At 40.9% G+C, this 143,568-nt stretch overlaps 10 protein-coding genes across 10 annotated transcripts; 7 read left to right on the top strand and 3 right to left on the bottom strand.

Annotated features, from left to right (window-relative positions):
- Positions 1-8,231: 8,231 nt before the first annotated feature.
- Positions 8,232-16,251, top strand: LOC124880347 (coiled-coil domain-containing protein 112-like). Its single transcript, XM_047385390.1, has 14 exons — positions 8,232-8,581; positions 8,810-9,025; positions 9,868-9,989; positions 10,948-11,037; positions 11,283-11,358; positions 11,684-11,810; positions 11,918-12,034; positions 12,154-12,291; positions 14,815-14,924; positions 15,056-15,182; positions 15,315-15,482; positions 15,667-15,765; positions 15,831-15,949; positions 16,027-16,251. Exons 1-14 carry the CDS (start codon positions 8,232-8,234, stop codon positions 16,055-16,057), a joined length of 1,890 nt encoding a protein of 629 aa, XP_047241346.1. The 3' UTR covers positions 16,058-16,251.
- A 14,464-nt stretch (positions 16,252-30,715) lies between these two features.
- Positions 30,716-35,400, top strand: LOC124880346 (coiled-coil domain-containing protein 112-like). Its single transcript, XM_047385389.1, has 8 exons — positions 30,716-30,859; positions 31,698-31,819; positions 32,778-32,867; positions 33,113-33,188; positions 33,515-33,641; positions 33,749-33,865; positions 33,985-34,122; positions 35,341-35,400. Exons 3-8 carry the CDS (start codon positions 32,780-32,782, stop codon positions 35,398-35,400), a joined length of 606 nt encoding a protein of 201 aa, XP_047241345.1. The 5' UTR covers positions 30,716-30,859; positions 31,698-31,819; positions 32,778-32,779.
- Positions 35,401-35,980: 580 nt separating this feature from the next.
- On the top strand, positions 35,981-37,257 carry LOC124880778 (histone H1-like). The gene has a single exon (XM_047386130.1). It carries the CDS (start codon positions 36,070-36,072, stop codon positions 36,667-36,669), a length of 600 nt encoding a protein of 199 aa, XP_047242086.1. The 5' UTR covers positions 35,981-36,069; the 3' UTR covers positions 36,670-37,257.
- A 297-nt stretch (positions 37,258-37,554) lies between these two features.
- On the top strand, positions 37,555-46,192 carry LOC124880795 (histone H3-like). Its single transcript, XM_047386148.1, has 3 exons — positions 37,555-37,906; positions 41,872-41,898; positions 45,552-46,192. The coding sequence occupies exons 1-3, from the start codon at positions 37,614-37,616 to the stop codon at positions 45,967-45,969; spliced, it is 738 nt and encodes a 245-aa protein (XP_047242104.1). The 5' UTR covers positions 37,555-37,613; the 3' UTR covers positions 45,970-46,192.
- LOC124880784 (histone H2A-like) lies at positions 44,643-45,283 on the bottom strand. The gene has a single exon (XM_047386137.1). It carries the CDS (start codon positions 45,186-45,188, stop codon positions 44,802-44,804), a length of 387 nt encoding a protein of 128 aa, XP_047242093.1. The 5' UTR covers positions 45,189-45,283; the 3' UTR covers positions 44,643-44,801.
- Positions 46,193-52,466: 6,274 nt separating the features above from the next.
- LOC124880788 (histone H2B-like) lies at positions 52,467-53,251 on the bottom strand. Its single transcript, XM_047386140.1, has one exon. The coding sequence runs from the start codon at positions 52,891-52,893 to the stop codon at positions 52,516-52,518; it is 378 nt and encodes a 125-aa protein (XP_047242096.1). The 5' UTR covers positions 52,894-53,251; the 3' UTR covers positions 52,467-52,515.
- A 1,358-nt stretch (positions 53,252-54,609) lies between these two features.
- On the bottom strand, positions 54,610-55,441 carry LOC124880792 (histone H4). Its single transcript, XM_047386145.1, has one exon. The coding sequence runs from the start codon at positions 55,114-55,116 to the stop codon at positions 54,805-54,807; it is 312 nt and encodes a 103-aa protein (XP_047242101.1). The 5' UTR covers positions 55,117-55,441; the 3' UTR covers positions 54,610-54,804.
- Positions 55,442-61,861: 6,420 nt separating this feature from the next.
- On the top strand, positions 61,862-74,508 carry zgc:92594 (uncharacterized protein LOC436996 homolog). Its single transcript, XM_047384924.1, has 8 exons — positions 61,862-62,220; positions 63,592-64,242; positions 64,828-64,936; positions 68,961-69,056; positions 70,733-70,966; positions 71,273-71,295; positions 73,610-73,755; positions 73,888-74,508. Exons 2-8 carry the CDS (start codon positions 63,626-63,628, stop codon positions 74,181-74,183), a joined length of 1,521 nt encoding a protein of 506 aa, XP_047240880.1. The 5' UTR covers positions 61,862-62,220; positions 63,592-63,625; the 3' UTR covers positions 74,184-74,508.
- Positions 74,509-75,854: 1,346 nt separating this feature from the next.
- Positions 75,855-86,630, top strand: mrpl48 (mitochondrial ribosomal protein L48). Its single transcript, XM_047386349.1, has 8 exons — positions 75,855-76,019; positions 76,492-76,544; positions 78,445-78,476; positions 78,569-78,654; positions 81,016-81,185; positions 81,590-81,692; positions 81,778-81,867; positions 86,182-86,630. Exons 1-8 carry the CDS (start codon positions 75,903-75,905, stop codon positions 86,257-86,259), a joined length of 729 nt encoding a protein of 242 aa, XP_047242305.1. The 5' UTR covers positions 75,855-75,902; the 3' UTR covers positions 86,260-86,630.
- A 30,393-nt stretch (positions 86,631-117,023) lies between these two features.
- LOC124881045 (scavenger receptor cysteine-rich type 1 protein M130-like) lies at positions 117,024-133,775 on the top strand. The gene is made up of 11 exons (XM_047386530.1): positions 117,024-117,121; positions 117,572-117,796; positions 119,531-119,827; positions 119,977-120,261; positions 122,329-122,637; positions 122,712-123,005; positions 126,682-126,984; positions 127,061-127,354; positions 131,839-132,168; positions 132,823-132,899; positions 132,984-133,775. Exons 1-11 carry the CDS (start codon positions 117,076-117,078, stop codon positions 133,086-133,088), a joined length of 2,565 nt encoding a protein of 854 aa, XP_047242486.1. The 5' UTR covers positions 117,024-117,075; the 3' UTR covers positions 133,089-133,775.
- Positions 133,776-143,568: the final 9,793 nt, after the last annotated feature.

The raw sequence follows: 143,568 nt of genomic DNA, 5'->3' as shown, positions 1-143,568 counted from the left end.
ACTTATCTTCTTTCAGCGTAGGCATACTTGAGCTTGGAGTACAAAATCATAGCAAGAAAGAAATATGACTGATACGCCATAAATGATCAGCCTGAAGCCCATGGCCGTATTTAGCTGTTCCTCAGTAAATACTGTGACCTAACAGTTGAAAAAACAAAACAAGATAGAGAAAACTGAACGGACCGAAAAATATGACCCAAACAGAATATAAAGTTCTATTTCTTATAGGCTTCGCCCTTTAAGGCTATCGCTAGTGGGTTTATCCCTCCACGCCCACCTGCTGTGTGGGCTCCACCCCGGTCCGTATAAATTACGGTGAGACCGGACAAACGGCTCCCATTTTTGCTTCAGCGACAGCTTAAGAGCACTGATTCAAGAAGAACCATGGCTAGCGTCGGCACTATCCTGCACTTTGCATGGGCATGACTGGCGGCATGGTCTCCTGGACAGACTATCAGCATTGGTGTGCTTTCGACCTGCACGGTGGACAATCTGAAAGTCATATTCTGCAAGCTTCTCGAGCCATCAAGCTAATTGTCCTTCCGGCTCCTTCATCTTTGTAAGCCATCGCAGACTGCTGTGGTCGGTGCGCACTTTGAAAGGCCGTCCAAGGAGGTACTGGCGAAAACGAGACGTGAAATCCACAATAGCAAGGAGTTCACGTCTCGTTGTGCAGTAGTTTTGTTCGGCCTTTGCCAGCTTGCGACTGCGATAAGCCAACACACGTTCCACGCCCTCCTGCATTTGCGACAGCACAGCGCCGATGCCTGTGTCACAAGCATCAGTGTCCAGTATCATCTCACCATCGTCCAATGGATAACCAAGGATGGGGGCTGATGTGAGGAGACTCTTTAGTTCATCAAAAGCAGCCTGGTGCTCGGCCTGCCATCGGAAACGAGCATTTTTCCTAGTGAGGTTGTGGAGGGGGTCAGCCACAGAAGCGAAGTCTTTCACAAACCGGCGATAGTATGAGGCCAGGCCAATGAACTGTCTGACTTCCTGAATAGACCTGGGTGTGGGCCACAGTTGAACCTTCTGAACCTTACTGGGGTCAGTGGCCACACCATGTTCAGACACTATGTGGCCAAGATAGGCAACCTGGCGGTGGAAAAGACAGCATTTGGCAGGTTTCAATTTCAGGTTAGCCTGTTGGAGTCTATAAAACACCTGGCCAAGCCGCTGGAGCATCTCTGGCACGTCCTTAGCCAGCACAATAATATCGTCCAAATAGACCAAGCAGGTCTCCCACTGCATGCCAGCCAGAACGCGGTCCATCAGCCGCTGGAACGTCGCTGGGGCGTTGCATAGTCCAAACGGCATAACATTCCACTCAAAGAGGCCTGTCCTGGCACAAAATGCAGCTGCTTTGCGCGCTCTTGGCGTTAATTCCACCTGCCAGTAACCCGAAGCAAGGTCTAATGTGCTGAACCATCTTGCAGTGGAAAGGGTGTCCAGCGTGTCTTGGATACGGGGCAGGGGGTATGCATCCGGTATGGTGCGGTCATTGAGAGCCCTATAGTCAATGCAGAGACGGTATGTTCCATCCTTCTTGCGCACCATAACGATAGGTGAGGCCCAGCTGCTATGGCTACGCTTGGCAAGACCGCTCTGCAGACTCTCTGAGATCTGCTGGTCCGCGTGTTGCTGCTTTTCCCCTGCCATTCTCCGCGGAGATTGTTTTACTGGGACACCCGGTAGGGTTATAATATCGTGCTGGACAAGGCTGGTTCGGCCTAGGTCAGCCGGCCCTGCGGAAAACACATGTCCATAAGTACAAAGCAGTCGTTTGAGAGGGAGCTTTTCACAATCATTGAGTTCTCTGGAGCTCTGAACATAAAGATCCTCCAGGTGCAGGGGGACCACAAGAGGGCTGGCCAGTGAGTCCGTAGCCAGAGAGACATGGGAGGGCTGTACGGCTTCAGCGGGCTGCAGTAGCCCCACCATGGATCCTTCCTTAATAGTTACAGCTTCATTTCCGGGATTAAAGAGGCGAAGAGGGACAGCTTTAGAAGGCTGGGCACCAACCAGGACTCTGGCAATGAGTACTTTGTGCTTCTCCACAAACCCTTTGGTGGGACTAAGCATCATGTCCCCATGAGCTACAGCCCCTAAAAGCACATGGCCTTTCACAAGATACTCCTGCCCCGGATCCACCACCACAGTCCTGGCCATTCTCACAGCATGGGACTTTGGGCTAGTTTCAGTCTGGTAGTAAGGCACTTCTTCACCAAAAAGGATAATGCGGTGGTTGCCAAAATCAAGGCGGGCTCCAGCCTGTGTGAGAAAAGGATGCCCAAGCAGCGCCTCAGTTCCTGCTATGTCCGCTACAAGGAAATCAACATCCACTTGTCGGTTGTTTATGCTGACTGCTAACTGAGCCTCACCCAGCACAGGAACATCCCCGGGCCCCACGCCAAGTAAAGTTTCAACTATTGATGGCTGTAGTTGAGGTCTCATGTCAGGGTGAATGGCATTATAGTAATGTAATGGCAACACGCTTCTCCGTGCTCCACTGTCCAACACAGCACACACCTCCAGCTCGAAGAGCCGCATGTGGATACTCATTTCTCGGTTCTGGCCTTTAAGGTGGAGTACGGTGGGCTCCTGGTTGTCACAAGAGGTCCTAGCAAATGGCAATGTTTTAGTGATTTTATGGGGAGAAGGACACTGCTTCTGTATATGACCCCAACCCTGACAGTTATGGCAGCGGACTCCCCCTTTTGTAAAATTTCTGCGGCTGTTGGATGCTGAGGGTGTGCGTGGAACATACCAGTCAGATGAAGGGCTGGCTACAGATGCAGCATTGGTAATAGCTTCAGTCTTATCTTTTGCCCTAACCATCGCAGCTCTGGGGTGACGTTCAGCTAAATTACAGGCTCCTGGCTGCATAGCACTGGTAACGTATGATGCTGCCCTTCTGGTAGTTTCATAAGTGTGAGCTATTTCATATGCTCGGGCAAGTGTAGCTGGTCGCTGTTCCAAGAGCTTCTGAACTACTTCTGCATCACCCAGACCATTTGTGAAAACTTCAACAGCTATTAAGTCTTGTTCAATTTCTGCTCTGTCACCATAAGCCACAGTCACTTTCCCATAATTGTCATCTCTGAAAGTATGCAGGGCTTCACCTGCTTTACGTACCCGCTGCCTTAGTTCAACAGCAACTGCAGCTGCGTAATCAGAAGAAGGGCCATATGCAATTTCCAGCTCATCCACCAGGCGGCGGTAGTCCCATTTGGATGAACGAGGGTTCCTGTGAACAATGGCACCTGCCGCCCCAACAAGGCAGAATTTTAGCTGAACTGTCATTGTCTTTTCGGACCAGTAGTTGGCTTCAGCACAGCTCTCACACCTGTGCAGAAATTCCTTCCATGGTGTGGTGCCATCGTATTGGCCCGGACTTAAGGTGGGGACCCTCTCCCTGGGATCACTCTCCTCTTCACTGTCAGATAGGGGCTGATGAGACAGAAAACGGGTTTTGCTCAATTTTGATCGGGGCTGGCGGCGTAAAGAGGTTTGCCCGTAGCTTATGGCTCCGTTTAGACCGTGGGAGGGTGTATGCTGTGCAGGTGTACATGCTGTGGAGCTAAAAGGTGCTGGTGTACTATGTACAAAGCTTCTCACATGAGCAGAAGAAAAGGGGTTTGAATCTGGACACCGAGCAGTTGTCTGTAGAGCAGGAGCTGAATAATTCTGACTCCAGCTGTGCCCAGTCCCCAACTACTTACTGTCAGATCTGTGAGTGCTAAAATTATACTGTAACCAGAATCATCCAGTCGTTCTCTAAAAGTGAACATTAACGCTCTTAAAAGTCCACAAACATCTGACCGGCATCGCACAAAGGATTCTAATTGCATTGTTGTATGCAACATGCAGCTTCTTCATGCTACATTGCTTGTAAGATGCCCACAAGGGAGCAGTATTTAGCGGTGTGGAATAAGCTTGAAGGTGTCTGTGACATCAAATTTTCATGATAAATCCAATAACATTTGTGCAAAGGAAACATTGATAAAATATTTTTAAAAGTAAATTCATGCCACTGAAATGAACAGTTGTTGAGACATATGGTCATAAATTTCACTAAAAAAGTGCTTAAAGACTCCTTTGCGATTTTGTTACACACTTTTATGACATCACAGAGGAACCCTGCACGTAAACTGACTGCTGCTACAATGGCAGCAACACAGACAGCAAAAGAAATCTGATGCAAAGAATCTGATGTTTCTGTAGATATATTTCAGTCAATATCAGAGAGTATATAATAGCGGTTGTTTAAATTAGATCAATTATTTCAGTTACTGGGCCAACTTGGGTATTATAAACCAAGCAATTAAACATTAAATGCATCAAACAAAGCAACAAATATAGCTTTGCTGCACTCAGTGAACTCACCCATTGTAGAACAAAACACATGAAAATATCTGGATGCATAAAATGAAAAATGAAGCAGTTTAACTGGTTTACCTTCGACAGAATGAGTTGTTTTGGACTTGCTACCGCATTTATCACTGGTTTTAATTGCACGATCTGCGTATGGGTCTGAGCTTCGCAGCGGACCGGACCGAACCGGAGCAGATACAGTTTAAATCCAGAGTTACAGTAAATACTGCATTAAGTGAAACAACTGGAGGCGAAGCTGAGCAGCAGCAGCAGAAACACTGCCTGATGTCATTTTTTTAAACTTTAAAGAAGTTTAGAATCTTTACAGAAACCTTTATTTAAATACATCGTGCTCATGTGTAATTTATCTCATTTTAATAATAATAATAATTTCGGATTCTTATTATTAATAAATAATAAAATAACTATTTTTTTTAAATTTTATTATTATTAACAATAACTGCCGATATCTAAATGCAGTTTTGTGACAAGGAAGTTTTCTTACCTACTGAGCGTTGATCCGTTTAGCAACAACCTTTTCTCTGGAGATCTTTCCCCATCAGATGGTCTGAACAACGTGGCTATAGACTCTGCTCCAACATTCTCCTTCATCTGGTAGAAATCCCGACCTATGACATTATCGTTCTTGTGAATTCAGAGGTTTCCCAGATAGCAAAAGGTCATTGAAACAATATTGGTATTGCGTCAGGCATTTTGGTTGAATCAACATTGATGTACAGGCATTGAAACGGCATCAGTTTTGCTCGTTATGTTCAATGTTGAAAAACCTGTTAATCTTTCATCGATCTGCACATTGAAACAACAGATTGACAAGAATTGTCAACATTGAAACAATGTTGAATTTTCAACTCCTTATCAACATTGAATCAACATGCATACAACATAATTTCACACTGAAATTTGATTGATTTTACATTGAAATAATGTTATGTCTTTAAAGCCTATTCTATAGTAGTTAGTATGCCTTATAAACACTGAAAATCACTGGTTGAAATGCAGGTTCACACAGATTACCGAAGAGTATACTAAAACATTACTGGCATATCTTCAGTGGAACCCTGTTAGAACATTGACAATGAAAAAGGTTGAAATAAGCAACAGGTATAATGTTGAAAGTGTGTAAACAACCCTGTTACTAGACTTTAAAGAATACTCTCAAAACAGTCATTCCTTATTTAGGCTTTTATTTCAAAGTTTAATTTAACAACAGTACTTAAAAGGTACAAACACTGTAATCTCAAAACTGCCATTTGTTTTTTTAAACTTTGATTTAAAAATAACTAGTACATAAATGTACAAAACAATGACATAAGAACAAATAAGTAAGACATACAAGCAGCCTTAACAGTTTATAGAGAGAAAAATATTTACAGAGGTTAAGTAATATAAAAAATGCATGCAAATCAGAACATGTTTTTGAATCTAAATGTAATGAAAAAATTTCACACTGAGTTTATGATGCAAATGGATGCAAAGATTCAAGTACGATGCTGTCAGTCATTAATTTTCATTTCTCACTTTCCTTTTTATGCCATCTTTTCATTCTGTTGCATATCGGATCCATCTCTTCACAACATCCCCAAAGGTGAAGTCTGACAATCTCCGGTCAAACTGACGGGCAGCCGCTGAAGAATGAGAAAATAAAGACTTTTTAAAGTTAAATTTAATTTCAAATAATTTGAAATGAATCATTCATATTTTAAGTAAAAATGTAGGGCCACATTTGAAAATAATATATTATCTAAAGATTGTATGGGCCACAGGTGTACATTATATTGGACCATCTGTCATCACTCAAAAAAAAAACCCAGCTAATTCATCTTGTAGTGAAACAAAACCAAAAAAATGAATGTCTCAAGACTAAAGATGACTCAAATAAGCCTGTAATTAGAAAATCACCTTACTGTTCAATTAAACTGTGATAATTCTGACTCCAGCTGTGCCCAGTCCCCAACTACTTACTGTCAGATCTGTGAGTGCTAAAATTATACTGTAACCAGAATCATCCAGTCGTTCTCTAAAAGTGAACATTAACGTTCTTAAAAGTCCACAAACATCTGACCGGCATCCCACAAAGGATTCTAATTGCATTGTTGTATGCAACATGCAGCTTCTTCATGCTACATTGCTTGTAAGATGCCCACAAGGGAGCAGTATTTAGCGGTGTGGAATAAGCTTGAAGGTGTCTGTGACATCAAATTTTCATGATAAATCCAATTACATTTGTGCAAAGGAAACATTGATAAAATATTTTTAAAAGTAAATTCATGCCACTGAAATGAACAGTTGTTGAGACATATGGTCATAAATTTCACTAAAAAAGTGCTTAAAAACTCCTTTGCGATTTTGTTACACACTTTTATGACATCACAGAGGAACCCTGCACGTAAACTGACTGCTGCTACAATGGCAGCAACACAGACAGCAAAAGAAATCTGATGCAAAGAATCTGATGTTTCTGTAGATATATTTCAGTCAATATCAGAGAGTATATAATAGCGGTTGTTTAAATTAGATCAATTATTTCAGTTACTGGGCCAACTTGGGTATTATAAACCAAGCAATTAAACATTAAATGCATCAAACAAAGCAACAAATATAGCTTTGCTGCACTCAGTGAACTCACCCATTGTAGAACAAAACACATAAAAATATCTGCTGCATCTGTGTGATGCTATCATGTCAATATGGACCACACTCTGAATCTATGCCATGAAGGATTAAGGCAGTTCTGAAGGCAAAAGGGGCTCCAACCCGGTACTAGCAAGGTGTACCTAATAAAGTGGCCAGTGAGTGCATATCACTGGCCACTGTGGGTGCAGATGGTATGACAGCAGGGCAGTATGTCTCCACAGAGAGCGAGGGGAAAGCAGGACAATGCTATGCCTTTTCTAGGGTGCCACTGTACAACTGGCCTACAGGACTACAGCAAATTCTGGCATGTTATAGGTGTACTTTAAGTATGTCGTTTTGGATGTCATTAACAAGTCTAGTGACCTGGCGTCTCTTTGACCAATAAGAAGACATAGTGAGATGAGAAAACTGAGGTGGTGTCAACTAGTGCAGTCTTACTTTTTCTTTTTTGTGATAAAGGCCTTCTACTTCTCCTGCAGAACCTAAAACAAAAATGAAAAAAGAAAGATAATATAGAAAATGTTGCCATCCATGAGCAAGATTGAGTACAGTGTTGTATGAATGGTAGCGTGTGATAGTAAAAAAGCAAAGTTATATAAAAAAAAAAAAACCGAGAGCAAAGTGTACCGGAGTCAAATTCCTTGTTTGTGGAGGTTGCTGAAGAGCTCGTCCTTGAAGTGGAGAAAATCTTATTCCCTACTGATTTGTGTAGATTTCAATGAAAAATAAAATTTAACCAGGCACTTTGAAGAGGTTCTGATGATGGGGGACGTGCAATGAATTTTGTGGATTAATACACCCAACAACCGTACCAAACTTATCTTCTTTCAGCGTAGGCATACTTGAGCTTGGAGTACAAAATCATAGCAAGAAAGAAATATGACTGATACGCCATAAATGATCAGCCTGAAGCCCATGGCCGTATTTAGCTGTTCCTCAGTAAATACTGTGACCTAACAGTTGAAAAAACAAAACAAGATAGAGAAAACTGAACGGACCGAAAAATATGACCCAAACAGAATATAAAGTTCTATTTCTTATAGGCTTCGCCCTTTAAGGCTATCGCTAGTGGGTTTATCCCTCCACGCCCACCTGCTGTGTGGGCTCCACCCCGGTCCGTATAAATTACGGTGAGACCGGACAAACGGCTCCCATTTTTTCTTCAGCGACAGCTTAAGAGCACTGATTCAAGAAGAACCATGGCTAACGTCGGCACTATCCGCCTCTGCCCGGCTTGTAACACCATCTACATCATGAGTTATGACCTGCATGTCATCTGCATGCTAGCCATTTTCTCCCCGCTAGAAGGGGAATTCCCCGTAGCGAACCAATGCTGCCTCAATGAGGCATTGGACATCTTTGGTGTTGGGCGGGAATCGGACAATTCCGCCCCAGAGACGGCGACTGATATCTCCACTCCCTTCCTCCGGAGGAGGCCGCGGAGGCAGATGCAAAATCGGTCCAGGCTCAGGGCCTCCCGATGTCGGCGACCACCCCCTTTCCGCCGATGGGCGCACTTGTTTTCGCGCTGCCGGACATCATCGCGAAAGTAGCCGAGGCTAAAGGTGTCCCTGTTCCCGCGCTTTTAGCCCAGCTCCCGACTGATGACCTGGCGGGAAAATTCGCCCCAGCTCATCTAACTCGCCGAGATCCAGTTTGGCCCCGTTTTCCGGCGGTAACTGCTTACCTGTCGGGAGCGGCGGCAGAGCCGCTTCAGCTAAAGGCACCGGTCTCCACCTTCACACCCATCACGAGGGTGGAGTCCCTGACGGATCAGGCGTTTCTCCCAGTTCCTGCTCTGGAGACTGACTGATCGCTCCCACCAATGCGGCGACCAACAACACCGCCTTCCTGGCCTACGCCATCTCCAAGAAGGCTCGGGAGATGGAGCTGCCTCCGGAAGATGTGGAAGAATTCTGCAATCTCGCAGACACCATCCTGAACCTCTGTGCGGCGTCGGCTGTGTGCTCCTCCCGCATCGCACATGGGGGGTGTATGTAAAACTGATTGTTTTGAAATAAAACTCATAAATTTCTCTAAGAGCAAGTTTCCGTTTTATTCCGGTTCATTGATTCGTTTCTACCTGCGAGATGTGTCAGATTTCTCCATGACTCATTAAATGATTATTATTTTGTTGCATTTTATTATTGAGTCAACCTTCAATGTATTGAAACTATCAACTTGCTTTAATTTTGGTAATACAATGGAGGGCAAAACAAATACAGTAACCTACAAACAGATCTATGAAAGAACCACTCATAAACATCTATCTATCTAAACATTACATTTTACCTACACCTCAATGTTGGATGGATGGATGGATAAGACTTAATTTATGTCCATAATCTAACTGCCCTTCTGCCAGGGAACCTGTTTTCCAAAAGGAATGCAATTGTAAAAAACTAAACTCATATTTCATTAAAAAAAGACTCAAACCCTGCGATGAGAAACAACGTTCCCTGGAAAATATTCAGAAATGTTGTCTTGTTTTGTTTAGGCTTACATATGGGTTTTTGTATGTGTCACTAAATAAATATTCTTAATTTGAAGGATAGATATAATGAAAAGCCTGACCTTATAGTAAACATAAGTGCTTGTAACCAGAACCATCTATGCTAAAAAGGCTACAGATTTATGCTAACATTTAGAAGAATAAGTAAATAAAATGTTTGAAATAAAAATACTTCTAATGTTTTAAAGCAGGGCCCTGGTGGATCCCTAAGGGCTGTACCATCATTTTCCTCTTACATAAAATGAGTTTAAACAAGAAAACCTGTTATTTTTGCCCTATTGGTGTAATATGACTTAATTATGAATTCTTTTTGCTTGACATAGGATTGGAAAACTGGAGAATAAGAGGCCCCTGACCACTCTGTGCAGAAAGACCATCGGGGCAGATGTGACCAATGAACTCGAGGAATATGACAAAACACTAGAGAAGGAACGAACTGCTCAAAGTAAGCCATTTCTAGCTGCTGTTTTACATTAATAGCAGGCCTCTGATTTACAGTAGAATGTGCAGTCCAGGTGAAAAAGAAAGGACTGCTCTAGTTGATGGTTTTTAGGTTCAACATTTCAGGAAATATGAATTGTCATCTTATCAAAACGCTCATGTCTCGTTGATATCTGCAGTTCAATCTCGGATGAATAAAACATGATCTATTACACATTGCATCTATGAATGAAAACAAAGTAAACAACCATGTTTGTAAAATTACAGTTCATGATTCCAAATTCAAGCGGCACTAAAATAAAATTACTTTATTCTGTCATCAGTTTGATATCTGACCTTTAACTTTTCAATACTATGTTTTAGTCAAGCAAATGGCCTCACATCTGCTGACGTTGTTCTTCCTCTACCTCTTCAGTGCTATGCTAATACACACACCCTTTTTTGAATCATAAATTCCATCGACTATTTTTGTTAGTTTTTATTTTTCTGAGAAACTCCCTGCCTTCTGCTCCAAAAACTCATCTTATTTTGAAGGTATTAAAATCAAAGCTTCTTAGATAGTTGATCCCCCATCAGCTCCTTCATCATGGTGAAGTGTAGATGTAGAAGGTTCTGGGAGGAGGTGGGTAAAACCAGTCGTCAGTAACAGTTATGAAGCTTACAGGATGTTGTATTTGAAGGGCGTCACGTATAAAAGCAATAAACTCACGTGCTACAGTCAAACAACAACAACTTAAAATAACAAAGTTCTTTTTAACTTGCTCAATTTGTTAGGTCATTTCAAAAAAGGTATTAATGAAATTATTAATGGAAGTTATAATTTTCTGTACCTTTGAAATTCTGATGTGTTTAAGTGTCTTTAATTTGCCTGAAACTCGCAGAAACCCGATAAAGAAACCGGACTGTTGCAACATGTTATCGTACGCGGCCCAATCAAATATAATGTTCTGCCTTTTCTTCAGAGATGAACCTTCAGAAGCAGCTAGTGAAGATCCATAATGATGTACAGACATTTCAGAGACATCTAAATGATGTTACTGCGACTCCTGAATGTGAGATTTTTCTTTTTCTTTATGTAAAAAACCTCCAACTATTGATGTTTTCATTGAGTAGAAAATGTGCTTTTTTTGTCATTATTAGATCCAATATTTGAGCTACTTTCTGACTCGATATGTGAAATAATATAAATAAAATAAGTGAACCTCCGAATGAAACAGGCAGTATCTGTAAGGTGGAAATTTGAGTGTTTTGGGACAGTTTGTTGATAAAGTTTGTGCAATTCTGCTTTCACTTCTAGCGATTGAAAGACTTAAAGAAAAGGCGTCAGAGGTGGAAGGGTCAATAAACGCTCTAAAGGAGGAGCGCCGTTTATGGTAAAAAGGATTGGCAAAGCATTCATCTTTAGAGCACTTTAGCCTGGAAAATGGGAGAGAAACGACACTAGCTTTTATCTCTAATGTCATGTCACTGCATACTTCACAATCTGTAGGAAAGTGGATAAAAGTCACTGCATTCATTTTGGGTACACATTAGTAGGGAGACCAGCCTCTGAGAAACGAGTTCAGGTACTTGAAAGAATGTTGGGAATTAGAGGAAATGAAAACTTGGAAGCACTGAGTAATATGCAGGGTTTAAAGATTGGGGGGGAAATAACAATAATATAAAGAATGAAACTTTGTGTTTCTTTGTTCCTTCCAGCTTTAAGGAATATTTAAAGGAGGAGCGGACGTGCAGCCAGGAGGTTACTGCTTATGAGAAGAAGACTGAAAACTGGAGTCTTCCATTTAACTCAAACCACAAGTTACCTGCGACTTCTGCTCTTAAGGTTAGGTTATGAGGACATTTACACCATTCTGTCTTTTCTTTGTTGTCTGTCACTCAATTAAATAAGGGAAAAGGATGGAGGGCAAAATTCTTTGTGTGTTCTTTAAGACCAAACCCGCCAACAGAGACCTACCGGCAGAGGTCAAAGCTTTGGAGGATTTCCTGCAGAAGACAGAAGGTCCTCATGGAGGCTGGGACCAATTGGATCACCAAACGTTCTTAAGAGTAAGGAATACAAAGTTGATATTGTGTTATTTACGGCTTTATTCTACCAATGTGTATTTGTACGTTATGCACTTTTCTTGACCATTTTCGTTCAACAGCTTTTTTTTCTGAAATAACAGGTCTGGATGAAGCACAGTGGGCGGCCATCGTACAGGAAGGAGGCGAAACTGTACCTGCCAGGTAAAACACAGGAGCAGATGCAGCAACACGAGAGCTGGCTTCAGGAGCTGCTGCACCTGCAACACAACAAGAGAGAGGTAGGGAACTGTGGCAAAGCATTATGAGTTTAGAGAAGTAGAAGTGGACAAAAAGCTGTTCATACTTCAGGTTTATTCTCAAAATATTCAGCGCCTTGCAGAAAAATTCATCTCCCTGGAACTCTTTCATAATTTGTCAATTATAAATTTCAATGATTTTATGTGTTTGACCAACACCAAGTAGGACAGAATTGTAGCATGGAACGAAAATGATCCATGATTTTCCTTTCCTTTCCGAATGAAAACTTGAAAGGTGTGGAATTCATTTCTGTTCTGCCCCCCCTGAGTCAACACTCTCTGGAACCACCTTTGCTGCAGTTACAGCTGCAAGTCCTTTGGGTTGTCTCTACCAGCTTTACACATCTACAGACTGAAGTGTTTGTCCATTCTTCTTTGCAAAAAAGCTCAGGCTTAGATGGAGAGTATCCATTCTAACACATGATTAAGCTTTCATTCGGAAACCATTCCACCGTAGCTGTGACTGTAGGTTCAGGTTTTTGTCCTGGGGGAAGGTGCCAGGAACCTCTGACCCAATCTCAAGCATTCCCACAGCATTAAGCTGCCTCCACCATGTTTCACTGTGAATATGGCGGTAAGTGTGATGTGCAGTTTTAGCTTTCAACCACACATTCAATTTTCAGCACTATATATATATATATATATATATATATATATATATATACAGCACAGACTGAAAGTTTGGACACACCTTCTCATTCAAAGAGTTTTCTTTATTTTCATGACTATGAATATTGTAGCTTCACACTGAAGGCATCAAAACTATGAATTAACACATGTGGAATTATATACTGAACAACAAAGTGTGAAACAACTGAAAATATGTCTTATATTCTAGGTTCTTCAAAGAAGCCACCTTTTGCTTTGATTACTGCTCCACACACTCTTGGCATTCTGTTGATGAGGTTCAAGAGGTAGTCACCTGAAATGGTTTTCCAACAGTCTTGAAGGAGTTCCCAGAGATGCTTAGCACTTGTTGGCCCTTTTGCCTTCACTCTGTGGTCCAGCTCACCCCAAACCATCTCGATTGGGTTCAGGTCCGGTGACTGTTGAGGCCAGGTCATCAGGCGCAGCACCCCATCAGTCTCCTTCTTGGTCAAATAGCCCTTACACAGCCTGGAGGTGTGTTTGGGGTCATTGTCCTGTTGAAAAATAAATGATGGTCCAACTAAACGCAAACCGGATGGAATAGCATGCTGCTGCAAGATGCTGTGGTAGCCATGCTGGTTCAGTATGCCTTCAATTTTGAATAAATCCTCAACAGTGTCACCAGCAAAGCACCCCCACACCATCACACCTCCTCCTCCATGCTTCATGGTGGGAACCAGGCATGTAGAGTCCATCTGTTCACCTCTTCTGCGCTGCACAAAGACACAGTGGTTGGAACCAAAGATCTCAATCTTGGACTCATCAGACCAAAGCACAGATTTCCATTGGTCTAATGTCCATTCCTTGTGTTCTTTAGCCCAAACAAGTCTCTTCTGCTTGTTGCCTGTCCCCAGCAGTGGTTTCCTAGCAGCTATTTTACCATGAAGGCCTGATTCACAGTCTCCTCTTAACAGTTGTTCTAGAGATGTGTCTGCTGCTAGAACTCTGTGTGGCATCGACCTGTTCTCTAATATGAGCTGCTGTTAACCTGCGATTTCTGAGGCTGGTGACTCGGATGAACTTATCGTCCGCAGCAGAGGTGACTCTTGGTCTTCCTTTCCTGGGGCGGTCCTCATGTGAGCCGGTTTCTTTGTATCACTTGATGGTTTTTGCGACTGCACTTGGGGACGGACTGACCTTCATTTCTTAAAGTAATGATGGCCACTCGTTTTTCTTTACTTAGAATTTGTATTATGGCAAGAAAAAAGCAGCTAACAGTCTATTGAGTAGGACTATCAGCTGTGTACTGTATCCACCTCCTGCACAACACAACTGATGGTCCCAACCCCATTTATAAGGCTTGAAATCCCACTTATTAAACCTGACAGGGCACACCTGTGAAGTGAAAACCATTTCAGGTGACTACCTCTTGAAGCTCATCAACAGAATGCCAAGAGTGTGCGGAGCAGTAATCAAAGCCAAAAGGTGGCTACTTTGAAGAACCTACAATATAAGACATATTTTCAGTTGTTTCACATTTTTTTGTTCAGTATATAATTCCACATGTGTTAATTCATAGTTTTGATGCCTTCAGTGTGAAGCTACAATATTCATAGTCATGAAAATAAAGAAAACTCTTTGAATGAGAAGGTGTGTCCAAACCTTTGGTCTGTACTGTATATATATATACAGTGTAATTGGATATGGAGATTTAAAGTTATCTTGACTTAACTCATCTTAACTCTAGACTGTTGTAGCTTTTTTGCAGTTTTAATAGATGTGTGTGAAGTGTTGGATTTGATTTCAACAGTGCTCTTTTGTGTCTGGGTTGGATATATCATACATGAAACTTCGACGGACAGTAATTAGGTTTATCTGTGGTTTCCAGTTGAACTGGTTTTCCTCCATCCAATGCAGGCTATTCGACGTTGGAAAACCAGTAAAGATCAAGAACGTCAGACAAAGATCCAAACTCAGGAGGCACAAAACAGAGAGAGGAAGGTCAAGAGCCTGTCTGAGCAGCAGCAGTGAGTTTAAAGAACCAAAGAAATGAAGATCTGAAACCTTTGAACTCGACTTGTGCCAAGTGTTTGAATGATGATGTTCGTTTTAAGGCCTTCATTATTTCCCTTTACACACCGTCCTGTTTATGTTATAGGACTGAGGAGGAGAGAATGGAGGTGGCACGGCGCCTGGAGGTATGGAAGAAAGAGAAGGAAAGAAAAGAGGAAGAAGAAGCAGAGCAGGAACTGGCTAAGGAGATTCAGAGGAGGAGATGGGAAACGGTGCTTTGGAATATTTTTCCTAACTACTGCACAGCTGTTCAGAATCCAAACCACACAATGTGAAGCTAACAGATGCATGATTGGGGCCCTCAGCAGATGCCTCATTTGAACAAAACAATATCTTTTGGTCAGGAGAAGCGCCGCCGCCAGCTGGAGGTAAAGATGACCCTTGAGGAGCATCTGCGATTGAGACAGGAGGAAGAGGAGGAACAGAAGAATAGAAAAAGAGAAAAGGAACAGAGAGAAAGGGAGGAGAAGCAAACAGAGGCAACAAAACTCATCAAAAGCTTCAGTAAAAGGGTACCAAGTTCTAACATCTTACAAATACATTAAAACCAAATATAAAATGCAGATGTTCTCATTAAATGTTAGATAATAAACCAGCTTTTACACACTAAACAGCAGGTTCCATTGAGTTCGATCAGAAGAAGGTATGATATCAACTTTACTTTGTAAAATCCATCATTTGGCTGAATCTTTGCAGGATCTTCACAAGGCGAAGGCAAAACTTCATGAGAGCCAGCTGAGGGAAAAAGAGGAAGACGAAAGATGGAAAAGAATTGCTAAAAAACTAAAGGAAAAGGTACAGAGACCAGCCTGAAACATTTTAGTTGCTAGTCTCAGAAATATTTAGCTTTTCTTATTCAGATAGATGGTCATGTAGACAGAGACCCCTCCAGACTGGTTCGCCCCACTAGGGGATGGGAGGAAAGGATGAAACACACTGGACCTTCAGGAGAGAGACCCATGCTACAGATGTTTCACAGGTCTGAAACTGAAGACTTGATTTGAAGTTCTGCTTAAGAAGATTGAAGTAATTATATATGTTCTTGTTTTGTTCCAGAGCCATTCCCACTTGGAGACAAGGGCTGTGATGTCAACATGAGCCGAGTCCTGCCGTTTTTTACTGTCTCCAGAACCTCAAAATGTGTGAACCGATGACAGCATGATTACACTAAACAACCATGACGACAACTCCTTTGGAAAGACAGCACCAGCAGCTTGTTTAGTCTCAATGCACTGGGCCGAGATTAGTAACAAATGCAAATAAAAGAACTCCACAACTTGACCAGTTTTTGATCCCTGTGTGAAAAACACCTGTTAAGTATCAAAGTGTTTTAGGCTGAATGAACCCAAACTTAAACTTTTGGTCCTGAACAATCATGAACATTTCTAAATACCCATCAGCTTTGACCCAAACCTCCAGTATCTGTCTGCTTGGAAGCTGGAGATGAAGAGGAATTTGACTTTTCAGAGTCACTTTGAGTCAAAGCATTAAGAATGGAATTACTTATTTCCGGTACTTTTCCTCTTTTTTTTATTGTAGCAAACAGTTTAGAAACATTACAACGCAAACAATTATAATACAGAATAACCGTTAAATTTCACAGGTTGAATTAAAAACATTCAAAATACAATAAAAACAATAGAAATCCCCCCCAAAAAAGAGCCTTATTGATTGATTGATTGATTGATTGATTGGTTTTATTGCAGACAAGTGGTCCATATTACATAAAAGAACAGACAATAATGGATAAAAGAAACAAATCATACTAAGAAAAAAAGAGTATACAAAAGGGAAAAATCGAATTTACTTAAATGCTTTTAAATCCTTCCTTTTGACATTTAAATCATTCAATTGTGGTCTACAAAAAGTGGAACTGCAAAGCTTTGGTCTGAATTCCTTGTTATCGTTGCTCCACAGGGTCCTCTTTTAACCCTGTTCTGAGGTGCGTCTCAGAGCGACTTGTTCTGGTGCTGTCTCTTTAAATGCTGTTGAGGCACTTCTTCACCTGCCCCCCTCCAGGTCAAAGAACTTTCCACTTTGACCCGTTAGGCCATTTTTGTAGTCTGATAACAAGTATCTAGTGCTACAGAAACAAGACCAAAACAATGCAAAACGTTTTATGTAATAATAATTTTAAAACATGCAGTACGGTTCTGTCCTCAAGGAGCTAAAAGCAGCAGAAGGCACTGATGCTACTGCTACCAAAACAATGGCCTGAACGTCACATCATCACACAATAAATTCATGTCTGAAAGAAAGTTTGTTGTCATTTTAGTGTTATTTACAGCTTTGCTGCGTCCGTCGTTTCCACAGACCGAAGAAACTGACCCCTTAATCAGATGAAGTCTTTCAGCAAATCCTTCTTGATACTGGTGGAGGTTGCTGAAGAGCTCGTCCTTGAAGTAGAGAAAATCTTATTCCCTACTGATTTGTGTAGATTTCAATGAAAAATAAAATTTAACCAGGCACTTTGAAGAGGTTCTGATGATGTCGTGCAATGAATTTTGTGGATTAATACACCCAACAACCGTACCAAACTTATCTTCTTTCAGCGTAGGCATACTTGAGCTTGGAGTACAAAATCATAGCAAGAAAGAAATATGACTGATACGCCATAAATGATCAGCCTGAAGTCCATGGCCGTATTTAGCTGTTCCTCAGTAAATACTGTGACCTAACAGTTGAAAAAACAAAACAAGATAGAGAAAACTGAACGGACCGAAAAATATGACCCAAACAGAATATAAAGTTCTATTTCTTATAGGCTTCGCCCTTTAAGGCTATCGCTAGTGGGTTTATCCCTCCACGCCCACCTGCTGTTTGGGCTCCACCCCGGTCCGTATAAATTACGGTGAGACCGGACAAACGGCTCCCATTTTTTCTTCAGCGACAGCTTAAGAGCACTGATTCAAGAAGAACCATGGCTAGCGTCGGCACTATCCGCCTCTGCCCGGCTTGTAACACCATCTACATCATGAGTTATGACCTGCATGTCATCTGCATGCTAGCCATTTTCTCCCCGCTAGAAGGGGAATTCCCCGTAGCGAACCAATGCTGCCTCAATGAGGCATTGGACATCTTTGGTGTTGGGCGGGAATCGGACAATTCCGCCCCAGAGACGGCGACTGATATCTCCACTCACTTCCTCCGGAGGAGGCCGCGGAGGCAGATGCAAAATCGGTCCAGGCTCAGGGCCTCCCGATGTCGGCGACCACCCCCTTTCCAGCGATGGGCGCACTTGTTTTCGCACTGCCGGACATCATCGCTAAAGTAGCCGAGGCTAAAGGTGTCCCTGTTCCCGCGCCTTTAGCCCAGCTCCCGACTGATGACCTGGCGGGAAAATTCGCCCCAGCTCATCTAACTCGCCGAGATCCAGTTTGGCCCCGTTTTCCGGCGGTAACTGCTTACCTGTCGGGAGCGGCGGCAGAGCCGCTTCAGCTAAAGGCACCGGTCTCCACCTTCACACCCATCACGAGGGTGGAGTCCCTGACGGATCAGGGGTTTCGCCCAGTTCCTGCAGTTGGCCGTTGAAATAAAACACATAAATTTCTCTAAGAGCAAGTTTCCGTTTTATTCTGGCTCATTTATTCGTGTCTACCTGCGAGATGTGTCAGGTTTCTCTATGACTCATTAAATGATTATTATTTTGTTGCATTTTATTATTGAGTCAACCTCCCTGCATGCAGACGCAGGGTGCCGTAATATTATTATCAACCACTGTTCGTGACTTATGATGTTATTGTCACTGCGGCTGTATTAATTAAGCCTCCGTGTGAACAGAGGTTTTTCTCCTCTGTTGTGTTGTATGTGGCACACGAGGTTGTTCTGCTGCATCATTACGCATGATCCAGTTGCTGATCTGTCTCCACGTTTCCTCATGGAGATTTTTTGACCTGCTCTGCTCATCGTTACACTGTTACAGTTCGTAACCTTCGTTTTCCTATTTACAGCAGCAGGTCTGTTATCTCAGCCTTTCCCTGACCAGATATTCTTCTCTGTTCATTGTGATGCGCAGGACGCTTGGAGTGCGTAATTACGCATTCAGAAGGCTGATTTTTGGTGTCATTAGGCGAGCAGATGTTCAGTTGTGGTCTGGATGGACCCAGTGAGGCATAGACTACATCTTGCTTCGCCTTTAACCCACTAGCGATAGCCTTAAAGGGCGAAGCCTATACTCATAGAATCTGGGGTTACTGTACGTAACCAACCTTATCTCCGCAACACCTGGAGAGACTAAATTAAACTTTTCTGCACTCCTACAGACTCCCAAGTAGACAGCAAAATATATTTAAAGGGTAAAAATGTGAATTTTGCATGATAATGATATGTTCCCTTTAAAAGAAATCAATGTATACGAAGACACCACAATCAGTGCTTCCTCAGACTGGATGGGTAACAACAACTATGTTAACCTTTCCTGTTTCTTTCCCCTGACCGTAGTCTGATGACACAGGGGAGACGCTTTCTCCAGGGCCGAAGTTACTAGTTTCCTCTGGGTTAACACCCTCACTCATACGTTGCTGAGTTGAGCATGAAGAAACAGCATCAAAACACTGAGTTGTTGACGAGATTTGGGGTTCTTTTTAATGACTTTGCAGCACGTAAAACACAGGGCTTACAGACTCATACACCGCTGCTCCGGTCGCCGTCTCTACCCACCCCACACACACAACAACACCGACGTCAATCCTTCACTCCCGACCCTCAGCCACGGCAGCACACAGCGCCACCTCCGTCCGGAGGAGCAACGTCAACATCCTCCACACACACACACAAAACACAAACGCCACACACCGAGCCTCCAACCACACACAGCTCAGGCAACTCCTGCAACACTACCCCCACTCTGGATGGCAATTAAACAATAATTCCACTCCAGCATTGTAATGCTTAAACTGGTACACAATCCCTATAAGTCCACAAGAGATGTCTGTGTCAACCACTATTACATAAAAGAAAATGTGGGGCATAGCATCAAACATACCTAAGTGACAGGATTAGCCCATTTAAGGTGTACTTTATGTGCAAATGAAAGATTTACGCGCTATAGCATAGAGAAGGAATTATATGATAGTAACTATTCTATGGCGACCGGGCATGGCATTAATAACCCCCCATCGCCCTGACTCTGGGTGGAAATACAAATAAATATGTGCTTACGGATAAACCAATTGGCTCCTCAAACATTTTTTTTTCAACAAATGAACAGTGAAAAAGAAAACTTTGTTAAACCACGTTTAACTACATTGCAGGGAACTGGAATTACAAGAACTTAAACTAAACCTGTGGCTTCAATTGGAACTGTCCATTGCAGCTGAACCAAACTATGCGATCCATTTACCATACCGATCTGGTGTTTTGCGCTGACGCTTTGACTGTCGCTCCGGCTGGCCCAGATGGTGTGAACCTCCCACCGCGCCCCCACCATTCTCAGAATTTACATGGGAAGGGAAGGATGAGACAAACACATCTGAATTGGGTTTAGCTGCAACTGGGACAGGCGGCTGGAAAGAGCTGAAACCTTGGCTGATATCAGTGGAGAACAAACTGCGCAGACCTAGATCACTGTCCGCCTGCTCCTCCTCTAAAGTTGGTGGTGGGACCTCCATAGGCTCCCACTGTTGAACTTGGTCCAGAACCCAGGTGTTGTCCAGCGGCTCACGACAGAGGTAACGCTTCGGCTGGTCATGGTGGACGACCTTCACTCTGGACCTTGGGCTCTTCTGTATTTGGTAAACTAAGTCGTCCAGTTGTCCAAGAATGAAAAAGGGTCCTTCATATGATGGAAGAAACTTTTTGACTTTGTTCTTGATATGACGTGTTCCTTTAATGAGATACCACACAGGATCCCCAATCTTATACTGTGTGTGGCAGCAGTTTTTGTTATATTGTCTCTTCGCACGTATGACTGACTCACCCAGAGCTTCTCTGGTGATGAGGTGGGCCAGCTCCAGCCGCTCACGCATCTGTTGCACGTATTCAAGGGGCGAAGGTTGATTGTCTGAGTCAGGGGGCAGGCCTGCAACCAGGTCAACTGGTTCACTTACTTCTCGGGCGAACATCATGAAGTTCGGAGTGAAACCTGTGGCACTGTGCTTAGTCGCCCTGTAGGCCATGACAGCATATGGGATCATCAGTTCCCAGTCCCAATGACAACGTTCTGCTGTGGAGGCCAGGATTTTTTGAAGGGTGGCATTGAAACGTTCAACCTGGCCATCTGACTGGGGTCTGAAAGGTGTTGTGTGAGTCTTGTTTATTCCAAACAAACTACACATCCCCTTGAACACCTCAGACTCGAAATTGCGTCCCTGGTCACTGTGCAGCGCCTGGGGTGTTCCGCAGCGACACACCCACTCAGCTGCAACAACACCAGCGACAGTCACCGCTCGCTCATCTGGGATTGGAAATGCTTCTGTCCATTTCGTGAAATAATCTTGTATCACAAGAACATAGCGGTTTCCACGTTCAGTTTCATTCAAAGGTCCCATAATGTCCAGTGCAATGCGCTCCATAGGAGCCCCTACCCGCACAGTCCCCATAGGAGCTTGTGGTGTTTTCCGGGGTCGAGCCCTGGATGCACAACTGGTGCAGGTTCGGCACCAGAGTGCAACGTCCTCCCTCATACGGTACCAGTAGTATCGAGTTCTTAATCTGGCCAAGGTTCGCTCTACACCAAAGTGTCCACCCACTGGCCCTTCATGCATCTGGCCCATCACCTCTGGTTGAAGCTTGTGTGGCAGCACAATCTGCGGGTAGAACTTGGTGTCATCAAGGCAATAGAATCGACGGACCAGGACCCCATCACGAAAATAAAGTCAGTTCCATTGAGTCCAGTACGTCTTGGTGGCTGGGCTGCATGGCGAGACAGTAGTCCATGGGGGGCGTTCATTACTGGCCCCCATCCAGGTGCATATGGGAGCAATGTCCACATCGGCCACCTGGGCTTGGCTCAGCTCCCCCATGGTGCAGCCATAAAACAAAGAAGCAGTATCAAAAGTCTTAGTCAGATATACTTTCTCAATTAGCTTTATAGTACATTTATTAGTGGGAATGTTCTGGGGCGACCTGTTTGTGTGAGTATGAATTGTTTGTGATGCAGTGTCTGGGTTGGTAGAGGTGTTTTGACTTACCCCCACTGGACAAACCATAGTAGTAGGTGTAGGTCCCTCTACCCCCACTGGACTCAGCAACTGGGAGCAGATGTCAGAGTCCATCTTGCACTGGACAGCCCGATGACTGGTGCCCCTAGTTTGTGTGGCGGGGTCCTGCACTTTGCATGGGCATGACTGGCGGCATGGTCTCCTGGACAGACTATCAGCATTGGTGTGCTTTCGACCTGCACGGTGGACAATCTGAAAGTCATATTCTGCAAGCTTCTCGAGCCATCAAGCTAATTGTCCTTCCGGCTCCTTCATCTTTGTAAGCCATCGCAGACTGCTGTGGTCGGTGCGCACTTTGAAAGGCCGTCCAAGGAGGTACTGGCGAAAACGAGACGTGAAATCCACAATAGCAAGGAGTTCACGTCTCGTTGTGCAGTAGTTTTGTTCGGCCTTTGCCAGCTTGCGACTGCCATAAGCCAACACACGTTCCACGCCCTCCTGCATTTGCGACAGCACAGCGCCGATGCCTGTGTCACAAGCATCAGTGTCCAGTATCATCTCACCATCGTCCAATGGATAACCAAGGATGGGGGCTGATGTGAGGCAACTCTTTAGTTCATCAAAAGCAGCCTGGTGCTCGGCCTGCCATCGGAAACGAGCATTTTTCCTAGTGAGGTTGTGGAGGGGGTCAGCCACAGAAGCGAAGTCTTTCACAAACCGACGATAGTATGAGGCCAGGCCAATGAACTGTCTGACTTCCTGAATAGACCTGGGTGTGGGCCACAGTTGAACCTTCTGAACCTTACTGGGGTCAGTGGCCACACCATGTTCAGACACTATGTGGCCAAGATAGGCAACCTGGCGGTGGAAAAGACAGCATTTGGCAGGTTTCAATTTCAGGTTAGCCTGTTGGAGTCTATAAAACACCTGGCCAAGCCGCTGGAGCATCTCTGGCACGTCCTTAGCCAGTACAATAATATCGTCCAAATAGACCAAGCAGGTCTCCCACTGCATGCCAGCCAGAACGCGGTCCATCAGCCGCTGGAACGTCGCTGGGGCGTTGCATAGTCCAAACGGCATAACATTCCACTCAAAGAGGCCTGTCCTGGCACAAAATGCAGCTGCTTTGCGTGCTCTTGGCGTTAATTCCACCTGCCAGTAACCCGAAGCAAGGTCTAATGTGCTGAACCATCTTGCAGTGGAAAGGGTGTCCAGCGTGTCTTGGATACGGGGCAGGGGGTATGCATCCGGTATGGTGCGGTCATTGAGAGCCCTATAGTCAATGCAGAGACGGTATGTTCCATCCTTCTTGCGCACCATAACGATAGGTGAGGCCCAGCTGCTATGGCTACGCTTGGCAAGACCGCTCTGCAGACTCTCTGAGATCTGCTGGTCCGCGTGTTGCTGCTTTTCCCCTGCCATTCTCCGCGGAGATTGTTTTACTGGGAAACCCGGTCGGGTTATAATATCGTGCTGGACAAGGCTGGTTCGGCCTAGGTCAGCCGGCCCTGCGGAAAACACATGTCCATAAGTACAAAGCAGTCGTTTGAGTGGGAGCTTTTCACAATCATTGAGTTCACTGGAGCTCTGAACATAAAGCTCCTCCAGGTGCAGGGGGACCACAAGAGGGCTGGCCAGTGAGTCCGTAGCCAGAGAGACATGGGAGGGCTGTACGGCTTCAGCGGGCTGCAGTAGCCCCACCATGGATCCTTCCTTAATAGTTACAGCTTCATTTCTGGGATTAAAGAGGCGAAGAGGGACAGCTTTAGAAGGCTGGGCACCAACCAGGACTCTGGCAATGAGTACTTTGTGCTTCTCCACAAACCCTTTGGTGGGACTAAGCATCATGTCCCCATGAGCTACAGCCCCTAAAAGCACATGGCCTTTCACAAGATACTCCTGCCCCGGATCCACCACCACAGTCCTGGCCATTCTCAAAGCATGGGACTTTGGGCTAGTTTCAGTCTGGTAGTAAGGCACTTCTTCACCAAAAAGGATAATGCGGTGGTTGCCAAAATCAAGGCGGGCTCCAGCCTGTGTGAGAAAAGGATGCCCAAGCAGCGCCTCAGTTCCTGCTATGTCTGCTACAAGGAAATCAACATCCACTTGTCGGTTGTTTATGCTGACTGCTAACTGAGCCTCACCCAGCACAGGAACATCCCCGGGCCCCACGCCAAGTAAAGTTTCAACTATTGATGGCTGTAGTTGAGGTCTCATGTCAGGGTGAATGGCATTATAGTAATGTAATGGCAACACGCTTCTCCGTGCTCCACTGTCCAACACAGCACACACCTCCAGCTCGAAGAGCCGCAAGTGGATACTCATTTCTCGGTTCTGGCCTTTAAGGTGGAGTACGGTGGGCTCCTGGTTGTCACAAGAGGTCCTAGCAAATGGCAATGTTTTAGTGATTTTATGGGGAGAAGGACACTGCTTCTGTATATGACCCCAACCCTGACAGTTATGGCAGCGGACTCCCCCTTTTGTAAAATTTCTGCGGCTGTTGGATGCTGAGGGTGTGCGTGGAACATACCAGTCAGATGAAGGGCTGGCTACAGATGCAGCATTAGTAATAGCTTCAGTCTTATCTTTTGCCCTAACCATCGCAGCTCTGGGGCGACGTTCAGCTAAATTACGGGCTCCTGGCTGCATAGCACTGGTAACGTATGATGCTGCCCTTCTGGTAGTTTCATAAGTGTGAGCTATTTCATATGCATGGGCAAGTGTAGCTGGTCGCTGTTCCAAGAGCTTCTGAACTACTTCTGCATCACCCAGACCATTTGTGAAAACTTCAACAGCTATTAAGTCTTGTTCAATTTCTGCTCTGTCACCATAAGCCACAGTCACTTTCCCATAATTGTCATCTCTGAAAGTATGCAGGGCTTCACCTGCTTTACGTACCCGCTGCATTAGTTCAACAGCAACTGCAGCTGCGTAATCAGAAGAAGGGCCATATGCAATTTCCAGCTCATCCACCAGGCGGCGGTAGTCCCATTTGGATGAACGAGGGTTCCTGTGAACAATGGCACCTGCCGCCCCAACAAGGCAGAATTTTAGCTGAACTGTCATTGTCTTTTCGGACCAGTAGTTGGCTTCAGCACAGCTCTCACACCTGTGCAGAAATTCCTTCCATGGTGTGGTGCCATCGTATTGGCCCGGACTTAAGGTGGGGACCCTCTCCCTGGGATCACTCTCCTCTTCACTGTCAGATAGGGGCTGATGAGACAGAAAACGGGTTTTGCTCAATTTTGATCGGGGCTGGCGGCGTAAAGGGGTTTGCCCGTAGCTTATGGCTCCGTTTAGACCGTGGGAGGGTGTATGCTGTGCAGGTGTACATGCTGTGGAGCTAAAAGGTGCTGGTGTACTATGTACAAAGCTTCTCACATGAGCAGAAGAAAAGGGGTTTGAATCTGGACACCGAACAGTTGTCTGTAGAGCAGGAGCTGAATAATTCTGACTCCAGCTGTGCCCAGTCCCCAACTACTTACTGTCAGATCTGTGAGTGCTAAAATTATACTGTAACCAGAATCATCCAGTCGTTCTCTAAAAGTGAACATTAACGTTCTTAAAAGTCCACAAACATCTGACCGGCATCCCACAAAGGATTCTAATTGCATTGTTGTATGCAACATGCAGCTTCTTCATGCTACATTGCTTGTAAGATGCCCACAAGGGAGCAGTATTTAGCGGTGTGGAATAAGCTTGAAGGTGTCTGTGACATCAAATTTTCATGATAAATCCAATTACATTTGTGCAAAGGAAACATTGATAAAATATTTTTAAAAGTAAATTCATGCCACTGAAATGAACAGTTGTTGAGACATATGGTCATAAATTTCACTAAAAAAGTGCTTAAAGACTCCTTTGCGATTTTGTTACACACTTTTATGACATCACAGAGGAACCCTGCACGTAAACTGACTGCTGCTACAATGGCAGCAACACAGATAGCAAAAGAAATCTGATGCAAAGAATCTGATGTTTCTGTAGATATATTTCAGTCAATATCAGAGAGTATATAATAGCGGTTGTTTAAATTAGATCAATTATTTCAGTTACTGGGCCAACTTGGGTATTATAAACCAAGCAATTAAACATTAAATGCCTCAAACAAAGCAACAAATATAGCTTTGCTGCACTCAGTGAACTCACCCATTGTAGAACAAAACACATGAAAATATCTGGATGCATAAAATGAAATTGAAGCAGTTTAACTGGTTTACCTTCGACAGAATGAGTTGTTTTGGACTTGCTACCGCATTTATCACTGGTTTTAATTGCACGATCTGCGTATGGGTCTGAGCTTCGCAGCGGACCGGACCGAACCGGAGCAGATACAGTTTAAATCCAGAGTTACAGTAAATACTGCATTAAGTGAAACAACTGGAGGCGAAGCTGAGCAGCAGCAGCAGAAACACTGCCTGATGTCATTTTTTTAAACTTTAAAGAAGTTTAGAATCTTTACAGAAACCTTTATTTAAATACATCGTGCTCATGTGTAATTTATCTCATTTTAATAATAATAATAATTTCGGATTCTTATTATTAATAAATAATAAAATAACTATTTTTTTTAAATTTTATTATTATTAACAATAACTGCCGATATCTAAATGCAGTTTTGTGACAAGGAAGTTTTCTTACCTACTGAGCGTTGATCCGTTTAGCAACAACCTTTTCTCTGGAGATCTTTCCCCATCAGATGGTCTGAACAACGTGGCTATAGACTCTGCTCCAACATTCTCCTTCATCTGGTAGAAATCCCGACCTATGACATTATCGTTCTTGTGAATTCAGAGGTTTCCCAGATAGCAAAAGGTCATTGAAACAATATTGGTATTGCGTCAGGCATTTTGGTTGAATCAACATTGATGTACAGGCATTGAAACGGCATCAGTTTTGCTCGTTATGTTCAATGTTGAAAAACCTGTTAATCTTTCATCGATCTGCACATTGAAACAACAGATTGACAAGAATTGTCAACATTGAAACAATGTTGAATTTTCAACTCCTTATCAACATTGAATCAACATGCATACAACATAATTTCACACTGAAATTTGATTGATTTTACATTGAAATAATGTTATGTCTTTAAAGCCTATTCTATAGTAGTTAGTATGCCTTATAAAAACTGAAAATCACTGGTTGAAATGCAGGTTCACACAGATTACCGAAGAGTATACTAAAACATTACTGGCATATCTTCAGTGGAACCCTGTTAGAACATTGACAATGAAAAAGGTTGAAATAAGCAACAGGTATAATGTTGAAAGTGTGTAAACAACCCTGTTACTAGACTTTAAAGAATACTCTCAAAACAGTCATTCCTTATTTAGGCTTTTATTTCAAAGTTTAATTTAACAACAGTACTTAAAAGGTACAAACACTGTAATCTCAAAACTGCCATTTGTTTTTTTAAACTTTGATTTAAAAATAACTAGTACATAAATGTACAAAACAATGACATAAGAACAAATAAGTAAGACATACAAGCAGCCTTAACAGTTTATAGAGAGAAAGATATTTACAGAGGTTAAGTAATATAAAAAATGCATGCAAATCAGAACATGTTTTTGAATCTAAATGTAATGAAAAAATTTCACACTGAGTTTATGATGCAAATGGATGCAAAGATTCAAGTACGATGCTGTCAGTCATTAATTTTCATTTCTCACTTTCCTTTTTATGCCATCTTTTCATTCTGTTGCATATCGGATCCATCTCTTCACAACATCCCCAAAGGTGAAGTCTGACAATCTCCGGTCAAACTGACGGGCAGCCGCTGAAGAATGAGAAAATAAAGACTTTTTAAAGTTAAATTTAATTTCAAATAATTTGAAATGAATCATTCATATTTTAAGTAAAAATGTAGGGCCACATTTGAAAATAATATATTATCTAAAGATTGTATGGGCCACAGGTGTACATTATATTGGACCATCTGTCATCACTCAAAAAAAAAACCCAGCTAATTCATCTTGTAGTGAAACAAAACCAAAAAAATGAATGTCTCAAGACTAAAGATGACTCAAATAAGCCTGTAATTAGAAAATCACCTTACTGTTCAATTAAACTGTGATAATTCTGACTCCAGCTGTGCCCAGTCCCCAACTACTTACTGTCAGATCTGTGAGTGCTAAAATTATACTGTAACCAGAATCATCCAGTCGTTCTCTAAAAGTGAACATTAACGTTCTTAAAAGTCCACAAACATCTGACCGGCATCCCACAAAGGATTCTAATTGCATTGTTGTATGCAACATGCAGCTTCTTCATGCTACATTGCTTGTAAGATGCCCACAAGGGAGCAGTATTTAGCGGTGTGGAATAAGCTTGAAGGTGTCTGTGACATCAAATTTTCATGATAAATCCAATTACATTTGTGCAAAGGAAACATTGATAAAATATTTTTAAAAGTAAATTCATGCCACTGAAATGAACAGTTGTTGAGACATATGGTCATAAATTTCACTAAAAAAGTGCTTAAAGACTCCTTTGCGATTTTGTTACACACTTTTATGACATCACAGAGGAACCCTGCACGTAAACTGACTGCTGCTACAATGGCAGCAACACAGACAGCAAAAGAAATCTGATGCAAAGAATCTGATGTTTCTGTAGATATATTTCAGTCAATATCAGAGAGTATATAATAGCGGTTGTTTAAATTAGATCAATTATTTCAGTTACTGGGCCAACTTGGGTATTATAAACCAAGCAATTAAACATTAAATGCATCAAACAAAGCAACAAATATAGCTTTGCTGCACTCAGTGAACTCACCCATTGTAGAACAAAACACATAAAAATATCTGCTGCATCTGTGTGATGCTATCATGTCAATATGGACCACACTCTGAATCTATGCCATGAAGGATTAAGGCAGTTCTGAAGGCAAAAGGGGCTCCAACCCGGTACTAGCAAGGTGTACCTAATAAAGTGGCCAGTGAGTGCATATCACTGGCCACTGTGGGTGCAGATGGTATGACAGCAGGGCAGTATGTCTCCACAGAGAGCGAGGGGAAAGCAGGACAATGCTATGCCTTTTCTAGGGTGCCACTGTACAACTGGCCTACAGGACTACAGCAAATTCTGGCATGTTATAGGTGTACTTTAAGTATGTCGTTTTGGATGTCATTAACAAGGCTAGTGACCTGGCGTCTCTTTGACCAATAAGAAGACATAGTGAGATGAGAAAACTGAGGTAGTGTCAACTAGTGCAGTCTTACTTTTTCTTTTTTGTGATAAAGGCCTTCTACTTCTCCTGCAGAACCTAAAACAAAAATGAAAAAAGAAAGATAATATAGAAAATGTTGCCATCCATGAGCAAGATTGAGTACAGTGTTGTATGAATGGTAGCGTGTGATAGTAAAAAAGCAAAGTTATATAAAAAAAAAAAAAACCGAGAGCAAAGTGTACCGGAGTCAAATTCCTTGTTTGTGGAGGTTGCTGAAGAGCTCGTCCTTGAAGTGGAGAAAATCTTATTCCCTACTGATTTGTGTAGATTTCAATGAAAAATAAAATTTAACCAGGCACTTTGAAGAGGTTCTGATGATGGGGGACGTGCAATGAATTTTGTGGATTAATACACCCAACAACCGTACCAAACTTATCTTCTTTCAGCGTAGGCATACTTGAGCTTGGAGTACAAAATCATAGCAAGAAAGAAATATGACTGATACGCCATAAATGATCAGCCTGAAGCCCATGGCCGTATTTAGCTGTTCCTCAGTAAATACTGTGACCTAACAGTTGAAAAAACAAAACAAGATAGAGAAAACTGAACGGACCGAAAAATATGACCCAAACAGAATATAAAGATCTATTTCTTATAGGCTTCGCCCTTTAAGGCTATCGTTAGTGGGTTTATCCCTCCACGCCCACCTGCTGTGTGGGCTCCACCCCGGTCCGTATAAATTACGGTGAGACCGGACAAACGGCTCCCATTTTTTCTTCAGCGACAGCTTAAGAGCACTGATTCAAGAAGAACCATGGCTAACGTCGGCACTATCCGCCTCTGCCCGGCTTGTAACACCATCTACATCATGAGTTATGACCTGCATGTCATCTGCATGCTAGCCATTTTCTCCCCGCTAGAAGGGGAATTCCCCGTAGCGAACCAATGCTGCCTCAATGAGGCATTGGACATCTTTGGTGTTGGGCGGGAATCGGACAATTCCGCCCCAGTGACGGCGACTGATATCTCCACTCACTTCCTCCGGAGGAGGCCGCGGAGGCAGATGCAAAATCGGTCCAGGCTCAGGGCCTCCCGATGTCGGCGACCACCCCCTTTCCGCCGATGGGCGCACTTGTTTTCGCGCTGCCGGACATCATCGCGAAAGTAGCCGAGGCTAAAGGTGTCCCTGTTCCCGCGCTTTTAGCCCAGCTCCCGACTGATGACCTGGCGGGAAAATTCGCCCCAGCTCATCTAACTCGCCGAGATCCAGTTTGGCCCCGTTTTCCGGCGGTAACTGCTTACCTGTCGGGAGCGGCGGCAGAGCCGCTTCAGCTAAAGGCACCGGTCTCCACCTTCACACCCATCACGAGGGTGGAGTCCCTGACGGATCAGGCGTTTCTCCCAGTTCCTGCTCTGGAGACTGACTGACTGATCGCTCCCACCAATGCGGCGACCAACAACACCGCCTTCCTGGCCTACGCAATCTCCAAGAAGGCTCGGGAGATGGAGCTGCCTCCGGAAGATGTGGAAGAATTCTGCAATCTCGCAGACAACATCCTGAACCTCTGTGCGGCGTCGGCTGTGTGCTCCTCCCGCATCGCACATGGGGGGTGTATGTAAAACTGATTGTTTTGAAATAAAACTCATAAATTTCTCTAAGAGCAAGTTTCCGTTTTATTCCGGTTCATTTATTCGTTTCTACCTGCGAGATGTGTCAGATTTCTCCATGACTCATTAAATGATTATTATTTTGTTGCATTTTATTATTGAGTCAACCTTCAATGTATTGAAACTATCAACTTGCTTTAATTTTGGTAATACAATGGAGGGCAAAACAAATACAGTAACCTACAAACAGATCTATGAAAGAACCACTCATAAACATCTATCTAAACATTAGATTTTACCTACACCTCAATGTTGGATGGATGGATGGATAAGACTTAATTTATGTCCATAATCTAACTGCCCTTCTGCCAGGGAACCTGTTTTCCAAAAGGAATGCAATTGTAAAAAACTAAACTCATATTTCATAAAAAAAAGACTCAAACCCTGCGATGAGAAACAACGTTCCCTGGAAAATATTCAGAAATGTTGTCTTGTTTTGTTTAGGCTTACATATGGGTTTTTGTATGTGTCACTAAATAAATATTCTTAATTTGAAGGATAGATATAATGAAAAGCCTGACCTTATAGTAAACATAAGTGCTTGTAACCAGAACCATCTATGCTAAAAAGGCTACAGATTTATGCTAACATTTAGAAGAATAAGTAAATAAAATGTTTGAAATAAAAATACTTCTAATGTTTTAAAGCAGGGCCCTGGTGGATCCCTAAGGGCTGTACCATCATTTTCCTCTTACATAAAATTAGTTTAAACAAGAAAACCTGTTATTTTTGCCCTATTAGTGTAATATGACTTAATTATGAATTCTTTTTGCTTGACATAGGATTGGAAAACTGGAGAATAAGAGGCCCCTGACCACTCTGTGCAGAAAGACCATCGGGGCAGATGTGACCAATGAACTCGAGGAATATGACAAAACACTAGAGAAGGAACGAACTGCTCAAAGTAAGCCATTTCTAGCTGCTGTTTTACATTAATAGCAGGCCTCTGATTTACAGTAGAATGTGCAGTCCAGGTGAAAAAGAAAGGACTGCTCTAGTTGATGGTTTTTAGGTTCAACATTTCAGGAAATATGAATTGTCATCTTATCAAAACGCTCATGTCTCATTGATATCTGCAGTTCAATCTCGGATGAATAAAACATGATCTATTACACATTGCATCTATGAATGAAAACAAAGTAAACAACCATGTTTGTAAAATTACAGTTCATGATTCCAAATTCAAGCGGCACTAAAATAAAATTACTTTATTCTGTCATCAGTTTGATATCTGACCTTTAACTTTTCAATACTATGTTTTAGTCAAGCAAATGGCCTCACATCTGCTGACGTTGTTCTTCCTCTACCTCTTCAGTGCTATGCTAATACACACACCCTTTTTTGAATCATAAATTCCATCGACTATTTTTGTTAGTTTTTATTTTTCTGAGAAACTCCCTGCCTTCTGCTCCAAAAACTCATCTTATTTTGAAGGTATTAAAATCAAAGCTTCTTAGATAGTTGATCCCCCATCAGCTCCTTCATCATGGTGAAGTGTAGATGTAGAAGGTTCTGGGAGGAGGTGGGTAAAACCAGTCGTCAGTAACAGTTATGAAGCTTACAGGATGTTGTATTTGAAGGGCGTCACGTATAAAAGCAATAAACTCACGTGCTACAGTCAAACGACACCAACTTAAAATAACAAACTTCTTTTTAACTTGCTCAATTTGTTAGGTCATTTCCAAAAAGGTATTAATGAAATTATTAATGGAAGTTATCATTTTCTGTACCTTTGAAATTCTGATGTGTTTAAGTGTCTTTAATTTGCCTGAAACTCGCAGAAACCCGATAAAGAAACCGGACTGTTGCAACATGTTATCGTACGCGGCCCAATCAAATATAATGTTCTGCCTTTTCTTCAGAGATGAACCTTCAGAAGCAGCTAGTGAAGATCCATAATGATGTACAGAAATTTCAGAGACATCTAAATGATGTTACTGCGACTCCTGAATGTGAGATTTTTCTTTTTCTTTATGTAAAAAACCTCCAACTATTGATGTTTTCATTGAGTAGAAAATGTGCTTTTTTTGTCATTATTAGATCCAATATTTGAGCTACTTTCTGACTCGATATGTGAAATAATATAAATAAAATAAGTGAACCTCCGAATGAAACAGGCAGTATCTGTAAGGTGGAAATTTGAGTGTTTTGGGACAGTTTGTTGATAAAGTTTGTGCAATTCTGCTTTCACTTCTAGCGATTGAAAGACTTAAAGAAAAGGCGTCAGAGGTGGAAGGGTCAATAAACGCTCTAAAGGAGGAGCGCCGTTTATGGTAAAAAGGATTAGCAAAGCATTCATCTTTAGAGCACTTTAGCCTGGAAAATGGGAGAGAAACGACACTAGCTTTTATCTCTAATGTCATGTCAGATGCATACTTCACAATCTGTAGGAAAGTGGATAAAAGTCACTGCATTCATTTTGGGTACACATTAGTAGGGAGACCAGCCTCTGAGAAACGAGTTCAGGTACTTGAAAGAATGTTGGGAATTAGAGGAAATGAAAACTTGGAAGCACTGAGTAATATGCAGGGTTTAAAGATTGGGGGGGAAATAACAATAATATAAAGAATGAAACTTTGTGTTTCTTTGTTCCTTCCAGCTTTAAGGAATATTTAAAGGAGGAGCGGACGTGCAGCCAGGAGGTTACTGCTTATGAGAAGAAGACTGAAAACTGGAGTCTTCCATTTAACTCAAACCCCAAGTTACCTGCGGCTTCTGCTCTTAAGGTTAGGTTATGAGGACATTTACACCATTCTGTCTTTTCTTTGTTGTCTGTCACTCACTTAAATAAGGGAAAAGGATGGAGGGCAAAATTCTTTGTGTGTTCTTTAAGACCAAACCCGCCAACAGAGACCTACCGGCAGAGGTCAAAGCTTTGGAGGATTTCCTGCAGAAGACAGAAGGTCCTCATGGAGGCTGGGACCAATTGGATCACCAAACGTTCTTAAGAGTAAGGAATACAAAGTTGATATGGTGTTATTTACGGCTTTATTCTACCAATGTGTACTTGTACGTTATGCACTTTTCTTGACCATTTTCGTTCAACAGCTTTTTTTTCTGAAATAACAGGTCTGGATGAAGCACAGTGGGCGGCCATCGTACAGGAAGGAGGCGAAACTGTACCTGCCAGGTAAAACACAGGAGCAGATGCAGCAACATGAGAGCTGGCTTCAGGAGCTGCTGCACCTGCAACACAACAAGAGAGAGGTAGGGAACTGTGGCAAAGCATTATGAGTTTAGAGAAGTAGAAGTGGACAAAAAGCTGTTCATACTTCAGGTTTATTCTCAAAATATTCAGCGCCTTGCAGAAAAATTCATCTCCCTGGAACTCTTTCATAATTTGTCAATTATAAATTTCAATGATTTTATGTGTTTGACCAACACCAAGTAGGACAGAATTGTAGCATGGAACGAAAATGATCCATGATTTTCCTTTCCTTTCCGAATGAAAACTTGAAAGGTGTGGAATTCATTTCTGTTCTGCCCCCCTGAGTCAACACTCTCTGGAACCACCTTTGCTGCAGTTACAGCTGCAAGTCCTTTGGGTTGTCTCTACCAGCTTTACACATCTACAGACTGAAGTGTTTGTCCATTCTTCTTTGCAAAAAAGCTCAGGCTTAGATGGAGAGTATCCATTCTAACACATGATTAAGCTTTCATTCGGAAACCATTCCACCGTAGCCGTGACTGTAGGTTCAGGTTTTTGTCCTGGGGGAAGGTGCCAGGAACCTCTGACCCAATCTCAAGCATTCCCACAGCATTAAGCTGCCTCCACCATGTTTCACTGTGAATATGGCGGTAAGTGTGATGTGCAGTTTTAGCTTTCAACCACACATTCAATTTTCAGCACTATATATATATATATATATATATATATATATATATACAGCACAGACTGAAAGTTTGGACATACCTTCTCATTCAAAGAGTTTTCTTTATTTTTATGACTATGAATATTTTAGCTTCACACTGACGGCATCAAAACTATGAATTAACACATGTGGAATTATATACTGAACAACAAAGTGTGAAACAACTGAAAATATGTCTTATATTCTAGGTTCTTCAAAGTAGCCACCTTTTGCTTTGATTACTGCTCCACACACTCTTGGAACATGACACTTTGGTTAACATGGTATGATTATTATCTTCACAACAATTATTTAAGTGGTTAGCAAACTGAGAATTACTGTCTGACAGATCAGCATTAAAATCACCCACAACACATAAACTGTAAATACTATTATCTTGGATTAGTACATTCATAATCGCCAGCCTGCAAAAATATTCCACCTCATTTTCACAAGATTCAAAGTGACTATACACATTAACCAAACTATTATCATTGTGTGTATATTGTATACCAATACACCAGTCTAATGGGCTTTATCAAGGGGTCTATTCTCTGGATCATTCTTCTGGCAGACTGTCCAAAACAATCCGTCGAGCTTCATCCCCTACACAATCGTTGTGGATTGCGACTAAGATTAAAAACATAATTAAATAACCTAAGGAAATGTGAGAAAAGGAGAAAAATGGTCGTCATTATTATTATTCAATATTAAACTTCCTGAAAAGAACTGTCTCTAGTTCTACCTTTAGTTCAGACAGGAAGTTTGTTCCAGCGGATCATTAATCCGCCTCAAGAGATCCTGTCGGTGTGTTTATATCCGCTGAAAAGTTCCTCCTTATAACTTAACAAACTACTTGACCGCAACCATTTTACTCTGATTCTGTCCTCAAAAGTCTCACCTAAAAGAAACCAAACGATTTAATTTATTACAAGACAGATTAAGTTATATTCGGAGGCGAAATTACAGGAAAACTCGCTGCAAGCAGCGCAAACAGAGCGAGAATCGGACAGGATTAAAGGCTCTTGAAACGAAGCAAACACTTCATGGAGGTCAAACATGAGCTCATTGCTGAGGAGGGAGACTTTTCTATCTCCTTTTGTAACATCTGCTTTAGAAAATGTTTGTTTTCTGAGAAATCTGTGGCGAAAACGTGGCGGAGAAAACACAAAGTTTCGCAGCTTTTCTAAGCGGCAGCGGAGGAGCAGGCTGGGTTGTTTCTTCACGGTTCTCATGTGTGTTATAAGTCCCGCCTCCCGCTCTGAGCTCCTCACGTTCAGAGAAACAACACAGTCCGAGAAACATGGCAGAAGAAGCTCCAGCAGCTGCACCGGTTAAGGCTCCGGCCAAAGCCCCGAAGAAGAAGTCCGCTCCCCGGGCCAAGAAGGACGGGCCCAGCCTCCCGAAACTCCTCGTGGCCGCTGTGGCCGAGTCCAAGGAGCGCAAGGGGGTGTCCCTGGCGGCTCTTAAGAAGGTGCTGGCCGGGAAAGGAGTGGATGTGAGCAAGGCGAACAAGCGCATCAACACCGCCATCACCACGCTCGTCACTAAAGGGACGCTGAGCCAGACTAAAGGGACGGGGGCTTCCGGCTCCTTCAAGCTCGCCAAGGAGCCTAAAGCCGCTAAACCAGCCAAGAAGGTGGTGAAGAAGAAGGCTCCCGTTAAAGCGAAGAAGCCCGCTGCCAAGAAGACCACCGCGGCCAAGAAACCCGCCGCTAAGAAGCCAGCAGCCAAGAAGACCCCGAAGAAGGCTCCGGCCAAGAAGGCGGTGAAAAAGCCCAGCAAGAGTCCCAAGAAGCCCGCCGCTAAGAAGCCAAAGGCCGCCAAGAAGCCCGCAGCCAAGAAAACTCCAGTGAAGAAACCTGCAGCCAAGAAGCCCGCAGCAAAGAAGGCCAAGAAGTAAACAGCTGCTACAGCAGCAAAAAAGGCTCTTTTCAGAGCCACCACACTTTCTCCTGTGGAGCACATCCTGTCATTAGAGAGACTCATTCAATTAAATACCACTGCAATAGTTTCAACTAGTTGAGCTGCCTAAAAGCCTCCAACATCCTTCTACATTTTACTCTATAGACCAACAGCATCATCTAGATTCACTTGGATTTATTGTCCGGGTCCATTTCATCAGTAGTGATGAGAATTCTGCTTCTTATCAGGGATCCATATGATTTGGCTCAACTCCATAACAGATTCTGGTTCCTTTAGCTGGAATTCTTAATATTTGACCTGACTTTTGATAATACACATCAATGCTGACACAGTTTCATAAATATTTTGTGTTTCATGTGTTGGAAATGTGTAAACAACGGAAGGACTGAGCCGACTCCCATAAGTCATGTAAATGAACTGGCACATGGAGCCGGTTCTGCCGCAACAGGCACATTTCCTCATTCAGCGGTTTATTTGACGCAGATGAGTCCACGCTCCCAAAACAACTTGTGTAAACATGATGGCGAAGTGCAAAAACATTATTAAAGAAATCTATTTACAATGATTCATTTCAGAGGAGTCAGCAGAGACGGTTTGTTTCATGTAAACGTGTCTCAGATGTTCCTCCTGAACGTCTCCACATTTAATGGATAAATACCCGACATCAGACCTAGCTGTGGAGGTCTTATTTGAAATTATTCCTTTAAGATAAAATTGTGGGGATTTTGATTCACTAGCAGTTTCGGTTCAATCTAATCATAAATCCGAACTTAAAAAAACAGAACAGTCCCAGTATCTCCGAACCATGTGGGAGGAGCTGCTGAGTTCTGCTCCTCCTAGGTCCGCAGCTCAGCCATTAAAGCTGGGAGTCTGCAAGCCGCTCTCATTCATCTTTGTGTTTCCACAGAAGAAGAAGACAAAATGAGTGGCCGAGGAAAGGGAGGCAAAGGACTCGGGAAAGGAGGCGCCAAGCGTCACCGTAAAGTTCTCCGTGATAACATCCAGGGAATCACCAAGCCCGCTATCCGCCGTCTGGCTCGCCGCGGGGGAGTCAAGCGCATCTCCGGTCTCATCTACGAGGAGACCCGCGGTGTGTTGAAGGTGTTCCTGGAGAACGTGATCCGTGACGCAGTCACCTACACCGAGCACGCCAAGAGGAAGACCGTCACCGCCATGGATGTAGTTTACGCTCTGAAGAGGCAGGGCCGCACCCTGTACGGCTTCGGAGGTTAAACTGCGCCGCTTGGTCCAACTAAACAAAGGTCCTTTTCAGGGCCACCCACCCACTCTTTAAGAAGCTGATTCTGTGTAACGTGACTAAGTGGTTATGAACTATTAACTGACTTAAACAAATGTACTGAGCTCCATCATCTGTCGTAAAATGGCTCAGGAATGAGGCTGTAAAGCTGATTTCCTGTGGAAGACTATGTTGGCTGTGACTGAAACAACGAGGCAAACTGTTTTCAGGGAGTGATATCTCACCTTTCAATGTGAAAGCGCATGGTCTTCACAGGTTTCATTTTACAAATTCTGCTTTAATCTGAAGAGTATATCAGTGCTGCATCAAGGTTTAAACTGGTGAACAGCCATAAAGGTTCACTTTTCTGCAGCAGGTAACAGGTGGTATCGTTTATGAAACTGAATAAAATGATTTTTTTTTTCCCCTCCCAACTCTGCACAACCCAGGCCTCTGCTTAGAATTGGCACAGAAATCTAATAAAGTAAAAAATGTACTTGTTACAGACACCAGTGAAGATATTTTCTCAGGTTACTAGCTGCAGCAATAAGATGCAGTGTTTTGATCTGAAGTAATGTCAAACCTTTTAAATACTTTGATTTTGATGAAAAAAGTTCAGATATCTTATTACCAGCCAGGAGCTCAGACTATGGAGGACCACTCCTGCCATATTTAAGAAATACATACAGATATAAATGAGGGGTCATGGCTACCTACCACCAATTAAATTGCAAAGTGATTTAAGGGCAACAAAGTTAAGATTTGGAACATCCATCACAAAGAACTGACCCCTCAGTTTGTGTGCTAGTGAGGTGGCCTACAAATCTCAACCAATTACAGCAGTGGATGAAAATTCAAGCAAGCCTTTAGGAGCAGGTTACAAAAGGACTCCTAAAATCCTTTATACCAATTCATACAGTTCTACCAAAAGATGAGTAGATGTGGGTAAACTTCTGAATGTGAGGAAAAAAGTTCTGGGATTCTGTGAGAAAAATAGGTTCTGTATAATTTTTTACAGTTTATGGTAAACACTTCAGTTGGAAGGAAAACAAAAAAGGTAAAAGAAACCCAAAGAGATGCAGGGCAGCATATCGAGAAATTCTGAGAATGTCAGCAGCTGTTCTGGCAATTGTGAGGCCGCCTGGCATGTGTGATGGGATCTTCAGGGCGATCAGCACTCAGACTGAGATGTTACGTGAGCTGAATCGCAGACTGGATGTGATCCTTACACAGGATAGCAGGCAGGTTGCGGTTCCTGGACTCAGGGGTGAAATGGGATAAATCTTGGAGAAAGTTGTTCGCTCGGATCTGGCGAAAGACCAGGAATTTGGCTGTTTGGATTCACCATTGAGAAGCACCAGCGAGACTCTCAAGGCTGACGGAAAATTAAGAGTCAGCCTAACCCAAATAATTGTTTTCTGAATCTGGCTCCCTGCACGGCCTTGATGGCTGGCCATCTTCAACTTCCCCTGGAAGTTACACTCTGACGCTCTGCCCCCTCCCTTCCGTGAGGACATCTGTGGAGCTGCTCAGAATGGCCGGTTGATGAACAGTCAAACGTACCATCAAGGACAATGGTCTCTGTGACAGTGCTTCATGGACTTACTTGCACACAGACACATGCTCAAGATAAACATATGCACCTCCTCACACCGCCTTCAACGATCCCAGCATAATGTTGTTTTGCGTACGTGTTGCTTCTTTGTGCTGATGCTTTTTGCAATCTCAAAATATATCCTGCTAAGGATAAAGTGTGAAATATGATTTTTTTTCCCTCTACTTACCTAATGTGGCCTCTTTTCTCATCTAGCAAGGGCAGCGCCTGTGAGTGGGCAGCAAAGCCTCGGTGACCCGTCCCCCCCTTGTCTTGTGTCATGATGTATGTTTGGATGGGTTGGACTGGAATTCTAATTTCCCCTCGGGGATCAATAAAGTATCCTTGAATTGAATTGAATAGAATTGAATTACAGTGTTTTCCATATTGGTACCTACATTTTTGGTCCCTGCTCCTGAGCAGGTACGACCGGGGCTGAGTCAGGACTTCATGTGACATGAACAGACTGCTGTTCACTGATTGGCAATGGGACCAGGAGAAATGAGAAGGTCTTTGCTGAGGCACTGCTGAGAAAACCTAATGAAGTTCAAGTGCGATTACAGCAATATTAGGGAGACAATATTCAGAGTGGTTCAAACTGAAATATAATTTTACTATTTACAAATCATAAACCATTTCTGAAGGCTGAAAGAAAAGACACATCAGCTTTCTGCATTATACACAGGTAGGGGGGCGCTGTATTTATTAACGTCCTAAACCAGCTGATCACGCATCAAATCAGTTGTCCAAACCACAATTTCCCTCCAAACACACAAAACAAATCCACCATGAAACATCATGTTTGGTTGAGAAATTTCTCAACGGTCCGTGAACCAGCCTCTGCAGGGGGAGGGAGCAGACAGAGAGCAGCTGCCTGTAATCAGCATGTCTTCATCAATCAAACGGGAGGAAGATCCCGCTGAATCCGCGGAGCACAAACATCCAATACCCAACCTAAAACTAACTTTAATGTGGTCAAGTCCACATTTTTCCGCTTTAAAGTCCTTGTCCTTGTTTTTTCCATGGCTGAGACAAAAACCTTCTCATAAAGCCCATTACTAGTCCAGACAGCAGCTTCTCTTCTCTCTGCTTTTCCTGCCACACACCCTCACATCAGAACCCCTGAGCCTTATTTTATTAATGGGCTGTGGTTCAGATAATTATAATTTTTTACATGTAAAAACATTTAAGAGATTCTGACACATGTTCAAACATTATTAGTATTAAGATTATTTATGTTTTTGTTTTCTGTCAATTTATTTTTTATAGTTCCACACAGTTTAATTTTATGTGACAATGCCACACAGTAACGTTACTAGCAGCACAACAGACTGCACTGATGGCTGGAGGCGGGGCTTCAAGCCATAGCTTCAGGGTCAGTGGAAACACAATAGGTACCATGCCGAGTAGAGCGAAACCGAGTGGAGCGGAGCCGCGCTGCCCAAAACGAGCCAGTGGAAAAGGGGCAGAGTCAGACAGTACTTTCATTTCTGCTTTAAACTCGCCTTTAAGGTTCTCTGTGGGCAGATCGTTCGCTCAATGCTCTGTTTGAAGTGTGGCCCTTTCATTTGGTGGTTTCCTGGTTAAACGGTTCGACGATCCAACAGAAGGGATAAACCAAGAGGAATCATCATTTAGTTTGCTCATTATAAAATCAGAGACTTTGTTTATAAGGCGAAAAAATGGCTGGATGAGCTACACAAGACACATAAAGATAAATTGTCTGCCAGCTGGACTCGAGACGGGCGACTCTATCTGCTCACCAGAGGAAATCAGCGGCATATCATCTCCAATCAAGATGACGACGGCAGCCTCGGAACTTCGCTCTCTATTTGTATTTTGTATTTTGTGTGTTCTTATGTTTTTCGAGCCACAGTTCTGTGGTGTCGGGCCACAATCCTGTGGTCTCATTCAGTAGAGAGGAACTTCTCAACATCAGAGAGTCCTCTCTTGGGTTTTTTCACCATCTTTCATTGATCCGAGGTTCACCGAACTCCTGGCGAGTGGAGCTGCGGCTCTATATGGGATACTGCGCCGAAAGCGTCGAAGGGGAAAGCGTGCTGGCGCACTGGTAAAGCTCCGCAAAAGAGGACTTCGCACACCACTGCCTTCAATCCACCTGGCAAATGTCCGCTCTCTCAACAACAAGATGGACGAGCTGCTTCTTCTCACCAGTAAAAACACGGACCTCCGCGGATCAGCGGTTCTCTGCTTCACCGAGACATGGCTGAGTGAAAACATCCCGGACCGCGCACCTCATCCCAACCTACAGACAGAGAATAAGAGCTTCCAAACACAAGGTTCACACTGTTAGGAAGTGGACTGAGGAATCAAAGCAGATGCTACAGGCCTGCTTTGAATGCACAGACTGGACTGTTTTTGAAACCTCAGCCACTGACTTAAACCAACTAACTGATGTGGTGACATCATACATCAGTTTCTGTGAGGACGTGTGTGTGCAGACCAAGACCTTCTGCACCTTTGGGAACAATAAGCCATGGTTTACTCCACACCTCAGGAATCTGCGCAGGGAAAAGGAAGAAGCTCACAGCAGTGGAGATTGGGCGCGGTAGACAGGCCAGGAACAAACTAACAAAAGAGATCAAAGCAGCTAAGAGAAGCTACAGTGAGAAGCTTAAGAACAGCCTTTCTACTGGCGATGCTTCGGCTGTATGGACTGGTCTGAGAAACCTGACTGCCTACAAGAGCCCCTCCACCCATCCTGAACAGAGTCGTCTCCTGGCCAACCGTCTGAATGGCTTCTACTGCAGACATGACAAGAAGCCATTCACACCTCAAATCATCTCCTCTACATCCCATTCAGGAACAAATTCCTCCCATAAAGCAACCAACCATCAGATCCTCTGCCTGCACTAAAGATCTCCGAGGAAGATGTAAACAGGCTCTTTCAGCGCATGAAAACAAAGAAAGCTGGAGGACCTGATAACGTCTCCCCATCATGTCTGAAAGCCTGTGCACATCAACTTGCTCCGATCTTCACAAGGATCTTCAACAAGTCACTGAAGAAATGTGAGGTCCCCTCCTGCCTCAAATGATCCACCATCATCCCGGTTCCCAAGAAACCCACCATCGTAGGATTAAATGACTACAGGCCTGTAGCCCTGACGTCTGTGGTCATGAAATCCTTTGAGCGGCTGGTGTTGAAGCACCTGAAAGACATCACAGGCCCCCTGCTGGACCCCCTGCAAGTTGCTTACCAAGAAAACAGGTCAGCAGATGATGCTGTTAACTTAGGTCTACACTTCATCCTGCAACACCTCGACCACCCAGGGACGTACGCCAGGATCCTGTTTGTAGACTTCAGCTCGGCCTTCAACACTATCATACCAGACATCTTCCACCAGAAGCTCACCCAGCTCAACGTCCCAGCCTCCACTTGTCAGTGGATCAACAGCTTCCTGACAGACCGACAGCAGCAGGTAAGACTGGGGAGCATCTTCTCCAGATCAATAAGTACTGGTGCCCCCCAGGGGTGTGTTCTATCCCCACTCCTCTTCTCTCTGTACACAAATGACTGCACCTCATCAGACTCGTCCGTGAAACTCCTTAAGTTTGCAGACGACACCACTGTCATTGGACTGATCCAGGACGGTGATGAGTCTGCATACAGACAGCAGGTGGATCGGCTGGTACACTGGTGCGGTCAGAACTACCTTGAACTGAACCCACTCAAGACTGTGGAAATGGTGGTGGACTTTCGGAGAACACCACCCCCATACGCCCCCCTCACCATCCTCAACAACACTGTATCGGCCATGGACCACTTCAGGTTCTTAGGAACCACCATCTCTGAGGACCTGAGATGGTCTTCACACATAGATACTGTTCGAAAGAAGGCCCAGCAGAGACTGTATTCCTGAGGCAACTCAAGAATTTCAACCTTCCACAGGAGCTTCTGGTCATCTTCTACACTGCCATCATTCAGTCTGTCCTGTCTTCATCCATCTCAGTGTGGTTTGGCTCATCCACAAAACAGGACAGGTCCAGACTGCAACGAATAATCAGGAATGCAGAGAGAATAATCAGAGCTGACCTTCCCTCCATCCAGGACTTATACAGGTCTAGGGTCAAGAAAAGAGCTGCTAAAACCTCTGCAGACCCCACACACCCTGCACATAAACTGTTCAGAGTTTTACCTTCAGGCCGCCGCTACAGAGCACTGTTTACTAAAACCAGCCGCCACAGAGACAGTTTCTTCCCCCAGGCTGTTTCTCTGATGAACATTCAGTAGAGTACAAAACAACAGCATACAGATGTTGCAAATGCACCTTTTCTATTAGATATGTGTATAGTGTACATTGTAAATTTGTATATTCTGTAATGCAAAAACAGAACAAAAGAGCAAAGTGTACCGGAGTCAAATTCCTTGTTTGTATGTACGAACTTGGCAATAAAGCTGATTCTGAAACTGTCTGATGCCAAATAGCTGCATCTACATTAAATAAGGATATCATAATCACCACTGTATGTATAATTGTAATTGTAAGTTGTTGGTCAGATCTAGCATTTGAAACAAAACTACAACTTTTTCATCATTTTTTTGTGTGGGTGAGTGTGAGCATGTGGTGTGAATGTGTGTGTGCCTGTACAATTCTTCAAACTAGTGCAGAGGTTAGGTATAGTTGATTGTAATTAGGTATTAGTTTAAATAGGTAACAACTGGAAACGGGGAAAAATTAGCTTTGGATTTCATTTAAGTTAATTTGTTGAGATTAGTTTTATGTTTTTATATTATTTCTTTGTCCACCATAGGCATTCCTGATTCTCTTTCTGTATTGCAGTTACAGTTATGAATACTGCACCTATTCTGAACATGTATGAAATGAATGTACTCATCAGAATATACAATTTTTTACATTACATGTGGTATGATAACTTGATAATTGAGTCTAATGAAGTACTTTAACAGCACTGCTTTGAAAAAAATAATTGCAGAAGGGGTTACACCTGCTAACCTATCAGCATTTAAAAACGATCCCTCTTCACTATTAAACATTAACATAAGAAGCCTAGTTACATCATGTTGAGTTACTCCCTCTGCTAGCCAGTCTTGGCCAAAAGTTCAACATTATAGGCTGTACTGAAACCTGATTCTTTTAATCTGGGCACAAAAAAACAATTTCAACCCAGAAGTTAAATATAGTGTAGATCTGTGCCATAGAAATTCATAATGACATGTAGACATCAGTGCTCTTGTAGAGGAAGCAGTGGGTGGCTCTTAAAAGAGCCGTTGTGTGTTTGGTTGAAGCAGGCAGCTCTACTTGGCCTTGGCGGCCTTCTCGGTCTTCTTGGGCAGCAGCACCGCCTGGATGTTGGGCAGCACGCCGCCCTGAGCGATGGTGACTCCGCCCAGCAGCTTGTTGAGCTCCTCGTCGTTGCGGACAGCCAGCTGCAGGTGGCGGGGAATGATGCGGGTCTTCTTGTTGTCGCGGGCGGCGTTTCCAGCCAGCTCCAGGATCTCAGCGGTCAGATACTCGAGCACAGCGGCCAGGTAGACGGGGGCTCCGGCACCGACTCGCTCTCCGTAGTTGCCTTTGCGCAGCAGCCTGTGAACACGGCCCACTGGGAACTGGAGTCCGGCTCTGGAGGAGCGGGTCTTGGCCTTCGCTCTGGCTTTACCTCCGGTCTTTCCGCGGCCACTCATTGTTATCGGTTGTTTGTAGGAGTGAAAACTCGAGAAAACAGTGACGAGCAGCTGCTGAAAACGGCTTTTTATGTCCGCGGAGAGCAGGAGGGGCGGCGTTGGAGCTGCAGCTGTCAACAACCAACCAGAAAAGCTTCCAGCAGAGCGGGACAGAGGTGGACTTTTTCAGTACAGCTTCCTCCAATAAGCAGCGCACATTCAGGGGGGAGTTGACTCCTCTGGGCGGCGCTGACCTTCAGGAGGAGCCGCGAACCAATCAGGATCCAGAGCTCCGCAGCAGCGTCACCGTTTTCCGCTCAAAGTCACAGTTTAAGAGCAGCGGAACCTCGTCTGTTCGGAACAATTTTCTCCTGGTCCGAGAAGCAGAGCCATGGCCAGAACCAAGCAGACCGCCCGTAAATCTACCGGAGGCAAAGCTCCCAGGAAGCAGCTGGCCACCAAGGCTGCGCGTAAGAGCGCTCCAGCTACCGGCGGCGTCAAGAAGCCTCACCGCTACAGGCCCGGTACCGTGGCTCTGAGAGAGATCCGTCGCTACCAGAAGTCCACGGAGCTGCTGATCCGTAAGTTGCCCTTCCAGCGGCTGGTCCGGGAGATCGCTCAGGACTTCAAGACCGACCTGCGCTTCCAGAGCTCCGCCGTCATGGCTCTGCAGGAGGCCAGCGAGGCTTACCTGGTGGGTCTGTTCGAGGACACCAACCTGTGCGCCATCCACGCCAAGAGGGTCACCATCATGCCCAAAGACATCCAGCTGGCCCGCCGCATCCGTGGAGAGAGAGCTTAGAGACGGAGGTCAAACAAAAACACACAACGGTTCTTTTCAGAGCCACCGACCTGTTTACATGAGAGCCTCTTCCTGTAATTCATGAAGCTTCTACATTTTTAGGTCAAAAACAACTTCGAGGGTAGAAAATTCCCAGTTGAAACAAATTTATATACACTTTTCTGTAATTCTGCATATTTGCTATGGGCCCATCACATACAGCTGAAAGTGTCATATACTGATTGGAATCTATGTTGTAATATTGTTACGTAACACTAACTAATAGCAAAGTATTTTGAATACAAATATAACAATACAGTTACAATACAGTTACACTGTGGAGTAGGCACATAAATTGTAACGCACAATCACTCAAAGCACAGAGAACATTGAAATGGTTTTACTAAATAAAACTAAACATTTTCTTAAAAAGATTGCAAATAAAAAAATCAATATTTAGTTTTAACCTTTGATATGGAGCTAAATTGGGTCCATAAAGTTTGTTCACACAAAAAAAATTGAAACCTGAAAAATAAGTTTGTCCAGAAGAAAAACATTTGAACCTGAAAAATTATTTTGAACCTCCCCCCAAACAATTTGAAAACTGGAAAAAACATGTGAAACTGGAAAAAAAAAGTTCAAAAATAAACTTTCACAAAATAAGAAATGCCTAAGCCAGCGGCCCACCGGGGATTTCCTTGGTTGCCCTGTATGCCAGTTTGCCCCTGGCTGTGAGTCACTTCACTAAATGGAGACCAAACACGTTTTAATCACAAATGCACCAGAAACCAGTCCATGTGAAAACAAGTCCAGGCTTAATTATGCAAGGATATTCTGAAAATACCGGCTCGTTTTACATCTGGTTTCATACCACCGCTTAGTCTGGCGCTTCTTTTGCTTGATGTTGAGAGCATGGGAAATCTCCAACACGGACTTAAAATGCTGTACAAATCTGTCAAGATTATATTTTCTCCTCTGAGATGCGTAAACTGCTTCTATTGGTGAAGCCTTTTATCTTTCAAAACCAATCACATATATATATATAGAATATCGACGATGTATTACAAATATTTCCAGTTCCCACGGTCTCTGAATGCAACAGCTGGGAATATGTTGTTCAGATGCTGTGTTGAGCTGTGAGTCATGATCACCCCGTGATCTGAGGCCCCGCCCCCAACGCCAAAACAGGGCCAAAAGTTTGAAGCCGAAAAAAAAATCTGCGAGTTCAAAAAAAAAAAAAAAAAAAAACTTTTTTTCAGTTGCAAAACTTTTTTTCCAGTTTTCAAATTTTTTGGGGGGTGGTTCAAAATAATTTTTCAGGTTCAAATGTTTTTTTTTTTTAACAAACTTATTTTTCAGGTTCACATTTTTTTTCTTTTGAACAAACTTATTTTTGAGGTTCAAACTTTTTTCGTTTGAACAACTTTATGGCCCCAATTTAGCTCCATATTTTTACCAATAGATTTGTTCAACACCAAAATGAGAAGAATTACAAACACCTGACAACCTGTCGTAAGCACTTAAAACGCTATACAAAAATGTTCCTTGAACAACACCCTGTTTTAAATATTATATTCCTTTAAGATACATAGGGTTAATCCCATTGGGAACCTCTCGCAGGCTGACCACACCACTGGTCACTCTACGGTGGACCAGCCTTGAGTTGGAAGTAAATCTTTCCTCAAGAGCTCCCTCGCACTTTTTGATCATATCAGTGAGTTTATCAGCCCTCCAAGTTGGTGGACTGACTTTCCACACTGTGGTGTCCTCTTCATCAGTCTCCTCGTCACTCATTAGTGCCGCCACCACCCCTTCCATGTATAGTAGATCTTCAGCACTCAGCAACTTTCTGGCCACCTCCTTGCGTGCATTAAGTAGCTGGAAAATTACAAAAATGCAAGTCAAAATTGGTAATCCTTAAAAGAATAGCTTAAAAATAGCTATTCTTATTTGCCATGATCTTTTGCATGAGTGGGAAAAAATATCAATATATCAATTGACAGTAAGTAAGCCCCGCCCCCTTACTTACTGTTACTACGCCCGTCAAGCTTTCTGTAGCCGACGGAGTGTTAGCACATGTCATGACAGGGATAGCTTGTTTACCAGTGCGTGTTAGTGACTCATTTTGGAGCAATACTTGCGCGATATCCTCCAGATCGAGGCAAAAGTGGTTACAATATGTCATGGAGGGTTATATTCAGAATATTACAATATCCTTCAGCAACATTGTCTATCACACTTTTCAGAATGTATTCCTGTGCACTGTGACATCAAAGACAATACTCACTGTACAACAATGTACAGGTCCTTCTCAAAATATTAGCATATTGTGATAAAGTTCATTATTTCCATAATGTAATGATGAAAATTTAACATTCATATATTTTAGATTCATTGCACTCTAACTGAAATATTTCAGGTTTTTTATTGTCTTAATACGGATGATTTTGGCATACAGCTCATGAAAACCCAAAATTCCTATCTCACAAAATTAGCAGATCATTAAAAGGGTCTCTAAACGAGCTATGAACCTAATCATCTGAATCAACGAGTTAACTCTAAACACCTGCAAAAGATTCCTGAGGCCTTTAAAACTCCCAGCCTGGTTCATTACTCAAAACCCCAATCATGGGTAAGACTGCCAACCTGACTGCTGTCCAGAAGGCCACTATTGACACCCTCAAGCAAGAGGGTAAGACACAGAAAGAAATTTCTGAACGAATAGGCTGTTCCCAGAGTGCTGTATCAAGGCACCTCAGTGGGAAGTCTGTGGGAAGGAAAAAGTGTGGCAGAAAACGCTGCACAACGAGAAGAGGTGACCGGATCCTGAGGAAGATTGTGGAGAAGGGCCGATTCCAGACCTTGGGGGACCTGCGGAAGCAGTGGACTGAGTCTGGAGTAGAAACATCCAGAGCCACCATGCACAGGCGTGTGCAGGAAATGGGCTCCAGGTGCCGCATTCCCCAGGTCAAGCCACTTTTGAACCAGAAACAGCAGCAGAAGCGCCTGACCTGGGCTACAGAGAAGCAGCACTGGACTGTTGCTCAGTGGTCCACAGTACTTTTTTCGGATGAAAGCAAATTCTGCATGTCATTCGGAAATCAAGGTGCCAGAGTCTGGAGGAAGACTGGGGAGAAGGAAATGCCAAAATGCCAGAAGTCCAGTGTCAAGTACCCACAGTCAGTGATGGTCTGGGGTGCCATGTCAGCTGCTGGTGTTGGTCCACTGTGTTTTATCAAGGGCAGGGTCAATGCAGCTAGCTATCAGGAGATTTTGGAGCACTTCATGCTTCCATCTGCTAAAAGGCTTTATGGAGATGAAGATTTCATTTTTCATCACGACCTGGCACCTGCTCACAGTGCCAAAACCACTGGTAAATGGTTTACTGACCATGGTATCACTGTGCTCAATTGGCCTGCCAACTCTCCTGACCTGAACCCCATAGAGAATCTGTGGGATATTGTGAAGAGAACGTTGTGAGACTCAAGACCCAACACTCTGGATGAGCTAAAGGCCGCTATCGAAGCATCCTGGGCCTCCATAAGACCTCAGCAGTGCCACAGGCTGATTGCCTCCATGCCACGCCGCATTGAAGCAGTCATTTCTGCAAAAGGATTCCCGACCAAGTATTGAGTGCATAACTGTACATGGTTATTTGAAGGTTGACGTTTTTTGTATTAAAAACACTTTCCTTTTATTGGTCGGATGAAATATGCTAATTTTGTGAGATAGGAATTTTTGGTTTTCATGAGCTGTATGCCAAAATCATCCGTATTAAGACAATAAAAGACCTGAAATATTTCAGTTAGTGTGCAATGAATCTAAAATATATGAATGTTAAATTTGCATCATGACATTATGGAAGCTAGGGACAGGAGTGTATAATCTACTGATGGAGATGTCAGATGCACCCATAAGCTACATTACAGTTGCCTCTGCACCAGAGGTCAAAGTCGGAGGCTGGAAGTATGCTGTGTAGTGTGGACCAAGCCACCAGGTGAGATGAAGCAGAAAACATTTGAACAAGCCAGTTATTATCAAGTAGCACTCCTTGGTGTTGTGCAAAATATTTTTCCCCTCGGGTTCATTGATGTTTCATGAAAATTTGATTTTACATATTCTTAAAAGGTGCTTATGTGATTAAAAAAAGAGAAAAATAATCTTCATCATATAGTATCCAGAAATCTTTATTTCTATAGCACCATCCATAGCTCATGTCAACAGAAAGCAAAAATGACAGGTTCAAGTGTAAATAATGTGATGTAATAATTGATGCTACTACTGTCCCTCGAAAGCATGCTCACCACACACCAGATGTGATTTATGATTCTCAATCTTGTATTAGGAATTTCGTCTGACACGATCTTAAACTTTTTTATTTTAGCAACAGCCCTCTCTACGTGCACCCTGTGCTTTGTAATGCGCTTTGTCTCCAGAACATCTCCTGATGGCATTTGTCTCCTGGACCTCGAAGTGGCATTTCAGCAACTTCCCAATCATTGCGTTTGTATGTTAGGGGTATTTTTACTTGAGCAGTGTGTGGATCATTTGGGATACCAAATATTGTGCACAGTTCGTTGAAGCGTTCATATGTAAAGCCTGTACTGTATTCCAGCATTTTGGGGATTTTACTGCTTTCAAGGAGTTCAGGTGTCAGCCTTTTCTTCATGAGTGTGTCAATTTGTACCTTAAGGCTTTCTATTTCAGTTTATTTTAATGTCAATGTCATGTTGTCGTTTTCCTCTACTAAGTTCTTCACCTCCTCAGGCTCTCTTTCTAGTTGACATCCAGGGAGTGGGGGTCACTCTGGACTCTCTTTAAAAGAAAAGTTGCATAATGAGATTCATTTATCTCTCTCACTTTTTACAGCTGCCACTTATTAGCCAAATTGGCCCTGGAGCAGCTCCTGTCGGCCAACCAGATGACTTTCCCAACTTTCATCTGCTATGCCAACCCACCAGCTTCTGCACAGTTCTTAATGAAAGTGCCATGCAGTGTCACACAGAACTGAGCATTTCATTGACTGATTCTATAGCTCTGGAAAGAGAAACCAGAGAACAGAGCACAAACAATTTGTGGTTCAATGCGAGGTCTCCCCGAATTAAATCAACATCTTTCAACAGAATCTGCTCTGGAAGAACCGACCATGTAAAACTTGCTACAAGCTTAAAGAGTGCAGCATCAGTACAAACAGGCCATGAAGAGAGGTGTAGAACAAGAACCCATAGCAGCCATACATTACACCAGGCTCACAGGTAATCAAGTGTTTTCATGTGGTTTTGTTGTAAATCCCAATACCCCACATCCTGGTACATCACCTGACTGTAAAGTGATAGAGAAGGGAGGGAGTGAAAGCTCAAACTATGGGCTTTTAGAAATTAAGTTCCCATCTAAGAACAGCTTCACAGAGTGCCCCTACCTTTACAAGCAGGCAGATGGTACCTATAAATTAAAAGAGTGTCATGCCCACCATTACCAAATAATGGGGCAGCTTGGGCTCACAGGTATGATTTCTTCATTAAATGTGAAGAGGACTACCACCTAGAAAGAATACACTTTGATGTTGCAAAATGGGAACCAATGAAGACCAAGCTTAATGTATTTTTCTTTGACTACTATGTAACATGCCAGTGAGATAAATCAGTTATTTTATTTATTATATGGTGGACTTCCCATTCAGGAAATGCTACATGAAAGATTAAAACAAAATGATTTCAAGTTGCTTGTTAGGAGGCTAATGTTATGTTAGTTAGCTAATTACGTTTATGTATTTAAACTGAAAAAACATAACGTTAGAGGGTTACCAGCATTGAGAGCCAACACGACAGTGAACATCTACATTTACCAAAGTTAGGTAATGGACTTACTAAACATAAGAGGGTAATCTTCTGGCAACAATATCCTAAATAATACACAATATTAACAAATATTACCCATAACCGTGAAATTATCACCTCTAGAGCAGGACAATACTTGCCTTACCTTTGAGCAGACGTATAAATGCTTGTTAATTTTTGAGACATTCAGCTGGGAGTGAGGCCTTCCACACAGTTTTATCCAGTTGTGTTTTTGGCTTTGGGAAGGAAAAAAAAAACTCCCCCAGGCAAACTCTTGGGATACCTGCTGTCTGATTTACATGAACCATAGGTGCATCACTTCACCATCTTGGAGAATGTCAGACCTAGCTTACATAGCTAGAAATGCTAAATGATGTGTGATTGGACAAGGACCGTTTGGGGGCAGGGCTTTGCAAAAGGTCAATTGCTTAAAAAAAAAAAAAAAAAAAAAAAAAACTTTTGTAGGATCAGTTAATTTTAATCAGAAAATAATTAGCTTACAAATGTGTGGCACCCAAATCCTAGTAAAAACTCTGGTAATTATCACTACTCAAATTACTGCCAGGTGTAGCTGACCTACCATCACATCTACAAATGTACAGCTGTATGATTTTGTAACAGGAGAAAGATCTTGTCTTTAAGTAGATGGTAGAGAATATCAAAGCTCTTCAGATGTAGTGGGTGGCTCTTAAAAGAGCCGTTGTGGTTGTTGGTTAAACAGCAGCATTGTTTACTTGGAGCTGGTGTACTTGGTGACGGCCTTGGTTCCCTCAGACACGGCGTGCTTGGCCAGCTCACCGGGTAGCAGGAGGCGCACAGCGGTCTGGATCTCCCTGGAGGTGATGGTGGAGCGCTTGTTGTAGTGAGCCAGACGAGAAGACTCGGAGGCGATGCGCTCAAAGATGTCGTTGACGAACGAGTTCATGATGCTCATGGCCTTGGAGGAGATACCGGTGTCAGGGTGGACCTGCTTCAGCACCTTGTACACGTAGATGGCGTAGCTCTCCTTCCTGGTCTTTCTCTTCTTCTTGCCTCCTTTACCGGTGGTGGTCTTAGTCACGGCTTTCTTGGAGCCCTTCTTAGGGGCAGACTTGGCGGGTTCAGGCATATTTCCTCACTGAATATTACAGCAACGAATGAGATACTGAGGAGGGAAGCTGTTCTTATACAGAACCCATGTAAATATGGCTGTACCGTCCCTTGGCTGTGATTGGCTGAACCGCTCAGTAGATCAGGTGATGCTGGGAGTGAAACCACGTGACTTTTTCAAATGTCCCGCGCAGTCGGACAATAGAAGAAGAAAAGGCGGGAAACCTCCAACGCACCCCAGAAATATGCAAAAAATACAAATAACATCGTCACTTCGTTTTACTTCTTTCACTTTAGTAATGACACATTTCACAGATGTTTTTCTGTGTAAATAATTTGTCTATTCAAAATCAAAGTTCATCCAGAAAATAAAAATAAAAATTGTCTGACTTCACTTTTACTCAGTAATTTGTGATCTTTTATTGTATTCAGTTTGTATATTAGATTATCTCTTTGAAAACAAGTTAATTGATTGTCGTTTCAAAATGAAACATAAATAATTGAAATACAGTCATTTATCTTTGTTTTATGAGAGGATGAGGTAAAATGCTAATTTAGCTTCATACTGAAAAATGTGAAAATATAAAACATCTGGTTCTGTTCAGGGTTGACTGAATGAATGAAGAGTTTGGGTCCTTTTGTCCAAAAAGCAAACTTAGTGTAAGTAACAGGATTCATTGAGCGTGTTACTTTCTCTTTATCAAACCATCCCTTAGAATAAAAGTAAAGATTAAAACACGTAATTACAGATTCATCTGTGAGATGTGTCACCAGGCAACTTACACACATGGATAAAATTGTTGGCACCCCTCGGTTAATGAAAGAAAAACCCACAAGGGTCACAGAAATAAGTTGACTCTGACAAAGGTAATACTGAATAAAAATTCTATGAAAATGAACAAATGAAAGTCAGACATTGCTTTTCAAACATGCTTCAACAGAATTTTTCACAAAAAAAAAAAAAAAAAATCAAGTCATGAAGCAGGCCTGGACAGAAATGATGGTACCCTTAACTTAATATTTTCCATGGTGTTCTCCTTGGTCGTCTCCCATTAAGTCCACTTTGCCTCAAATACGTCGGATGGTGCGATCTGACACTGATGTTCTTTGAGCTTGAAGTTCACCTTTAATCTCTTTAGAAGTTTTTCTGGGCTCATTTGTCACTAATTCATATTATCCATCTCTTTGTTTTGTCATCAAATTTCCTCCTGCGGCCACGTCCAGGGAGGTTGGCTACAGTCCCATGGATCTTAAATTTCTGAATAATATGTGCAACTGTAATTACAGGAACATCAAGCTGCTTGGAGATGGTCTTATAACGTTTACCTTTAACATGCTTGTCTATAATTTTTACACATCCTGTCACCGAGCAGCAGTGACCACCTGTAGTCCTTTATATAGGCCAACTGACTGATTACAAGAATGTAGACACCTGTGAAGCTAATTAATGGACACCTTGATTCAACTTGTCCCTTTGGTCACATTATTTTCAGGGGTACCTTCATCTTTGTCCAGGCCTGTTTGAGTTTTATTTTTGTAAATAATTCTGTTTGAAAGCAATGTCTGACTTTCATAGAATTTTTATTCATCATTACTTGTTCAGTCAAGATGTTTCTGTGAGCCTTGTGGGTTTTTCTTTCAGTAACTGAGAGGTACCAACAATTTTGTCTACATGTGTGTGGTTCAGGTCTAAGATGCTGTACATTCTGTGGATCTCTAGAACCTGTTAATTTTTATTTTTTTTATCATTGATTTATGTTTTCTATATCCTGGACATTTACATGTTTAAACATCTATTGTTTAACATTTGTGCTTTAAAATAAGGAACTTAATTTAAATTTAATTAACATATAAACAGAAATCAGCTTCTTAAAGAGTGGGTGGGTGGCCCTGAAAAGGACCTTTGTTTAGTTGGACCAAGCGGCGCAATTTAACCTCCAAAGCCGTACAGGGTGCGGCCCTGCCTCTTCAGAGCGTAAACTACATCCATGGCGGTGACGGTCTTCCTCTTGGCGTGCTCGGTGTAGGTGACTGCGTCACGGATCACGTTCTCCAGGAACACCTTCAACACACCGCGGGTCTCCTCGTAGATGAGACCGGAGATGCGCTTGACTCCCCCGCGGCGAGCCAGACGGCGGATAGCGGGCTTGGTGATTCCCTGGATGTTATCACGGAGAACTTTACGGTGACGCTTGGCGCCTCCTTTCCCGAGTCCTTTGCCTCCCTTTCCTCTGCCACTCATTTTGTCTTCTTCTTCTGTGGAAACACAAAGATGAATGAGAGCGGCTTGCAGACTCCCAGCTTTAATGGCTGAGCTGCGGACCTAGGAGGAGCCGAACTCAGCAGCTCCTCCCACATGGTTCGGAGATACTGGGACTGTTCTGTTTTTTAAAGAAATGATCTCTATATCTCTGATTAGATTCAAGTTGGAGATTTAAAATCCTCACATTGTGTCTGAAATGGAAACGTTTTTAAAACTGAATCTATATTAGCGAATCCTGATGTAAGTATCAGTTCATTCTGTGATGCAGCTGAGGATTTAGAGGAATATTTGAATGGATGTTATTTTGATTTTGTCAGTCTGGGTGGAGTGTGAACTGCTACCACGTGGTACTTTAAATGTTGCGCGCGGTGAGATAAAAGAGGGGGAAATAAAGGCGGGAAACCTCCAGCGCCATTCAGAATAATGCAGCAATAAAGTAACAAATGTTATCATCACTTTTTAACTAATTTAGTGCTTATTCTACATATATGACCATTTTGTTTTTTTAGTACGGATAACGTAGGTTTCTTCACACAGAAATATACCATTAGTCATTTCAAACTAGTGAAAACAAGCTAAACTAATTTACCCAGTAATGTGTAACTATTTTATGTTCAAGGTTACTTGATACCTGTAGGAAGATTTATTTTGCGGTGGTTCAAAACATGCACAGAAACATCAAACATCATTAAGAGGGAGAGGAGACAAGAATAAAGAATAGAAAGAATGATAAAGCGCATGCAAGATAACATCCTAAGTCTGCTTCTACACCTGCAGAAAGAGAGAAGGAAAGAAGATATATCTGTGTATTTGTAAAACACCTGAATCCAAACCCCTCTGAATGTATGTGTTAGCATGCTTGTACACATAAGGTTTCTGTAGAATATTCAATTGTGGGTCTGAGGAGCCACAGATATCCAAAGGCCCCTCAGACGCCATCCAAGAGCCCCAGGGAAGGGTGAGTTGTGGTAGTCAGGCAATGGACCCAGAGACCCTGAGGACCCAAGGGCACACCACCCCCCACCAGAGGCCAGACAACCAGGGGGTCCAGGACCCACCAAGCAGCCACCGAGAATGAGACAGGAAACACACAAAAGGACCCAGCACCAGACATAGAGACACTGGCAGGGAGTGTGATGGGGAGGACATATTATTCTAAATATATTTATATTTCTCTAAACTGATCCAGGAGAGGGGGCAACCCAAGACCCAACCTGACAGGCACACACAGTCACAATCACACTTTCCCACCCTCACGCAGACACATATAAACACTCACACCACGCACCAAACGTAAAAACACAAGAATGGACACCGTACACTTACTTGCACTCCCCATACACATTCAATGCTCCTAGGTTCAGGTACCGAAAAATAGGATATTTGAGTTTCCAAATAACCCCTTACATCCCTTCATCACTTCACTTTTACAAATGCCAGGGATATGGACACATAGCAACAGTTTGTAAAGAAAAGCAGAGGTGTCTAAAGTGTTGAGAAGATCATAAGTTAGAGGATTGTAGAAAAGCACAATAAAAAAGTTGTAACTGTGGAGGACAACATAGAGTAACATATGGAGGGTGAGAGGTGAGGAACACAGCGAAGGAAATCTAACATGTGAAGATGAGCAAAAACACAAGTTATGCAGAAGAAGTCAAAAGACAAGACAGACAGAACAGAAATTTAAGGTTTAAACGGACTTGAAGAGAACCCAGAGGTGATTTGTACTCTGCAGACACAGTTAAAACCAACATTAGATTTTGTTAACAAAGGTTTGTTTATCGCATCCAACAGAGAGATACGCAGTGCTCTGGCTCCACCTCGTCAAGTCAGCCCTCCACCTGTCAATCACTAAAGCTATATGCAACATTAAATAAGTTTGCATTATCCGTGAAGATGGAGCAACAAAAACAGACTACGAAACATAAAGGTGGCTCTGAAAAGTTGAGATAAAAATGCCCTCAAGGAAAGAGCAACAACAAATTTATTACTTTCTGACTTGTACTAAAGATGTACCAAAGGCAGATGAACTAATAATGCAGGAGAGTGAAATGATTATAGAAAATAATAGAATAGAATAGAAATATAATTTCTCGCTCCACAGTGGGGAAATCAGGTGTATCAGTGGCAAAGTAAAACACAAATGAAAGCCTACAGGTTCACACATCACTAAAAACTATAAAAAAGTAAAAAACAAAAAAAAACATAGACAAGAACAGAAACAAGAATAAACTTAAGTAAAGAAAACCCCACATCACAAAAAAGACATACTGTGCAGTTACCAAAATGACATTCTCATATTAAATAAAATTAGCTGTGCCTCATAGATGGTGAAGCAGAAAACAGTCTGTTGCTGCAGAGGTTACTAATTGAGTGAACAATGAACGTGTACGGTTTTTCCTACCTTCTATTTTCACAGGTTCAAGTTGTTTAATTATTTTGTTGAAAGACAAGAAACTATGTGGCTTTGTTATAGTTGACCTTATAGGCCAAATATGTATACATATTGTTGTTGTCAATTATATCGGCTATCTGAGAATAAACATTAGCACTGAAACTATGTGTGTATATATTTATATGGATATATTTTTCATACAATAACAACCCAACAGTTAAAAGCGAGCCAAGCTGTCAAAAACTCACGGGCCAATTTGCACCCTAGTCTGCCCTTGGTGTCACGGTATCTGGAAGGGTAAGAAATATGGTGCGAGATCAGATATCTTTAACTAAGTGGAAACTTGTTGGTTCCCACTGTTTGTGTTGTCGATATTCCATGTCAAACCGAAGCTTTGATCCCTTCCTACTCAGTCCATAAACTGCAGGTTTGATTTCCATCTACTCTCAGCACGCATCCTTATTTTTGGTTATTAATGTACCCCTTTTGTAGAATAGTGCATGCTTAATTAGGTGAACGTTGTTGGACCAGAATAGTTGATTGTCAGAGGGACTAGTGGTTTAATACATTTTCACATAGCTAAAGAAACAGTGTTTGTGTTTATTTTGTGTAAGAGGTTAGTGTTCCACACCATTTGGTAAAACGATTGATAACACAGTGACATTTAGTGTGATTTTGGTTAATAATTATCAGGTATTAATGATAGTCAACTAATTGTAATTATTAGGTTCTATGAGCCCAATAATCACAACACCAGAGTGTTTCTCTGATCTCTATTCGTAAGAAATAATTTTTAGTTTAGAAATTAATTTCTACCCAATCATGATTTTAATTATAATTTTAAAAAACCCATTTATAATCAATAATCATAATCCCTTACAGCATGTCACTGATCTTACCCTCCATTCTGTTCATTGTTTGTCAATTGAAACATTTCCCTAAAGATGCCATTATAGTTGGTTTTGGTCACATGTTTTATGGTGTGAATTGCTGTTAAACTGTCTGGAGAGACAATTCAAGGCTGCATAGTGGGTGCATGTCACTTATCCTTGAGATTTAAATTAACCAATGAGTCTTGAGCTGATGAGCTGGCTCTCCTATGGAACCAACTCCCAGTTTTAGTCTGTGAGGCAGACACCCTGTCTACATTTAAGACTAGGCTTTAAAAAATCCTTTTTGATAAAGCTTATAGTTAGAGTGGCTTAGGTTATCCTGCTACATTCTCTAACTACTCTTCAAATTTACTTTATTTGCTGTTGTTTCAACTTTTAACTTCAGATGATACACTTGGCCCTGTCTTTCAGTGTTAATCCCTGTCTCTCTCCTAGGAGAGCTATTGGCTGAGCTTTTACTGTGACTAACTGTATGTGCTCTCTTTTCATACTCTAGACTTAAAACTTGCTCAAAGTTCATATGCTTAGCTGTCTTTCTCTCCAAGATGAAGCCACTATAGGAGCTACGACTTAAATATTTTACTTTTCTTTGACATAGAAAGTACTCCCAGATCTGTGTGTCTGTGTATTTTGTGTGTGTGCAGATGGCTGCTCACACTGAGCCAGGTTCTGCTAGAGGGGTCTTCCTGTTTGCTACAAACATGCTCAGTATGAGGGAATGCTGCAAAGTTAACAACACAATGCAATTAAATGTCCCCTTTGGAAACATGCTCATCCATGAGGAGTGAATGCTGCAAGTCACTGACTCAATGCAGTTTACTTAATAAATGAATTTGACTGCAATGTTTAATCAGGATCAATTGGAATGCATTAACTTGACTTGAAATCTGTATGATTTAATTTAACTGCCTTGAGACGACATGTGTTGTGAACTGGCGTTATATAAATAAACTGAACTGAATTGTATTGTAAAACTGTACAGTTTTTATTGTTGCTTTCCTGACAATTGCATTTCTGTATCATTACAATGTATCGATCTGAACCACTCTATTAACTCTTTGTGTTTGTTTTCTCGGTTTTGGAAAAAACTTGAAGAAACTTTGAAGAGCTCTAACTACTGTTTTGTATTTGTGAAAGACTGAAAATACTTCTACAATTACAAAACTCCTATAGCATTTCTCTCTGTGACTTCAAATTGACAGTTACAATGCACAAGTATAGCCTCAAAATTACCCGTATCAGTTATTGTTACCTTGTACTTAGACATATCAATTCATCTATTTTTATCTATCCACCCATCTACATATTTATATATCCACTGTTTTCCACAACTGAGAAGAGTCTAATAAACAATTTTCTACTAAAATATATTTTTCAAACAAAATAATGATAATTGTGATTAAGTGAATTATAGCACTGTTTGGGAAAGTAGGTCCTTTTAATAGCTAGTAATAATTTAATATAAATATGTTTGTTTTATAGATCTACAGATTTTTTTATATCAAAACGTATATTACATATGTTATATTAAAACTATTTACATGATATACTATAGCACACCATTAAGGATGGAAATACTTAATTGCAGTACAAATAACTAAAGCACATTCAACAGCGATCCGGAAATGATTCTGTTTGCGCATGCGCAAATGAGCTGATGGTATGGATCGTGCTTCTGGGACAGATCGGGTAGTGACAGCGCAGCCTGTAAGTCTCCATTGTTCTCAAAATGTTGGTGTTTGTATTTCAGGTTGGCGCATACCTACTGAGTCTGGAGCAGGCAGCGCCCTCTGGTGGGTGCCCATACAAATTACCCACAAGTCACAGATTGTTTTGCTCCACCATCAGCAATACGATTGGGGCAAAAGTGAAAGCTTGCCAAAAAGAAGGTGTAACTTGTAAAGCAGTCGCTCACAGCAGCAGATTAATGCAGTTGTATTAACTGATTTGTGTTTGTGTTAAAAAAAAAAAAAAACTGTTTGTGAGAAAATGTTAATACAGGTGTGTAAAACTGAAGAGGTGTAAATGTTTAGTATTTGTGAAAGACAGAAAACATTGTAAAATGACAAAACTCCACAGTTACAATGCACAAATAGTTTTGCACCAATGGTTTCAGAACAATTATAGCAAAACTGTGGCTGTAAAAGGTTTTTGATGTCTAACTCAAAGAATACAATTTGTGCACTTTTACGTAAGAAGCTGAAGAGATGTAACTGCTGTTTAATATTTACGAAAGACTAAAAAAAATTGTGCAATTGCAAAACTCCTATAATATTTCTGTCTGTGACTTCAGATTCATGCCGGGCTCACACTGAACGCCGTGCAGCTGCACCGCAGCTGCAGTGCAGTCAGGCTTCAGAAAGCCACTCACACTGCGCCGCGGCCAGTGCAGCCCGGCTCCGACTGCAGAAACGGCGCTCCCGAGAACAAAAGTTTACATGGGTTCTGGGAGTTCACGCGAGAGCTAGCCCAAACATTTAGCAAATCTCTCATAAAAAAAGCCCGTATTTGGCCGTATTTTGACCCCATGTCGCCAGTTATGAAGTAATGTTCACCTTTTGGAGCATGCAGGCAACACAAGAGAGGAAAATCCCTGTCTCCTCCTTTCTGTTGCTATCCCTCAGATTAGTAAAAACAGCTATGAATTTAATTTCTATGGCAAAACACATCATCCGTGCGCATAACTATCCTCTTATGTTTACACTAGTCAAGTTAGCGTATGTTGGTGGGTTGATTTTATTATGAAATTCACCACAACTCTCTCTTGTCTGGCTTCCTGTTTGGCTGGTAAAATTCAGGAACTTGATACAGAAGCCACTGCGACGTCTGGCCAAACTTCCTTCTTGCGGAAACATTTAGTTGAGCCGCACGGCCTCGGTAACTTCAACCGCACTGCACCCTGTACATATTGATTTTAATGATTTGAGTTCCTTGCTGTGCCCGCACCTGCACCGTGTTCAGTGTGAGCCCGGTGTCACAGTTATAATGCCCAAATAGTTTTGGTCCAACATTACCTTCATACAAAACAAGCCCTTGTACACAGACTACATAAAACGTACCAGGCACATTTACGACTATAGGAAATTAGGCGATTTAGTCAAAACGAAATAAAGACTTCTACGGAGGTTCTTATTATTTTCGACACATTTCAAAAGTCATTTATTTAAGCATTTTCTTTTCTTTGTCATTATTCGGTAAAGCAGTTATGTTGAATTGTAAGACAACAACAAAAATCTCTAACACTCACTGCTGTAAAACAACTCAACAGAAACAAAACATGAAGTCGTTTGTTTCTGATTATTATTACCAAGTAAAAATATCGTTTAAAAACGCCATAAACAACATTTCGATATCTCAAAAGTTGTACAAAACGTATCAACGGACGGTTTGTTGCTTAGATTTCCGAGAGGCTGTGAAGGCATCCTTTTCCCCGCATCACCCTGTTCTTTGCTCTGCCTTAGTTTCGGTTCGCTGTCCTTCCGTTTGTCTGTGTGAAGGTGCGCGCTTAGACCCGCCGTTTCCGGTAAATGCCGAAAACTCTAGATGGGAAAGCTGAACGCCCAGTTGCTGGAGCTTTTACTGGGATAATAGTCGAGTGTTTGGGGACTTTCTGTGTGAGGAAAATGGAAAGAACCGAGTTGTGGCGTTAACGTGTTAGCTACAGCACGACAGGTGCGCCACGGCTTCTAGATTTCAGACGTTAGCCTCACCGAGACGGAGACATTTACTGCTCTGGAGTCCAGCGGTACAGCTTTGTTTGAAAGCTGGACTATATAGAATACCTACAGCATAGAGGTATGAAGCTGGAAATGATTGTCTTTAACTTGTTTTGCTTTAGCTTATGTCTGTTTCAACAGCGGGACTAATGGAGATTAGTGGAGCAGGTGCAGACAGTTAAAGGCTAATTGTCGGTCGACTCTAACCGTGTCGTTCCGACTAAAATCTGACACATTAACGGGATTGTTTTAACTCACCAGATTCAAGGCCTGCGTTGTCAGGTCGAGAATCGCAAACTAATGTAGAAATGTCATAGGGACACCAATTGGACTTTATCTAAAGTCGAAAATGCTGAGCGGGTTCCAGCTTATCTCCAGGTCATTGACTGTTTACACTCAACTCACAGTGAGTTTCAAGGTGAAACAGGATTTATTTAGTCATGTCATCTGTTTTTTCAGGGTTTTTTTTTTCTTTTACAAAAAAAGTGGAATACATTTTAATGTTTTGATAACTAAATGGGCCTATTCTTTAACTCCAATTTGTTTTTAAACTTCTTAATTCCGTGAATTATTTCTTCATAAATGTCAGAAACCAGAGGAAATCTAAATCATCTTTGTGTTGCTCATTTAGTTAAATCACAGTTGAACCACCAAATTCATTCATTTTGACAAACAAAAAGCTGTCAGTTATTACCCTTAATTGTAATTTTTAATTAGAATTACTAACGCTTTAAATGGCCTTTGATCTTTGTCTACATTAAGTCATTTACTGGTGGTAAAAATCATTTTTATCCCCATTCAGTACAATAATTTACATGAATGACATTCCAACAGACAAACTTACAGATATTAAATCAGATCTTGCCTGGGTTAAATAAGCATTTCGCTCACGTATCAAATCAGTTAATTTTTTTGTAAATTGGTACACCAAAATATTAACAAGCTGTTTGGCTGATCTTGAAATTAATTTACACATTTGAAAGTATTTAAGGCCTTTTTTTTTCAGTAAAAACGCTGCCATACAGTTTAAAAGTAATAACCAAGCTAGGTTACCCCGATAAAGGAAGTAGTTCTTGAGTTTCTTTGTTGTGTTGTTATTTAAAAATGGAGACAACCGGTTGTCAAACGTACAGGAAACACGTCTATATTCCGGGCCTGCAACAATAGCTTCCCCTTTGGGTTCGCTGACAGCAACTGAAATGTTTTACTCTGTGATGAGAAATATTATCCCATTTAAAATGTAATAACACCTTTCTAATTTGAGTTTAAGACATTTAGAAAATACAGTGATGGGGAAAAGAGGGCAAAATAAATGCATTTGAAATATTAATAACTAAATTTATTTATTTCCAACTCTCACTTTTACCTACATCTCTCTTTATGAGCTGAATTCCTCCAGTCTGTCTTTCTCTCAACGTGTTCTCATCCTATACCTTTTATTTATCTTCAGGTCGCTTCTCTGAATTCGCAGCTTGAAAAGCAGCATGGCTTCGGCCCAGTCAGAGCAGTGCAGCGTCCTGCAGGAGGAGCTCACCTGCCCAGTTTGCTTGGACTTATACCGGGATCCCCACCTGCTCCCTTGTGGTCACAACTTCTGTAAGAACTGCCTTGACCGCCTGAAACGGCAGGCGGAACGAGGCCGGATCCGTTGTCCAGAGTGCCGGGAGAGCCACCGGAGCAGCACCAACTTCCAGAAAAACTTCAAACTAGCCAACATTGCCGACGACTATCGCCGAAGGCGGAGAGTCACAGCTGTAGCTGCCAATGCTTCAATGACCCAGGAATCGCTTTCATCCTCAGCAGTGCAGCGAGGCAAGACTGTCTTGGCTGTTCAGTGCGACTACTGCCCTGCAGCTGCTGCAGAGGCCTCAGGATTAAGCATGTTCGGGGATGCATCCTCTGCCATCCAGGAAGGCAAGGACAAGCAGGAAGCCGCTTCGTCAACTTTAGCAATCAAGACGTGCCTAAAGTGTGAGGTCTCGATGTGCCAGGAGCATCTGAAGCCACACCTGGAGCTGCCAGCGTTCTGCCAACATCCTCTCACAGACCCAATGCAGGACTTCTGGAAGAGGAAGTGTCTGGATCACGACGAAATATACAGGTAGGAGGGATATGTTACAGCTGGAACATTGAGGGAAATAACTCCAAATGTTACTGTCTGATGGGCTTCGCTCAATGAAAAACTGGTGGCCCGTTTTCACAATCTGCTCAGTCTTGTGTTTGTGATCTTTTATAAAATAATTGGTTATATTCTCATTTTTACAGTGTGGTGTTTTGTCTACAAATAGATTATCTGTAATTTCATTGTTGGCTGTTCTGCTGGTCGCCATGTGAGTCCATTTAGTTGTTCGAGAAAGCAAGGAGTCGCAGGTGTTGCCTAGAATAATACTGTTTTGTGTGACCATCAGGCCTTAACTCACATATTTTCAAATAAATCTAAAACCTGCAGCAAATCCTCACCCTAACCCAGGAAGACAAATGTTAGCCTCGTTTTTTTTCTTTTCCTAAAAACATTCAAATATAACTTAAGCAATTATGCTATGAGGCTTACTTTTTCCTGACCCTGTTTTGATATCTTCATTTTTGCAGCTTTACTTACAATCAGTACAGATATGTTTTCCCCCAGTAATCAAATGTTAAGATTCACTTGATCTAAACTGAATGTTTGCTTCCTGTGGACCTCTAGATACTACTGCATGGATGACAAGATGTGTGTTTGCAATGCCTGTACTATAGAGGGAGGGCACGCAGGACACACAATCAAGACCCTGAAAAACACCATGAAGGATATGAAGGTACAAACAGAATTTATGTCTTTGAATTTTTACCCACTAGGGGTTTTTAGTGCACTTTGAGCTGCAGGCAATGAAAGAACATGTCCTGCTTTGGCATCTTTCTGGTTTCATCCATTGCGATCAGAATTTCTACATAATGTTTACATAACATACAAGGAAAAAAGTATTGAAAATCAGCGAATAACGGTCATAATGACTAAAATACTTACCAGCTGCATCAAGTCGGTTTCAGCGTGAGTTCTATGTTTTCTGCCCCTGTAGAGCCCAGATTAGGAGCGCCACAGTGAGTCTCAACGGGTCTGTTGGTGCCTTTAACACACGTTGTCAGAGTGACAAAAAACGGAGACGGGACAGATGACTTGCAGCCTTGAACAGTTTTAACAGAAACCTGGACCCTCCTGAGTAGAACCATGACCAAGGGGGGTCCAAACGGACTAGAAACTTAAATATATGTCAGCAAAACTGACACGATCACAGAGCTTGTAAAAAAACAAAATGCAACTACAGATATAACATAGATGGTAACGTTGCAGCTGTAACCAAGGTAACAAATCTACTGGCATGCCCATGTGACCAGCAACGCAGTGGTACTGAGTCATCATTTCTAAGCCCCCTAAAAATGATGAAAAATGTCTCATTGGACTGTGTTAATTTGGTGCTACATGCTTGCCTTTCTCTTTGTTTCAACTTTAGTTTTCTAACTTTTAGAATAGATGACGTGTCGTTCACACCATGTCCATCCCATACGGTCAAATAATTTTATTATGGAAGAATTTGACCACATGAATGTTAACAAGGGTTCCTACACAGCCTAGGAAGGTCTGGTGGAGTGTCTGATTTGCTTTTATTGTGCTCCAGGCTTGGATCAGTATGGAAGATATAAAGCTGAACATGGAAAAAAGTTTCCTTCTCCCATTTCTAAAGGACAAACCCCCAATGAAACCCACTAAATTCAGTGGGTTTTACATTGATCTCTGTTTAAATTGCATGCTTTATCTTTGATTTGTGCCGTCACACACTCATCTGAATTTGGGTTTTTGATGTTTTTCGGATTTGTGGGACCTACAAATTGTAAGATATAATTCAGTGTTTCCAAAATTGAAAAGGCAGAAATGACGAAGTGTTGTAACAATAACATAAATAACGAGATCATTTCATGAAAGGACAATGTATAGACCTGCTTTATGGGAAAGGGAACCTTAAAGACGTCTCTTCTGGTCTACATTCATTTCAAAATTCATTTGATTTAATTATTAACTTGACTGTCATGTGGGGGGTGGGGTGCTCCTCCTGGGGAAATGCTGGACTTACTGTTCAGTTAAAGGTTCATATTTTGTACTTAAATGTTGGATGAATCTAGAGTCCAAATGACTGAATAATAACTGATGCTTTGTGAATGAAAGGAGCGTCATGTGACTTTCTATAGGGCACTAAATCCACTTCCTGTTCTTTCTTTCTCATGAACAAAGTGACATAGAGATGCTTCCAGTTCACTGCTGTGGAGTCAGAATGGAGGCAGACAGATCTACCAGAGAACAGCAGACATGGGCATGGTCTAGACCAGGGGTTCCCAAAGTGGGGGTCGCGAGACGCCAAGTGGGAGGTCTCCAGATGATTTTTCAGAATCATCTTAATATGACCACTGAGTTGTATGGAAGGCCAAAAGGGACACAATTATATGAAATAATACATATGAAATAAATGTGAATGTCCCATTTAAATAAGTACAATGATATAAATAAATGTATCTTGAAATAATTAAATATGCCTTTTAAATAATGAAATCCACAATGAAAAAACTTAAACGGGTGTCATTTAAAAAGATTAATTCATTTCAAAATACACCACCTATTTTGGGCGTGACGCTGGTGAAGGGGTTAGACGCGCGGCCACATATACAGGTCCTTCTCAAAATATTATCATATTGTGATAAAGTTCATTATTTTCCATAATGTAATGATGAAAATTTAACATTCATATATTTTAGATTCATTGCACACTAACTGAAATATTTCAGGTCTTTTATTGTCTTAATACGGATGGTTTTGGCATACAGCTCATGAAAACCCAAAATTCCTATCTCACAAAATTAGCATATCATTAAAAGGGTCTCTAAACGAGCTATGAACCTAATCATCTGAATCAACGAGTTAACTCTAAACACCTGCAAAAGATTCCTGAGGCCTTTAAAACTCCCAGCCTGGTTCATCACTCAAAACCCCAATCATGGGTAAGACTGCCGACCTGACTGCTGTCCAGAAGGCCACTATTGACACCCTCAAGCAAGAGGGTAAGACACAGAAAGAAATTTCTGAACGAATAGGCTGTTCCCAGAGTGCTGTATCAAGGCACCTCAGTGGGAAGGAAAAGGTGTGGCAGAAAACGCTGCACAACAAGAAGAGGTGACCGCACCCTGAGGAAGATTGTGGAGAAGGGCCGATTCCAGACCTTGGGGGACCTGCGGAAGCAGTGGATTGAGTCTGGAGTAGAAACATCCAGAGCCACCGTGCACAGGCGTGTGCAGGAAATGGGCTACAGGTGCCGCATTCCCCAGGTCAAGCCACTTTTGAACCAGAAACAGCGGCAGAAGCGCCTGACCTGGGCTACAGAGAAGCAGCACTGGACTGTTGTTCAGTGGTCCAAAGTACTTTTTTCGGATGAAAGCAAATTCCGCATGTCATTCGGAAATCAAGGTGCCAGAGTCTGGAGGAAGACTGGGGAGAAGGAAATGCCAAAATGCCAGAAGTCCAGTGTCAAGTACCCACAGTCAGTGATGGTCTGGGGTGCCGTGTCAGCTGCTGGTGTTGGTCCACTGTGTTTTATCAAGGGCAGGGTCAATGCAGCTAGCTATCAGGAGATTTTGGAGCACTTCATGCTTCCATCTGCTGAAAAGCTTTATGGAGATGAAGATTTCATTTTTCAGCACGACCTGGCACCTGCTCACAGTGCCAAAACCACTGGTAAATGGTTTACTGACCATGGTATCAATGTGCTCAATTGGCCTGCCAACTCTCCAGACCTGAACCCCATAGAGAATCTGTGGGATATTGTGAAGAGAACATTGAGAGACTCAAGACCCAACACTCTGGATGAGCTAAAGGCCGCTATCGAAGCATCCTGGGCCTCCATAAGACCTCAGCAGTGCCACAGGCTGATTGCCTCCATGCCACGCCGCATTGAAGCAGTCATTTCTGCCAAAGGATTCCCGACCAAGTATTGAGTGCATAACTGTACATGATTATTTGAAGGTTGATGTTTTTTGTATTAAAAACACTTTTATTTTATTGGTCGGATGAAATATGCTAATTTTGTGAGATAGGAATTTTGGGTTTTCATGAGCTGTATGCCAAAATCATCCGTATTAAGACAATAAAAGACCTGAAATATTTCAGTTAGTGTGCAATGAATCTAAAATATATGAATGTTAAATTTTCATCATTACATTATGGAAAATAATTAACTTTATCACAATATGCTAATATTTTGAGAAGGACCTGTAGAGGCTATAGTCCTCAAAGCGGCCGTCCCGGGTTCGAGTTCCGGACCCGGTGACCTTTGCCGAATGTCTCCCTCTCTCTTTGCCCCTCTTTCCTGTCTACCTACTATCAAAAATAAAGGCCTCTAGTGCTGAAAAAATGTCTTAAAAAAATACATAACTTATTTTGCTCTGTATAGAGTGGAATAATTACATGTATTTTCTATGGGGCCGTCTGTCTCTAGCACTGTTATTTTGGGGGGTCACAGGCTGAAATGTTTGGGAACCCCTGGTCTAGACTGAATACATGTACTTCTATTTCAATATATTGTTTTGTTATGGAGGCAACTTTTATTTGAGTTAAATCACATGATTTAGGAGCACTAGAGACCACAGTTTAAACTTACAATTGAAGCTTCGAACATTTTTGTTTTATGTAAATGAAGTATTATAATCTCGTAACCAGCTGAACGTGTGTTAAATGAGAAATATAATGAACTGTTTGTCGTGCAGCATTATTTGAGTTGAACCCTTGTTCATGTTTCCCAGAGCTCCCTGGACAAACAGTTGTACAGGTTAGAGAGGAAGAACAGCATGGCAGAGAGGAAACTGCAGGAGCAGAAGGACAAGGAGAGACAAAACAAGGTAAACCAACACAATCCAACCTGTTCAGCTTCACTTAACCCATCTGAAGCAGACATTTAAGTCCTGCAATGCCTCATAGTGACACAGGGCTGTGCACAGATCACATGGATTACAACTGTGTCTTTTATGGCTTGATGCGTATTTTTCTGTGGTTCCGCTCTCTCATGTGTAGTTGGTTATTATATTTGTGGAGCATTTATTGCTACTTTGATGACACTCCTTTCTTTGTGATGATGTCCGTGCTGTTGCAACTTCCTCTCTTTCTCTAAAAATCTGCTCAGAAGATTTAAAACCAAATATGTTGAGAACTTGAAGTTTAATCAGACTCTAGTTTGAGTTTTTATCTCATGTAATCAAGAGTAAAAGAAGGTGGTGAGCCGCAGCTCTGGCAGCTGATGTTTTACTGTGAAAGGATGTGCTTGTTTATTAGCCATTGATGTTGGTGCATTATGGGATATTAAGGTTCATAACAATCTGTTTATGTCAGCTGTAGCTTCATAATAATGACTGGATGAACGTCACATTTCAGAACAAAATAAACTTAACTTACCTCCGACATTCTTTCACTGCTAAGCTAGCTGCTGCACTGTAAATATCAAAATAAAAGTACTTTGATTTATTTACTACACTGTGGCTCATTGAATATGTTGTAATTTATACCTTAAATCAGAATATCTCTACTATATTTTCACTTTAACGCAGCATTGTTTGGGTGACTGCTTGAACCTCCTTCATTTTCTCGCTAAACATGCTGAACACAACCGTGTTCTTGTTTTCTCTAGCAGTTGGGTTATGTGTGTCTTGGCCCTAATATCGAGGAGGCACAGTGTCTCCTCGTTGCTCCAAGTCTCTCCACACCTCTTTGTTTTTAACATCCTTGCAGTCGTAGCGTTAGCAACACTGAAGGGCTAATTTGTCCCACGAAGGCATGTGTCTCCTGTAGTTGGGTCAGTTCGAGGCCGTTTTGTAGTCACACCAGAAGCGAACCGCACCAAATTCCGTTTGAAAGCGATCCAAGACCACCTCAAAAAGTGGGTCTCCAGCGGTTGTTTGGTGCGGACCAGGGTTCGCTTGAGTGTATTCATACCTGCACAAAACATCTGCACCAAGGGAGGAAATGAACTCTGGTCCGTTTCAAGCAGACCAAATGTGGCTGGTGTGAACTCACCCTAAAGACTCTTGGACCCAGAGTGAGGAGAGGAAAAACCTCCAAACCTTTGGCCGTGGATTAGATTTAGTTGGCAATTTTTGTGTTACTTACATTCGAAATAGTCTAAATTCACGTTCTTATGCTCTTCAGCACGTAGTGTTACTGTAACACATCTAAAACTGGAAAGGGGTCAGATACCCAAATGTTCAAAGTTTTATTTATTATTTTTTTTACTGCAAAGTAGGGTGCTGATTTTCCTTTACATGAAACAGGTCTCATTGATCAGCTAAAAATTATTTGAATGGCTACTTTATTGAATTTCTCAACTGGAAATAGTTCAGTTACACCAGATGTGCCGGAGTTATTAAAGATGCTACTAAAAAAAGAAAGCTACTAAACATGAACTTGATGTAGTAACTTTCATTGGGATAATTGGTGTTATGTTATATTAGTGTAATGGTATTAATCCTCTAAAGCTGATTTTTTTTTTTTTATCATTATCCTTCTTGTCTGATGTCTCACGCAGAAGTTCATGGATGACGCTGAGCACTGTTTGACCCTCCTGGAGGATGAGATGAAGTCCCGAGTGCAGCGCCTAATCCTCACACTGCGGGAATTCACACGCACTCAGTGCGAAACCAACGGCTCCGCCATTCAGAAGAACATCTCCAGGATCTGTCAGGACCAAGCTCGCCTCAACGAGGTGCGCTGCGGCATCGAAAGCCTCCTGCAGGAAAATGATGCGTTCCGCTTTGTCGAGGTAAGCACTTTTCACACGTTTGGAGCATAAAGATGCAACTCAGTGGCACATTGTGCTCAAACGTATTCCAGTGGGTTACCTACTGTTACTGCTCAAAGTTCCTATGCTAAAACATTTATATGTTATATTTCAACCTTAAAATTACAAAGGCCAGGAGAAAAGAAGACACAGAAATGTATTTTAAAATAAAAAAGAAACTGTATTGTTAACTAGAGGCAGCTGTTTTTAATTGATTCTCTGTACTGATTTGTGTATAACTTATTTTGTACATTTTTTGTGTTTCTTAATGTTTTGTCTTGATTTCAGGCATATAGGACTACAGGAAAACAGTATGTACCAATTTCATCTATTTTAATCATTTCTCTGTGGGTTTTTAATTGTGTCTCTTTAGTGTCATATCATAGAAACTGTTTTCTATGTTGAAGATGAGCGTGTTAGGTGTGGTCTTCATATATGAAGAAAGGGAATGGGCTGTGTTTATCAATGCTGAAAACCTGCTTTATTCATTTCACAACCTGACTTGGTTGCTTTGGGCCGTTGATTAGTTGAGTTGTTGATATCGATCTCATCATCAGATTTCAGATAAAAATCTGTTTCACAATTACAAATATTCAATAAAAGAAAACACATTCAAATGAGCAACAACTAAAAGAAGTAAAGTTATAAGTAGTAGTTAATTACTAATCATTTGTCACAGATCAGTTCAACTTGGGCAGGAGCGTTGTCTTCATTGTCATATATACTGCTCATAGATGCCGCTGCTACCAAATCATTTTAAGTGTTGCAGCAGTGACCTAATGATAATATTGCATTGACTACATTATTCACCAACCTCAGCATGACAGATGCTTGAACTGCCTCCAACAGGACGCCATTCTATCCATTCATGCTTTGTTTAAGTGAAAGTAAGAGCATTTCCACTTGTACAATGCAAAGGGAACTCAAGGGATTGGGACTGAGCAGCTGTGTAGCCTTAAGAAAACCACTAATCAGTGAGGCTAACTGGAAAAAAAGGCTTCAATTTGTTAGGGAGCAATGGAAGAAGGTCATATAGTCTGATGAGTCCAGATTTCCCCTGTTCCAGAGTGATGGGAGCATCAGGGTAAGAAGAGAGGCAGGTGAAGTGATGCACCCATCATGCCTAGTGCCTGTTGTACAAGCCTGTAGGGGCAGTGCTATGATCTGGAGTTGCTGCAGTTGGTCAGGTCTGGGTTCAGCAACAGTATGTGTTCAAAGAATGAGGTCAGCTGACTACCTGAATATACTGAATGACCAGGTTATTCCATCAGTGGATGTTTTCTTCCCTGATGGAACGGGCATATTCCAAGATGACTTTGCCAGGACTCATCGGGATCGAATTGTGAAAGAGTGGTTCAGGGAGCATCATTCTCATGTATGGATTGGCCACCACAGAGTCCAGACCTTAACCCCACTGAGAATCTTTGGGATGTGCTGGAAAAGGCTTTGCACAGCAGTCAGACTCTACCATCATTAATCCAAGATCTTGGTGAAAAATTAATGCAACACTGGGTGGAAATAAATCTGGTGACATTGCAGAAGCTTATCGAAACAATGCCACAGTGAATGCGTGCCGTAATCAAAGCTAAAGGTGGTCCAACGAAATATTAGTGTGTGACCTTTGTTTTTCGATGGCGACTTTTTTTGGGCCAGGCAGTGTATATACAATTGACTTTACAATAGAAAATAACGTGAGATCAGTCCAAGTATGGGTGGTGTTGTTCTGGAGCTCCGATTGTGTCCATCAGAGAAACAGCTGAGATTGTAGCTGCCCTTCTCCTGACCCTTGACCTGTATAAGTCCTGGACAGAGGGAAGGTCAGCCCTGATTGTTTGTTGCAGTCTGGACCTGTCCTGTCTTGAGCCAAACCATACTGAGATGGACGAAGACAGGACAGACTGAATTATGGCAATGTGGAAGATATTTATTTTGTAATACTGTATTCACCCCATTAGAAATATAAATGGCCATTTTGCCTGTTTAGATTTCTAAAGGGATAAATATTACATTTAATCAATTTTCAAAATAATATAAATCAGCCTTTAGTAGATTGTTGGGTTGTAGGTTAAATGCTTAGTGCGCTTCTGTTTAGATCTAAAAAGATAATTAAGTCTTAAATGTAAATTAGGCCTAAGAACCAACAGTATAGGTTAGAGGTGATCTTTAGTGGGGGATTTGATGAGAAAATGTTTATCTCAGAGACTTGACTTGGTGGAAAAATGACTTGTGAACATCTCTAACTCATAGTTTGCAGACTGTACATTTGACACCCTTCTTTCCTATACAAGTACTATAACAACAAAAAAAGGGAAACTTGATGAAGATGACAGAATGTATACATTTACTCGTCGTTTCTCAGTGTATGAGCCGCTTCAACTAATCAGGGCATTGACAGGTTTTATGTTATACTTGAATTGTTTTATGGCTCTGTGTAGTAGTGCCAGCACATCTTAGAAGGATCTTTAAACAGATTTCACTTCTTACCTGCGAATAAAACACATGTAACTTATTGGAACCATGCAACCAAATAATTCAAATCTTGAATGCAAATAATAATATTTTTGCATTTTGTATCTGGCTTCAAAATCCCCTATTTTTTTGTGGTTGTTTTTTTTTTTTTTATAGGTGCCGTCGGCAGCTAAGGAAAAATATGTTCTACCCGGAGTATGTTGAAATGGAGACGGAGATCCTTGGAATAAGGATGGAAGAAGAAATGAGCAAATTTCTTAATGATCTACCGTGTCATATTGTTACTGCTATTAATTCCTTGTGTAAGTTTTTATTTGTTTGTTTGAACATTTTTTACGCTTCTGTTTGCAAACTATTTATGTCTGAGATTGAATCTAGAAATGTTTCGTACATTTCAAAGGAATGAAATTTCTCTGCATGTGATTGGCCGTCAGGTAGTCTCTCTGATCCTGAGGAAGAGGAAGAACATGAGGAGAACGAGGAAGAGGCTGCAGAAGAGGAAGACGATGATGATGATGAGCTCGATGACAGCAGCGAGGAGGAAATGAGGAGTGATGAAGAGGAGGAAGAAGTGCATGATGAAAGCGATCTGGCTGATGGCCATTTCAGTCCATGGGAAGAAGAGGAAGAAGGGGAGGAGGAAGAGGAGGAAGATGACGAGGACGATGAAGAGAATGAAGATGTAGAGGAAGAGGAGGAAGAAGATGATGAGGAAGAGAGAGGCGTTTAGCTGAAGCTATCAGCTGTTTAGGTTCTGATTCTTAGCTGCGAGTGCAACAGCTGTTAGAACATCTTCTCTTTAAATGTGTTTACAGCTGATTTCCCCTCAGAACCTCCCACTGGACCCCACCAAGCTGTGATTCAGCTCCACTTGAATCTAACTGCACTGAAAACCCGATGCTAAACTGTGATGCTACTGCAAAACACGATCTAAGTGCTTTTTATTAGAGATTTGCTGTATATAAAACTGGATGCACATCAAAATATGAATGTACGATGACAGAATGTTGCTGTTATGTATAAAAGCTTTGCATGGCTGCAATGCTTCATTTTCACTCTGAATATTTGACTTAATCCAAGATATTTTCCTGAAGAAGCTTGATGAATATCTTAGACTTATAGTTAATCCAGTTGTAAACATGCCGAAGAGAAGATTTCCAGAAGAAGCATTTAATTCTTTACTTTCAGCTATTTGTCAGCATGTTTGACTTCTCAAAGAAAAGCTCATGTAAAACATCCAGCTAGTGATATCTGAACAAGCTGTATGTATGAAGCTGTTTTATGCATTGTAAGCTAGAGACGTGTGTGTGTGTGTGTGTGTGTGTGTGTGTGGGCGGGCGGGCGGGCGGGCAGTGACGAGGGAAAAAAAAAAATTCAATTTCCTAACACTTTACACAGACTACAGAATAAGTAAAGCTTTAAAAGCAGTGCTTGCATTCTTTAAAGAAATGTCAACTGTTTCTATGCGAACTTCATACACAAATCTTATAAGATCAGTTTTAGGTGATACAAATTTTTGCACTTTACTACAGACTTGCTATGTTCAACATGGAGTCTTAAAAAAGATATTTATTCCAATGTGATTGTAAGGGGCCAAAATAAGATGCATATTAATAATAAAGTCTGTTCAATTGAATATTTATCCTGATGTTGCTCTTCTCAACAGGAGTGTTTAGTTTTTCTTGGTTTCCCACCATCAAGATCATTTTCACTGCTATTTCAGGTTGGCAAGCCCTTGACTTTATTTATCCCAGAATAATATTTTGAACATTGGATTTGATTCAATACAGGTCACTTTTTCAAATGCTATCGGTTATCAATATTAGATTGTCATCAGAAAACCTCAACATGGTCTTTATCAATAGCTAAAAAAAAAAATGCACATATGCTTTATTAATTAATTATGCTACTAGATTATAGTTTATTTGTTAATATTAGGGTCAGGAGCATCCTGTTGATCAAGCTTGAAGTCTGGAGTATAGGAGCATCATAAATTGAAAACCACATTTTTTCACTGATACACTTTAAAGGGGAAACTCTTAAAGATCAATTATAAAAATTGGATTTCAAGTGTTGCTTTCTGACCATTTTGACTGGTTTTCTGAAGTTGTAAGGAAATGTGTTGTGCCAATTTAACAAAGAAATCAAATCACATTCAAAGTTCAGCCTAATTCGGCCAGTCGTCTGAGTTCCTAAAACTGGACGATGACAATTTAGAGGAGACACAAAAACACTTCGTCAAATTTAAATGAAAAAGGCAAAACACTGTTTATGACAGAATCCATCTCTGATTTTGCTTCAACAGAGCTCTAATTTAAGCTTCTGCTGATTTTTGGGGAATAAAACCTTGGTGACACATCTCAACGGAGTTTTCTCGATACAGTTACCGGAACGTTTGTATTTGTTAATGTACTAGACGGACCGAAAATACGACGTTCCGACTTCCTGCATGCTCTTCTGTTTTCAGCAAGTGTATTTAGATGCGTTTTTAGTGGTAGAGTTTAAAAGAAAAAAAGCGGTGTGTTCTAACTACAGCGGAGAGAAAATGAACCACGTATTCCGGAAGGTGAGGCTAAATCTGAGCTCAACGTGTTAGCTTTTAGCCAGAGGTCATAACGGAGCCCTGCTCTGTGTTTATGCCACAGATGTTGCTCTTTCACGTTGTCAGCTGTGTACTAGTTTGATTTCTTATGTTATGGATTTAAATTTTAAACTAGCAACATTTTTAAAGTAAGAATAGGAACGTGTGTGGAAACAGGTCATTGTGCAGCAGCTAGCATAAACAGATCATAGACCTGTCCTGACCTTAGGTCGGCGTAATGCAAGTTTTAGATGGGTCCCTGCAGGGTTCTGCAGGATTCTTGTTATGAACCGCTCATGTCATTCCGGTGTGTTGGTCCTGGTGGACATCGCCTCTTGATTACTGGAGTCGGTACCCCTGATCTTTATAATGCTGAACATTGCTGGCTTATCTCCTGTGTGTACCATTGAACAACCAGTAACTGACCTTTTTTTTTTTTTTTTCCCATCCTACCCAGTTGCCAGTGACTGTCACACAGCAGGCATCCATCCTCAGTCCGTCGTTATGCAGGTATGATGGCTGACAGCTGTAACCCTTACAGCAGTCAGGGCATTTAGGACTTCTGGGATTGGAGGAAGCAGCTGCAGTAAAACAGAATCCGATCAAATGATGATGCAGGCTGTAAAGTAGTGATAGGCACAGTGATGTTCAGAGGTACACATACACCTTAATATTTGTACATTTTGTCATATTACAGCCACAAACTTCAGTGTATTCACATTTTATGTGTGATGAGATTGTGGTACGCATTTGTGAATTAATCTCATCATAAATCAAGCTGCCACCTCTGTGAAACTCTCAGAGGATTTTTTGGGCATACTCTACTCTGCTCACTTTTGCGAGCGTTTCCATTACTGTTTTTTATTACTGTCCAGCACCTTTATTACTGTTGGTTCGGACATTTATTGACGGTCCTTCTGCAGGAGGAGGGAGCAGGCAGAGAGCAGCTGCCTGTAATCAGACTGTCTGCATCGGACCAAATGGGAGGACGAGCCCGCTGAATCTGCAGAACACGAATATGCAATATTCAACCTAAAACTCACTTTAAAGGTCATAAGTCCGCAGTTTTGCACTTTTAAGTCCTCGTCTTCATTATTGCCATGGATAAGACAAAAACTTCCTAATAAAGGCCAAAATTGGAACTTCTTCAGGCAAACTTTGGAGCTTCAGCATCCAGACAGCAGCATCTCTCCTCTCTGCTTCTCCTGCCACACCCCCTCACATCAGAACCTCTGAGCCTAGTTTTATGTTAAATTCTGGCTGGGCTGTGGTCCAGATAATTATCCCAGTGGATCATTTTAGACAAAAAACATACATAAGAGATTCTTGCTTAGACATTAATACAAACGTTATTAATATTTAGTTTATTTATGTTTTTGTTTTCTATTTATTTTTTATCATTTCACGCAGATTACTTTAATGTGACAACGTAACACGGTAACGTTAATAGTAGCACAGCGCTCTACACTCATGGCTGGAGGCGGAGCTTCAGTCGCCATAGCTTCGGTTGTCGACCGGTCAGTGGAAACACAACAGTCACCGTACCGAGCAGAGCGAAACCGAGTGGTGCAGAGCCGCGCCGGCTAAAACAAGCCGGTGGAAATGGAGCATTAGAGAACATTTGTGAGCAAACCAACACGGAAGACCAAGGAACACAGCAGACAGGTCAGGAAGAAAGTTGGGGAGACGTTTAAAGCTTTGGACATCTCACGGTGCACTCTTCATTACTATTGTTCAAATATGCAGAGAGGATGGCACAGCCAAGACATGACCACCTAAACTGACTGGCCAGGCAAGGAGAGCATTTGTCAAAGAAACAGCCAAGAGGCCTATGGCTAATCTGGAGGAGCTGCAGAGATCCACAGCTCGGGTGAGAATATATTGAAAGAACAACAATCTGGCCTGTGTGGAAGGGTTACAGGAACACAGCGGTTGATCAACAAAACCCAATCTGGAGTATCGTTTAAGGTTTGCGATGAAAGCTGGTGCTCTGGTCAGACGAGACCTAAATGTTTGCCCTTCATGGAAAAACGAAACTAACGATGCAGATCAACCTGAACACGCCATCCACGCAGTGAAACATGGTGGCTGCAGAATCGTGTTGCGGGATTGTTTTTCTTCTGCAGGGACAGAGGAGCTGGTGGGAGTTGTTGGGAAGATGGATTCCTGCCATTCATTTCAGATTTTCATTCATGAAATAAATGATGAAAACCATGCAGCGTTTTGGGTCCACGTCACAATTTAATGCGCCACTTTGTGTTAGAACAGATACAATTCTATTCAAATACATTGATTGATGGCTTTCATTTACAGCAGGAAGGTGGGGAAGGATATGTTAAACATGCCTCTTTTTTGTAGGAGTAACTATGTCACACTAGTTTTATTGATCTTTGTCCTGTAAACTTTCCAGAACCACACCGTCCATCCAGCATCCTGTGTGGTGTGAGTACAAAACCCTAGAAGCAATGCTTCTCCATACTTTCCATGTCAATTTGTTGTTGAATTGTGTGATTAAATAGAGCTCATCCTTTCAGGTACTGCGTCTGTAGGTGATAGAGAGTACAAAGGCATGCCAACACACGGGATTGGAAGGTGGAAGTATCTGTTACCCAGACAGGCCGTAAGTCTGCAAACCATCTCCTGTTCATGGTTTATTAGGCTGCAGGTTACAGCTTCTGTTGCAGCATTAAGCTGGAAATTATGTCGATGAGTATTATTTACTTGAACAGAAAACAGCCTGAGAATGAGTTCACACAAAACTCACACTATGTACTCATGTACTGCACTACTCTTCTCTAATTAGTTGTGTTCTTGTTAACATAGAAAGTTGTTAAAATGTTTGTCTTCTTAAAAATATTTATTTTGAATGATGATGGCTTAAAGATAATGAAACCCCAAATTAGAACACCAATAAAAACCACATTTTTAATGTAGGAATATTATGTGATGGGCATATTACGGTCTATACAATCATGGGGAAGACTGCTGTCTTGACAGATGTCACTGACACCCTCCACATGGAGGGTAAGCTACACAATGTCATGGCTAGAGAAGTTGGTTGTTCACAGACTGCTGTATCCAAACGTATTCATAGAAAGTTGTGGATGGGAAAAGTGCAACAGGGATAACCACATCCTTGAGAACATTGTAAAGGAAAATCCATTCAAGAAGCTTCACAAGGAGTGGACGGAGGCTGGAATCAGCGCATCAAGAGCCACTACACACAGACTAATCTTAAACATGGGCTACAAATGTCACATTCCTCATGTCAAGCCACTTTTGAACCCGAGACAACGGGAGAAGCGGCTTACTTGGGCTAAGGGGAAAAAGAACTGCACTTGTATAGTTGTCCAATTTGGAAATCAAGGTCCCAGAGTCTGGAGGAAGAGTGTAGAGGCACAGAATCCATGTTGCTCGATGGTTTGGTGTGCCATGTCATCTCCTGGTGTTGGTCCACTTCATGCTTTCCTCTACTGACGAGCTTCACACAGATGCTGAATTCATTTTTCAGCAGGACTTGGCACCTGCCCACATTGCCAAAGGTACCAAAAACTGGTTCTATGACCATGGTGTTACTGGGTTTGATTGGCCAGACCAGAACCCCATAGAGAATCTATGAAGTATTGTCAAGAGGAAGATGAGAGACACCAGACCCAACAATGCAGATGACCTGAAGGCTGCTATCATCACAACCTTGGCTTCCAAGAAACCCCAGCAGAGCCACAGGCTGATCATCTCCATGTAACGCTGCATTGATGCAGTAATTCATGCAAAAGGAGCCCCAACCGAGTATTGAGTGTATCAAAATAAACATGCATTTCAGAAGCCTGACATTTCTATATTAAATATAATTTTTATTGATCCTATTTTTGGTTTTCATTTTCTGTAAGCCATAATCATCAAAATTAGAAGACATAAAGATTTGAAATATTTCAATATGGGTGTTATGAATCTGTATAATGTGAGTTTCACTTTCTGAAATGAGTGACAAAAATATTGACTTTTCCTCAATATTCTAATTTTTAAAGATCCACTTGTCTACACTGTATGCACCGTCATAGGTCAGGTGTTTTTTAAAGATTAATTCCATCATTGAACAGGCAAGTCTTTTAGAAAGTAAAAGTGAGGTTTTGACTTTCTTGGTAGAAATAAACAAGGGAGACATTTGGAAAAAATACAGCCATCCTTTCTTTCGATAACAGTTAAAAGCCGAGTGTGTCAGTTTCTTGATCTGTTGATCAACATTTGGTGTAGCGATCTCCCAGAGGCTGATCAGAGAGCTGGACTGCTATCCTTCACCCTACATCTCCTGCTTAAGAAAGTCTGCTTAGGTTGGGGTCCTGTCATTCTTCCAGCCTTAAAGGTCCTACTGGCTAGCCATACTACGACGTCCTTTAATGTATGTGATAAACATGGTCCAGACCTCCTCCTGCACCGCTGCCTGAGAATGTGACTTTTTAAAAACTGGAAGGAATTGATTTGTGAGTCCATCTTCGACCCTAAAAGGCCCAACAGATACCAGCCTGAACTACTATCCCACTTCCACCTTGCTGGGTTATGAGTAAAGGTGGAGCTTTTGTTACTGATTCAGTTTACTCATTTCAGTTTATGGATCCTGTTCAGTGGTGGTCGGGTTTCAGCCTTTCTGACCTTTGTAATGTCAGCACTGAACACCTTTTACTCGTGCTCCATTGTGCCTAATAATTAAACAGATCTTGATACATGTTGTTACACAAACACACACCACCTGATATGTTTCAATCAGTGAAGCATTCAAGTTTATACTTGGAGTTGGAAAATATGCATCAAAATGATAGGATCAAGTTACTCATTTGCTTAATAATTGTGCACACAGGGTTGTCATACTCTATGCTGTTGCTAACTGAAAGCAGTTTAAGGATTCAAATGGAAAAGATCCAACATTACTGGTTTCAGTAATCTAAGCGGATATCTGTTATGGTTTATTTAAACAACTTTTCAGCCCAAGAAGAAGAAGGACAAAACCCAGATGAAGCAGATGGTTTCAGCGACCGATACGGCCTACGGGACCCTGAATGTGAAGGTGTCGGGTTATGACATGACAGTGGTGGAGCATTACTCCCAGTACATCCACAACCTCTGCAACCGGCTGGGCATCCAAGTGGCAGAAAGGTGACAATGAGCAGGGGAACGCTGCAGTGCACCTTACAGTCTCAGTCAGACGTTTACATTAACTCATTGTGGTCATGAAAGTCATTTTAAAAATATAGTTTGAATTTATTAGGGATATCCTCCCAGGCATATAGGCTTTTTCTAAATGTAGGCTAAATTGTACACTTCCCTTTAAAGAGTGTTGAAACTGAAGCCTTTTTCTTTTAGCTTCATACTTCAAATCCAAAAGATGGGAAAATAGAGCAACATTTGTACTTTTATTTCCAGGTGTTTACATCTGGATCTAATAGACAACTCCAAAGATGGCATTTAAAAAAAAAAACAAATTTATTGGTAGAAGCATTTAATCATGTGACTGACGTGTTCGTTTCAGTAATATGTTTCTTTCTGTTTTCCACTTGTAGTTATGCTTTGCCGACCAAGAGCACAGAAGTGATGCTAATGCAAGAAAAAGGCAACAAAATGTACGTGGACGCCGTCCTGAAGACCTACCAACGTGTAGTCCAGGTCTCTTAAAGTCTCTTCAGCCGCAGGTTTGATTGAATTCTCAAGGACATTTCTAAACCAGACGAAACGTGTTGTTTGTGTCTAGTTGAGCAGTTTGAACACTTCATTGTGTCCCATCTTTGTGGACGTTCTTCTAAAGAACCAACCAGAGGGAGTTCAGCTCTCAGTGAAGGAGGTGAGTTCGATCTGCTACTGGGTGCTGCATTTTGTTTTTGTGATACATATACAGATATTATATATATTTTTTATTTTTGCATCTATCACTTTGAAGTTTTTACAATCTTCCAAAGTCCAGTCCACCCCCCCCCAGCCACATTACCCAAATCCAGTGTTAGAGCTCAGTACTTTGAACTGAACAATGCTGCTTTTTGCGTTACAATAGCAGTTCACTCCGACATCATTTAACAGTGCTCTATTCAGGGGTGAGAAAAGGATTTACACTGTGTTTTTAGAGCAGAAAGAGCCACGACCTTTTCCCTTAAGGTGAGTGCTGAGTGAATGTGAATGGCTGTCGGCAGCAGGGTTGCTGTTCGTACTGATGCAGGCCGGTTTTTGTTATATTTGTAGGGACCCATATTGACGTATTCAACTTCCTTCACTTTAAACTTCACTATCCCCCTTTCAGCTTTGCTTTATATGTAACAAAGGATAGTCTCTGAAGAACTGAGACTTGACTTGCCTCAAGTCTTAGAACAGGAAGTAAAAATTTTTATCTCATGTAATGAAGAATGAAAGGAGCCGGTATGTGAGCTACAGACTGCAGTTACGGTTTTACTGCCAGTGATGCTGGTGGATTATGGGATATTAATGACTCATAATCTGTTCATGTTAGCTGCTGTTTCATAATATTGACCACATAAATGTCTCTACACACGAACGCAGCATTAAATGACTTTGGATCATTTAGAAAACAACATAAACATAACTTACCTCGGATATTGTCTCACTGCTAGCAGCATTTCTGGCTAAAAATATGAAAATAACAGTTCTTCCTTTTCTGTTCATTCAGAATGTTTAACACTCATTTATTTACTTTGTGTTGTTCATTATATTGTCATTTAAACATCTTTACTATTTAGAATTGAGAACAAAGGTTTTAAATATGGATTTGGAGAAGGTTTCTAATATTGATAAAGGGGAAGAAAACCCTTCAAACCATTTTTGGTGTGATAAATAATGAAGGAGTGAACAACATGGAGACCGGGATAGACAAACATCTTGAGCTCCTGCCCTACAGCGCTCGGTTAAGGCCGCTAAACTTGGCGCCACAATCGGGTGCTAAAATCCATTGCAAATACCATCAGCAAGAAAATCAGCAACGGAAGCCCGGAGAGCAACACCATCCGAGCAGAGTTGGACGCAAGGTGCACCAGCAAGGATCCTGGCATCTGCCAAGGACGGGCAACTTTCTGTCGATCTGAAGAAGCAGCTGAAATTCCCCAAACATATCGTCAGCACAACTCTGAGGCCAGACGTTCTCCTAGTCTCGGAGAGAACTAAGAACATCATCATCATGGAGCTGACGGTGCCTTGAGAGGACCGGCTGGGAGAAGCTCATGAAAGAAAGAGGACGAAGTATGAACCGCTAGTCAGAAACTGTCGAGCGCACGGCTCGAAGGCACGATGCATGCCGTGGGACGTTTCCTCCACAAAACCCTCAGAGAGTTGGGCATAGCAGGAAGAGCAAGGAGCAGGGCTATTAAGGAAACCACCAACGCAGCAGAGAAAGCCTTGAAATGGCTCTGGGTCCGTAGAGGAGACCCATGGGGACAAGGGAGAACTTGGTGCCTGGGTGAGAGTGCCTGATGTTGAAAGACCCAAAACAGCCAATGACCCCAGGTTACATCACTGATGATGCGTTCAGGTCCATCGGAAGATGTATATATATAAATTGGAGCATGAAGGCCAATGTATATTACTAATGTGGTAAATCTAACATTTGACCAATTAAACAAAAGACAAACTAGTCTTTCAAAAATTTTTGGATGGTAAAGTAAATGCTCAAATATCAAAAGTTAATAAGTATTATGAAATATTTATGTAATAATTTAGACCTAAGGACAAACAGGGCAGGTTAGGAATTCAAACCTACAGCAATGCAGAGTTAGAGGTGACCTAAATGTTGTGGATTTGATCAGAAAATGTTTATTTCAGTCATAGAGACTTCACTTGGATTTCTGATATGTAAGGACATGAACTTTAGGCCCATGGCCCAAACCTTAAAACTAACAAGTTAAACTAAGAGAGGGTTTTCATCCTGATTCTGTGGTTTATGGCTGGGAGATATAGCAATTAACAACAACAGAAAATGTTGGGCAGTAAAAAAACAGAAGGCAGTCTAGTTCAGTTAAAGCGGGGGTCTACACACCAATACAGGTCCTTGCAAAGCTGAACTGACACTGAGGTGAAATACTGCGGCTCTTTCTCTGTGAAATATCCCCAAAAATCTGCCCCCAGCCGTTAAATGACGTTAAAATGAGCTAAGTTCCCTTGATGTTCCTCACTTAAACAGCATAGTTCAGTTCAAAGGTCTCATGAATGTCTTCATGCTCAACACTGATAGTGACACATCTTATGTTTGTGATCCCTGGGGGGGGGGGGGACATTTGCAACCTATCTAGTCAGTGTTTTCAAGCTCGATCAAAAGCAGTCATCTAGACTTTAATTTACCACCTCAGATTAGTTCTTCAAACTACCTGAAACCATGTCCAGTTAATGATCCTGAATTACAGATACAATTGATAGATAGTAGTACAATATCATGAAATAAACACTAACCAGATTAGTTTATTTAGTTGTGAAATTTACATTTCTAATTCTTAGGTAACCTAATGACAAGCATTTATTCTTAAATAAATGTATCTTCAAAACCATGAGTGATACAAAGAATGTTTCTTACCTAAACTACTTTTTGCAAATCAAGAAACAGAACAAACCAGAAGAATTCATTTAAGGGTCTGACCATCCAAGTACAGTCCTCTGTCTGCTCCTGGCGTTGTGTCACGTGTTGCAACGGATGATAATTACAGCTGTGGGTGAAAAACATAAGGGCTATTTCACAGATTTTTCAGCTGGTTTTTTGCTCAATGACTAATGAGCTTGGCAACTCTGCACTTAACGAGCAAACTTGTTACTTTAGCTCTAAGCATTCACCCAAAATCAAGACCCACTCGCTCGAATTGTTTCCATACATCTGTAAGCAATGAGACAAGCATATGCTACTGGCAGGATCAACCAGGTAGCCCACACCGTGCTCCGGGCTGTGGGACAGAGGTGAGCGGGCACCCGGGTAGCTGCGCAGCTCCCGGGCATGGCCCTAGGCGCTTGGGACACACGTTCGAGACCAGCCTGCCATGCCACCAAAGATTACACCAGCCCCGGGGACTGGGGTAGGGAGGAGGAGGATGGATCAAGGGGGGGAGGCTGACGAACGGCCAAGAGTCGCCTGCAGGGTTTGAGAAGCACGGGTGCCTCCCGGGGGGACCACCGCAAGGGCCACGGACAGCCGAGGTGGCTTTATGCGGCCTGCGGCGGAGGCCCGGTGGAGTACCACTGGGACAGACCGGGCATCTTGGTCTCGCTACCCACATTTAGGCATCATCAGGGGGTGCTGGATACATGCTACCATGCATAACCCCCCCTGCATAGGCCTGTAGTCGAGCCTGCGAGCCGGAGGAACCGACCACCGAAGCAGCGGCGAACCGAAGACGGCAGAGGCCCTCCCGTGGCAGACTACGTATGCCAATCGGTCAGTATCGGTCTGCGATGGACTGGCAACCTGTCCAGGGTGTACCCCGCCTCTCGCCCATAGACTGCTGGAGATAGGCACCAGCTCCCCCGCGACCCACTATGGAATAAGCGGTAGAAAATGACTGACTGACTGACTGACTGACTGTAAGCAATGAGATACACGTCCTTTAAAATCAAAACATCAGCGTGCACATAGTTGTGCAATGGATCGATACCAATTTAGTTTGACTTGGTTTGTGTGGGGGAGCTACTTGACCTTTGATGACCTTTGGAAACTTTAATAGATTTGCTCGTATAAATAAAGCTGGAATAAGAAAGTCTTAGTCTAATATGTTCAAAGCAAACTTTTCCAATTAAATTTCCATTAGAGTTGAAAAAAACTACTACTGCTTATGTTTATGATGGTAAGATTTATAGGTAGCGTTTAATGCTGGTTTGGAGAGTTGGTGACCCCCTAAGATGCTGTAGTTTTCTTAGTGAGCTTTGAGGATTATTTTATTACCCGTGTTAACCATCCAGCCAAAATGAATCAGATGCTCTCTGTCTAGTGTCACCTAATAAAACACACTAAATAAATAAAATCATCAAAAACCATTTGGCCAAAAATAAAATTAATGCTGGTAATTCTTTCTTAAGCTTATGGAAGTTAATTAATCTTTACATGCTGAATTACCTGAATATGTACTAGATTTGATTTTATCAGTATCTTCTACTTTTAACGTCTCTCTCTCCATCTCAGCACACCGAGGCAGATTTCCAGGCACGCTTCAAGGCACGTCCAGAGCTGGAGGGGCTCATCGCTCAGATCAACCAATAAGATGTTCTGCCTTATGAGCAAATACTATTTGTTTAAAATGTATTTATTGCCCAAGCTCCTTGGTCTAATCAGGTTAAAAAAGCAAGATAATAAAAAGTAATTTAAACTCAAGTATCGGTAAACCTTCTGATAGTTTTTTGCTACTTTTAGAAATAAAACTACCTGTTTAAGAATTCATGTTATGACAATTTATTTGTTTTTGATATTATTCTGCAATTGTAATTTTAACCAATTACATTTTCTGAATGGTGGGAATGACACATTGTTTCCATCTGAGTACTGCATTTTTGTTTTAAACCTCATTCTAAATTTCTTGCTTTTATAACATGGACATTTTCAGAAACCCATAATTAAACATAAAATGCCCTGTCTGTCCATCCATCCGTCCGTCCATCCATCCATTTTCTCCACATGTTTATTCCAGTTCAGCATTGCTGCAGCTGATGATTATTATAGTATTATAGCGACATCTAGGCATGCAGCCTTTACAAGATAAAACATTAAGAAATCATTATATTTGCATGCAAATTTTATCAGAGCTGGACTGATGACCTGTGCAGGGGTGACAGCTTGGATCCAGGCCACTGGGACCCTCACCCAATTGCACTTACGGTCATACACAGATACGCATTTTACTACTTGCCCAGGGGCACATGGACATGTGGGAGGAGGAAGCTGGAGTCAAACCAACTCGGCTACACTATCCACAGAGGCACAGTCGCCCCCTTTATAAGAGTACACAAAAACCTTTGATATAGACATGGTTTAACTTTACTTCAACTGTTTGTTTTGATGACTCAATGAAAATCACTGACATTAACCACCGCTCACATACAGTAAATAAACTGTAATGGAGTTTCATCAAGATGAAGATGAGGAGGCTATATGGTGGTGCAGTTGGTAGCACTGTTGCCTTGCAGCAACAAAGTCTGGGGTCTTTCTTCATGGAGTTTGACATTCATGTGTGGTGTTTCTCTAGGTACTCCGGCTTTCTTCCATAGTCTCCAAATGCATGATTGTGAAGTTAATTAGTCTCTGTATGTTTATTAGCATTCTACATTTTGTACCAATCCGACTTTGGTTTTGATTATAATTTAGTTGACTAAGTCATTGTTTAACAAATGACATGAATATAAAACTTTGTTCTTTTAAAACAAATGTAATGTTTTAGCAGCATTTCCCAGCAACAAGCAGTCTTTCTATTTTCCATTTAAATGTCTACATTTGACAAGAAGTGTTTGGCCCACTGCAGTTTTCAGATCTTTCCACAGATGTTCGGATTAGGATCAGCCCTTATGTTGGGTTAGTTAAGACAAGACCAGTGTTTATTCTCATCTATACTTGGGTGCATTTAGCTGGATGTTGTGGGTTCTTATTCTGTTGGAGGACCCATGACCTTACAGTAGATCATAGGTCAGTAAATTTCAATTTGATTATCTGGCTTACATCCTTCCAGGTTGGTTACAGTCCAAGGAATCTTACAGTTTTTAATGTTGGCAACTAGCAGCTTGCAATGGTCTTGTAGCCTTTAACTTATAATTTTGTTTCTGAGCTCCTCAAGAAGCTTTTACCTTTGCTTTCTCTGGTCCATCTTCAGTCAACAATACTAAATGACCCACCAGCATGTTTGCTACTTTTGAACTGGCTAAATGGCTGACGAAAAGCAAATAGTTACAGTTAGATGGTCTACTTTGAAACATTTCTGTAATTCAAGGATTGCTTTAAACCAACAAATCTGTCCATGCTGTTTTAGTAAAATAAAGCAAGAAATCAGTTATTTTTCACACTTCTATATTTGCACTCTAACATAATAAAGGCATGCAGGTATACAAGGTGGGATTCTGACTTTTTTACAGAAGAAATTATTGAAATAGTTGTTTTTTTATAGATTAATGGAGTGGATTTGTGGCTTTATTTGTCAGAAAAATATTGATGCCATCACACAAGCTTTATGAGATTGCTGTAGCTTAAATCTAAACAAATGAAACAATACATTCATACATATACAACTTTCTGTCACTTTAAGTTATACTGTAGTTTTATAAAAGCATGACCCAGCACAATAAGTGAGAACAATAAATTATACTACTGTACACTTGATGAAAAAGAAGTTCGGTTTAAGAAATAAAATTAGGATAAAATAAAGTAAGTACCCCTTTTTTCTGTTCTAATAAAAAAAAACGCTCCTAAGGTCCGAAAACAAAACAGTATTCGTTAAAAGCTAAATCATGACATCTTACAGTGTAATTATTTCACAAAAAATAAATTCAAACAGTGTATAACAACTCAGTGTGTTGTATTCCCAACAACCACAATTAAGAAACATCATATTGTAATTTACGATAGTAAAGAAATGTAGGCCTGCTCTTCTTTCTAACATTGCTTTGGTTCGGATTTGGTTTGGATCTCGGCCGTTCTCCCCACAGCACTTCTGTCAGGTTCATTTCTGGTCTTTGACTAGGCCATCTCAGCACCTTGACTCTTTCCTGTTCCAGTCATTCTGCTGCTGCTTGCTGCAATCATACAACAATATAAATACTTGTTAAGAAGTATTGTCACAGTTATGAGGAGAGCAAACGTTAGTGAATACTGTGCCACGTTCTTACGTTCTGTATAATCCTAGCACAAATGCACCTAAAAGCAGTCACATAGGAGGCATTGACAGTAGGAACAAATGAAATTTTTCTACCTTCTGCATTATCGAGGTTTTCAATTTTCTGGTCCCCTAAAATGAAGAACAAGTAAGAACTCAGTCCAGCATGGTTGGTAGCAGTATATTAAAAAAAAAAACAGCAGGAACTCTTACACAGAAAAATTTTGATGATTGTGGCTTACAACTAATGACCCACAGTTAATTTTCTCAGAAGATATGAATATTAGTAAAAACATGTTCAATAGATCAGAATAATGGGCCTACTGAAATACTTGTCTGCATTGTTGGCTCTGGTGTCTCTCATCTTTCTCTTGGTGATTTTCCATAGATTCTCTAGTGGGTCAGGCCAGTTTACTGGTCAACACATACGTATGTGTGTATTGGCCCCTGAAGCACCACCTCCTGCTACAGTCCATGCTTTGTGAGTCTCTTCAGAAAACCTGCTTCTATATGTATGCTGAAAACACACAAGTTTACATCTCGGTGCCACTGCATGGCCCAAGTCTACTACACTCAATGACTCGGTGTGCCCATAGCATCAATGAGTGGATGGGTCAGAAGGTTAATGCAGATAAGACAGAAACAATAGTTTTTGGTCCCAAAAATTTGAGATTTGAGGTCATTGCTCAACTAAATTCAATGTGGCTAAACACCACAGACCATGTGAGCTACCTGGGTGTAGTTTTAGACTCCAATTTAAATTTTGACAACCACATAAGGGCTGTTAATAAATCAGCTTACTATCGTCCTAACAACATCGACTGAACAAAGGGTTTACTTTCAAAACAGGACAGAAAACCTGGTGCACGCTGTTATTTTCAGTAGTTATACTACAGCAACAGTATCTTTACAGGTCTCTGTAAAAAAAAAAAAAAAGAAATTCAGTTAGCCACAGCCAAAACTCTGCTGCCAGAGTCCTGGCAAACACTGGCAAAAGGGAACCCTTTATATCCACGAATAGATTTAAAAATTCTGCTTTTGGTCTATAAAGGACTAAATTATCTTGGCCTGAAATACCCATCTTCACACCAGCTTCTCTTTGGCTTTTGACCCGATATAAGTTGTTAAGTTTTATTGTTATTTTTCCTGTCTATCATGTATTCTTGTTGCTACTTTTACTTGATTTTTACTTGATGGATGATTTTACTACGTTAAATCATTCATCTTTGTTATAAATTCAAATGTTCATTTACTTTAATCATTCTTTTTGTTCAGAACTTTGTTCAGTGCTTTATAAATGAAGTTGGCTTAGCCACATTTCTGAGTTGCTTGTCAAGTATGAACCATGTAGACCCCCCCAGGTCTTCAGAGACCTGCCTACTCAGTATTCCCAGGACCACACCTAAACCAGGTGAAGCAGCATTTAGTTTCTATGAACAAACTCACTCCAAACCTGATATATGCAGAAACTGTTGGTCCCTTTAAAACCAGGGCGGAAAATCAGAATAATGAATTGTTGGAAACACTTTTTTCCTATTATGTCTTTAAGATTTGTATTTTTATGCATCTTTTATGCAAAGCTTTAATCGTTAAGCTTTATTGCTTTCTTTTTGTCTTTCCTTTAATGTCCTGTAAATCCCTTTGGATTGGCCTGTGTATGAATGCTGCTACATGAATCAACTTGCCTTGTCTTGGCTTTGCTTCATAAGCCTCTCGAGGCTGTGTTTATCCATGTTTTGTGTGGACCCCTTTCAACCACTTTTTCTTTCCGTTAATATACTTGGATACAGTACTCTGGAAGCAGCCGGCTTCTTTAATAATTGACATCTTGTGGCTTATCCTCCTCATGGAGCGTATCTTTGACTGTCTGTTGGACAACTATCAGGTCAGCAGTCTTCTTCATGATCGTGCATGCCATCAAATATTACTTTGTATGAAGATCTATATTTTTTGGTCTTATGTAAATTTTCTATTATAAATGAATTTTGGGTTTTCATTACCTGTAAGCCACATTTGAAATATCTCACAATGTTGAAGGCAATATAAATGTTTTTTTTAATTGATGATGTTCCAATTAAAACCTATAGATTATGGAAAACTGTGTCCACATCCTTTGTTTTACTGTGAAACTTGACATGTCTACTTTGAAAAATGGTTGAAGGGCCAATTGTGAGTTCCTATTGTTTGTACTGTTAGGACTTCTAGGCGTCATGACAACATAACATTAAGGAATGTACCATGTAGTGTGTGTTTTTGGCAAGGTGTTTTCATACCTTCAGTGCCCAGTAATTTTCTCTGAATGCTGAATGCTACTGGACCTTTGATGGTAAATCCGAGGTAAAAGAAGACTTGACCCGATCTGCAGAGGCTGTCCCTTCGGTTGGCCTCTACCTCAACTTCTGTGCCTCTGAATGTTGCATAGACTCGGTGCTTTCGCACCACTCCTTCAACTTTGAGAAGGCATTCTTCAACTGTGGGATCTCTGAAGATATTTTCACTCCTCCAGTTTGTGTTTGATTCTTGTAAAACATCTTTAGTCCACACGATCTCAAGAACCCGTCTGTGAACAAATCTCTTTAGGCTTTTGCCTGGTCCAAGAAAAAACAGAGGTCGAAGGTATCTTGATTGAAACATTGTCTTGTATTCTCGCTCATAAGCACGACTTGCATGTTTGATTGACTGATTAAGATCGGAGACTAGTTTGTCTTCATCTTCTGCAGGCCAAATCAGAAGCAGGGATAAAATATGATACTCTGCTTGTGTGGCAGAGGACGATGGCTTTCTTTGTTTTAAAGCGTTTTTATAAGCAGAACTGGATGTGGTCTTGTTTTTGTTTGAAAGCATGATCTTTGCAAGAATAAAATTGACCAAAGCATATGTGGGGAAATTGTTGCTTTGCTAAATCTCCTCCCACCACTCTATGATGCGTTCTGTGTCTGCGGTACATGTTCTGTCAAGACATGAGAGGACCCCAGCAGAGTTGACAGCCAGTTTTTGTTTGAGTTTTTGTAGGGTTCTTTGGAGTCTGTCGTTGTGTTCAGGGGCCAAGTCTCCAACATACTTTTTGTAGCATTCTGCAGCTTCTTTAGAAACATAAGCTTTGTCTTTTTTCAATGAAGTAGAAATGCCTGTCAGGCATGAATGGATGCGCCTGGCAATGGCGGAGATAGTAAAGCATAACCGACTAAATTGAGATGCTTATTAAAGCATGCATGAATGCGCCTGCTGACGGCGGAGATAAAGATGAGTTTACTTTACTTGAAAGTAGCCTTGCCGTGGTTAATGAACTTAAAGAAATTGAATAAATGAAGAGCAAATACCTGACAGGATGCGAAAGGATGCAGCATCTAAGATGGAAGTGAGAGAATGGAGCAATCGGAACTGAGTGGTTGAGGATGAGAACCTGAGATGATGAAGGAGTCATGTTATAAAGACATTTACATTAAGAGATTTGAATAGAGGCCGACCACCACCAGTTGATGAGGGAGCTCTTACCTAAGAGCTAATGGATCGTTGTGTGGTAAAACAGATTGAAGGTCAGGACAAATGTAGGAAACAAATGCTGCAGAAGACCAGCGACCTAGTCTATGGAGAGATGTTGATGAAACTTTGTGGGAGGCTGCAGTAGTAGCAGCACCGATGCGAAAAGAATGACCTGAGAACTGATTTGAGGAAAGTTTACATGACACTAAGCTTTGTCTCAGATAACTGAGGAGCCAGGGAGCAGTCATGGGGATGCCTTCAGGCATGAGGAAAACTAAATGGGAAGAGTTTGTGTCGTTTAAGACCAAACTTAAACATGGCTTGAAGGGGCAAAATGGGCCGTCCAGGCGAACGATAGAGATAATGCAGGGACCTTTTCCTTTCGAATGTTTGAGATGGATTTTAAAGTGATCGGGATAAAAGTTAAGGTCAGAAAAAGAGAGATCTCTAGCAGGATCGAATGAACTTGAAGGGGAAGTGAATTCACTTATTCTTAAAAAGCCATAAAAGGCTGGAAGCCAAGCGCTAGAAAGAAGAGATTTTAGATATGAGGAATAAGGACTTGAGAAGAGCGCTAAAAGGAGGTTTTTTAAAATGGGAAGAGTAATTGGTCTCCTGGAATCAGACTGAGGTATGCTGTGATTTTTTAAACCTTTAAGTAAAAGCTTAGTGGAAGGGTTTGAAAAGAGGCTTGGAGAGGCTTCGGAAAAAGAGTTTTTTGAGAAAAAATGAATTCCGGCTAATAAGCTCTTAATATAAGGGAGGCTAAAACAGCGATGATCAAAACTGTAGGTTATGAATGCTAGAACAGTAGGGATGAGCATGGGGAAGATAGGAGTATTATGGGCTGTACAGAATTTTGAGAAAGTTAGCAAGGCAAAAAAATAGGACCTGCGCGTGGAGGGAGCTAAACCTGAATTGCAATAAAATTTTGCAGATTGGAGCAAAGGATAAAGAGATGAATTTAATTGAGTTTCAGGTCTTCAAGAGGTGGTATCGGAGTTGGATGAAGATTGGCAGAAGGGCAGAGGCAACGGAAAACCTGAAATTTGGAACGAGAGAGAGCATCAGCTGCTGAGTTATGATGGCCAGGAATGTGACGAGCAGTTATAATAAAGTTGTGAATGACAGCTTGCCATGTAATACGGCGCAGAAAAGGCATGATGGATTTAGAAGAGGAGTAACCTTTATTAATCGCGTCTACTACTGCTGAATTGTCACAGAAAACGGCTATATGTCTCGTTTTCCAAAGACTGTCCCAAACACAACAAGCGATGGAGATGGGAATAATTTTGTAAAATGGTGACGATTCAGATTGAGGGAAAGACGGTGGCCATACGCTAGCGAACCATGCACCTTGAAAATATCCCACAAAACCCACGGGCGGCACAGCGTCCGTGAAGAATTGGAAAGAGTAGGGAGATGAGATGACGTCATCATAGAAAAAGGTAATGCCGTTCCAGTTTCGGAGAAGAGCGGACCAGAAAGCCAAGTCGGAGTGGCAACCTTCGTCTAAGGAGACTGGATCTAGGAGGGAAGGAATGGAATTAGCCAGATCCAGTAAACAAGAAATAAAAGAACGGCCTTGGGGAATAATGCGCATAGCGAAATTCAGATGGCCGAGGAGGGACAGAAGTTGACACTTGGAAACGACAGAGGAAGAGAGAAAAGACTGGGAAACTTCACGAATACAGGACAGCTTATCTTCAGGCAGAGAGGCGACCAATGCATCAGTGTCTATGGAGATGTCGAGGAACTCAAATTCTTTAACCGGACCTTCTGTTCTTTCACCGGCAAGGGGGGCACAGACTTGGTGAAACAGCTGAATAAGCTTTGGGAGAGAGGGGCTGGGGCGAGGGGAGGGGGGATCGATGAGGAGGAAATTGTCCAGGAGGTGGAGGACAGAAGGGAGCTTGCAAATGTTTAGAAGGATCCAGCACAGTGCTTCAGACAGCTTATTAAAGAGGCAGGGGCTACTTCTGCAGCCGAAAGTGAGCCTAACTGTGAAGAAGAAACGGCGGTCCCATTTGACACCGAGGAGGTGCCATTGAGAGGGATAAACTGGCATGATTTTAAAAGCATCTGTGATGTTGGCTTTTGCTAGCCAGGCACCGCGGACCGTGATTTTAATAAGTGAAATAGCATGATCAACCGTAGCATAATACACGGAGAAAGGGGGCTTGGGAATGATAGAGTTAATGCTGAAATGGGGGCCTGAGTGAGGTGCTGAAAGATCAATGATGAGGCGCTTTTTTCCGGAATATTTTCTAGTAGTTATACCTAAAGGGCTAATGCGAAATGAAAAAAATGGAGGAGACTTAAAAGGACCTATCATATAACCTTTAGAAACCTCTTTCCAGAAGCTGAGCTACTGTTTCTGGCTCACGGAGAGCGGACTGGAGGTTAATGCAAATGAATGAAGAAGGGGGCAGAAGAGGGACGCCAATAAAAAACCCTTGAGAAAGACCATTGATAAGGAAATTAACAAAAGGACGATCTGGGTGAGACTGAAGAAGAGCAGCGAGTTCGGGAATGATGAGAAGGGTGGAAAGATGACAGGATATTAACGTCTGTGACCTCGACGGGTCCTGCTGAGAGATGAGCGACGGGGACAAACAGACTTGGGGTGTGCATCCATGCAGAAGGTGCAAATATGAAGGAAAGAACATGTCTGAAATGAACAAAAGCCTTCATTAAAGTTATTACAGATAGGAGTGTTGTTAAAAACCTCAATATTTCTCCCTCGGCGATCTTGGCAGGTGGAGCGCCGCCGTGGCAGAGTCTGAAGAAACTTGAAGATGCTGAGTGAGCAAAGCGATAGACTGCTGAAGCGAATCCAATGAAGTCAAAAATGAGTCGGGAATCACTGGAGCTGTAGAATGTGAAGCCTGAGGTGTAGGGGAATCCAAGGGAGGGGCCCAGACGGCCGCGGATGAGCCGGGAAAGGGAGGAAGCAGGAAGTGTAGTGGACGGAGGGCGGCCACGGCGTCTCTTAGCCGGGGGATTTGCAGTTTTGCTGGAGCGTTTCCTTGAAGATGGAGGAGGAGGTGGTAAATTATAAGGAGAATCGAGAGGAAGCAGATCAGTGAGCTGAACGAGCTGGGAAATATCCTGATCGGAGCCAGGCGTTATTCCGCTCGCTATGAGCTGGGAAGACGGAGAAGGAGTAGCATGCCGGGAAGCCAAACAAGAGATTCTTCTGGCAGAAACTGGAGCGGGAGGGCGAGGAGCTAACAAAAACTCTTGCGAGGAGCCAGCAGAATCGTCTGATTCGAAATCGGACATCTTGATTGAAGCTTAACAACAAGCAGTGATTTCCGAGTTGAAGATCTTTAAATATAATGTCTTGATTGATTGAGTTGATTGGACGAGGAGAAGAGCGGACCCGTCTCTGATTGGAGCACTATGGCGGAGTCATCTGGTGGAGCGGAGGCGATGATGGTGAGTCTTCCACGTTGAATTTTCATTAAACTCCATTTCATATACAATATATTTTTTGTTGAATAGCTGAACTGCTAGCTTCTATAGACTTTACTTCACTTCAGACTCTATGAAACCTAAACAAGGCTTTTGTATCCTATAACCCAGTGCCATTCCTGAATGGGAGGAAAGTTTCTGTCCCACCCATTCAAATTTAAATAAATCATGAATGGGGCAGAGATGTTCTCAAGTATTTTTTTTTCCTAAAGTCTCCAAAGACTAAAACATCTAATCTTAGCATCAACCCTGTTATTGTTAACATTTTAGTTTTTATTTGAATGATTTGGTGAATAATGGGTTTTAGGAAATGTAAAGTACAACACTGACATAAGTAAAAAACGCTACAAAAAAAGTGTGACTACATGTCCAAATAATGTATATATTAATATAAGTCAAGTCTTATATGAAATTAAGTGATTTAGGGATGGACGATATATTGGCATTAACATCGCTATTAGCTGATGTTAGTCAATTTTTAACATGTCATATCAATCCGATGAGTAAAACTGGGACAATATTAGGCTGATAACCTATGAATGATAGTGATGCAACACAGGGTTGTGGGGTGTTTAATTGAAGCAGAAAAGCAATGTCAGTAGTGTGATCTTTTGTCCACCGTGTGGAAAGAGTAGGGACATATATATACATCGGTAATTGTGTTATGGCCAATAACAGCAATTTTAATGTCGATATTGGCACAAATCTTTGTATCTGTGCATCCCAAAAATGGTTGTTTGATGTCAACATATTTTTTTAACTATGAACGATGCATTTCTTTTATAATACAATTTCAGGTTCCTGAACATTGCATAACAGCATCGGGCTAAGTTAGTTAATTAGTTCATTTTGTCAAAGACACACATGGTTCCATAGGAAAAAAGGGAATATAAAAGGATAAAATCCACAGTGTCACAAATTTAAATGAATGCCAATACACTTTGAAGAAAACCTAACCAAGCTTTAAGCAGGATCTGTCAGGGATGCAGGCAGCAATCTTATTTCATGTTTGTACGCTACAGTGAGTTTGTACATGCTGCCTTTTCTGCAGCTTCTACACAAATGGGCAATATAAATAAAACCATAACCGTTAAAGAGTCCATAATTTACTAGAACAGTGCAGATACCAAATTTATGTCTCAGCATATTAACTTGTGCGCACCATCTGAAAGGTCGTCAGATATAATGTTCCTAATATTTAACCACAGTACAACCTTTGAGAACAGAACTGGACATACTAAATTGCAATCTTTCCTACTTCTGGCAATCAAAATACTTTCTTTTTATTTGCAATATCATGAACAAGGTCATAACTTTGGGTCTAGCAGTCGGGGGGGTTAGGCTTTCTGCCTAGTTATTTATTTCTTGAATCATTTACTTTTCTAAAATGACTCAGGGAAATTTGGCATTCCTGTTTTAGAAATTCATTCAAATGCTTTTACTGTGATTTACTTAACTTTTCTGTTTTCTTTGTATTTACACTGCAGTTTTTCTGTTCCACATCAGTTCAGCAATTAATAAAAGGCTTAATTTTACTTAATCTGTTATCTAACACAGAACCATGTATTTAACATTTTTAGAGCACCCTTATATTCATGAATGCTGCACTGGGGTGTTTCGGGGGTCTGGAATGGATTGATTGTATTTCATGATGATTGTATTTCAATATATATGAATATGAATAATTACAGTTAAGAGCTCCATCATGGAACAAATTAACTTATAAAGTAGAGGTACCACCAGGGGCGTTTTAAGGGTCTGAACCATTGGGGTCTTTAGCGCAGGCACTAGATAGTTTAATTTTCACCAGACAGATTCCAGTTTATAAGTCACTGAAAGTTAAACTATCACAGTACATGTTGTAGCAGCTCTCTGTCTTGGCTGGGTTTTCATTGACTGTAAATTATTGTGAATCAAACAAAAAAGCTTCACAATAATTTGACTTGGGTTTTAATTTTTTGTTAGTAGCTTAAGTGAAGGATAAAGAGAAACAGTTTACAACTGATGAAAAAACATTTGGCTGAAGCAGATAACAACACATTTTGCAATATTTACAAAACAACTTTCTGCTCAGTCCGTCAGACTAAAACTGTTCTTAAACTCAGAGAAACAATGTTTACTGTGGCTCAAATAAATGTGCTTCTTTTCTCATCTATAAAAATGATTTTTTTTATTTTATTTTACTCTCTCACACCCCTGATGCTTCATTCTCATAATTTCTTACATTTGTAAAAAGAAAACTCAGTTAAATTGATTTTCTTATATTTACTGGAATGGTAAGACCCAAAAAACACATTTATTTATTTCAATTATGCTGTGAGCTGTCCCAACATTTCATTAAAATATTTTGCTTCTTTCATGAAGGAAAATATTGGTGATTTCTTTGATTTTGACCAAGGTAAGGGATCAGATATTTTTGCAGATCCAGCTAGAAGCTCACAAAGAGGGTTCCTACTGTTTTCTATCACAACCAGGCCATTTAACGTTACCCGTAGCTCAGGTGAAAGTCCCTCATCATGACCCTGATGATGCTCATTAGTGAACCTCCACCTCATGTCTTGTTGGTGAATCAGTGATTAACGCTAGCTTACAATTAGCCCATTCTGAGCCAGCTCTCAGGTTTAACGCTAACTTCAGTCTGGGTTAAGCAGCTCTGCTTCCACCTGTTCCTGGGGGCACCCAAGTGAGAGCGTCAACGAAGAGGCTGAAGTGAGTGACGAGATCCTGGGGCTGTTCAATTCAATACATATTCACACAATATGGACCAAAGATCACTAAATCATCTGCATACAAATAATTAACTGATATCACCAACTGTACATCCTGTTATGCAATCATTTAATAGCTTTAATAAGTCTTCTATATAAACAAATGAAAGAGAAAAAAAACATTCCTCACTGCAAACTTAAAAGGGGGCAAACACCGTTACTTTATTTTATGTGCACTATAATAACTCTCTTAAAACTGCCTTAAAATTATGAGTAGTGAGCTTTCAGATGCATGACCTCAACTTTGAACAACCAGGACAATTTACAGCTACAAGGTAAACATGGGAAAATAGGTAAACATACATTCTGTGTAAAAAAAAAAAACTAGTAACAAAAGCGGAAAGTTTAACCCGTCAAATAGTTTTTACTCAATGTTTGGAAACTTGAAATGATTGTAGGGAACGGTTTTAAGTTTTCTTGAAAGCCCTCAGCTTTATGAAAGGATAGAAGCCACGTTATTTAAACCTTTCCACTAATTCAAATATGCAATACACTTATATAGTCTAGATGCCATGTTTTACTTTGATGGACTGCAGGGCTAAGTTGGTAGCAATGTTACTTTGTAGCACAAAGGTGTGCATGTTCTCCATATGCATACGTGAGTTCTCTCTGGGTACTCCAGCTTCTTCCCACAGTTCAAAACATAACCACTAGGTTAATTGGTCTCCCTAAACTGCCCTTAAGTGTGTGTGGGCATTGTTGTTTGTCCTGCGGGTTGTCCTGTGATGGACTTGCGACCTTTCAAGCCCTTTTTCCCCAATGACCCCTGGAGATAGCCACCAGCCACCCCACAAACCTGCAAGCACAAGCAGGAAGGGATGGATGGATGGACGGATAGAATTTTTTAATTAGTCAGGTGTCTGCTAGCTATTTAGGGTAACAAATACTTGTTAAGTCTGCCTACAAATTTATTATATGTATTTATTTATGGTTTTCTTCCCTTGTGTTTAGGTTTCATTGATAAATTCTGGTAAAAGCTAGAGCCTTGTTGTTTTGTTTTGATAAAGCTAAAAGTGGTAAAGGTTTTTCCTTATTTTCCTGTGACTGTATTTAACTTGCTATTTATTGAACATGCAATTTGGATTGCACTTAATGGCTTCTAAGCCTCACTATGCAATAAAATAAAGATTATCACCCACCAAACAAGGGTTGTAATAAAATTCTGATCTCTTTTGTTTTTCTGTGTAGATGTATATTATAAGGTGAGAAAAATGTATTAAATTGTTCTTACCTTTTGGGAATTGTATCTGAGTCTCTGTCTGCCTGAGTGAAGTTTGTGCCTGCTTCCTCTGACAGCAGAGCCGAAATGAAACTAAAAACCACTTGGAGTAGCCACTGCTTCAGTCTGACAGGCTGGCATGCACAGGAAGTACCATCCCCTTTGTAATTATCATTTAAAGGAAACAGAAAGCTACAAAAAATTAAAAATCCTCCTACATTGTTTTTGAAAGGCCTTCTGTCATCTTTATGTCTACAAAACTGTGCTTGTGTCTGTTAAAAAAAAAAAAAAACTGGTGATGACTTAGCTCTCGTTTCTAGGGAAACTTCCTATGAACAGAAAAACAAGCAGGACATGTTTGTGAGTCAGGTTGGCCACAGTGCTATCATGCTCATACATGTTTTGAATGCACTATATTTGCTACAACTGTAAAGGAATTTCTGTATCATTTTTACTCATAGGCAGTGTTTTGTTTTCTTTAATGTTTATTTAGATAAGTATATTACCTCTTATTTACCTCTTATAGGATAGATATAAAAATCATTTCAACATCATATCTGAGTTAATAAATTACCGAAGGACAAATTTGCATGTTAAGCGTATGTACAGAAAGTTTTACATGGACGACACAGAGGGTTGATCAGAGAAAACAACAAACTAGGAATCATCTAATGTTCTTATTTTAATATTTGTTTAATACATCTTACAAAGTAAAACACTACACTTGCAAATTCAGTCTGAACCCTTGATTTCCCATATCCCATGTGGCCGATTGTATGCAACAAAATAAATCTCATCATACAGATTAAAACAAATGAATACACGGAAATTTCAAAGTAAAAGCCAGCAACAGCCCTTCTTACAATAATGTTTATTTTCTGATAATTAAATTGAATTGGCTTAGGTAAATACTAACTGTATAAATCTGGAGATGGAAGGTTGTTTTAACCTTTGTTAATTTAACCTTTTATCTCCATAGATGCTCTCCTGCCCACTTTAGCTGATTGGCTGTAATTTATTATTTAGCCATAATAAAGGCATCCATCCATCCATCCATCCATCCCCATCCATCCATCCATCCAAACATCCATCTATTTTTCATACCAGCTTCTTCTGTGTGGTGTGCTGAAGCTGAAACCTACCTCCAGCGGTCTACGGGCGAGAAGCAGGGTACACCCTGGAGAGATCACCAGTCCAGTGCAGATCCCAGGCAGGGCCCTAGGCCCATAATAAAGCCTTTTTCTCAAAAGAATAACACCGCAGCAGCATTGGGTCTTATCTGCAACAAGGTTAATCATCTTTAAAACTGATTGTTTATTGCTGATTTTTTAATGGAATGTTTACATGTTTAAAATTCCTTAAATGAGTCAAACCATATTCAGCAGACAGTTTTTTAGTTAGGATCACTTATAAAACTCTGTCACCAGCGAGGAAGAACTCTTGGCAATTTGCTACCTTTGGACTCCTTTTAACTCATTGGGTCTCACTCTTCTTCTTTGTGAGTAAATGTAATCAATATAAAAGTGTGCTTTAGATTTTATTAATATTTTGATTTATTATGACACTGGATATATTTTTGATAACCATCGAGAGAAGATTATGAAGACTAATATATCTTAAAGTAGCTGATATCTGCTAATGCTACACTTACAGTATTTTGCCAAAGATTTATACCTCATAGCTCTCTGGAGCTGCAGGTGGCTCTTTGGCTTACTCATTATATTAAAAGATGACATATTGCACTGTTGTTTTTTTGTTTCATTCTTTTGTCTGTGCCACCATGAGAAAACATTGGCCCCACCGAGGCCCCCCTGGTGTATTTAGTACTGCTGGCATGTGCTGGTTGTTATACACTTCAAAAGATCAGAACAGACTTAGTTAGAGATGTGTTTTACGACATTATATTGAAACAGCTACTTTAAATAATTTAACATTTCTAAATGCAAGGCAGGTTTCTTTGTGTAGCACCATTCCTACAAATGGTGAATAAAAGGTCCATGGTGACACCTATGGTTTTTGCTTGCTATGTGGTCTTTAGCTTTAACCATTGCATTTTAACACCAAAAACACTGTCTTCTGACCTTTCTGCATTAAACTGGAAGAAAGTCTTAGCCATTGATATTTTGGACTCAGTGACTATAGTAGACTATGGTCAGGTGGTGACACACACACATATATATATAGTTGTTGTATGTCATCAGCATAGATATTGCAGGTGTTATGAAAATCTATTATCAATGGAGTGAGACACTCTGAAGACTAGTCTTCTGAAGACTAGTCTTCAGAGTGTTTATTTCAAAGGATGATAGCATTTGAAAGGCACAAAGCACAGTTCAGTGAATGCACACAGAAGGCAGTCTTCAGTGCTCCATTATATATTATATGACAAAACTAGATAAGAAACAACTTCTGCAAAAACAACTTCCCAGTTAGAGACAATAGAGTGTTCTTTTTACAAGGCCATGACCTCCTGTCTAAAACTGCTCTGGCAGTTTTCGCTCCCTTCCTCTACAAATCTCAGAACAGATTCAGCAAGATTATGAGAACAATTTAATTAACTCTTTTGCAACTATTATAACTGTTGGTTAAAACAAAATCCCTTCTTCATACCTAAAAAAATAAGACAGTTTTTCCACTACACAGGAGATAATATAATGCTCCATATTCTGTTTTAATGAGATGTTGAACAAAAGTGGTCTCAAAATGGAGCCCTGAGGTACCCCACAAGGGATTTTTATTCTGCTTTAATTAAAATGACAAAATTAAACAAAATAGTTTTGGTCTGTCAGATAAGTTCTGAACAGGTTTAGCACAGGATCAGCACTAAGATCCAATAAACCAAGACAGAGGTTTTTGATGTATTATTAACACCTTTGTCAATAAAAACCTTCTAACACTGCAGCCTCAGCACTGTGGAATGGTCAGAAACCTGACTGAAAATGATTAAAGATATTTTTGATTTATCAAAAAGGTGTATTGTTGATAAACTGCCTTTTCAATTATCTTTAACAAAACTTTTAGGAAAGATACGGACCTGTAATAACATATTATTAAGGCATCCAGATTAGGCTCCTTTAACATCGGTTTGATCACTGCAGTTTTAAGAGCCAATGGAAAATGACCCAACTGACTATTACTATCTGTAATGTTTCAGCTGCAACAACTCATTATCAGTCAGAAATACATGGCTGATATGCTTAAAATAATCTAGATGTACAAATGCTTTTGGAGGCTCAGGAGACATAACCAATTTACCAACATGCTGCTTGTCTTATTCTTAGATTTGTTAGTGAAATAATGCAAAGTCATTGCAAGACGTGTCAGATAAGAGTTCAGGAGGAATAAGGCAGCTTGTCAAAAGTAATAAGAGAAATATGACAATCTGGCTCTTTTTAACTCATGATTAAAAACATGAAGACTTTGTTTTTAAATGTCAAAATGAATCTGTATTTTAGTTTTGTCCTCCTACCTCCAGCTTGTCTTTACTTTCTCTTTTGTTTCACTTACAGAGGAAACAGTTGATCCCATCTCCATTGCAGCACATGCAACTTTATCTCACCCAGATTTTCCCAACACATGCACTACCAGTCAAACGTTGGGACACTTCTTTGTCATTCAATAACTTTTCATTATTTTTATTACTTTCTGTATTGAAGATAAATGATAAATACATCAAAACGATGAAGCAAAAGTATATAGAAGTATGTATCAAACAAATAACTGAAACAACTCAAAACGTCTTTTATGTTTTATATTCTTCAAAATAGCCCCCCATGCTATAGATTTTCTCTCAGTGAGCTTCATGAGGTAATCACCTGAAATAGTTTTCTCACAGGTGTTCCCACAGGTAGTCATAAAAATAACGATAAACCATTCAATGAGAAGGTGTGTCCAAACTCAGTCATTCTGAAACTGCACAGCCTTGTATTTTTTTTTCTTTTTCCCCCAGAAAATAGAGCACGAGCACAGAGGACTCTGACTCATTTGGGAGTGACACAATAAACAAAGTGAGCAGGGAAAATGAGGACAAGGGCAGAGAGGGACGTCTGGCTGTAAAATGGAGAAATATATTATAGAGTCAAAAAGATAAATAGGCAACCTGTCAGGTACAACCAGAATAAAGACAAACGAGGACAATGGTTGATGTGACTGCATATTTTTTTCTATGTGATTACACTTGTCTTTTTTCTTTACTCAGGTTGCACCTTATTGTTCTTGTGTGCACAGGACAAAAGGCTCATTGTAGTGATACTAAGCTTGTTTGCATAAACTGACTGATTTTTTTCTTTTCACACAAACATTATTATTACTGATCTAAAATATGCGAGTGCCCATTTTATGTTATTTTTTTGATCAGTTTTAAAGAAAAACTGTCATAATTTTTTATCTTTGTCAAAAAAAGTTTGTTGAAGTTTTGTTGGGGTGGAGTTGCTGAAAATGTCTTATTCTTCAAAAAGGAGCGTAATAGTATAAGTTGGAGAATCACTGATACCACTTACCTTCACAGAGATCTACACAATAGAGAATTCCCCTAAAGTCCATCTGCTGCTATCTTCACCCACACTGCCCTTCTTCCTGAGCTCCTGTGCACAGAGCTCTTTATAATAGAACAGTATTTACAGTGTAAATCATTGCAATAACTAATGTAATGGTTGCACCTTGGGTGGAACTTAAGTTAATGTGCATAATTGTGGGGCATACCTATAGTATTATTATGTTTCTGGGCTGTTTTATTGTTGTTTTTAAATTATTATTGTTTCTTTTTTGCTGTATTTCTTTATGTAAGCCATTCTAATCTATTCCAACTTCTGTTGCAAACTGAATGATGTAAAAACCTGGGTGAAAAAGTGGTGCTGTTATCACTATTGCAGCATCTTCTGATTACTTCTTGTCTACTTCTGCAAATGGTAGAAGGGATGTTTCTTTAAAACAGGACACCGTAACGATCAGATAGAGCAGCATACGTCACACCCATGTTAGTAATGCTCAAACCTTTTGAAATAACCTGATCATTTCACTAATACTATATGTTAAGCAGTTTTGACCTAAAATGTTATTTTCTAATGATACCTAGAATTTATTTTAAGCTCACAGTTAAACAAAAATGATAAATCCCAGTTATAAATCAGGAAAGTCATGTCTGCAAATAAGTGAACTAAAAATGTCACATCAAGAAACACCATTGATCAATACATCAGACCTGAAGAAGACCATCCCTGTAAAAAGCTGCATAGTTACAGTGGTTGGACAATGAAACTGAAACACCTGGTTTTAGACCACAATAATTTATTAATATGGTGTAGGGCCATTCGTCTTGCAGGATAGTGGCCAGGTCACTACGTGATACTGGTGGAGGAAAACGTTTCCTGACTCGCTCCTCCAAAACACCCCAAAGTGGCTCAATAATATTTAGATCTGGTGACTGTGCAGGCCATGGGATATGTTCAACTTCACTTTCATGTTCATCAGACCAATCTTTCACCAGTTTTGCTGTGTGTATTGGTGCATCATCATTCTGATACACGGCACCGCCTTCAGGATACAATGTTTGAACCACTGGATGCACATGGTCCTCAAGAGTGGTTCGGTAGTCCTTGGCAGCCCATCTAGCACAAGTATTGGGCCAAGGGAATGCCATGATATGGCAGCCCAAACCATCACTGATCCACCCCCATGCTTCACTCTGGGCATGCAACAGCTTCCTCTTGCATCCAAAGTTAATCCTGTTGGATGTGATTCGTCCTTCTTGGTGGTATGCTGACATTACCCTGGATACCGTGGCTCTTGATACATCACAAAGACTTGCTGTCTTGGTCACAGATGCGCCAGCAAGACGTGCACCAACAATTTGTCCTCTTTTGAACTCTGGTATGTCACCCATAATGTTGTGTGCATTTCAATATTTTGAGCAAAACTGTGCTCTTACCCTGCTAATTGAACCTTCACACTCTGCTCTTACTGGTGTAATGTGCAATCAATGAAGACTGGCTACCAGGCTGGTCCAATTTAGCCATGAAACCTCCCACACTAAAATGACAGGTGTTTCAGTTTCATTGTCCAACCCCTGTATCTCCTGATATCACATAAGCTTTTTGTATTACTTCTGGACATCAGTCTATGATCCTTCGAACTTCAAACTTAGTCTTGTATTGATCACACTGAAAGCTACGACTTTTTATTGGAGGGCTTTGAATGCATCTGAATGCTGTGAATTTTATTATCTTTCCACAGCACAAAATATTTTTCTGAGTACATTTTAGTTTGCTTTGCAAACTTATTTGACCCCTGGAAATTTTACAACTTTTGAGATTACTATACAAATTACCTTTTTTATACAATTAATTTGTTACAAAAGTAGTTTTAAGATGTTTTTAAGCGAAAATAGACCTCAAAACTTAATCTGTTCAGTCAGTTCATCCAGAATCAGCTTATATTTTGGAGTTTTTGGAGCAGTGGAGCCTGCTTTTACAGGCTGGTCTGACTGCTAAGCTAAGCTAACCGGACGGCTGGACTGGGACTTCCCCACAAACTGCAGCCTGATCTCGGTCCGGCACTCTGGGATTTGCTGCTACCTGTAATCTGTTAATGGTGACTGAAAGTGAATTTAAAGTGTTTAGTGGGTATGTGGTGAATAACCTTCAGTACCAGAAGATGAAACTAAAAATATTTTCGCTGAAAATTTGTTATATTTTAAGTTATTGTTTGCATTATTTTAAGCTGTTTTGCCCCAGTTCTGTAAGACGAAAATTTTAAGGCAGTGCTGATGATCAAGACACTTTAAATTTTCTATGTACATAAAAATACACATTTCCCTAAGACTGTCTTTCAATGTAAACCTAACTTAGTGGAGTGTGAACTTTTTAATATTTTGAATTTTTCATAGTTTATGCAGAAAGCTTTGCAGAAGGAGAGACAACATTTCAGGTTTGGATGCAATCTCCCAGAAACTCAATGATCTGGCCATCCTCTTCTCTACTGTCTATGCATCATGTACTTTATAAAAATATTTGCTTATGATTAGACAGTCAAGGTATCAATTACCTGTACGTCTGGACTGATTATCATTTTTTTTATTCTAATAAATGAAAATTTCAATAAAAACATGTTCAGTAGTTATTTGATATGAGTTTACCTGATGATAATAAAAGAAAAATAAGTGTGTTAGTGTTTGATAGTTATTGTAAATAAATCATACAGTTGTAAAGCAACAACCTGGTCAGATGCAGGTTGGTAAAAATAAAATAATGTAAATAAGGAATAATGGAAGGTCTATAGAAGTGCTGCATGTTCAGGTCATTGTCCTACTGGAAGGTGGACCTTTTCTCCAATAATTGTGTTGCCCTGCATTTAGCTCCATCCATCTACCAACCAAGAACTGCTGTATTTGTGTTCAGTTTCACTTCCACAAAGGTAAACTATTTTTCAAAAATGATATTTCTCTATTTTTCATGTCGACAGAAATGAAGTCAGTTTATTGCATTGGAATATAATCAGGGGTATCAGAGGAAGGGGCTAAGTAACAATGCAAATCAGACTTTTCAAATTTCAATTAATAAAAAAACTTTAATAAAACTCATGCATGATTTTCCTTGCTCTTCAAAGTTTTGAACTACTTTCTGTTGGTCTGTCTCATAAAATACCATTGAGGTTTGTCATTGTTGTGCAACAATAGGTTTGGTTTAGCAATGAATAATTATTAACTTTCAAGTACTATTAGTATATTTCTTAAACACATTTTGTAATTTTAATCACTTTAAGTCAGTCTCTGAGAGCTGTCATTGTTTTATGAATACCTGCCTGGTGAGGTGTGGTATTATAGAATTTGGGCACTGTTTAAATACTATTATTACAAATATTTATGTGTGTATGACCCGATCGCAGCGTGAACAAAATGAGCTGCATTGTGAGCACAGCAGAACTAATGGGAGACACTGTGTTAGCAATGGCAAAGCTTTTAGTTTTAGTCTCAGCAGACACAATTTAGCATGTTTTAAGGACTGTGTGGACATTTTATACAGGTTAATGAGAGGAGATGATGGAAAAACAGATTTAACAGATTAATGTCACACTGTAAGAGATAATAAGAGACTCTTTACCAGTTATCAACTTTGCAAACCAAATCTGCAGCTCTAGGCCCAGTGACCTTTAGCTCTAAGCAGTTTAGCACCAAAAACAAAACACAGTGAAATAAAAAATATGTAAATTTTATTGATTTATCGTAAATCATTACCTCTCACTTCCTCATGTGGTGAAGAGAGAGCTGAGCCGAAAAGCCAAACTCTCTATTTACCAGTTGGTCTACATTCCTACCCTCACCTATGGACATTAACCTTGCGTCATGACTAAAAGAACGAGATCCCGGATATATGGAGCTAAAATGAGCCTCCTCCAGTGGGTGGCAGGGCACTCCCTTAGAGATAGGGTGAGGAGCTCAGCCATCTAGGAGGAGCTCGGAGTAGAGCCACAATTAAGACAAATAACACTGTATCTTCTAAACAGCAGATGGAAGCTTACAGTTTGTTTGAGCATTTTATTCTCTAGAGATGAAAACATCCTGAAATAAATTTAAAGTACAGAAAGTTCAGTTTGGTTAAACAAAATCTACAGGTCCTTCTCAAAATATTAGCATATTGTGATAAAGTTCATTATTTTCCATAATGTCATGATGAAAATTTAACATTCATATATTTTAGATTCATTGCACACTAACTGAAATATTTCAGGTCTTTTATTGTCTTAATACGGATGATTTTGGCATACAGCTCATGAAAACCCAAAATTCCTATCTCACAAAATTAGCATATCATTAAAAGGGTCTCTAAACGAGCTATGAACCTAATCATCTGAATCAACGAGTTAACTCTAAACACCTGCAAAAGATTCCTGAGGCCTTTAAAACTCCCAGCCTGGTTCATCACTCAAAACCCCAATCATGGGTAAGACCGCCGACCTGACTGCTGTCCAGAAGGCCACTATTGACACCCTCAAGCAAGAGGGTAAGACACAGAAAGAAATTTCTGAACGAATAGGCTGTTCCCAGAGTGCTTTATCAAGGCACCTCAGTGGGAAGTCTGTGGGAAGGAAAAAGTGTGGCAGAAAACGCTGCACAACGAGAAGAGGTGACCGGACCCTGAGGAAGATTGTGGAGAAGGGCCGATTCCAGACCTTGGGGGACCTGCGGAAGTAGTGGACTGAGTCTGGAGTAGAAACATCCAGAGCCACCGTGCACAGGCGTGTGCAGGAAATGGGCTACAGGTGCTGCATTCCCCAGGTCAAGCCACTTTTGAACCAGAAACAGCGGCAGAAGCGCCTGACCTGGGCTACAGAGAAGCAGCACTGGACCGTTGCTCAGTGGTCCAAAGTACTTTTTTCGGATGAAAGCAAATTCTGCATGTCATTCGGAAATCAAGGTGCCAGAGTCTGGAGGAAGACTGGGGAGAAGGAAATGCCAAAATGCCAGAAGTCCAGTGTCAAGTACCCACAGTCAGTGATGGTCTGGGGTGCCGTGTCAGCTGCTGGTGTTGGTCCACTGTGTTTTATCAAGGGCAGGGTCAATGCAGCTAGCTATCAGGAGATTTTGGAGCACTTCATGCTTCCATCTGCTGAAAAGCTTTATGGAGATGAAGATTTCATTTTTCAGCACGACCTGGCACCTGCTCACAGTGCCAAAACCACTGGTAAATGGTTTACTGACCATGGTATCACTGTGCTCAATTGGCCTGCCAACTCTCCTGACCTGAACCCCATAGAGAATCTGTGGGATATTGTGAAGAGAACGTTGAGAGACTCAAGACCCAACACTCTGGATGAGCTAAAGGCCGCTATCGAAGCATCCTGGGCCTCCATAAGACCTCAGCAGTGCCACAGGCTGATTGCCTCCATGCCACGCCGCATTGAAGCAGTCATTTCTGCAAAAGGATTCCCGACCAAGTATTGAGTGCCTAACTGTACATGATTATTTGAAGGTTGACGTTTTTTGTATTAAAAACACTTTTCTTTTATTGGTCGGATGAAATATGCTAATTTTGTGAGATAGGAATTTTGGGTTTTCATGAGCTGTATGCCAAAATCATCCGTATTAAGACAATAAAAGACCTGAAATATTTCAGTTAGTGTGCAATGAATCTAAAATATATGAATGTTAAATTTTCATCATGACATTATGGAAAATAATGAACTTTATCACAATATGCTAATATTTTGAGAAGGACCTGTATTTGAAATCAGCAGCTCCACAATCAGCTTCAGGAAACGGGTCATGTGAGCAGAGGTGTAGATGCCACGATTAAAGGACGGTAGTTATTCAGATCTTCAGTTATTCAGATAAGATGAAGCTGAGCTCTGTTTTAATCTTGTAATCATAGCCTTTAAAACCTAAATAAGCATTAATTAAAGTTAGGATGGTGCACTGCAAGTAGCTGTATTTTGTTATGTTATGTCAGGTTTATAAAACCGAACGAATGATTAATTTTAATACAATAGATTCACGTTTGTTTAAACTCTCCTTTTATGCTTATCAGTTCTGGTGTTATTTTTGACCAGGACATGTCATTTAAATCCCATATTAAACAGGTTTCTAGGATTTCCTTCTTTCATCTCCGGAACATTGCCAAAATTAGAAATATCCTGTCCAGGAGAGATGCTGAAAAACATGTCCATGCGTTTGTTACCTGAAGGCTGGACTATTGTAATTCTTTACTATCAGGATGTCCACAAAATGCAGTTAAAAGCCTTCAGCTGATTTTAAATGCTGCAGCAAGAGTTCTGATGAAAAATAGATCATATTTCTCCTATTTTATCTTCCCTTCTTTGGTTCCCTGTTAAGTTCAGAATAGAATTTAAAATTCTCCTCCTCACATATAAAGCCCTTAATGATCTAGCTCCATCATACATCAGAGATCTGATTGTTCCATATGTTCCTAACAGAGCACTTCGTTGTCAGGCTGCAGGTTTACTGGTGGTTCCTAGAGTCTCTAGAAGTAGAATGGGAGGCAGATCCTTTAGTTATCAGGCTCCTCTCCTGTGGAACCAGCTCCCAGTTTTAGTCTGTGAGGCAGACACCCTGTCTACTTTTAAGGCTAGGCTTAAAACTTTCCTTTTTCATAAAGCTTATAGTTCGAGTGGGAGCCTTCCTCCCTCCCTGTTGGTTGGAGTAAGGGGGAGTCAGGTTTAGCCTAAACCGGCTCAGTTATGGTTGAGGTGCAAACACACCCTCCATTTCTGCTACCTGTATGAACTCTTCTCTTTTCCAATGGTTATAATCAGTCTGACAGAGAGAGGTATCCCAATCCTTGTGGTTTTTAGTATAACAATGACCATCAGTGGGACCCTTTGTGGGGTTCCTTGAGACGACATTGTTGTAAATAAGCGCCGTTTAACTAAATAATCTGAACTGAAACTATCTGTGTAGTTATGCTGCTATAGGCTTATGGTGCGTTCACACCGAACGCGGTTTCTGCGAAAGGAGCGGCGAATTTACATGTTATCCCTATGTAGAGGCGCGTTCAGGAGTGGAGCGGCGAGGTGCGAAGGACACAGAGGGCGCGGCACGGAAGGCGCGCCAAGCGAAGCGGGAGCGATGGACGAGTTGAAAAATCTGAACTTTTTCCTAAATTCACGTCGTGTCAACCAATCAGGGACTGGATGTGGCTGTGACGTAGGGTGAAGGACCAAAGCGGAGAAGAAGTGGTTGTCAGTGAAGATGGAGGACCAGATCATAGTGGCGGTGTGCGGCAAGCCAGAGTTGTATGATTCAACTAATTACTTTTATCGAGTTATATTTAGGAAATGTGGACATTAAAAATCGGCTGTTTTTTTATTGAGCTGAGATTTATTTATTCACCGAAGACAGAAAGACAGGCGTTCAGCAGCGGGAATACAGCGACGGTCGACCGCGGTGAAGCTAGATTGAAGTTGGATGTTCAAGCTCCGCGGAGTTAGCGGCATCTAGCTCACGGTCGATCCGATTCAGGCACTTAGATTTTCCACGATTGTTTGGTTCGGAAACTTATTGACGGTCCCTAGTGAACCATCGCGCGTCAGAAGAGGGAGCAACAGAGAGCAGCTAGCCAAAATCTGGGTGCCTGACTCGGATTTGCCGTGGGCTGGATGCTGCTGGCTCCGCAGAGCTTGAGTGTCCGGTGTCCGGCTTCGGGCTGGCTTCACTGCAGTCGCCGGTAGTTGGCGTCCCGGAGGCCGATTCATCTCCCAACGCGGGACAGCAGATCATCGAACTGGGTCCTGGATAGATGGAAGTACCGCTGAAATCGACTGTCATCCAGACGCAGCTCCTGGAGTAGGTGGTGGTAATCTCCGAACTGTTCCCGTCCCTGAAGAATCTGGTGAACCCAGGGACATTGACATCGGCGGCATTTTTCGGCTCTCCACAGGTAAAACACCGTGATTATCCGTGAAATCCATGTCCGCCACGTTCAGTTGAAACCAGCAAGCAGCAGATGGACGCTCCTCCTATTTGATGACGCAGCGAAGCGTTACCGCTTGTTGCCAAATGCCAACGCAGAGTTAACGCGGAATGTCAAGCGGGCAATAGCACACAAATGAGGCGAAAAATTTGCAGAATCCGCGTTCGGTGTGAACGCACCATTTGGCTGCTGGAGGACATAACGACCACTTTCACCCTCTTCGCTACATGCTCACACTACTCTCCAATTTTGCATTGTTTGCTGTTATTTAAGCTTTTAACCTTGTTCTCTCTATTCTCTTCCTAGAAGCTACACCTGACCTGGCTCTGTGTCTACCTGTGACACCTTTCTGGAGAGGGGCATCGTCCGAGCTTCTGCTGGCAACAACTTAATGCTCACCCTCTACCGATGATCCACATAGCCCAGTCTTTTAGTGTTTAACCCTTTCTCTCTCCTAGACATGGCGATTGACTGAGCTTAACTGTAACAAACTCCATGTGCTCTCTTTCAGACTCTAACCTTGAAAACTGGCTCAGAGTTTATCTGTTCTTTTTTTCTAGGTGAAACGACTAAAGGAGCTACATCTATCAACATTTACTTTTCCTTCCCATAGAAAGTACTCCTGGATCAGTGCTTCTGTGTTCATTTTGTGTCTCTGCTCTGTTCTCTCTATCCCCCAGTCGGTCGTGGCAGATGGCCGCTCACACTGAGCCTGGTTCTGCTGGAGGTTTCTTCCTGTTAAAAGGGAGTTTTTCCTCTCCACTGTCACTACATGCATGCTCAGTATGAGGGATTGCTGCAAAGTCAACGCCAGTGACTGTCCACTGTCTCTACATGCTCATCCGGGAGGAGAGAATGCTGCAAGTCACTGACTGGATGCAATCTGCTGGGTTTCCTTAGATATAAAAACTTTTTATCCAATTTGAATAAATAACTAACTCTGACTGCACTGTTCAATGGTTAGGACTAATTGGAATGTATGTACCTGACTTTGTGAAGTGCCTTGAGACAACATGTGTTGTAAATTGGCGCTATATAAATAAAACTGAATTGAATTGAATTCTGTCTTTGAAAAGCAATTAAAGTTTTTTACACAAGTTTTTACAAAATTTTCCTTGCAAAAACCAATATTTTATCGTCTCCTTATACCACCCTGCAGCTGACCCCGAGGCACTTGTTTTTCCAAAGTCCGGTCCTTTCTTCTTAGGCAAAGTCACAACGGAGCAAATATACAATAATTGGAAACCCCCTTTTAATTTCATAGAAAATACAATGCCTTGAAAAACAATTTGAGCTGTTGCAGACTACTTTTTGTCACCCTCAAATGTTTCAGGTCATCAAATACATTTTAATTCAGCACTAAGAGGACCTGAGTAAATACAAAGAGCACATTTATAAATAATGATCCAAACCAACCTGCCCTTTTATGAAAATCTAATTCTACCCTTGTTAAATCAGCAATTAATCGAAGTGAATCACATTGTTTTAATTTAGCTTCACCAGCCAAACCCAGGCCTAAATCCTGGCTGAAACCATATAATCAAGATCAACAGGCCGTGGCAAAAGCAGGAACCAGTCTACCTGGGGTCATTTGGAGTTATTTACAGATCCTGAAAGAGTGGAGTCTAAGCTTTCCAATGATGTCAAACTTGTGGAAATTGAAAATGATTGGGAGAAGATATGACCATTTGATTGTTGGCACTCTCCAAAGGAGAAAACAGGCTTCAACGTTTGGTTAGAATCAACCTGGAAGCTGAAAGCGGAAACAAAAGCTGTTAATTTGAATAACTTTGAATAGCTTGCTGCAACACTTCCCCCAACAGAAGCTCCAATGACTGCATGGTCATTAAACTCACAGCACTATTTTTCTATGTAAAGATAATTCAACCTGGAAAGACTCACATAATGGAGAAACAACAAGAAGACGGTTAAAGAGTTTATTGATGAAAGATTATTTCTTTGGTGCTTGGACCCCTGAGGAAGATGTGAACGCTGAGGATGAAAAAAGTTTGAACAAACATCTTATGATTATGATTAGGTACGTCTTCCCCCCCTGGGATCCGATCCTGGTGGTGGTGTAGGCCTTGGTATGGAAGGAGTTGGGAGCCTATGGTGGAGAAGGGGTGGAGGAGGGTCGAAGCTCAGCAGAAGAGCGGTGTCTTCCATGCAAATGGTTTTTAAAAGTGATGCCCTGGGAGATGATTGGCTGAGGAGGAGTGCGGACCTGCCGTTGATTGGAGCAGCCAGTGAGGAGTGATTGGACGAGACGGGGTGGTGAGTCTTCCATGTTGAATTTTTGTTTAAACTCCATTTTACGGCAATATTTGCGTGCATTCAACAAACATCTTTCAACTGTCCAAACTATTACAACACAAAATTTAAAGGTAAGACACACACAAGAAAGATTAAGTCAAAACCTTAACTTAAAACACTTGACATTTACAAAATTGAGAAAAGTCAACTGTTTAAGTGTGTTTTGTTTTTATTTCTGCTTGTTTGCAGAACTGCATCATGACTGCAACATGGTCTGAAATTAGCATGCTGATACATTGTTATTCCTGCTCTTTTTTAATTGCTCTCTTTGTTTTTTGAAGGAGTTTTTTATATAAAGTGATTTATGGGCTATTTTAAAATATAAAGAAATTCAACCAGTCTTCCAGGTTTTTCAAATAGCAGCTGCTTTAATAGCCATTTATACTTTATAATTCAACTTACACATTTTGCCATAAAATGAAAATCACTCTTTTCTCAGAATTGGATGGTTTTTCCTTTTTGTCTCCGTTTGCGCTCTGCCAAATTGTTCCTACTTTTCATATGGGGCGTCACGTATTACAAAAATATGGTGGAGGTTGCATCATATGAATTAATGTTGCACAGACTCGAGGACTGCAGAGCAGACAAGGAGGATGGGGAGAGCCCCAGGGACCTTATCTAGACCAGCACTAGATAGTCTTTCATATCATAAATCAGATTTTGTATGGATAACTGGGCCTTTTACTATCATGGACTTCATTTTTACTCCTCTTATTCTAATTGTTCTGCTTCTGTGCCTAATTTCATGCTGTAACTAATTCTGATGCCCATGTCAATAAACCCGTACCTACAAACTAACATTTATTTACTGTATGTTTGTTTATTTGTCCTAACAATATTTCTAATTGAAAACTTAATAACAGTTGAAATGACAAAAAACAAAATCACTTAAATAGTTGACATGACAACAGGAAGTAGACCGACAGATCTGAAAAAAAAACCAGATCCAAAGGAAATCAAGAACTTAACTCAGTCTGGGAAAGGGGTTGGAAAGCCAATTTTAAGCTTTGGGACTTTCGTGAACCACAGTGAGAGCCATATTCCACAAATGCAATAAACATGAAACAGTGGTGAAATTCCCAGAAGTGACCGACCTACCAAAATTACTCCAATAGCATATCAAGACTCATCCAGGAAGTTACAAAAGAACTCAGTACAACGTCTAAAGAACGTTTCCCCTCTCAGTTCAGGTCAGTGTTCATGGTTCAACAACAAGGAAGAGGTAAAAATCCACTGTTGACATAAAAGAATACAAACATCTGTCTCACATTTGCCAAAACGTATCTTGATGATTTGTAGGAGACTATTCTGTGGAACTTTTTGGAAAGTTTGAATCCCATTACATTTGGTGTAAAACTAACAAAGCAATTTGGAAAATAGAGCATCATACCAACAGTTAAACAAGGTGGTGGTAGTGTGATGGTCTGGGGCTGCTATGCTTGTTCGGGACCTGGACGACTTGTTGTAATTGAGGGTGGCATGAATTCTGCTCCAGAAGAAAATTCTGAAGGAGGATATCCGGCCATCGGATTGACCCAAAGCACACCGACAACTCCCTAAACTCCCAGAAAATGCCCCCTAAACCAAACAAAAAAATAAAGCATTTAAGTTTCTGGAGTTGCCTTGTTGAAGTCTAGACCTAAATCCAACTCTGATGCTTGGTCCTGCCTCTGGTATGATTTAAACAATTCTCCAAGGCAGAGTGGACTAAAAGTCTGCCACACCGATGTAAAAACTCCTTGCCAGCTCCCACAAAAGTGTCATGACCAGCTATGAGTTTCAGGGAGGAATTACTTTTTTACACAGGGCCCTTTTTCACTTGATACATGAAATTATCATTTAAAAAGTGTTTTTTGTGTTGTGATGGCAAACTTCTAAAGTGCTTTTTATTTCCGTGAGACAACTATTTGTCAGACCTGACAATGGCTTTCACCTTCCTTCCTTCTCCCTCCTGCTGGTCATCCCTACTGCATTTACAAACTAAAGGGGGAATGTTTATCACAGAGCAGCCAAGATATCTAGGAGGGAAGTAATCCAATTCTCACCCCTGCTCTTCCTGGAGGGGGGCTGCAATGGGATTTTACAAATGCTGATATAAGGAGGTGTTTTCTCCTTGTCTGGTCAGAACAGATTCGGCTCAGCTCAGTAGCACGTCTGATGCTGGAAATCTATCCCCCTTTAAGGCTAAATTAATAAAGCTGATTGAATGGTGATCATCGTTCTCTTTCTTTAGTAAATACAATTGTTCTTCAACAGTATTTACAATGATTATCTTAAAAGTTTAAGAGTGACAAAAAGGCTAAATCAGAGTAAATCTGTAAGGGACAGAGATAGTGCTGAGCTTTATGCAATGCAACTGAAATGTTGAGACCTATAGGAAGCAGAAGTGTCAAAGTTCTGAAAACAGTGAATGCGCTAAGAGTTCCAGGAAATAACAGACATGGGAAGCTAAAGCTCAAAGCCTTTCTGAGGCAGAACGAAGCCCCGACTCTGATAAAGAGAGGAGCTGAGGTAAAACTTCACATTTTAAGCAAAGGGAACATGGATGGCAAAGTGCTGATGTTGCTTCTGTTGCTCTGCAATTCAGGTAGGAAAACATATGATACTGCCTTGCAGCTGTTTCTCATTGAGTTGTTAAAATTATTAGCAAATTTAGAAGCAGTTACCAAGCTGCAGAATGATGAGGACTGGGAATGAAAACTTGTGTAGTCATGAAGTTTCAGCTGCAGAGATATTGAGTTAAGACTGTGGCAGACTTAAAAAACTGACAGCAGTCTTTTGTTATATTTTCAGCAGTTACAGCTAGTATTAAATATAGTCCCTATATTTAATAATTGTTTTACATTTCATGTTTGGGAAGCATACACCTTAAGGAAAATATTGAATGACAATAAATTATTATTTTTCACGGTAATGAAGAGATTTCTGGACTCTCAGCTGAACGCACAGCATGAAAATATCCGAAGACCAACAGAAACATCAGTTTAGCAGATGTTGTCATGTCTTTTCATTCTGCTGCTTTTAATTATCTGTCCAGTGTTGCCTGACAAATTCCGGCTGGTTGAGGGGCCCAGCCATTGTGCTGGCACACTGCAGCTGAGGGATCAAGAAAACTGGAAACAAGTGCAAGACATGGAATTCGTCTGGAACTGGACCATGGCAGCTGAAGTGTGCAGACAGCTCGACTGCGGATCTTTGGTGGCAATAACAAGAAATAATTATAAGGATTGGTCCGATTTCAACATGGAAATCACCTGTTCAGGTTGTGATATTAAGCTATGTACCCCTATTCTGAATGTAAAGTATAAGAAGGCAAAAACCTGCTTGTTTTTTCTCTTATTCCAACTTGATACAGCTTCTCTGTCATCAGTTTGTTAAGCAACAGAAGCTTAAAAGATTGGAATCCAGAAACTTGTTAATGTGGTTAAAATAATTTTGTGGTTAAAATCATGTGGTCAAAGTTACAAACACCAGTCTTCAAAAATGTTAACTTAAAAGTTAGTGCAAAAGGCATGAACCCTACAAATACAGTGGTTGATAAGTGTATGACATTCTGACCATGAAGCATGCACACAGCAGACTGTGATGAAAATGTCTGTTTATTTGGTTTAGCTAACCAAAGCAGATTTCCATTCTTGGTTATTTTATTTATTGGTTCAAGTTTCTCTTATACTGCAGCCCTCTTTACACGAAGCCTACTCAAACCCACCAACCCTTCACTAAATCCTGCATTCAAAATAAGGTTTCCGCTGCTCTCCTATGGTGTGTCTTACATGTCAGTTTACATCATTGATGTGAATTCACTTTTGAACATGAACTTACCCAGTTTCATCCTCCGAAAGCTAAAACACTGCACAAGTTAGTCTAAGGTGTCAACCTGCACTACATTCTAGGCAATGTTTAAAGAAATTACCTAGAGGAGGAGACCTCCTCTGAACTCATGGAAGTAACCTGTGAAAAAGAAAAAACTGCCAACATTCAAACATGGAAAACTTGTAATCAAACTGCTGTAATATAACTGCTTAATCAGGGCGTATACTGACTATTCAATGGATGAGACTTCTTCAGGGCTTCCATAATTTTGTGGAGAAGGTGTGAATAAAAAGAAGGAAGCCAACCTACTGGGATTTTAGACTAAAAAATATAGCAGAATTTTTCCAAGATAAAAGAAACAGGCTTAATTTGCTCTAAAAAATATAAATTTATTTAACCCCTAAAACCAGGTTTACATGTCAAATAGTCATCTTCATGTAGGCAAGTGGCAACAATAATTTTTTTTTCAAATGACTGAAACTTGGTATTCTTAATGTTCAGCAAATCATTAACAGTGCTTATGTCCAGTGGTAAATGGGCAGAAGGACATATGGCCAATCCCTTCCACGACCAAGCAATTTAGAGTAGCCTTACTATACATACACTCACCGGCCACTTTATTAGGAACACTTGTCCAACTGCTCGTTAACACAAATTTCTAATCAGCCAATCACATGGCAGCAACTCAATGCATTTAGGCATGTAGACATGGTTAAGATGATCTGCTGCAGTTCAAACCGAGCATCAGAATGGGGAAGAAAGGTGATTGAAGTGACTTTGAACATGGCATGGTTGTTGGTGCCAGACGGGCTGGTCTGAGTATTTCAGAAACTGCTGATCTACTGGGATTTCCACGCACTGCCATCTCTAGGGTTTACAGAGAATGGTCCAAAAAAGAGAAAATATCCAGTGAGCGGCAGTTCTGTGGGCGCTGACCACCCAACACCTAAACTTTCTGTGTATTCATGAAATTGGAGGTCACTCATATTCCAGTCTTTCTGATCTTTAAAGAATGAATTGTGGAGGTATGAATAACATTGAGCATCCATGCAGTTCAATGCTTGCTTTACAGAATATTGAATGTAATATTATATAAAAATAGATGATAGCACATGTCACAAAGGCCTTTCATTTGAGCAGATCAGAATTGTTTTCAAACATCTCTTCCCTTATTTCACTCTAGATACAGTCAGACTGGGAAATGGGATCAGTCTGTGCTCGGGAATACTGGAGGTGAAGTCTGACCAGCTTAACCAGTCGTGGATCTCAGTAAATATGGATGGTTTTGGCCAGAGGGATGCAGATATGGTCTGCAAGGAACTTGGCTGTGGACCTGTTTCAGTCCTCCTGGGAAAGCCCTATGTAAAAGCTCATGCATTAGCATTGAGCGTCAAATGTACAGGCATCAAAGCTGCTCTGTCAGAATGTTTCAGCTCTGTCGGGAATTACTCTGGGAAAGCAGTTGGACTCACCTGTTTAGGTAAATGAAAGAAAATGACAAGAATTTGTATCTATGATTTTAGGTAGTTATACAAATTGTTCAACATTGAATTAATCTGAAACTAATTGACATCTGTTTGGAATAGTTCCATTCATTTAATAAGAAGCTTTTAATTTCATTCAACCCAGAACCCAAGGGCATCAGGCTGGTTGGAGGAGACAGCCGGTGTGTCGGCACTCTGCAGATGAAACACAGAGGTGAATGGAAACCAGTGTATAAGAAGGCTTGGACTCTAAGGTTTGCAGGTGAAGTGTGTAAACAGCTGGACTGTGGCTCTCCGCTTTCAATCACAAGAGAAACAGTGAGGTCAAGAAGAGTTTTTTGGGATCTGCATGACTGCAATGGACCTTCTATGACAGATTGTGTCAAAGGGATTGTGTATTCCGAGCATTTTACAAAGATAACATGCTCAGGTAGGTAAAATCAGACAGGATTATTTGTAATAGAATAGAATAGAATAGAATAGAATAAAATAAAATAGAAAAATATATTTTATTGTCCAGCAGTGGGGAAATTCAGGTCTGTCAGCAGAGAATGGCAGGAAAGCAAAAGGCTAATAAAAGCATCCAGGTACTCACTAATGTAAAAAGGAAATCTATAAATATAAAAAAAGAAATACTGTACAGTTATTAAAAATGGCATACTCAGATTGATGAAATGTGCAACTGAGTAGGGGTGATTTGAAATTTTGCAAAAAGCACATTTGTTATTTGTGCATGTGAAAACAACCACAGACTACTTACAAAAAATGGAAAAACTGCAAATCCAGCAGGGATGTAAACACACACTAGAGTCTGTTCAAATCAGTGATGGTTATAAAGTCTGACAGCTGCTGTGAGGAACGACCTACGATCATGCCCTTTGTGCACTGTGGTGCAGCAGTCTGCCAACGAAGGAGCTCTCCAGTTCTGCAACAGCTTTATACATGGAGTGGGAGACATTGTCCAACAGTGATGTTAATTTTTTTCAGAGTTCCTCTGTCTCCCACCACCTGCACGGGGTCAAAGAGGTATTCTAGGACAGAGCTGGCCTTCCGCATGAACTTATTTAACTGCTTCCTGTCAGCTGTAGATAAGCTGCTGCTCCAACAAACAACACTTTACAAGATTGCTGATGCCACCACAGAGTCAAAAATGGTTCTAAGGAGTGCCCCTGCAATGCAAAGGAAGAAAGATAGATACATAGAAACAACGCTGGACCATCTGTAATTAGAGCTATTGTTGGATCTGAGCTTGTTTGTTTGGATCATGATCTGATCCAAATAAATCTTCAGCATTTCTCTTCAGATGAAAGACAGCTTATCTCCAGAATATGTGTGAGGAGTTGGTTCTAGGGAGCCAGTGAGGCTTTGACGTCACAGATTGGGAGAAGGTCACCTTTTCATTAAATCAATTTGGAATTGCCGATTGAAGAACAGAATATTGATAGTTATTACAGAAAATCACAAAAAGGAGCAGAATAGAAAGGAAGCATTTTGTCCTTGTTGTCCCTGAGAAATAAGTTTCTTACTTCGTTTTAATCGCAAATCATTGACAGCAAAAGTCACTTCTATCACTCCAAGACACATGTTGAGTTTTACTATGGTAATATTTATGCTCATAAAAAAACAAACAAAAAAAAAAAAAAAACAACCCACTGAAACATATAACACTTCACTTAATAATACAGTGTAACAGACGAAGAGACTGTGGTATTGCCAGTATTAGCCCATAGAATGACACTGAATGCTTCCCATTTGACTCCTGCTGCTGACTTATCTACAAACTAGATATCTGTTTTGCAATGGAAGCCCTGTTCCATCTCTACATTTATTTGAAAAGCTACTTATTAGTACTAACATTTCCTGGCAAATATCTACATCCTTTCTGCTTATCTGCTGGTATTTTAATGGTGTTGTGCAATCTGTAGGCTCACTTCATTTCAATACAGAGAAGCTGAGTTTAAATCAGATAAATATCAGCCACGGTTATGTTCTGCAGTTGCATAAAAACTGACCCAGTATCTTTGCTAGTAATTCACTTTCTTTTCCACCAACCCATCTTTAACATTACCCTGTTAAGTCAGTGCATTTTGTCAGATTAAATGTAAACACTTCATTAGCCTGTAAAATTTAATGTTAGAGACAGCTTTTAATTGTTTTTAAATGAATAGAATAATTCAGAGCCCATATCATATTTATTTTTCTAATAAAAAAGAAGCTTCCATTTAAGAGTTTCACTGGCACAGTTCATTATTTTATGATAATGTAATATCCTAGGTTTATACTGTGGCCAGATGAATAAACATCTGATTTCTAAGAATAAATCGATCTTTATCTTAGGTAGTCCAATCATTTATAGAAGATAAAGTTTGTTGAAGAGATGACTAGGCATGGTAGTCCATGTATATGATAATATGATTATCTTTTCCATAGGCCGCCCTCTTCTCAAATCTGAAAAACTGCAGCAAAGGCTTCTAATTTTCTTTGTCTTTTCTCCTAGGCTCTGTCAGACTTGTTCATGGTAGCAACCACTGTTCAGGAAGACTGGAGGTGAAGTTGAATGAGTTGTGGTCCTCAGTGTGTGACGAAGGCTTTAATCAGCAGGATGCAGAGGTTGTCTGCAGGGAAATTGGCTGTGGGCCTGCTTCAGTCATAAAGAGGATACATTATGGAAAAGTGGATGCTCCAATATGGAAAAAGGAGGTTCATTGTAGCGGCAACGAATCTTCTCTCCTGAACTGTGAAAGATCATGGCTTAGAAAAAGTACCTGCCCTAGTGATTCCAAAGCTGTTGAACTCACCTGTTCAGGTAGAGTTGTAGATAGATTGCAGTTGTGTTCTCCTTTTAAACCTTTTTTCTAAACATTGTGCTGTGTTCCGCAGACCCTGAAGTCAGACTGGTGGGAGGAACTGGTCGTTGTGCTGGTTACATAGAAATAAAAAAGTTTGGACAGTGGAGAGCAGCAGATGATAAAGACGAAATCTGTGACTGGACTCTGAAGCAAGCAGATGTCATTTGTCAAAGGCTTGACTGTGGCATGTCTGTTTCAAGACGACTCAGCCTACATTCACCAAAACAATCATTTTTTCAGATAGACTTTTCCTGCACTCAGACTCTGGAATGCATGAAATTGGAGTCTTTTTATAGTATTTTCAGAGTGGAGATTACCTGCTCAGGTAATACAACTAATACCACATATGTTAATGACAATGTTGCATTGAAGGCAAGTTGCAACAGACTTTGAAAAGTAGAAAACCCATAGAATTACAAATTGCAGATGTTAATGTCAATGCAAAAACATTCACATTTCTCAGCAACATGTAGCAAGATCAGTAGCAACCATCAGGTACTCTTTAATTGCATTGTGTGTCAATGTACACTGCTATAAGTAATTTATGCTGCGCAGTTTCCTTTCTGTGGATGTGATGCTTTGTATGCAATGTGATCTCCAGCTAAGGTTGCCACAAAGTTCTTTTGGCTAATTTAAAAAGAAATTGGTGGTTTGAAATATTACAAAGGTTCTACTCAAATATTGTAACAGTGATACGAAGATAAGCTGTCTTAAGTCACATTTCCACAATGTGTTCCTAAACACTTTTTCTCTTGAACTTCCCGAGACCTTTAATCTACCAAGTTTTTTGTGTGCTTTCCATTGCGGGATCTGAAACCCGAGTCTTTTATGTAGATTACAACCCCTGAGACTAGACGACTAATCCGCCAATTGGAGTGCCACTGTTGTGTTGGGAAACAGATCTTCGCTTCTGCAACTGTGGAGTCCAGAATAAATAAGATTAAAAACATTAGAATCAGACTAATACAACATTAATCTTAAATAATTTCATAGCAGTTATGGTTTTAAAGCCATGGACTGCCACTGCCAACTGTGTGAAAATAGGTAGTTAGAACGGAATTGAATTACGTGGATCCCAAAGAAAGAATAAAAGCAGAACTTGGATCGGAATTACAATTGGCTATTAGTACTGAATTAAAATCAATTCTAACTCAGAGGAAGTTTGGAATTATCTATTGATCTTTAAAATTAAAACTTGCGAGATGTATCTAGTGACAGTGAGCCGCAGCAATTCTACTCCATTAAAACTTACAGTCACTCAATATTCAACAATTGTGGGCAGTTGTGATGGCTTTAATCTGATTGTCAGAAAATAAACACTGAAAACGATATCAACTTTACCATTTAAAATTTATTAAAAAAGGATTTGATTGGGCATTACTCTCTATCACCATATTCATGGAGATGCTGAAAGCATAAGTAATCGCTCCCTTTAATAAAATATTTCCCCCAGGTTTGATGCATGTTATCAGTGTATTTGAATGCAAACCCTATAAAACATTGTTCAAATTCAGCATAGGTGGTTGGGTTTAAATGTTGTGTTTGCAATAACAAATACGAAACTCCAGTTGGAATGTAAAGCTAAAAGGGAATGTGATTTACAAAGAAATATATACTGGGGAATGGCTGAAATAAAATGCTATGGGTACTCAGCCAGGGAGAAATACAGGTCCTTCTCAAAATATTAGCATATTGTGATAAAGTTCATTATTTTCCATAATGTCATGATGAAAATTTAACATTCATATATTTTAGATTCATTGCACACTAACTGAAATATTTCAGGTCTTTTATTGTCTTAATACGGATGATTTTGGCATACAGCTCATGAAAACCCAAAATTCCTATCTCACAAAATTAGCATATTTCATCCGACCAATAAAAGAAAAGTGTTTTTAATACAAAAAACGTCAACCTTCAAACAATCATGTACAGTTATGCACTCAATACTTGGTCGGGAATCCTTTTGCAGAAATGACTGCTTCAATGCGGCGTGGCATGGAGGCAATCAGCCTGTGGCACTGCTGAGGTCTTATGGAGGCCCAGGATGCTTCGATAGCGGCCTTTAGCTCATCCAGAGTGTTGGGTCTTGAGTCTCTCAACGTTCTCTTCACAATATCCCATAGATTCTCTATGGGGTTCAGGTCAGGAGAGTTGGCAGGCCAATTGAGCACAGTGATACCATGCTCAGTAAACCATTTACCAGTGGTTTTGGCACTGTGAGCAGGTGCCAGGTCGTGCTAAAAAATGAAATCTTAATCTCCATAAAGCTTTTCAGCAGATGGAAGCATGAAGTGCTCCAAAATCTCCTGATAGCTAGCTGCATTGACCCTGCCCTTGATAAAACACAGTGGACCAACACCAGCAGCTGACACGGCACCCCAGACCATCACTGACTGTGGGTACTTGACACTGGACGTCTGGCATTTTGGCATTTCCTTCTCCCCAGTCTTCCTCCAGACTCTGGCACCTTGATTTCCGAATGACATGCAGAATTTGCTTTCATCCGAAAAAAGTACTTTGGACCGCTGAGCAACAGTCCAGTGCTGCTTCTCTGTAGCCCAGGTCAGTCGCTTCTGCCGCTGTTTCTGGTTCAAAACTGGCTTGACCTGGGGAATGCGGCACCTGTAGCCCATTTCCTGCACACGCCTGTGCACGGTGGTTCTGGATGTTTCTACTCCAGACTCAGTCCACTGCTTCCGCAGGTCCCCCAAGGTCTGGAATCGGCCCTTCTCCACAATCTTCCTCAGGGTCCGGTCACCTCTTCTTGTTGTGCAGCGTTTTCTGCCACACCTTTTCCTTCCCACAGACTTCCCACTGAGGTGCCTTGATACAGCCCTCTGGGAACAGCCTATTCGTTCAGAAATTTCTTTCTGTGTCTTACCCTCTTGCTTGAGGGTGTCTATAGTGGCCTTCTGGACAGCAGTCAGGTCGGCAGTCTTACCAATGATTGGGGTTTTGAGTGATGAACCAGGCTGGGAGTTTTAAACACCTCAGGAATCTTTTGCAGGTGTTTAGAGTTAACTCGTTGATTCAGATGATTAGGTTCATAGCTCGTTTAGAGACCCTTTTAATGATATGCTAATTTTGTGAGATAGGAATTTTGGGTTTTCATGAGCTGTATGCCAAAATCATCCGTATTAAGACAATAAAAGACTTGAAATATTTCAGTTAGTGTGCAATGAATCTAAAATATATGAATGTTAAATTTTCATCATGACATTATGGAAAGTAATTAACTTTATCACAATATGCTAATATTTTGAGAAGGACCTGTATATAGCCCTCTGAACTTTCATCCCTCTGTGGTCAGCAATCATTAAGTCAGGAAATATAAGAAATGTGGAGTTGATGGTTTGGCAAAGAAAACTTAAAATTTACCAAACTCTGTATTTTATACCCTTCCTCCCAAAAAACACATGCTACACAAAACAGGAACCCATCGTAAGTGACACAATTACTTTATGTTTATGTTTCACAAAATATGTTTTAATATGAAAAATCCATCTATCCATTGTCTTCCGCTTATCCGGGGTCGGGTCGCAGGGTCAGCAGCCTTAGCAAAGAGACCCAGACTTTCCTCTCCCCAACCACTTGGGCCAGCTCGTCCAGGGGAATCCCAAGGCGTTCCCAGGCCAGTCGAGAAGCATAGTCCCTCCAGCTTGTCTTGGGTCTTCCTCTGGGCCTCCTCCCGGTGGTGAAACGTTTTTTTATTTTTTTATTTATTTACAGCATATGAATCAAGATAAGAAACAGTGTAACAGTGGCTTAAGCCAGAACAGTGCCTACAGACTGGTGCCTCTGTTTGATGTCTTTTTGTGTTTATGATTTGGCCTTGCCAAAATATGAATATTTTCATTAGCAAGCCATTTTTAAATTACTTTAGCTGCATGTTTTGGGTTAAACATCTTTTTAGAGCTTTTACAGAAGCCCAATGAGTGCCGCTGATTCTGAAGGGTGAACAAACTTTCAAACAACACTCCATCTTCCTGTCTCCACAGACTCCATCAGGCTGGTCAACAGTTCTAACCAGTGCTCAGGCAGACTGGAGTTGAAAATGAATCAGTTGTGGTCCACGGTGTGCGAAAAGGACTTTGACAAACAAGATGCAGAGGTTGTCTGTAGGGAGATTGGCTGTGGGCCTCCTGTAATTCTCCAAGGGGCACTCTTTGGAGGAGAGGAGGCTCCCCTCAAAAGAAGGGCATTCCAGTGTGAAGGCAACGAGTCATCTCTTCTGGACTGTAGAGGTTCAGGCTCAGCTACTACGTGCTCACCTGAAAACGTTGTTGGACTCACCTGCTCAGGTAGATGGGAAGATGGAGACCTAATAACTGTTTTATTTCCTTGATTGATTAGGTTTCTGTCTCTGTTCACATTAAGATTACATCAGGTTGGCAGGAGAGACGAGCCGCTGCGCTGGGACTCTGGAGATGTTATACCAGGGACAGTGGAAACCGGTGGTTGACAAGTTTGATCTACTGGGAGAGAAGCTGACTCATTCTGTGTGTGCTGAGTTGGGTTGTGGGGCTTTTGTGTCAGCAAGAACAGAGGAGAAACAAATGAGATCTGTATGGTGGATCACGTCTATCTGTGTAGAGTCAGGAAATAAACTGCGAGAGTGTGGAACCCTGAATGATGACATTCACGATACCAGCATTGAAGTGATATGCTCAGGTAATACTGAACATACTTGTATATTTGCTTTTTAGGTTACAAAATGTGCAGAATTTAAGAATTTGAGCTAAAACTACTTGAAGACTGTGGGTTGGTTTTGTCACATACAATGACAAAGTTATTACAACCCTTGATGTTTTTGCACATTCATTACACAGAGAGTGAAATATTTCAAACCTTTATGATGATTATGGCTTACAGATATTGAAAACCTAAAATTCAGTTTCTCTGAAAATAAGAATATTACATAACATCAATAAAGGATATTTTAAACAGAAATGTCAGGCTTCTGAAAAGTATGTTAAGTTCTATACTGCATCAATCTGGCGTGGCATGGAGGTGATGAGCCTGTGGTTCTGCTGAGGTGTAATTAAAGCCCAAGTTGCTTTGAAAGCAGCCTTCAGGTCATCTGCATTGTTGGGTCTGGTGTCTTTCATCTTCCACTTGACAATACTCCATTGATTCTCTATGAGGTTCAGGTCAGGCCAGTTTGCTGGCACAAATCAAACATTGGTACAATTGGCAGTGTGGGCAAGTGCCAAATCCTGCTGGAAAACTAAATCAGTATATTCATTAAGCTTATCAGCAGAAAGAAGCATGACATGCTTTATAATTTCCTGGTAGATGGCTATGTTGATTTTGGACTTCAGAAAACCCAGTGGACCAAACACCAGCTGATGACATGGCGCCCCAAACCCTGACTGACCGGAAACTTCACACTGGACTTCAAGGAACGTGGATTCTGTGCCTCTCCGCTCTTCCTCCGGATTCTGGGAGCCTGATTTTCAAACCAACTTTGCTGACTTTTCTTCCCTCTGACAAGAGGACTTTGGACCACTGAGCAACAGTCTTTTCAAGGCTGCAGTTATCACTGTTGCTGTGCACTTTTTTTCCACTCAACTTTCTATGAATGTGCTTAATACAGAACAACTTCCCCATGATCTGATACACTGTTTAGAGTTTACAGAAACGTTTGCAGGTGTTTTGAGTTAATTTGCTGATTAGGCTGTGACACCATGAGTTTGGAAATGTTACTTTTTCACAATATTCAAATTTTCCGAGACACTGAATTTTAGGCTTTCATTATCTGTTAGTCAAAATCATCAGAACTACAGGAAATAAAGGTTTGAAATATTTTACTCTATGTAATTAATCTATATAATATATCAGTTTGATTTTTTGAAATAAGTGATAAAAAATATTGAATATTGAGATGTGTTTGCATAGTATCTCATAAAAGTGAGTACACCCCTCACATTTTTCTAAATATATCTTTTCATGGGACAAAACTAAAGATATGACACTTTAATAAAGTTTGAAGTAGTCAATGTACAGTTTGAACAACAGAGTAAATTTGCTGTCCCCTCAAAATATCTCAATAATCAGCCATTAATGTCTAAACCACTTGCAACACAGTGAGTAGACCCCTAAGTGAAAACATCCAAATTGTCCCCAGTTAGCCATTTTGCCTCCCTGGTATCATGTAATTCATTAGTGTTATAAGGTCTCAGGTGTGAATGGAGAGCAGGTGCGTTAACTTGGTGTTATCACTCTCATACTGGTTACTGGAAGTTCAACATGGCGCCTCATGGCAAAGAACTCTGAGGATCTGCAAAAAAGAGTTGCTGCTCTACATGAAGATGACCTAGGCTATAAGAAGATTACCAATACATTGAAACTGAGCTGCAGCACGGTGCCCCAGACCATACAGTGGTTTAACAGGACAGGTTCCTCTCAAAACGAGGCATTGCCATGGTCAACCAAAGAAGCTAAGTGCACATGCTCAGCGTCATATCCAGTGGTTGTCTTTTGAAAAAAAAAATATGACTGCTGCCAGCATTGCTGCAGAGGTTGAAGGGGTGGAGTTCAGCCAGTCAGTGCTCAGGCCATATGCAAAAGACTGCATTAAATAGGTCTGAATGACTATTGTCTCAGAAGGACAACTCTTCTAAAGATGATGCAAAAGAAAGCCTACAAACTGTTTGTTGAAGACAAGCAAACTAAGGACATGGATTTACTGGAACCATGTCCTGTGGTCTGATGAAACCAAGATAAACTTATTTGGTTCAGATAATATCAAGTGTTTGTGGCTGAAACCAGGTGAGGAGTACAAAGACAAGTGTGTCTTGCCTACAGTCAAGCATGGTGGTGGGGGCGTCATGGTTTGGGGCTGCATGAGTGCTCCATGCAGTGGGGAGTTCACTGAGGAAACATGAATGCCAACATGAACTGTGACATACTAAAGCAGAGCATGATCCCCTACCTTCGGAAACTGGGTTGCAGGGCAGTATTCCAACATGATAATGACCCCAAACAGACCTCCAAGACGTCCACTGCTTGGCTAAAGGAACTGGGGGTAAAGGTGTTGGACTGGCCCAGCATGTGTCCAGACCTAAATCCTATTGAGAATCTGTGGGCATTCTCAAACAGAAGTTGGAGGACTGCAGGGTCTCGAACATTCATCAACTCTATGATATCGTCATGTGCTCAAAGTGTCAAAATATTGACACTTTGGGCACAATTTGGACATTTTCATTTAGAGGTGTACTCACTTTTGTTTCCAGCGGTTTAGAACATAATGGTTGTGTGTCGAGTTACCTTGAGGGGAAAAGAGCTGTACACAGACTACTTTACTTTATCTTCACTGCTGTCCCATTAAAAGGTATAAACTATTTACAGAAATGTGAGGGGTGTACTCACTTTTGTGAGATATTGTACAGGGGTTGGACAATGAAACTGAAACACCTGTCATTTTAGTGTGGGAGGTTTCATTTCTAAATTTGACCAGCCTGGTAGCCAGTCTTCATTGATTGCACATTGCACCAGTAAGAGCAGAGTGTGAAGGTTCAATTAGCAGGGTAAGAGCACAGTTTTGCTCAAAATATTGAAATGCACACAACATTATGGGTGACATACCAGAGTTCAAAAGAGGACAAATTGTTGGTGCACGTCTTGCTGGCGCATCTGTGACCAAGACACCAAGTCTTTGTGATTTATCAAGAGCTACGGTATCCAGGGTAATGTCAGCATACCACCAAGAAGGACCAACCACATCCAACAGGATTAACTGTGGATGCAAGAGGAAGCTGTCTGAAAGGGATGTTCGGGTGCTAACCCGGATTGTATCCAAAAAACATAAAACCACGGCTGCCCAAATCACGGCAAAATTAAATGTGCACCTCAACTCTCCTGTTTCCACCAGAACTGTCCGTCGGGAGCTCCACAGGGTCAATATACACGGCCGGGCTGCTATAGCCAAACCTTTGGTCACTCATGCCAATGCCAATCGTCGGTTTCAATGGTGCAAGGAGCGCAAATCTTGGGCTGTGGACAATGTGAAACATGTATTGTTCTCTGATGAGTCCACCTTTACTGTTTTCCCCACATCTGGGAGAGTTACGGTGTGGAGAAGCCCCAAAGAAGCGTACCACCCAGACTGTTGCATGCCCAGAGTGGTGGTTTGGGCTGCAATATCATGGCATTCCCTTGGCCCAATACTTGTGCTAGATACCACTGCCAAGGACTACCGAACCATTCTTGAGGACCATGTTCATCCAATGGTTCAAACATTGTATCCTAAAGGCATTGCCGTGTATCAGGATGACAATGCATCAATACACACAGCAAGACTGGTGAAAGATTGGTTTGATGAACATGAAAGTGAAGTTGAACATCTCCCATGGCCTGCACAGTCACCAGATCTAAATATTATTGAGCCACTTTGAGGTGTTTTGGAGGAGCGAGTCAGGAAACGATTTCCTCCACCAGTATCACGTAGTGACCTGGCCACTATCCTGCAAGAAGAATAGCTTAAAATCCCTCTGACCACTGTGTCGGACTTGTATATGTCCTTTCCAAGACGAATTGATGCTGTAGTGGCCGCAAAAGGAGGCCCTACACCATACTAATAAATTATTGTGGTCTAAAACCAGGTGTTTCAGTTTCATTGTCCAACCCCTGTATGTTGAAAGATGTGGATTTGTAGTGAGTGATTACATTTGTTTACAATAACCCAAGCTCAGTCAGAATGAAAGCCAAGCATTGGATGACAATTTTAAAGTTTTACCAGAGATTTTCAATTGGATTAAGGTCTGGACTTTGACTGGGCCACTAAAACACAATAATATGATTTGATGTAGACAAATCCATTGCAGCCCAGGCTGCATGTTTGGGACTGTTTGGCTGTTGGAAGGTCTTTTGCAGCCTCTACCAGCTTTTCTTCCAGTATTGTCCTGTAAGTAACTCCTCACAGCATTATGCTACCACCACCACGTGATAGGCTATCACAAGAAATACCAACAAAATACATTAACGTTAGTGGCTGTTATGAGAAAAAAATTAAAACAATTCAAGAGGTATGAATACATTTGCAAGGTCCATGCTAGTAACCATCGGTTCTCAGTTTCTAATAATTACATTGTTTAACTAATTGTTTAGCAGAAAAAATGCCAGTTTTATACCGTTTGTTTCCTTTTTATTACCAGATTTGTTGGTTGAGCCACACATCTCTCTCTTTTTCTACTCTGAAGAGGTCCGTGCACCCACCAACCAAACGTTGGGCATCCCCATAGGCTCAGCATTTGCCATCATGTGTTCCATCAAACCACAGTATCAAGCTGGTTCCTTCGAACTTGTCTTAAGCTCCTCCACCTCAAGGGAAAGCTTTACCTTGCCAGCTGTCAACCACTCCACGCTCTTCCTATTTTCTGCTGCTAACCATAAACACCAAGGGACCTACAGCTGCATTTATCACGCCTATGTTTTCTCCCATAACTTCTCTTCTGTGAGCCAGCCCATTTGTCTCACTATCTCAGGTAACTGCATGAATACTTCGAAGAAACATCTTTGTTAAATCCACAATACAATCCCACAAATATTTAGCTTCTCAATACTAAGGTAAATAAATGGTTATGAAAATGTAGGGAATTTGGGGTTCCAAAGAGGGTATAAAGCTGGTTAAGAGTATAACGTTCTTTTCAGCTGCTGCCTCTGATTTAGTATTTATGTCACATCTAGGTTGAGCAGGTTGTCAGTGTTGTAGTCATAACAAGCTAGTTTTTTTGTCCATTTTATGTATGCAAACTCTAAAGGAACATGTTCACAAATTGAGACTGTTTAGTAATAAGTGTGGTTTTGATTTTTTGATACACAAGCAATCTGAGGTGCTGATAAATAGCTTATATTAGCACTTTGAGCAGCTGTTAGGTTGACTGCCTCAATAAAATCCCCCTCTGATTTTTGAAAATCAATAGACTTCTAAAGATACTGACATCTCATAACTTCATGTTAATATCCCTAAAGTCTTTTATGTCACAACTAGAAAATCATTGTCAGTTCAGGGAATGTTACTTCAGGAAGTGAATCTTCTCTATTACAATATCCATTTCAATCTATGTGGGGAACTGGTCAAAAATATTAATTAAGCCCATAAAAAAGTAATCTGTTTCATTCTGTTATATCTGCTTCAGCTGAGTTCATCATCAGACCATTTGTCGTCCTGATGGTTATGATGGCATCAATCCTCATTCTTTACTGTTATTTTAAGGTACTGTATTGCATAAGGTATAGTCTATTGTTTAGTATAATTACTGCTGTAATGATATCTTTAACAAAAATGATGCATTTTCAGGTCTGCAGCTGTCAAATGTCAGAACAAGAGAAAAATCGGTATCTTGAAGATTGCAGTACCAAAAGCTACCTGAAGGAGGAGACTGCAGTCTCCAGTAACAAGTAGAAAAGGATCTGCTTGTGGTGTTTGAAATAGGAATGGTGACATGTTTTACGCAGTGACAGCTAACATACCCTATATTTATATTAGTAGCTATGGTTACCACAAAGTTACTTCAAAATAGGACTAATTTTTATCACTTTTAATTTTATTATGTAATACTGTTACTAATTAAACTTTTTTATAGCTAAATACTAATTGCAGTTAAAGCTGCAGAGAAAAAAATCCATTGTTATCTTCACAAATAGACGAAGAACAGCATCTGATTTACTCTGGGTATGCTTTTTCAGAATGGAGTTTAAATAGGTCCAGTTGTGTGATTCATAGATTTTTAAGTCAGCTGATCAGAAGTCAAGGTAGGTTAAACATGTCATGAAACTAAGATGAAAAATCAACTTCTTTACTCCGGCAGAGTATTAGGGTTCATTTATGTTTGGTAAAATAGTTACTGTAGGGTTTTAAAATAATGTTTTTATTTCCTGAAAAGCAGTCAAATTCTCCTATCCTACAACCATGTCATGGAAATAGTCATTTTTCTTTTTTTTCAGTTGTAATGCTTATAATTCAAATAAAATTGTCATTCTGTATCAATTTATGTTTGGTGAGTTGCTGTAAAACAACAAACACTGATGTAAAAACAAGGAAATTTTTTCTGTCATATTTTTAATAAATTTTATTTTATGTTACAATTAATGTAGAATATTGAGTCCTTGTTTGGTTTAAAGCTTGTGGTGTTCGTATCCCGAGGCATGGGTTGGCTAATCGACTAAACATCTGTGAAACCATACTGGCTTGAACCAACAATAATAATTACAAAAACAGTATGCTCAATGTAAGTCAAACAAAAAGAGACTTTGAAGTATCCACTTCAAATCTTTGTTAACTGATCTGGCAGAAGGTTTAGACCTAAAGTGCAAAAATGTCAATTTTTTAAAAGCTGGCATGATTTCCAGAGGTGTTTGCTGAAATGCCTGCAGCATGTTTAGGTGACAAAGAAAATCCCACTAAACATTTCCGGTTGTAGGTCATTTAGTATTTTAGTGGAATTTTCTTATCAAAAGTAGGAGAGAAATTAACCCATTAAAAGAGCAAAACCGGGCTTTGTCTTTATAAGTTTTATTGAAAGGCATTCAGCGTTTGAAGACCCTGTCACTGAGGTTAGTCAGTGAAGCAGTGCCCCGATCAACATTTACACACAGTATTTAAAGAGTATGTGGGTGTTCCCTCAACTTCAAAGAGTCTGTGTTTTATGGCCCTAGACCCTCCTTGGGTCAGGGGTAACAAAGTTATCTACGAGCAGACCATCTGCTCTTCCTGAGACATCACCCTAAAGCATGGGTTTTAACCATTAAACGTCTGATACTGGCTTTTACAGCTTCCTCCTCTAACACAGATGTTCTGAGGAGAGAGGTAACCTAAAGGTCATACACTTTGGAACACTTTAGAGCACTTAATACAAGAATTTCCATTACAACTCCTTTCTTCTGATTACAAGATAATCACAACTAAAAGGAAAATTCTTCAAAACCATCACCCCTCTCAGCTAACAGGTAATCCAAAGCCATTCTATTTTGCAAACTCATCGTTCTAATAGCCTGCAGCTCCTTGGTCAGAACAGTGAAACCTTCCTCAGATAAAGCAGTAAGATTTTCCAACTCAACTGACAACTCATTAATCCTATGGGCGGCGTTAGCAGCACCATAACTAGGAACAAGTGTACCCAAAATTCCTTTCCAATATGGAATCCTAGCTCTCTTTTGCCGTTTAAGCATTGTCTTCCTCTCTAATAATGGGCTGACTGAATTATAAGTTGTGACTGTAGGTAGTAAATGAGCTAAATAACATACTCCAGACTAAGTAGCAGGCAGATACAGATATAATCTATTTCCACACATCCAAACCATATTCTTAGGACATGAGTACCCATCTCTACTAGGTTAATTTACCTGCGTGGCCATACAATTTACTCCCATTCGGTAAGGCTGTGTTGTGGAATTTTCTTATCAAAGTGGGTAGAAGTTGACTCATAACAAGAGAAAATCCGGACTTTGTCTTATAAGTTTTATTCAAAGGCATTCAGCGTTTGAAGACCCTGACACTGAGGTTAGTCAGTGAAACAGAGCCCCGATCAACATTTACACACAGTATTTATACCAGAACATGACAGTGTTATCTCAACTTCAAAGAGTGTGTGTTTTACGACCCCAGACCCTTCTCGGGTTCAGAGGTGACTAGGTTACCTAGGAACAACCATCTACTCTCCCTGAGGCATCACCCTAACAAATGCCCTTAACCATTAAACATCTGATAATGGCTTTTACAGCTTCCTCCTCTAACACAGATGTTCACTGGAGTGAGGTAAACCAAAGGTCATACACTGTGGAATGCTTACTGCAAGAATTTCCATCACAGCTGTAAGATTAAGAGTTAACACAAAGGGACCTGGGACCAAAGATCCTGAAATAGTATAAGCAGCAGTTCTGATAGGACATGACTCAAATTGATGTCTGTTGATTAAAGCACATGAAACAGATATAATAGTTTTGCTACCTTCTGTCTTTCCAAGGAAATAAGGTGTGTTTTCCTCCTGTGCAATACAAATATCTGTACCTATATCTGGATATCCTATTGATTCCTATTACCCCAAAATCTATAAAGAATTCCTGTATTAGCACATATTAAATTAGTCTCACTAGAAAATCTACTAACATTTCTGCTTTGCCTTACAATATAATTCCTCACCCAAGGAAAAACAACCTCCACCAGGTGGTTATGTCGCCTATCTGGAAAGAAAGTAGTATCAATAGGAACAGGTACTAAAAATGGTTGATCATTAATAGCACGTGAAATCAGACAACAAACATAGCAACTGTCATTTCCTATCTTCCTCACGGTTTGATGCATCAGTTGCCACCAGACATTATCAGCATGATCATGGTAGTCAGAAAATTGATGAATCTCTCTTCAAATCAGCTGATGAGTATTATTGGCGTAATTACTCAGATTAGCCACAAATTATCTTTGCTGTACCTCTCCCCAAATGAACACAAGAGTAATAAAAATACTTGCAATACCAATCATTAGCATCAGAACAGACCATCTTCCATATAGCTGCATCGTGACCTTGAAGTGGTATGTCCTTTCTTCTGGTACTGAAATCAAACTGTTTTTTTTTTTTTTTCAAAGAAAACAAATCATAAACAAAACTCAAAAATCCTGCTGCCTCTCCTAAGTGGCTTCTGCGCTTCAAGCTGCCCTTTTTATCAGTCTGGTACAGGTGGGAAGGAAGGAAGGAAGGAAGGTCATAGGAAGCTCTTCTAGAAATATGTTTAGAAACAAGAACTCTAACCTGCTGGAAGTTAGGCTTCCATTGTCCAACTAAACAACGGTGGAAATGAACACATTTCAAATTTGTAATAATACCATAATGATAGATATCAAGAAATAAACATGAAAGTTAGACAAAAGCATCCAAGATTTCCTCCTCAGAGTCAGTTTCGCTGTCAAAGCGGGAGAAAAGAATTTGGCTGACCCTTGCTGTCCAGGCAAAGGAGCGCCTAGTAGCCACCAAATGTCAAGAAATTAAGGAGAATAAGTATCATGGCGCATGTTTGACTGTCTCTCTGTTGCAGACGTCGCCAGTCCATCATCCAGAGAAATGTTATGTGCAAATGTGTAGATGTCTTCCCTGTATGTTTCCTATGTGTCTCTCACTGTGATGTGTGTGCAGTGAGGCAAATGACCTTATGATTTCTAACTTTCAGGCAATGCGATGGCCTTAAGTAGATTCTGAAACAACGTTGCACTGCCCAAGAGATTGTGCCCTTGTAAAAACAGTGTTCTTCAACCACCTCTTCACTCACTCGCCAGTGATCAGCTTACAGTTCTTTGTCTTGTGGTGGTCCGCTGTCCTCACACCTTTCAAGCCGTGGATGATCCAGTTGGAAGATTACTTCTGTCCTGGAAGCCAGATGAAGCTGGAGGCGCTGGAGCTTTCCTGCAGCTTTCCTGGGTGACTAGTAGGATCTGATATGGGCCATTCCAGCCCTGGACTTCCTGTGTTTTCTCCTAAATTCTCTGAGCAGAATCCAGTCGCCAGGAATAAAGGACTGGAGGGTGGAAGTGGCTGTTTCTGGTAATGCAGCCTTCACCGTCTGTGAAACTTGAGAAAACACAGTGGACAGGTTTTGACAGTAAAACAACATCCTATCTTCACACAAAAATGTGGAAGAAAATGATCTTGGCAATATCCCCATGTCCAAATTAGGAGACTTGCCACGCAGCACTTCAAAAGGACTGAGATTTGCCCGTGTCCTTTGTCTCAATCTCATATAAGTGAGAACAGAGCCTTCACAACGCTTGGCTAATTTTAAATTCAAAGTCCCATTCTCAAACCTAAGTGCTTAACTACATGAACTTCCTCAAAACATCCAACAAAATCAAAAGAGAATTATTCTTCTGACGTCACCTGGTATTCTAGCATTGAGCATCAGCTAAATATTCTGATTATCAAAAGGGTGACATGATGTTTGAGGAAGGTCTGATTACAGGTCATTATTTCATAGTTTCAGAATAAAAAGAGAATTTCAAAAATGGTCTAATCTGTAGAGATATAACATTTCACAAAAGAATCAACATCATACTTTCAGACAGGTTTTCAGAATGTGGTCTTAGGGAGCTTTGCGCCATTTATAAAAACAAAGTACAACGTCTCTTTCGCATTGTCACTAAGTCCTCACTGGAGGTCTGAGCTACCCTTTGTCCCATGAGTGCTAAAACGTTTGGAACCCCATGTTGCTTTATTCTGACATTCCCCTCTCCTGGCGCAGGGTCCAACCCATGCGACAATCCAGCTAAAAGTTTGAACAAAAATAGTAACCAAGATCACATTACATAGAACCAAATAAATGAATTCTGACATAACTATGTGCCACTATGAATTTAACGAAAACAACATAAAGAAAATCCAGATGTTTTTAACTGCAATTCAGTTCCATTAACAACAAAACACAAACTTTAGTTATTCAGTTCATCAAGGTCACACTTAGAAATAAGTCACATATCATCCTGATTTGTCTTGTAAGAAAATGAGTATTAGATTAATGGACATCTAATGTAATTCAGATGCATAAACCCTACAAATTCGAATCTAATAAATAATTCCCACCAAGTATGAAGTCATGACTCAGATTCTTTATCAAAAATATATTTCTTACTTTTGGCATATCTTGAACTGTCGGCTAGCTTAATGGCACCAGGGAAAACTTTCAATCTAATAAATCACCAAAGGTTCTGCATGCAAAACTAATTCTTTAAAAAAGTTTTAACTATTTCCTTAACCTTTTAATAGTAAGACACATGAATCTAAAAGTCATGCTACATCCTTAATTATTATACAAAAAACATGTTTTCAAGGCAACAATCACTACAAGCATTTTGATTCTATTGTCTCTTAAACAGTGTTAAAACTCAGGAAGGGAGGTGCTGAGCGTTACCATGACAGCAAAGGCATGAACCAACCTGGTAGGTGGGCGGAGTCAGGCAGAACTAAGCTATGATGGACAGCCTATGGGCGGGACCCACAGTTTCTTCATCCCATCCCATATTAGTGAACCTCAAACTACAAAACTGTTAACATGCACCTACCTCAGAAACAAGCTGCTTCTTAACTCTCCTGAAAACTCAAAGTTTTAATCAATCTCTGATTTAGAAACATTATTCCAAACATGGATTATTGTTTCATGCAACATATAATCAAACATTCAGTCCAACAAAACAAAGACAAAACATCAAAGACAGACAAATGGCCAAATTTGAAGCTTCAATAATTCAAAGAAATTTTTAACAATCTCTTTTCAGAATATGTTTTCTCAGCCATATCTTTTAATGCTGTAATTGATCAATTTTGTTATGACAATCGTCAGGATCCTTTTTAAGATGAGTGCACATAATCCAAAGATATCTCAAACTATTTTTGAAGCACAGCAACAGTTTTCATTAACATGAATCCAAATTTACTGATGCTGAAACCTTTTGCCAATGTACTGTAACTCTATAATAATAATAACTACAATCCTGAGAGTTATTGTTATAGTTCTCTTTTTGTTTTGCTCAATTTTGATCGCTGCTGCATTCAAGAATTTCTCTGCTCAGGTTAAATGCAAATAACTATTTTAAGTCGGCATTGACGTTTTTATGCAGTGTTAAACTTAACCAGAAATGAAGCTAAGAAGCTTGAGTCCAAACTGGACTTTGTTCCCACATAGTGTTTCAAAAGGAGAACAGACATCATTTTCTTTAATTTGGGCTATTTGAATTTTGAGAGTTGGGAAAAAAATTATTACTAGAACCCCTCTTTAAAAATCTAAATGCTGATAAATGTTCCAATATTTTATCTCTTAGTAATCTGAAATTACCTTGTGTACCTTTGTATTCCTAGTTATTTTTTTAATCTTTAAACCCTAAGAAATCAAACAAGGAGACTGGAGTTTGAGCCGACCATCCTCTTTAGTGTTGAGAGAGCCTTTATTTCTTTTCTTTTCCTAAAATGAAGGATTTTCTTTATCCCGTTATAAAAATCCTAACCTTGGTTCCAAAACAAAACTCTTCAACCCCAATCTGTGTTCCCCAGAGTAGAAATTATGAGTACTGTTGCATTAAACAATGATATTAGCTCTCTGCAGAGATTGAAGGAGTGGCTAAATATCCCCAGACCTGTTAGTGTATTATTTCTGCTTGGACAATAATCAGATTTAAAAATCACTAGTTCACAGCTCCTAATTTACCTCAGATCATATTTGCTCCTAACCCAGTTCATAAGAAGCTTCAGACAAACATTATGCTAAAAAGCCAAAAACAAACAAAAACACAGATCTGTTTTAAAATAAAGAAAAAGCATGCTTAAAAAACTTGGTACTGTGGTGGGAAATAATTCCATAGTTCTGAAGGCCTTTTCATGCAGAGTCTTTTATGGAACATAAGATTAGAATTTGTTTGTGTGGTACCACTGTCCAATCAGAATCTTTCTTGCCTTCAAAAATAACCCAATTTTTCCCATTCTCATTTTAAAGGTTTGTTTTACCAAGGAAAATGTGTTTAACAAAACCAATTACTCTCAAAAGTTTAAAATGTTTTAGCCAGTGATATCTTAGAAAACAATAAGTGTTTTAATATTTCTGTGCAACACAGAACTGATTAGGTTTCCTTTCCTTCCCCAAAGGGAGAAAAAAGAACCTGCAGAAACAAGCCTTTCATAGTTTTTGTCAGGATCTGATATAAGGTACAGTGTAAATCAACACGCTGCATGAATCAGAAGAGGGAAGAAAAAACCTAATATAACCTCTTCCCAGCAGCTGCTGTGAAAAACAATGAATTTGTACTTTCCATAAGCGTCAGTTAACACTTGCGGACAAAAACTGCACCAAACTGTAAGTACTGTGTCAGAAACTGTATGAAGACCATCTGCAGTAGTTTTAATGAGGTCTCTAACCATTAGATTTATGGGATACAAACTCTGACAACAGAAAACAATGGCTGAAAGAGACCCCATCAGGTGTTACACATGCGCTGGGTTTTATAAAAGTGCACCTTCATGAGATCTGTCCTGAGAATAACATAGAAACACATGGTTACTGCTGAGTTTTGGAGATGTTGTAACTTCCTCTGCTTTTTAATAACTTTTAATAACTAGAATAATTGACCCTGAATATTCCACGACGAAAGAGAACTTGCTTCACTAAAAGAATTAACTGGAAAGTATCAATGAGCTAAGTTATCACCCTTTTGAAGATACTTTTCTAACCCTAAAATAATATTTTAACCCGCTATATCTGTCCACGTCAAGCAAGCGTGTCACATGAGCAGCGGTTAATAAGCGTTCTTCGTTGCAGAAAATAGGAAAATATTTATGGAAATGTGTGTGTTTGTACGTTACCCCCATCAGTTTCTAAATCGCTCCAGAGTCAGACTGTCATGGCACACAGTCCTCTATCAGTCCAAAAAAAAAAAACAACAGGCCCTTCCTAGGTGTATTGGTGGGACATTCACTCCTTCCTTGTCCACTTTAACTTCTCCAGGAGGGAGAAAGAAGAAACTTTGCCCCGGCCTGTTTCTCTTCTGCCCGCATAAGATGCTTTCAATATAAATCCAGTGTATCGCTCTTCTGGCTCTGCAGCAGCATGAATCGTTGTCCCAGTGGGTTTGGGGCCAGACTTCTTCTGAATTTTGTTCTGGTGGAAACTCACACTGTGATTTACAGCAGCAGGCAGGCAGACAGGCAGGCTCTCTCTCTTTCAGGCCATGCTGAAGAAGCATCTCTGGTGGAATAGCCATGGGAAGGGCAGGTTTCTAAAGTCCAGACTCAAAAACGCAGATGTTGCACTCAAATCCCATATGTGTGTGTGTGTGTGTGTGAGAGAGAGGCAGAAGAAAAAATTTAGTATAGGTTCAGATTTTGCACACAGAAATATTATCAGTCAGTCAGTCAGTTATCCACCTGCCTGTCACTTCCTTTCATAACATGCACTATAATCCTTTCTAAAACAACTTTCTTTTCGCATCTCTAACGTCCCTTTTATCTTCTTTTCCGACTGATCGCAATATTTAAGACAAACGAAACTTCCTTCAGGAAAGTTTTAACTCTTTAACCCCTTAATTGATGCACTCTGTGCTTTTTAATCTTTTTCTTATGTTTTTTATTATTTTTTTCCATCTCCATCCATCAACTGTTTTACTTGAAACTATTTAAACTATTTTTGTTTTTTTTACTATTTAACTTATTTACACTCAAACTTCCACGCTGTGAAAAACCAAACTTATCCTCCCAAATTAAAGCACATTTAACACAATCATCCCCACCTTTTCCTTTCATTATTTCATAAATCACAGAGTCTGGAGAAGGACGCACCCCTGATGCCTCTACGGTTCCGGAACCATTTCTTTTTTTTTCCTTTATCCGTTCAGCGGCACGTCTGCCATCTGGCTTTTCTCCTTTATGAGATGTAGAAAATTGCAAAAAACCACCCGCAAAACCTTTTGTTTTGCTTTATCTCATTGTTACCAATAAGAACCTTCCTGTATACCTTTACAGCGTGACCTGGCCCTCAGCTGATGTCCTCCCTCTCGCAACTCCGGAACCTAATTAATTAGTTAGGAGATGATGGTTACTGTGTAATAAAAAATAATATACATTATATCATACAGAGCAACTTCTCACCCAGATATATTTGAAGACAAATAGTTCGGATCCAATCGGCCAGAAGCTGCAGGCGGGCATGAGGACTCCCCTCCGTAAAATGGAGGTGGACTGAGGACAACTTGGTCTCCAGGCTGGCCAGGCGTCCATGTCCCCTCCTGCAGTTCCTCTGGCACGTTAGATCTTGTTCGTGACGCTAAAATTGTTGTGGAATTTTCTTATCAAAGTAGGAGAGAAATTAACCCATTAAAAGAGCAAAACCGGGCTTTGTCTTTATAAGTTTTATTGAAAGGCATTCAGCGTTTGAAGACCCTGTCACTGAGGTTAGTCAGTGAAGCAGTGCCCCGATCAACATTTACACACAGTATTTAAAGAGTATGTGGGTGTTACCTCAACTCAAAAGAGTTTGTGCTTTATGGCCCAAGACCCTCCTCGGGTCAGGGGTAACAAAGTTATCTACGAGCAGACCATCTGCTCTTCCTAAGACATCACCCTAAAGCACGGGTTTTAACCATTAAACGTCTGATAATGGCTTTTACAGCTTCCTCCTCTAACACAGATGTTCTGAGGAGAGAGGTAACCTAAAGGTCATACACTTTGGAACACTTTAGAGCACTCAATACAAGAATTTCCATTACAGTATTAATTATGAGAATAAAGTCATATTGTTAGGTCTACGGCTGCTGTTTGGTTGAGCTGGTCATGTCAGATCTTAACCATCGAAGCTTTTTTCTCATTGAACAACTTTATTTCTTATGTTATAACTTTATTCTCACAATAATGTTTGTATTGTTCTCATAATATTCTGACTTTCTGAGATGATGCTATGTTCAAACAGCTAAATGCATGTATATACAGCATGGGGAGGTCCAAACATAATACTGTTCAGGAAGGAGAAGCATTCTGGATCCCAGAGATAAACTTATTTTGTGTATATTAACACCAGAATAAAACCATAGACCTTGTGAAGGCGCTGATTGAAGCTGCTTGGAAACTCATTATCCACAGTGATATGAGTTATTTTTTAACATGGGCTGGAGGGCCACTCCAGAAAGATGCCTTGAACTCAAAAAGCAACATAAAAGCCAGATTATAGTGTGAAAATGCACTCAGAGGCATAGATCTTCATTTTCGGAAACATGTCCTGTGGTCTAATGCAACTACAATTAAAGTGTTTGGTCATAATGATCCATGTTTTATTTAGTGGAAAAAAGGGGAGTGGTTTCGCAAGCCTGAGAAAATCATCCAAACTTGGAATACAGGGGTGGCAACATCCTTTTGTGGAGATGTTTC

Source organism: Girardinichthys multiradiatus, chromosome 14, assembly GCF_021462225.1.
Source record: "Girardinichthys multiradiatus isolate DD_20200921_A chromosome 14, DD_fGirMul_XY1, whole genome shotgun sequence".
NCBI classification, from domain to species: domain Eukaryota; kingdom Metazoa; phylum Chordata; class Actinopteri; order Cyprinodontiformes; family Goodeidae; genus Girardinichthys; species Girardinichthys multiradiatus.
Note: the sequence above shows the minus strand (reverse complement) of the source record. Positions and strands in the feature narration are given on the sequence as shown.

Coding starts and splice junctions, on each gene's coding strand:
- zgc:92594 (XM_047384924.1), top strand. CDS start 63,626: ATGGCTTCGGCCCAGTCAGAGCAGTGCAGCGTCCTGCAGGAGGAGCTC. Junction 69,057..70,732: donor ACAAGGAGAGACAAAACAAG/GTAAACCAACAC, acceptor TGTCTCACGCAG/AAGTTCATGGATGACGCTGA. Junction 71,296..73,609: donor TATAGGACTACAGGAAAACA/GTATGTACCAAT, acceptor TTTTTTTTATAG/GTGCCGTCGGCAGCTAAGGA.
- LOC124880346 (XM_047385389.1), top strand. CDS start 32,780: ATGAACCTTCAGAAGCAGCTAGTGAAGATCCATAATGATGTACAGAAA. Junction 32,868..33,112: donor TGTTACTGCGACTCCTGAAT/GTGAGATTTTTC, acceptor TTTCACTTCTAG/CGATTGAAAGACTTAAAGAA. Junction 33,866..33,984: donor ATCACCAAACGTTCTTAAGA/GTAAGGAATACA, acceptor CTGAAATAACAG/GTCTGGATGAAGCACAGTGG.
- LOC124881045 (XM_047386530.1), top strand. CDS start 117,076: ATGGATGGCAAAGTGCTGATGTTGCTTCTGTTGCTCTGCAATTCAG. Junction 117,797..119,530: donor CATGGAAATCACCTGTTCAG/GTTGTGATATTA, acceptor ATTTCACTCTAG/ATACAGTCAGACTGGGAAAT. Junction 122,638..122,711: donor TGTTGAACTCACCTGTTCAG/GTAGAGTTGTAG, acceptor TGTGTTCCGCAG/ACCCTGAAGTCAGACTGGTG.
- LOC124880792 (XM_047386145.1), bottom strand. CDS start 55,116: ATGAGTGGCAGAGGAAAGGGAGGCAAAGGACTCGGGAAAGGAGGCGCC.
- LOC124880788 (XM_047386140.1), bottom strand. CDS start 52,893: ATGCCTGAACCCGCCAAGTCTGCCCCTAAGAAGGGCTCCAAGAAAGCC.
- LOC124880795 (XM_047386148.1), top strand. CDS start 37,614: ATGAGTGGCCGAGGAAAGGGAGGCAAAGGACTCGGGAAAGGAGGCGCC. Junction 37,907..41,871: donor AAGAGGCAGGGCCGCACCCT/GTACGGCTTCGG, acceptor CAGATGCTACAG/GCCTGCTTTGAATGCACAGA. Junction 41,899..45,551: donor TTGAATGCACAGACTGGACT/GTTTTTGAAACC, acceptor TGGTCCGAGAAG/CAGAGCCATGGCCAGAACCA.
- LOC124880784 (XM_047386137.1), bottom strand. CDS start 45,188: ATGAGTGGCCGCGGAAAGACCGGAGGTAAAGCCAGAGCGAAGGCCAAG.
- LOC124880347 (XM_047385390.1), top strand. CDS start 8,232: ATGGCTAACGTCGGCACTATCCGCCTCTGCCCGGCTTGTAACACCATC. Junction 11,038..11,282: donor TGTTACTGCGACTCCTGAAT/GTGAGATTTTTC, acceptor TTTCACTTCTAG/CGATTGAAAGACTTAAAGAA. Junction 15,950..16,026: donor ATGCTACAGATGTTTCACAG/GTCTGAAACTGA, acceptor GTTTTGTTCCAG/AGCCATTCCCACTTGGAGAC.
- LOC124880778 (XM_047386130.1), top strand. CDS start 36,070: ATGGCAGAAGAAGCTCCAGCAGCTGCACCGGTTAAGGCTCCGGCCAAA.
- mrpl48 (XM_047386349.1), top strand. CDS start 75,903: ATGCTCTTCTGTTTTCAGCAAGTGTATTTAGATGCGTTTTTAGTGGTA. Junction 76,545..78,444: donor CTCAGTCCGTCGTTATGCAG/GTATGATGGCTG, acceptor TAAACTTTCCAG/AACCACACCGTCCATCCAGC. Junction 81,868..86,181: donor TTCAGCTCTCAGTGAAGGAG/GTGAGTTCGATC, acceptor TCTCCATCTCAG/CACACCGAGGCAGATTTCCA.